Raw genomic sequence first — 140305 nt, forward strand, 5'->3', positions numbered from 1 at the left:
CCTTTAAGGCCTCAGCGTTCCTTCTCTCTCCCCTCCCCACTCCTCTATTCTGTCTTCATCCCTTTCCTGACCCCAGACTCTCCCTGGAAAGTTCTTCCTCCAGGGGCTCCAGCTCCCCTGGATGCTTCGATAACAGCCTCATACATCTCAGGGTTCCCCAGACTGGTCCCACTTTCCAAAGCCTGCAGGCCTTTGCCCATAATGACGAACTTATGGTTGCCAGCAGGGGTGGGCAGGGGGAGAAATGGATGGGGGAAGGGACAGTTAGGGAGTGTGGGATGAACATGTACACACTGTTGTGTTTAAAGTGGCGCTAGTGGTAAAGAACCCACCTGCCGGTGCAGGAGACATAAGAAGCATGGGTTTGCTCCCTGGGTCAGGAAATCCCCTGGAGGAGGGCATAGCAACCCACTCCAGTATTCTTGCCTGGAGATCCCATGGAAGAGGAGCCAGGTGGGCTATAGTCCATGGGGTTGCAAAGAGTCGGACAGGACTGAAGCGACTTAGCACGCACTTAGCATGAAACCAACAAGAACCTACTGTACAGTCTGGGGAAGTCTATTCAATGTTATGTGGCAGCCTGGATGGGAGGGCAGTTTGGGAGAGAACAGATACATGTATATGTGTGGCTGAGTCCCTTCATTGTTCACCTGAAGCTATCACAACATCATTAATCGGTTATACCCCAAAACAAAATAAAAAGTTTGTTTTTTTAAAAAAGTCAGTCTCAAATGTCAACTCCCCAGAAAGCCCAACTTCTCTACTCCCCAAATATTCTAACATACATCTGTATTCTAATACGTATATACACAGGCGTGTGTACATATACACATGGATAACATTTATTTTTAAGAGTAAGCTTTATAGCATAAGATTGAGAATCCACCCAGGGGGTGTAAGGTAAAAAAGTTTGTTTCCCCCACGCCCTGGGCTCCAGGCCACCCAATTCCTCTTCCCAAAGACAACTGCTTCCCTGGTGGCTCAGATAGTAAAGAATTTGCCTGCAATGCGGGAGACCTGGGTTCGTTCCTGGGTTGGGAAGATCCCCTGGAGGAGGGCATGGCTACGCATTCCAGTATTCTTGCCCGGAGAATCCCCGTTGACAGAGGAGCCTGGCGGGCTACAGTCCGTGGGGTCCCAAAGAGTCCCACTGAGGGTTTGCACTCTGCTTAGTAGCACAGCTCAGAGACAACTGCTGTGCCTCAAGGCTGTGAACACCCTTCTTCAAGGGCCATGTGGATTTCACAGCAGCTGCCTGGAAAACAGCAGGATAATCTTATTCTCTGTAGACTGTCTGAGAACTAAGGAAGGGCTTGATGCTTGGACAAGCCACCGCTACCCGAGGACAGGGCTAGTAAGAGGGAATATACAGCTGTAATGAGGGGTCTGGACCGAAGCTCAAACTCATGGACCCCTGCCACAAGAATGAAAGACAGTGCAACCGGGGAATGTACCCACCAGCTTCCCCAGGGCCCCAGCGTGGGAGCAGGATTTGTTCTTGATCCATAAACCACTCTATTAGGCAGAACAAGGAGCTTCCCAGGTGGTGCTAGTGGTAAAGAATCCGCCTGCAATGCAGGAGATGCAAGAGACACAGGTTCAATCCCTGGGTCAGGAAGAACCCCTGGAGGAGGTAATGACAACCCACTCCAGTACTCTTATCTGGAGAATTCCATGGACAGAGGAGCCTGATGGGCTACAGTCCAAGGGGTTGCAAAGAAGCAGACAGGACTGTGAGCACACACACACACATGGGTGTAACAAAACCTTGGAAGACACCTGGAAGCCCATCAGTGGTAGAATAGATGAATAAGTAGTCATGTCATTCAGCGGAGTAGCTCACCAAAGTGAGAATGAATCAGCTCCAACTACACACAGTGTGGATGAATGAAAGAAGCCAGACACAGGGACTCCTCTGGTGGTCCAGTGGTTAAGACTCGGCATGTCCACTGCAGGGGGCGCGGATTCCATCTCTGGTGGGGGAACTAAGATCCCACATGTCTCATGGTGCAGCCAAAAAAAAAAAAAAAAAGAACCACCAGACATAAAAAAGAACATACTATTTATATAATAAACATCCAAAAAATAGGCAAAACTCAACTCCAGTGTTAGAAGTCAGGAGACCAGTTACTTTTGGGATAGCACACGCTGGTATTGGGAGGCTAGAACCTACCACTTCATCTGGATGCTGGTCAATTGGGTGTGTGAAAATTCATTGAGCTTTTCATATATATATATATATACACACACACACACTTTTATATGTGTATATTATATTACACTTTAAAAAAAGAAGTTACAAAAAAGAAATGAGAAACCTTTCCATTTACTGTAATCAGGGATCTCTAAGGCTGAGATGGAAAGAAAGAAAGAGTACACGCCCATTAAAAACAAATTGTTTTCTGGGAAGAGCATGGAACTCTTATCTGCTGGAAATCCACAGTATAATCACGTGTGCCTCCTGAACTTCTGCCACGTGAATGTATTTCTTATTGGAGAAAATGAATGTTTCAGATTGGCCTTTAAGAAACATTACGGGGCCCCTGCCAGGCACTGGCTGGACCATGCTTCCTGCTCCTCACCTGAGCCTGAGAGGACCAGCACCTGCCTGCAGGTACCCACAGCGTGAGCGATGGTGGCAGTGAGGCCTGGCATGAACCCCCCCACTCCTGTGATGGAGAATTTCAGAAGCTTCTGGGTCTCAGGTTCCCCAGCTCTGTGGCTTTCACAGGTGTGCTTTGGTGCCTTAGGAGCCTGGAGAAGGGCCCCCGCGGCCATGACCCCAGCTGTAAGCACTGTGAATCTATTCTGTGTACTTGGTTCTAAGAAGCTATTGTTTGAAAAATAACTTCGTTGCTAAAAAGAGTCCAAAAGCCCCTTTTCTAATGAAACGCTTGCCCAGAAGTTCTCAGTAGCCTGTTGGCTACGTGGCTCTTTTTATGGGACTGTCTTCCAAGTTGCAAGGATCTCAGCGTCCACCGTGCATCAACAATATTTGCAATCACCATGACAATCAAAAGCACCCCTTAAATTATCCAGTGGGTGAGAGGGGGCTGTGGCGCTCTAACCAAAGCAAGAGACTCTTCACCAGTGTATTTGATGGTCCACAAACTTTCTAGGATACCCCCCCAGTGACGACGAGCTCACCACCTCCCCAGGCAGCCCGCGCTGCACTCAGCAGCTGTCTCCACATACAGCTTCCTTTCCCCCAGTAATGTCCACCAGTTAGTTCCAGGTATCAATCAAAACATGGAGAGTAAATCAAACTCCTTTCCCCTATTTACATCACACCACCCATGAGATGGGGGCTTCCCTGGTGGCTCAGCGGTAAGGCAAAGCGGTGGCTCTGCCTGCGATGCAAGAGCCTTAAGAGATCTGGGTTCGATCCCTGAGTTGGTAAGATCCCCTGGAGCAGGGCATGGCAACCCACTCCAGTATTCTTGCCTGGAGAATCCCATGGACAGAGGAGCCTGGTGGGCTACCCTCCCTGGGGTCGCAAAGAGTCAGACACAACTGAACCGACTGAGCGCAGCACAGCACCCGTGAGATGTTTTTTTTTTTTCTTTAAGTTTTCAGTTTATTTGTTTATTTACTTGACTGTGCTGGGTCTTGTTGTGGCACGCAGAACTTCTAGTTGTTGTTGTTTTTTAGTCATTAAGTCATGACTGACTCTTTGCAATCCCATGGACTGCAGCATGCCAGGCTTCCCGTCCTTCGCTATCTCCCGGCGTTTGCTCAGACTCATGTCCGTTGTGTTGGTGATGCCATCGAACCATCGCATCCTCTGTCCTCCCCTTCTCCTCCTGCCCTCAGTCTTTCCCAGCATCATGAAGGATCTCTAGTTGCAGAATGTAAACTCTTAGATGCAGCATGTGGGATCTAGTTCCCTGACCAGGGATTGAACCCAGGCCCCCTACATTGGAGGTGCAGTCTTAACCACTGGACCACTAGGGAACTCCAGCCATGAGATGTTTCTGTCAAAACGACCACCTGAGCCCTGTCAAGTCTCTATATTTAACTTGTCTTCCCATTTACAGAAAATAAAGGGGATGGAGGAATGAGGTAAGTGCCACCTCAAGGAAAATGACAGATGAAGAAGATGGAACTTTGTACAAGACGATTGGCCTGGGACAAAAAAAAAAAACAAAAAAAACCAGGGATGAAAGGATTGGTGGGGGCACAGGAAGAAAGAGAACGACAGACAAAGGTGCCCTGAGCCTTGACTGCGTCCTGCTGATGTGACCAGCAAAAGAATAACAACTCAGCTATAAAATGCTTAGCTGAGAAAACTGGGGAAACTGGCTTTGGACTAGATAGTAGTCATACTGGAAATTATTGTTCATTTTCTTTCCTTTTTAAAAATATTTGTCTGTTCTGGGTCTTAGTTGCCACATGAGGGATCTAATTCCCTGACCAGGGATTGAACCTGGGCCCCCTGCGTTTGGGAGGGCAGAGTCTTAGCCAGTGGACCACCAAAGAAGTCCCTATTGCTAATTTTCTTCAGTCTGATCATGGTTTTGTGGTTTTGAAGATAATGTATTTTTAGGAGGCGTCTGCCTGCCGAAGTATTTGCTATGTTCAGGAAGTGAAATGTCATGATGTTTGCAAAGTGATTTCAAATAGTTCAGCAAAACCAACCAAACGACTAACCTTGTACACACACTGGCAGATGTTAACAATTGCTGGATGTAGGTGGTGGGCGTAAGGGACTCATTAACTTATTATTTCAAGTTTTCTTAATGTTTGAAATTCCTCATAATGAAAAGTTTGCAGAAACACCTTTCCTTAAAGACAGCCCATCGTGGGGACTTCCATCGTGGTCCAGTGGCTTAGATTCCAATGCTCCCAATGCAGGGGGCCCAGGTTCGATCCCTGGTCAGAAAACTAGATCCCACATGTGAAATTATGAGTTCCCTTGCTGCCACTAAGACCCGATGCAGCCAAATAGATAAAATATTTTAAGCAGAACTCTATAATGATGTCTCAAAAAAAAAAAACAGCAGTTGAAATTATGTTTTATATTCCGTGTGCCCATTTTTGTCTATGTGGTTCTGTACAGTCAGCTTATGTAAACTAAGCAGACAAAAAGCTCAACTCTATGGAGATTCTGTCTGGGAATTGTGAGGCCAGCAAGCTGTGTTTCTCCACGGAAGAAGGTGAGGCTGGAGGGTGGCCTGGGTCTGGAAGGGCCTCAAATGTCAGGTTAAAGAGGCTGGTTTCCTCTGCAGGGACTTGAACCAACTGCCGAACAGGTCAACTCTGGGCTGTAATTAGGAGCAGAGAGGGTGGTGATGGACAGGGGAAGAGCTTTAACCTCAAGCGCCCTGAAGGACAAGGCTTGTCTTTGGGGGTCTGTGAACATCAGGGTATGGCTGCCACTTGGGGACACCTGATAGTTCTTCCAAGGGAAGAACATGCATGTGGGCCCAATAAATTACTCAAGAGCAGCCAGAGTTCTTTCCTTGTATGTGAAATCTAGTGTATGGTGTTAGCTCATTTAAAAGCAAAAGCAGGGACTTCCCTGGTGGTCCCATGGCTAAGACTCCGAGCTCCCAAAGCAGGGGTTCCAGATCCTATGCCTGGTCAGGGAACTAGATCCTGCGTGCTGCAACTAAAGGGTTCACATGCCACAACTAAGACATGGCACAGCCAGATAAATATTTTTAAAGTTAAGAAAAAATAAAAAGCAAACCATCATTGGAGGCAGACAAAGCGAGTCTGAGGCCCTGAGCAGGGGCCCACCACAGACTATAGGTTGCAGGTGAGTTAGGAGGTATGATGACCCAGAGGGCCATGCTGGTGGCTGACCTCAGATGATGGTGCAGAGGGAAGGTGGGAGGCAGAGGTCTGATTGCAGAGATGCCCAGAAGTAGATTCTGTCCTGGAGACTTTCAGAAAGAGGAGGGTGGAGTCCAGGGTGACTCCCAGGTGTTTGTGTGGGTTGGATGGGTAAGGATGACACTTTGGAGTTGGGCATCCCAGAAAGAGGGCAGGATGCTTGGGGGAAACGGACGTCTGTGTCTGGGCACTTGGGCTTTGAGGAGTCTTTGGGTGTTCCTGCAACCAGCTGGGGACCTGGAGAGAGGAGTTGGAGGCCCTAGGGTGGGCAGCCCTGGTGCAGGTGGAGTTCTCTGTGCAGAGTCAGGAAAGGGTTGAGGACAGGATGAGTGGGGAAGGGATGGAGAAGGAAAGCTGAGGCTTTAAGGGGCTAAAGGGGGCCCTACAGGGTCCTGAGGGTCACCTAAGGTGTCCTTTGTTGTTGTTGTTCAGTCGCTAAGTCATATCCGACCCTTTGCAACCCCATGGAGTGCAGCACACCAGGCTTCCTGGTCCTTCACCATCTCCCGGAGCTTGTTCAAACTCGTGTCCATTGAATCAGTGATGCCATCCGACTATCTCATCCTCTGTCGTCTCCTTCTTCTCCTGCCAATCCTTCTCCACTCTGTGTCACACCCAGAACGGACAAATAGGTGGGGCCTGATGCGGACCTCTGAGACACCCCTAGGGCCTGTCCTCCAGGCTGACTGGCCCACTCATCAGGCACACGTGGGCGTAAATCCACAGAATGGAATCCAGGCCAACCTGCATACTTCCCTCATGACCTCCATCGAATCGAGGTCCTCAGAGATCAGGACAGAGGCTGGAATGCAGGTTGTCCACCCCGAGGGTAGTCTGACCTGGGCCTGCCAAGCCCGTGGGGGTGGTGGTAAGCTCCTCCTTCCTGTTTTAGGGGAAGGGAAAATGATCTTTATTGAGCAGTTACTCTCTGGTTTAATCACATATCAGACCTGCACAGTGGGTATTATGCTGACTACAGGCGTTAGCCAGTCATCTTTCATGCATTCACGTATTCATTGTACATTTACTCAGCATCTTCTGTGGGTGCATTAGGAACAGAGGTCTATGACACCGGGAACTGGATCAGAACACTGGGGAAGTGAGTTGTGTTGTTTCCCAAATTGTGCGTGGACGCTCAGTCACTTCAATCGTGTCCGACTCTTTGCGATTCTAAGGACGGTAGCCCACCAGGCTCCTCTGTCCATGGGATTTTCCAGGCAAGAATCCTGGAGTGGGTTGCCATGCCCTCCGCCAGGAGATCTTCTCGACCCAGGGATCGAACCCACATCTTTTATGTCTCCTGCACTGGCAGGCGGGTTCTTTACCACTAGCGCCACTTCTCAAGTTACAGAGGAAGAACCCCCACTGTCACCCCATTTCTGGCTCCAGATGCACCCAGATTTTGGCAGACTCTCTAGGAGGCAATGTCAGAATTTTGGCAGGGGAAGAAGGACTAGGAAACATGTTCTGAGAAACCTTCCCATGTGCTTCTGATTTGGCAGCTAGGAAAACCAGAAAACTCAACAAGTAAAACTCTGAAATGTTTAAAGTTATTTTAGATGCATAGCTGAGCTCCCAGGGAAGAAAAAGAAAACCCAGGAGTCCAGAAACAGGGGACTAAACACCACACATGACCGACAATGAGTTGATAATGTTTCTTCCCTTAGATGTTATCGAGGGTCTGTAACCAGCTGTGACAGGAGGTGAGATTTACAAGAAAAAAAAAATACAGACTAATTTAGGATGCATTATGTATACATAAAGTTTTGAGCTAAGCATGGCAGTTGGACTCACCTACAATGAAAATTGTACCCATTATTGTACCCATTGTACCTATTATTAAGAAATGTCGTATACATATAAGAAATATATGTATACTATGGCTGATTCATGTTGAGTTTTGACAGAAAACAACAAAATTCTGTAAAGCAATTATCCTTCAATTAAAAAATAAATAAATTAAAAAAAAAGAAGTGTTGAGGGCTTCTCTCATGGTGCAGTGGTTAAGAATCTGCCTTGCAATGCAAGGGACATTGATTTGACCCCCAGTCTGGGAAGATCCCAGATGCTGCAGAGCAACTAAGTCTGTGCACCACAACTACTGACCCAGAATTCTAGAGCCTGTGAGCTGCAACTACTGAGCCCACGCACCTAGAGCCTGTGCTTCGCAGCAAGAGTAGCCACCACAAAGAGAAGCTGAGCATCATGACCAAGGGTAGCCCCCACTCACCACAACTAAGGAAAGCCTGTGTGCAGCAATGAAAACCCACCACAGCCAAAAAAAAAAAAAAAATTTAAAGAAATATCAAAGCCCTTAAATTTTTACATGTGAGAATTGAAGTTACAATTACTACAATTATAGCCCCTAGATCCTGAGAATATACAACAATAGCATGAAAGAGAACATAAAATTCAGTATGCTGAAGACTCTTAAAGACAAAATAATAAACCCAAACTTTAAGACAACAAGCACTCCATCTGACAAAGAACCAAATAAAGTTTCTAAAAAACTGAAAATGTAGTCACTGAAAGAGCACGATCAAGCCCTCAAGGGGTGGATTTAACAGCATATGGAACACAGTAGGAGTGGGTTCCCAGGAGGTGCTAGTAATAAGGAACCCGCCTGCCAACGCAGGAGACGTAAGGGATGCAGGTTCAATCCCTGGGTTGGGAAGATCCCCTGGAGGAGGGCACAGCAACCCTCTCCAGTATGCTTGCCTGGAAAATTCCATGGACAGAGGAGCCTGGTGGGCTACAGTCCACGAGGTGGCAAAGAGTCAGATATGACTGAGTGCACGCACGCACGCACACACACACACACACATCCCGTCCACCCTCCCCACAGCTAATCTACTTTCTGTCTATATGAATTTGCCTATTCTGGACATTTCATGTACACAGAATCAACATGTGACCTTGTATGTTTGGCTTCTTTCTCTCAGCATAATGTTTTCTGGGTTCATCCCCATTGTAGCATGTATCACTATTTCATTCCTTTTCATGGCTGAATAATATTCCATTGTATGGATACACTACTTTTTGTTTGTCCATTAGCAGGCAACGGACATTTGGTTGTTCCCACTTTTTGACTATGACAAATAATGTTGCTATGCGCCTTCATGTACAAGTTTTTCTGTGTACGTTTCCACTTCTTCCATTTGTAAACCTGAGAGTAGAATTGCTGGGTCATAACTGTTTAAAAATTAAAAAAAAAAAAATTATTTTTGGCCGTTCTGGGTCTTTGTTCCTGCGCACAGGGCTTTCTCTAGTTGCGGTGAGGAGGGGCTGCTTTTCCTGATGGTGAGGGGGCTTCTCATTGTGGTGGCCTGTCTTGTTGCTGAGCACAGAATCTAGGGCAGGCCAGCTTCAGGAGCTGCAGCCCTCAGGCTCAATAGTTGTGACTCGTGGGCTCTGGAGTGTCAGCTCAGTAGTTGTGGCACACAGGCTTAGTTGCCCTCTGGCATGTGGGATCTTCCTGGACCAGGGGTTGAACCCATGTCCCCTGAATTAGCAGGCAATTTCTAACCACGGGACCACCAGGGAAGCCCCGTTAACGCTGTTTTAACATTTTGAGGAACTGCCAAACTGTTCTGCAGAGCAGCGGCACCATTTTATATTCCCATTAGCAGAGAATGAAGTTCCTAATTTATCCACATTCTTAGCAACATATTTTTCCTTTCTTTTTAAAAATTATGGCCATCCTGTGGGTGCACAGTGGTATCTTGCTGTGGTTTTCCACGGATTTTCATTTGAAATACTGAACCACTATTACATTCCTGGGGTAAATCCTCCTTGGTCATAGTATATTATTCTTTTTAGCTATTTCTAGAATGACAATCATGCATAATTTTCCTCTTGTTTCTGATTTCTGGCATTAGAAAGAGAATGACCCATCTGTGTACAAAAGATATTTGCGTCTTGTTATGTGGAGGCATTAAGTTGTTACGAGTTGTATGGAAATAAAATATGGTAGAAAGGTGTGTGTGAGTGATGAGGAGCCAAAAGGATGGATTGTGCTGACTGCTTATGGTGCCTCAGCCCCAAGCCCGCTCCACGGCCTGTTCTGGGATACCCTTGCTGGACTGCTGAAAATGACATTTCCCAGATTTCCTTGCAACTGGCTTCCTGTTGAGGTGGGCCTGCTCACAGGGGCCAGCTGAGGGAGACTGGTGCTTGGAGCAGGTGAAGGGGCTTTCTTCTGCCCTTGTCCAGCAGGAGCCAATGTTTAGCTCTAGCACTATTTTTGCATCTTTCTTTTTTATTTTTGGCTGCATCCGGTCTTAGTTGTGGCAATGTGGGCTCCAGAGCGTGTGGGCAACAGTTTAGTTGCACCAGAGCATGCAGAACCTTAGTACACTCATCAGGGATTGGACCTGTGTCCCCTGCATTGGAAGGTGGGTTCTTAACCACTGGGGAAGTCCCGCATCTATCTTCTCAGTAAGAAGTTCCAGCACCAACTGGAAGCCAATGCTTCCCCCAACACACATCAAAAATCTAAGCACTGTTCTGGGGCTCCGTTGTCCACGTCTCTAGCCAGCTTCCAAGATGACTCCAGTGATTTCTCCTGGGCTGTATTTGTGGCCTTGGGTAGACAGCTCACATGCTGGATTGGGGTTGGTCTGTGTGACCGGTGGAATATGGTGGAAGCGAGCCTGTGTGACTTCTGAGATTAGGTCCTAAAAGGCGGTGGAGCCTCTGCTTTGCTCTCTTGGGATGCTCACGCCCTTGATGCTGTGAGGACACTCAAGGGGCCCTATGGAGAGGCCTCTGAGAGGGACCAAGGCTTCTAGTCAACAGCCAGCTCAGTTTGCAGGCATGAGCCTGAGCCACGTACGGGAGGTCCTTGGAAATGGACCCTCTGGTCCCAGTGAAGCCCTCAAAGCACTGCAGTCCCAGGGCAGTATCTGACCGCAGACACAGGAGAGACCCCCCAGGCCAAAACCACTCACCAAGCTGGTCCCAATTCTTAACAGAGAAGTTCTGAGCCACGAGTGACCGCTGTTATTTCAAGCCACCAAATTTAAGGGGTGAATTGTTAACCTTGACACCAGATAACTAAATTAATTTCTTTCTTTAAGTGCCCCAGCCAAGGGGTGGCCGCTACTTCCTACAGGTCAACACAAATGGTTATCTCAGCATCCACTTTTTGTCCTTCCACTGGATTAAACGATTCCCTGGATTAAATGACCTACATTTGAAATAACTAGGGTCGTTTCCGGTTTCCTGATGGGACCCTTTACATTTTAGAAAAAAACAAATAGCAAGCATGAAATAAGAGCAATCCATTCCCTAATCTCCCCTGGCTCTTCCCCTATTCCTCCCCCCACCCTCAAACTCAACTTTGGAAAATCTGGGCCAACACTTCCATCCCCGCCCTTTTATCTGTCCCCACCCACACCTCCATTCCTGTCTTCCCAGACCAGGCTTCCTTAGGCCAGGCTTCTAAATCAAAAGGTCCCTTTCTCCTCCTGTTTCTCTGGGGCCCCCAGACACACGTCACAATGCGGGATCTGGGGGGGGGAGTACGGAGTTTATTTTATTTTTCTGAGTCTGGGTTTTGTTCCTTAGATGTCCCCACTCCTGGATGGAGGTGACTCTTGTCACCTCCCTGAGTCATAGTCCCACGGGCCTGCTTTCGATTGTTTTCCAGGTTCAAAGTGCACTGAGAAGGCTTCACAGTTTTAATACTTCCTAGATGCTCAACTGAGGCAAAGTGACAAAATGGCCCCCCGACCCCCGCCCGCCGAAAAAAAATAAAACCCCAAGCCCCCGGCAGCTGCTGCTGCAGCCGTTATGAAAAAATAATACAAACTCTTCTTAAAAAATAGATTACACAGAAAGAACCCAGAGGACAGAGGGGCGTGGGGAGGGGCAGGGGCTGCTTCAGCCACTGGCAAGAAGCCTGGGGAGAGGCCCGGAGGGGGTGCTGAGATGAACTTCAGGGGGCTGGGAGGCTGGGGGACTCTGCCCAACCCCCCTCTGAGGCGCCCCCCAGCAGCTCTGGCCCCCAGACCACGGCTCCCCTCCCTCTCCAGGGACCCTCCCTTCACCCTGAGGCCTGGTACCTGCTTCCCACTAAAGTGGCTTCAATAAAGAAAGGAAAAGACCCAAAGCGAGTCAGGGCTGCTGTCTGGCCCCCGGGACTTCCGCCCCATGGGAGCAGACCTCTCTCCCTTTGGGGGTTTGGATAATTATCTATACCTGCTGCTACTGAGGCAACCCCCTGGGGGGTTGACGGGCCCCAGACTCCCTGTGCTCCCGGGAACACATGTGATGGGTCACGGTCGGGGGGCGGCCTGTCCTCCAGCCCAGCTTCGGAGGAGCTGCAGACAGCGGAGTGTGCATGGGGGTAGGCTGGGGGGGCAGGTGCGGGATGGGGCACAGCTCACACGGGCCCTCCAGCTCATGCAAGCAGAGGCGGGAGGGGGCGGCCCCACCAAGACAGAGGTAAGGCAGGGTGAGGTGATGGTGTGTGTGCGGCCAGACCAGCTCTGGGGCCGGGGCAGAGACGGGGCAAGGTGTGGGGGAGGGTCTGGGTGCCCGCCGCCCCAGTGAGGGCGCCACACCCGGGCCGCCTCCTGCAGAGGAATCCGGTGCCGGGCAGATTCTCCGGAGGCGGACAGGGGCAGCCGGGGGGTGCTGGGCTCAGTCAGGGACCTCAGGGTGGGCGGGCAGCCCGCTCTCGCCACGCCGGTAGGTCTCCCAGAAGCCCCTGTCCAGCTGCTCCAGCTGTGGGCCCAGCGGCAGGTGGCCGGCCAAGTGCATGCGGAGGGTCTCCAGCCACTGCTCCAGCTTCACGAAGGAGGGCCTGGGGTGGGGGGTGGGGGTGGGAGACAGGAGGTGGGGGCATGGTGGCTTCTGGCTCTGCTGGGGAATCCGCCCCCCCACCCTGCCCTAAGCCCCTCATCCCGCTCACCTCTTCTCAGGGTCCAGGTCACAGCAGCGCACAGTAATGGGGAAGAAGCTCGGGGGGCAGTTTGGGGGGCAGTAGCGGTCCAAGAAGCCTCGCACGTTGAGGCCAAAATCCATGGTGCGCGGCAGGTAGTCCGGGTCAGCATTCACTCGCCCGATGATCTGTCCAGACGAGGCCCGGCAGTTACCCGCAGGGCCCTGGGGCTGGGTGCCACCCGGGCAGGTTTGAGGGTGGGTCACACGAGGCCTGGCACCCGTCTGACCACGGGGATGCAGGCAGTGGTGGGCAGCCGGTCCCCACAGCCTCCCTGGCCTGGGGCCCCGGCAGGCTTCCAGCCTGCAGCTCCGGAGCGCGTGGGGACAGGGCTGGAGCCGGCTGCCACCCACCCCTGGGCCTACCTCGCAGAGGACGATCCCGAATGAGAACACATCCACCTTCTCGTCGTAGCTGCGGCCTGGATGGAGAGACCACGGTCAGCGGGTGCCCAGGCCGGGGGTGCCAGCCGGCGAGGGGGACAGGCCGGGGACCGCCCGCCGGGGGATGCGCTAACCAGGAGGCAGATGCGAGCAACCTCCGCGGAATCAGGCCCTGGGCTCTGATCCTACCTGGGCCCACCCAAGCTGAGCCAGCTTGCTGGGGGGGGCGGTGGTGGTGGCTAGTAGTGGGGGAGTCAGGGTGAAAGCCCTGGGCAAGGGGTTCTAGGCCCAGCTCAGTCACTAACCAACTCTGTGACTCCGGGCATGTCATGAACCCTGTGGTGACCCCGAGAGATAACTGTGTCAGACCTTCAGAGCCTGTGCGTGCTACCGTTTTTGGAAAGATAAAGAATTGATTTGAAGATACAATTCAAGATCCTGAGATGAGACCACCCTAGATTATCTGGGCAGGTTCTAAGTGCCATCCTGCACGTGTACTCACTCAGTTGTGTCCAACTTTTGTGACCCTGTGGACGGCAGCCCTCTGGGCTCCTCTGTCCATGGGATTCTCCAGGCAAGAATACTGGAGTGGGTTGCCATTTCCTCCTCCAGGGGATCTGCCCGACCCAGGGACTGAACCCAAGTCTTTTGCATCTCTTGCATTGCAGGCAGATTCTTTACCACTGAGCCATCGTGGAAGCCCCAAAATGCCACCCTAACTGTCCTTACAAGAGAGACCGAAGAGGAGGAGGCAGCCACGTGGAAACAGCGGCAGAGATTGGGCCGATGTGGCCACAAGCCCGGAATGCCAGGGTCAGAGCCTAGACAGAACAAGGAACGGACTCTCCCTTGAGATCCCTGGAGGGAGCAAGGCTCTACTGCATCTCAGACTTCTGGTGTAAGCACTCAGTTTGTGCTCATCGGTCACAGCAGCCTCAGGGGCTGATACAGACTCCCTGAGCCTCAGCCTGCCTTAGCTGTAAAATGGGAACAATACCGTCTACCTGATGATGTTAAAGATAATCAGGACAACCACTCTCAATGAATCCTGACTAGTTTACAAATCTTACCCAATGTTCATACTACTTCTTAAAGATAGGGACTCTTTTTGTTTCTTTATTTATTCTTTTTCTTTTCTTCAAGATAGGGACTATTAACCCCACTTTACAAGGGCTTCCCTGGTGGCTCAGACGATAAAGAATCTGCCCACAGTGCAGGAGACCTGGGTTCGATTCCTGGGTCAGGAAGATAACCTGGAGAAAGAAATGGCTACCCACTCCAGTATTCCTGGGAAATTCCATAGACAGAGGAGCCTGGTGGGCTACAGTCCATGGGGTCGCAAAGATTCGGGCACGGCAGAGCAACTGATGCTAACACTTTTCACCTTCTTTCACTTCACCACTTACGTTATTAGGGGGTGGGTTATGTTAACTTTGATCAGAGTTGGTGTTAAGATGACCCTGAATCTGCCTGTCCTGACCCTGTGTCTGCATGTCCCTTGCCTGTGGATGGACTTTATCACCCCCAGTCCGGGCACACATGGGATCACTGTGTGACAGGCCTGAAAAAAGAAATGGAGTGGGAGAAGCGGGCTCTGTGGGAGGCCTAATAATGGTCCTGGAGAGGCCCTAGACCTTGTCCAGGGACCGCCTGCCCCTCGGACCCGAATGTGCTGCCTTTTACGGGACTTCGCAGGTGTTACTCAGTTAAGGATCTCGCGATGGGGAGATGATCTCGGGTTAGCTGGCTGAGCCCTCTGATCACAAAGGTCCTCACGAGGGAGGGTGGAGGGTCAGGGTCAGGGTAGGAGAGGTGACGGCAGACACGGGTGTCAGAAAGTAAAGACTGCACTGCTGGTCTTGCTGGAGGAGGGGCCAGGAGCCAAGGAGTGAGGCCGCCTCTGGAAACTGGAAAAGGGAAGGAAACAGATCCTTCCCACTCGAGCCTTGAGAAGGAACACAGTCCTGCTGACACTGGACTTTAGCTCAGCAAGCCTGATACTGGACTCCTGACCTCCAGAACTATAGGATAATTTGTCCGTGTGCTTTTAAATTTTTTGGGTGCACCTCAGGGCATGTAGGGCTTCCCTGGTGGTTCAGATGGTAAACAATCTGCCTACGATGTGGGAGACGCGGGTTTGCTCCCTGGGTCGGGAAGATCCCTGGAGGAGGAAATGGCTACCCACTCTAGTATTCTTGCCTGGAGAATTCCATGGACAGAGGAGAATTTCACGACAGTGGGCTACAGTCAGTCCTTGGGCAAAGAGTCAGACATGACTGAATGACTAACATTTTCACTTTTCACTTTCGGTGGGGTCATACTTCCCTGACCAGGGATCAAACCTGTGCCCCGCGGCATTGGAAGCATGGAGTCCTAACCACTGGACCGCCCGGGAAGTCCCTAGAATGATTTGTGTTTTTTAAGCCAAGTTGTGATAATCTGTTGCAGCAGCAAAAGGCAACTAATGACAGGACTCCAGGAGGAGGAGGAGGAGGCCGGGACCTCTGCCTCCTGCAGCTCCACCTGGGACCGTGGGGCCCCGGGGATGTGCCTGGCAGGGCCCCTGACTCACCGTTGATCATCTCGGGCGCCATCCAGTAGGGGTTGCCCACCACCGTGTACCGCTTTTTCCGGTCTGGCTTCTTGAGGCTCCGCAGGTCCTCGGGCTGAGTCTTCTCATCCACCATGAGCCGCGCCAGCCCAAAATCAGCCACCACCACATTCTTGTTCTGGGGTGAGGGGAAGCAGGGCCGTGCTGCGACACGCTCCCGCCACCCCCTGCCCACTCCCTCCTCTGCCTTCTGGGGGCAGCCTGTGGTCTTTCCAACACTGCCCCTTAGACCCCGGGCTGCCGGCTCCCACTACCTCCCACTGAAGTATATCTCCCCGCCCCAAATCTCTTTCATTAAACAGCAGCAAACCTCCCCTGATCGCCCCAGCCTCCATATCCAGGCCCTCCTCCGGGCCCACAGCCGCTGGTGCAGCCTGGTGTGGCCCGTTCCCTGCGATGGTCACCGTCCCAGCAGACCCCCCTCCCACCCACTAGGAGTGTGGTGGGTGGGGGTCCCGCTGGCCCTCCTGCAGCCCTGGCTGCTCACCTCGCGCACCAGGCAGTTGTGGGAGTTGAGGTCCCGGTGGATGATGTTCATGGAGTGGAGGTAGGCCTGCGGGTGGAGGGGCATGCATATCGGGGGCAGCCTCCCTGAGGGACCCCAGCCCCGCCCTTACTGTCCCCCACAAGGCTCCCATCTTCCCCCTCCCACTGGATTCCCTCTGTCCTCTCTTGAAGCTTCCTGTGGAACTTAGGAGAACGGTAGAGAATTTTTTTGGCAGGGGTCAGGGTGGGGGGAACTGCACAGCAAGGCAGGCGGGATCTTGGTTCCCTGACCAGGAATCAAACCCATGTCCCCTGCAGTGGAAGCATGGATTCTTAACTACAGGACCATCAGGGAAGTCCCCCACCCCATGCCACCCCCAAAATCAGAGCCTACTCACCATCCCAGAAGCGATGTCCTTGGCAAAGCTCACCCTCTGACTCCAGGGGTACTGGCTGTCCTGGGGGTGGGGGTGAGGGGGGAGAATGTCCAGGATGAGCCAACAGGGCCACAGGGACGGGACACTGGGTGGGAGAGACAGGAGGGGGCGAGTGTCCTGCAGGGGCTGATGACCACCCCCCACTATGACACCCACAACTGTCCCCTCTAAGGGGTGTGGGTGAACAATTCCAAACAATTTCCTGACAAAGCGGCTTTGATATCAGAGGCTGATCCCCAGTGAAGAGCCTAGGAGACTGGGGCCCAGGGAGGAGCCGCTCCGGCTCCGTCTGGGGATGGGATGCAGGTGGCGGGGTTGAGGGGGGAGGGTGTGGTTCTGCCCGGCACTCACCATGCTCTTGATGATGCCCCGGAGCGTGCCGCCCTTGATGTACTCGGTGATGAAGTTGAGCCTCTTGTCCTTGTAGAGCACCCCGATGAACTTCAGCACATTCGGGTGCTCCAGGCATCGCATGACCTTCACCTGGGGGGGGTGCAAACAGGCTGCGCCCCCATCTTCTCCCGCCGCTGTCCCACCAGAAGCCGCCATGGACAGTTCCGAAGGTGGGGGAGTCTCCCCTCACCCCGGGGGTTCCTGCCACATGGGCCACTGCCCTGCCCTTTGCTCCGGCTGCCTCCACCCCCAGGGATGTCCCTGCCCCTCTCGCCCTCCTGGCAGAGTCTGTCTTCTTTCGATGAGGGCTTGAGTGTCACTTCCCCCCGGAGCCCTCTGCCACAGACCCCCTCTCGATGGGCAAGGGTGGGGCAGGCGCCTCACCCACCTCCTTGAGGAACGTCCGCTGGGTCTCCTCGTCGAAGCGGATCAGCTCCTTCATCACCATCACCTCGCCTGTCTCTCGGTGCGTCACCTGCGTGGGGACACGCGGGGCATGGGCTCTGCTCCAGGCCGCCCCGCAGGAGGCCCGCCCTCCCCAGGCAGATGGATGCATGGGGCTGGGGGCTGAGGCCTGGCTGGTGGACATGGCGACCTGGCTGGTGCCTTTTATATAAACCTGAACCTTCTAGGCTGGTCACAGGCAGATGACGTCAGAGGCAGGAGAGGGCTGATCGCCAGAGTGTGAAGGGGGTGAGTGGCCCACATTAGGCTGAGTAAGGGGGCCCTGGGGGAGGAAGCCTTCAGGGTCAGCCTGGGCTGCCCTCCCATCCCGACTCTGAGAAGCCACTGTCCCACGACCTCCTTCATTCAGTCTACCTCTATACAGAAGGGCCCCTCCGCCAGCTAGCTCGACAAGGCCCGGGGGGAGGCGAGCCCTGGCCAGGGAGTCTGGAAGCCAGACACCCTTCCAGTGTGGCTTCCTGGGGACACTGGTGGGAAGAGGGTGGAGGGCCAGCAGGTCACCCCCAGACGATCCCCTCCCTCCCTGGCATGCCCCGCACCTTGATGGCCTGGCCAAAGCAGCCCTTGCCCAACACCTCCCCGTGGATGAGATCCGAAGGCCGGAAGATGCGGTGCGGCCGGCAGACCACACGGAGGGACTCGGAGCGACCCAGGTCCTTGCGCTGGGAGGCCGGGGAGCCCAGCGAGCCGGCGCCCGGGGACCTGTCGATGCTGCAGCTCCTCCTGGGGGGACACACCGGCGGCAGGTGGGCCCCTGGCCGAGGGCCCCTTGGGGGAGGCCAGGCCTCGGCCCTGCCCCTTCCCCCAGCCTGCCACACCCCACTGATGCCAGTCCATGTAAATCACCCGTACAGTTAGGAAGGCTGGCACCGGGCAGCTCTCCTGGGGCCATCATGAGACCCCTGCCCAACCCTGATGCCAGCATCCAGTGCCCTGTCTGGCTTGGACTTCCTGTTCAGGAAGGAATGTTTGCCCTTGGCTTTCCCTGCCTGACGACCCTGGATCAGATGCTTTGTCTCCCAGCATTTGAGTCCTGGGCCCCGAGGTGCAGAGGCAGACGACCTGCGCAGGACACCCCTAGGTGGCCCTGCAGGGTGACCTGAGCTCCAGACAGATGCGGGGGAGGAGGAAACAGGCCTTCAAGGTCACTGTTTCTTAGTGTAAAGGCTGTCACCCCAGGTGTCCCCCTGACCAGGAGTCCTGAGCAGGCCCCAGAATGAGTGGCATGAGGACCAGGCTGTCTCCGGGCTTCTTCTTTGCATCCTTCACCTCCTTTTAAGAGGTGCCCTGGCCCTTCCAGCCTGGCCCACATCACAGCCCTCCGGCTGTCTCTGGTCCTGGGCACCTTCTCGCAAAGGGGACCAGAGTGGTCTCTGTGGGACACATCACTGTGCTGTGAGACCCTGGCCACCAGCTTCCACCTCGGAGCCCACCTCTCAACACACACTGGATGCCACAGCAGTCTGAGTGCCAGGCCAGCGGCTCCTTGAAGCCAGGGCTCTGGTCCAGCCTGGGAGCCCTGTCATCCCCAGCTGGGGCGCCGCTTCCCCATGTCCTCCTTCTCATTCATTCCTCCTTCTCATTCATTCTTCTTCCCAGCTCTCTGCACCCCTCGCTGGCGTGCTCTTATTTTTTTTGTAGGGCTGACTCCTCCATCAGACTGTGAGCAACTGGAGGGCAGAGACTGCCACCCCCGCCACCCCCGTGCCCACTGAGGCCCAGCGTCAGTGAAAGTAACAAGATACAGAGCATCACGGGGCAGGGCTGACTTACAGCACAGGTTTCTGCCGGCCGGGGCTGCCCGCCTCCCCGCTGGGCGTGAGAGCCGGGGAGCCCAGGGGGCTGGGCTCAGACCCCGGCCCATGGCCCAGGGTGTCATGGGGGTCATGCTCCAGAGTCAGCTGGAGCAGGCGGCTGGTTTCCTGGATCAGCAGATCAATCTGGGGAGAGCAGGTATGTAGACAGGTGAGTCTCAGGTGGTGGGGAGCAGGCACGAAGGCACCACCTCCAACCCCGATTGCCAGACCTAGGACCCGTACCTCGTCCAGAGGCACATTCCGGATGGGCGTGCCATTGATTTCCAGGATCCGGTCCCCGACATGGATGGAATTCTTCACATCCGGGCTCATGCAGCCTGGGTCCACTCTGTGGGCACAGAGCGGTGGTCAGACCCCAGCCTGCCCCAGGAAGCCAAGGCCAAGGGGATCAGGTCAGGAGTATGGGGGCAGAGCATGCTATCTTTCGTGACTGGTGGATGGCAGTTGTCCAGAACACGGAAGTCTGGCTTGGTGGGAAGAGTTCTATGTTAATTACAACGCCTGCCATGGGTGTGAAACTGGAGGAAAGTGCCATGCCCCGAGGTATCTGCCCCGCTATATGAGATGCTCGGGCTTCCCTGGTGTCTCAGATGGTAAAGAACCCGCCTGCCAATGCAGGAGATGCAGGTTTGATCCCTGGGTCAGGAAGACCCCCTAGAGAAGGAAATGGCAACCCACTCCAGTATTCCTGCCTGGAAAGTCCCAGGGACAGAGGAGCCTGGTGGGCTACAGTTCTTGAAGTCGCAAAAAAGTTGGACAGTTAGCGACTGAACAGCAGCAACAACGAGATGCTCGGGGGCTCCTGTTCAACAGAGCATTGTCCCTGCCTCTCCTTCCAGCTGCCTGGTAAGCTTGGGGCAGAGGAATGCCAAGAGGCCGAAGAGGGTCTGGACCCACTGGCTTCCTGCCTGACCCCCAAACATGCCCTGCAAGATGGGACTAAGGCTCCCACTCCTCCGAGATGGGCAGGAAGGGGGGAGCAACCTTCCCTGAACCACAGGTGGGGCTGGTGGCCTCCGTTAGCTGGCCATGAGCTAAGTCACAGAACGGCCAACTTGCCACACTCCTTTGCTTCTTTTAACTCCTCCTGAGTGTTAATGATCTGATTTCATTTTGCCCTCATTAAAGCTTTCCAAGGAATGTTTGTCTCTGCCTTGAGATGGGGAAGGGCTGGGGCAGGGGGATACGGTTGTGGTGGTGGGTAGGAGAGAAAGGAGACAGAGCTTTAAGAAAAACAGAGTCCTAGCAATTTTTCAATTATTGAGAGTATATTCTCACATGGGGGAGAAGCGCCTCCTTATATAGGGAAGTTGGGTAGCAAATGAAGCAGGAAGAACAGAGCTAGAAAAGTCATCATTTTGTAGCCATCACAGTAGTAACAGCTATAGGGAAGACTTATCGTGAAGGCGAGAACCATTTAGTGAAAGGTTGTTGGTGACAGGATATTTACAGACTCAAATCTCACAGAGGACTCACTGGCTACACTGCAAAGGGGGAAAAATCCTTGACAGCAGAGACAGCAGACTGCACTTTAACCAAATAATCGAAGTTGACATCCCCAGTAAAGGGTGCACTTTATTGACCTCCTGTGTCTACCGCTAAGATGCACAGAGAAAGAGAGTGCATCAGTTACGTGGTCAAAACGCATGACCTAAATCTAGGGAAGAGGAACCCAAGTGGGGCGGAGGGGGACATCTTCCTAAACGACTGACCTGTACTCTTCATAGATGTCAAGGGCATAAAGGACAATGGAAAGCCGAGGAACTGGCGCAGGTTAAAAGAGACTGAAGAGACTTGAGGACAGCATTGCGACAACTGGCAAAACCCGAGTTTGGGGTTGTATACTGGATGAAAGTATTACATTAATGTTCAATTTCCTAACTGTCATAGCTGCACTATAGGATACGGTGGGTAATTACATAAAGAGAGTGCTTTTATTTTTAGGAGAATGTCTGAAGTATTTGGGGAAAGGATGAGTCAATGGTGCCTACAGCTTACTCTCAAATGATTCAGTAAATAATAGCAATATGTGCACATGTGTGTATAAACATATACAAATAAATATATATATGTTCATACACCCACACCTAGATATACGTGGACGAAGAGACACACATATCTCAAATGTGACAAAAGTTAAAAATTATGAACCTAGCTAAAGGGTGTACATGCGCTCAGTCACTTTAGTTGTGTCTGACTCTTCGCGACCCCGTGGACTCTAGCCCCCCAGGCTCCTCTCTGTCTACGGGACTCTCCAGGCAAGAATCCTGGAGTGGGTTGCCATGCTCTCCTCCCAGGGATCTTCCTGACCCTGTGATCGAACCCATATTCCTTATGTCTCCTGCATTGGCAGGTGGGTTCTTTACCACTAGCACCACCTGGGAAGCCTGAAAGGGTGTACAGGTATTCAATACACTTATTATTTCAGCAGTTTTTCCGTAAATTTGGTGTTTTTCAGGATAAAAAATTTAAAGACAGTGACTATATTTTCACAGAGACTTCTTGTGGATCAGTTCCATTCAGTTCAGTTGCTCAGTTGTGCCTGATTCTTTGCGACCCCATGGACTGCAGCACACCAGGCCTCCTTGTCCATCAGGAACTCCCGGAGTTTACTCAAACTTATGTCCACTGAGTAGGTAATACCATCCAACCATCTCATCCTCTGTTGGCCCCTTCTCCTCCCGCCTTCTATCTTTCCCAGCATCAGGGTCTTTTCAAATGAGTAGTTCTTTGCATCAGGTGGCCAAAGTATTGCAGTTTCAGCTTTAGCATCATTCCTTCCAGTGAATATTCAGGACTGATTTCCTTTAAGATGAACTGGTTGGATCTCCTTGCAGTCCAAGGGACCCTCAAGAGTTTTCTCCAACATCACAGTTCAAAAGCAATAATTCTTCGGCGCTCAGCTTTCTTTATAGTCCAACTCTCACATCCATACATGACTACTGGAAAAACCATAGCTTTGACTAGACAGACCTTTGTTGGCAAAGTAATGTCTCTGTTTTTTAATATGCTGTCTAGGTTGGTCATAACTTTTCTTCCAAGGACATGGCCTTAAAAATATATTTCCTGGACTGCCTGATGGTCCAGTGGTTAGGACTCTGCGCTTCCACTGCAGGGGGCCTGGGTTCAGTCCCTGATAGGGGAACTCAGAAGGCGCAAGCCACATGGCATGGCCAAAAAACCAATAGGAAAGCGTATATATATTCCTTTGACTCTCTGTCTCCCTCGCCTCAGTCTCTTGCTCAAGTAGCGGGAAGGCTGGGGCAAAGATAAATTTAACTTCCCTTTCAATGCTACTATAAACAAAATACACATAAACAAAATAAAAAGTGGTCAGCTAAGACTCTTCAAACAAACAGTTCAATCTGGCCAGCAGCCTTTGGGCAAGCTGGGCTGCTTATGAGAAGGGTGTGGCCCCTCGCAGACTGCTGGGAAGGCAGACGTTGGCTGGAAAGAATGCTCGCCCAGGGAGGGAGGCAGGGAGGAGGTGTCATTGACTCTCCGTTCCTAAAATTCTGCCTGGCTGTCAGGGTCCAGCTGGTCTGGGAGTTTCCCTGTCTCTCTCACCAGTCTGTCTGCTCACTTGTGTGCGGAAGGCAGCTGCTGGCTTGGCTGATGCTCCAGATGGGGCTGGAAAACACAGCATCAAGTCCAGCCTCCTCCTCTCCCCTGCTTCCCTCCCCCTCCCACCCCAACCATCTTCACTTTTCACCAGGCACTGGCCTGGTACCCAGCAGGTGTGTGAGAACTGTTCACTGACTCCCAAGGAAGGAACGGTTCACTGACTCCAAGGGGGTAGTTGTCCTACACTCAGACAACTATTTCTCAAGGGCGCACGAAGGCCCAGGAGAAATCTTAGAAGGCTCCAAGGTATCTGACTCCCTCATGGTTTAGACAAAGACTTCGAAGGTCAGAGAGGGCAAGGGAGTGGCTGTGTCACACAGTCTATGAGCCACTGGCTTGGCCCCTTAACCTTCATTTCTTCTTGCATCTCAGACCTTTTCCACATCCTTTGGAATTTTCTTTAGGGATGATCTGCTGGTATCAATTGCTGTTTTGTCTGCTTTAACATGTCTTTATTTCACCTTCATTCCTTGTTTTAATTGTTAATTGATTTATCTGTTTGTTATTTTTTGGAGCTATGCTAGGTTGCCGTGCTGGCTTTTCTATAGTTGCAGCGCGTGGGGGCTACATGTTAAAGTGCGCGGGTTTCTCATCGTGGAGCCCGGGTTTCAGGCGCCTGGGCTTAGTTGTGGCTCCCAGGCTCCAGAGCACAGGCTCAATAGTTAAGGTGCATGGACTTAGTTGCTCCGCAGCATGTGGGATCTTCCCAGATAAGATCAGGGATTGAACCCATGTCTCCTGCATGGGCAGGCAGATTCTTTACCACTCAGCCACCAGGGAAGCCCCTTACCTTCATTCTTGAAGGACATTTTCATCAAGTATAGAATTCTGTTTTGTCTTTTTAAAATTATTTGGCTGCGCCAGGTCTTAGTTGCGGCATGCAGGATTTCTAGTTCCCTGACCAGGGATCGAACCCAAGCCCCCAGCAATGGAAGCTTGGAGTCTCTACCACCAGACCACAGTCTGGTCTTTTTTTGAAGAAAATTTGTTTCTTCCCTATGGCTACTTTTAAGATTTTTTTTTTTTTTTTTTTTTGCCTTTGTGTAGTAGTTTCACTAGGTGGGATGGTCCACTAGGTGGGATGGTCCATGGGTAGATTTCTTATTTTTCTGTTTGGGATTTACTGGGTTTGAGTTTGTGGATTGACATCTTTTAACCCCTCTGGGAAGTTCTCAGCTGTTAAATACTGCCTCTCTCCCATTCTCTCTTCTTCTGGGATTCTAGATGGCTAATTAGATCGGCTCACTTTGTCCTCTCTTTCTCTGCCTTCTTTGCCTCACGACTTTCTTAGTACATCTTAGCCTCTCTTTCTCTACTTTCATCTTGTGTTTCTGCTTCTCACTTCAGCTGTTTAAAACCCGACTCTACTGCTAAACCTGTATTTCACTTCTAGAAATACGGTTCTTTGGAATTTTGGTTCTTTTCCAAATTCATTTGCTCTTTCCTCACTTTTCCCAGGCATCTCTTACTTATTAAAACATAAGGAGTAAATAGAAAAAGAAAACACAGGGAGTGTACTTATTTTACATTGTTTCTGATAATCTTGCTATCTGCAGTTTCTGTAGGTCTGCTTCTGCCACCTGTTGCTGCTGTTGGCTCTGTGGTTTTTGACTGAATGGCTCCTATTCCTTGGGACACTTGTTTCGGGAAATTCTCTGAAGCATGGAGGTGGGCTCCACCGCATTTGCTTCTGTCAGGGCCTAGGGACATTCCCAGTGGAGAAGTACTTTAAGCTTTTACAATTTCTCCTGGAGGCTTTCTGAACCACCCAGGCTTGTCAACTTGGTTGGCAAACCCAAGTGTTTGAATTCTCAGGGGAGATTCCCTCTCCCTTTCTGTTCAGGTTCAAATCTGTTTATTTTCCAGTTCTGGGGAAGAGGGGCTGGAAATCGCTGGTGGAAGGCATGGTTTATTTCTTGCACTTTGGCGGTGGGGGGGGGGGGTCCCAACTTTATGGAGAAGGGAGAAGTGTTCTCTTATTAGACTCACTTTCCTAGAGCTAGTTACTTGGGCTTTGAGAAAGGCTCAGCCAAGAGAAGACTTCAAAACTGAAACTTAATTTCCCCGATTTACATTTGCCCTCAAGGTATGGCTGCCTTCCGAGCTCTGCTGACACCCTCGGGCTCCCTACTTCACCTGTTCCTGACCTGGTTACTTCTCTTTCTTGTTCGGTCATGCAGTAAACCAAGAGAACATTTTAAATATTTTATCTGGCAATTGTTACAGATTTTTTCTCCTGGAGGAATGATTGGATCAGACATCTGGTATACCAGGTTGTTGGAGCTGGGCTCCATCTGGGCTCACACGTTTACCCGCTCTCAGCCCCCGCCCCAGAGTCGGCCTGCCCACCTAAGGCATCCGTGCCCACAGCCACACCAGCTGCAGCCTTGGCGGGCCAGCCACTCACCCCTGGACGCGGACGGTGTGGGAGTGCTCTGCGCTGCAGCCCGGCAGGCTGTGAGGGGGGTCGATGGAGACCGAGAGGCCGCGTTTGCCATGAGCTGAAGCTGGGATGGAGACCAGGGTGACCGTGTGGGGCAGGTGGGAGCCAGGGGAGTCGGGCAGGATCTGCTCGATGACAGGGGTCACCACGGTCTGGTAGTAGCAGTGTCCGCTGCAAGAGCCGCCGGCGGTGGGGACCCAAAGAGCGGGAAGAGAAGTGCGTCAGGGCAGTCACCAGCATCACCCCCCCACGATCCCTCAATCCCGGGCTCTTTTCTCCTTCCACCCTCCCCTTCCCACTCCCCATGGGAGGAGGAGGGTCTTGGCTGCTTGGTGGGCTGGGAGCAGGAAGTGGACAGGCCCTGCCCCTCTTCGGGGCTCAGTCATTCTGGGTTGTCTACACTGTCAGCTGGCCAGGACGAGGCCTGGGGATAAATCCCATTCAGGAGGAAGTCATTAAAAGTCCATTTGGGAGCTTCAAAAGCCATGCTGCCCCCAAATCCAGCTTTATCAGTTGCTGCCACACTAAAGGATTTCTCTGACCTTTGTCCCTGGTTCCTGGGAAAGAGGTTCTAAATCCTTGCAACAGGAGTGTGTCTTCATTTTTCATGAGCCCCTCAACCCACACTTGAGTAATGCTTTAGTGTTTGCTTTTGTCTGTTTGTTTTTCTTTCTTTTTCAAAATTTTTGTTTTTTTCATTTATTTTAATTGGAGGCTAATTACTTTACAATACTGTGGTGGTTTTTGCCATACATTCACATGAATCAGCCATGGTACATGTATTCCCCATCCTGACCCTCCCTCCCACCTCCCTCCCCATCCCATCCCTCAGGGTCATCCCAGTGCACCAGCCCTGAGCACCCTGCCTCATGCATTGAACCTAAATTTTTATTTATTTTTTGTCTTTTTTTGAGTTAATGTTAATGAGCCAACTCAGGCAGGGGTGGGGGGGGTGGGGGTAGGCTGGGCACCAGAAAGACTAACCACGTGATGAGAGGCTGCTGCTCTGATCCAGTCTGACCTCAAGGAGCCCAAGTTCAACCCCATGCCCAGTGATTCAGTCAATTGCACTACATAACGAAACCCCAATAAAAACTCTGGTGATGCTGGGGAGGATGGATCACACGTCCTGATTCTGAGTGGAATGCACGGAAGCTCTGCATGCCAGATCTCCCGGACCTCGCCCTTTGTGTGTCTCCACCTGGCTGGTCCTGATTCACAGCTTTTCATTCTTGCCTCCTTTGTCATAGATTAATTGACCACAGGTGCATGGGCTTATTTCTGGGTTTTTATCCTGTTCCGTTGATCCATATTTCTACTTTTGTGCCAGCACCATGCTGTTTTGATGACTGTAGCTTTGTAGTATAGCTTTTAGTAAAAACTGTGCCTGTGGTGCTCTCTGAGCTCTGTGAGTCGCTGAGTGAAGTATCAGATCTGAGGGGGCTGCAGGGATCCCTGAGTCTGCAATCGGCTGGTTAGCAGTGCGAGTGGCCTGGGGACCCCTGCACGTGGGTCTGGGGTCTGGGCGGTTTTGCTGGGGAGGAGTCCTGAGCTTACAGGGTGAGTGCTCACGCTGGTGCCAGAGTTGCACAGCAGTGATGTCGGGAAGAGAGCTGACGTCTCAGGCCTCCTCCGTCTGACTGCTGTGTCTTACTTCCCGGTGGTTTCTGCACTGTCACTGTGACTGCCCCCGCACAGAAAGGGGAAGGGCCCAGGCGTGGGAGACCTGGGGGCACGTCAGAAGCAGGGAGGGGCTGGCGCTCACCAGTACAGCTTGGAGTGCTCCACCAGCGTGTAGGTGTCCCCGTCACCGATGAAGGTTCCGCATGTGAGGCAGATGAAGCATTCGGGGTGGTATTTCAGCTCCCCAGCCACCTGGAAGGAAGTGTGTGTGTGTGTGTGTGTGTGTGTGTGTGGTGGTGGTGGTGCGGGGAGGGGGACCACTACCCAGCTCAGCGGCTCCTTCAGCCCCTGTAACTTCTCCCCTTTGCCTCCTCTCAGAAGGGCAGACCCAAACCAATGTGGGGGCAGAGCTGGCTCCATAGATTGGGAGAGGGATACAGATGGACAAACAGACTCAGGAGGCACTGGGGAATCAGAGAACCAGTGAAAAGGACAAGAGAGATGATGGGAGAGAGATCTGGGGCAGGGAGTAACCTGTGAACACACACACGCACCCACCAGGTGAGGTTGGGGGGCCACTTACCATGACCAGCCCCTTGGTGATGTGCTCTGAGCATCCGTGGCAAGACTCGCCATAGCGGGCCCAATAGTCCTTCTTGCAGAAGAGCTGCCCATCCTTCTCGTAGTACTGGTGCGAAAGGGAGGCACTGCATTCGCAACACCTGGGTGGAAGGGGAGCTGGGACTCAGAGGGCCCGCCCTTTCCCCCCACACCTTGGCCCTGCCAGTCCACAGGCAGCGTTAGAGAAAGGTGTGCCCTCTGGATGGAGGCAGCCTACGCTGGGGCACAGGGCTTGGTGAGTGGACTCAGGGATGGATTTGGTGACCACCCCACTCCCTCCGCTATGGTCCCTTGGCCAGAAGCCTTGGTCCTGCGTGCACCCTCAAATCACAACCCCTGCACCCCCACCATGGCAGTTCTGCACCCAGAGTGTCTGGTCCACCTGCGAGCCCTGGGGTGAGAAGTGCTCCTCATCTGAGGCCCCCATCCCTTCTGCACGGAAGAGGGCCAAGTGTGGGCAGAAGACTTACTCTCAGGCCCAGGGAAGAACCTGGGAGCCCAGGACTCAGGTTGCGGGGGGCACTGGAACAGACTGTGAGCCCCACTCATCTAGTCTAGCCTTCTTCTCCCTCTCTCTCCTCCCATTCCCAGCAATGGGGAGGCTGCTGATGTAAACAGAGGTGACTTTTTGGAGCTGTGAAGACCTATTAAGTGTTCGTGTCTTCCCATTTAAAAAAAAATTAATTGGAGTATAGTTGTTGTACAATGTTCTGTTAGTTTCTGCTGTACAACGTGAATCAGCTGTAAGTATACATACATCCCCTCCTTCTGGAGCCTCCCTCCTGCCCCCCCATCCCACCCCGCACCCATCAGAGCATCCAGCTGAGCTCCCTGTGTTAGGCAGCAGCTTCCCGATAGCTATCTGTTTTACACATCCTAGTGTATACGTGTCAAAGCTATTCTTTTGTTTCATCCCCCCCTTCCCCTGCTGTGTCCACAAGTCTGTTCTCCACATCTGTGTCTCTATTCCTGCCCTGCAAATAGGTTCATCAGTACCATTTTTCTAGATTCTATAGATATGTGTTGACAGACGATATTTTTTTTCTCTTTCTGACTTACTTCACCCTGTATGACAGGCTCACATTCCCATTTTCTTGCTTACATTTACTTGGTCCTCACAGGCCACCATGAGGCAGGCATGGCTATCCCCATTTCTAGAGTTGAGGCAGATGAACTTGAGAGGGTCTATTCCACCCAAGGTCATACAGGTGGGGAGCGCAGGCCCCACAGAGATGCTCCCAGTTGCACTAAGATACAAGGCAGGAGTTGAGCTCAGTGTAGACCAGTCAGTCAGCTAAGACAGGGAAGTCTCCTGGCTTCCTAGACTCCAGCCAGCCCCATGGGTGCTGCTGGTCACAGAAGCAGGGTTTGGCATGGGGAGCAGGGAAGCCTGGCTGCTGGAGCCCCTGAAGGGGCAGATGGGGAGAAATGATGTACAGGTTTCCTCCTAGGCACAACTCCACAGGCCAGGAAGGAGCTAGACCTACTCACCTGGCTTCTTTACACTCAAGGGTCCTGGTGGGGTGGGGACCAGCAACCCAGCTAAGCCAGGCTGAGCAAATGTAAGAATGGACTCTTGAGTGACAACAGCCCTTCCACCCCGGGCATGAGCCCTGCTGGGTTCTGTCCAGCCTGACCCGGGGTCCTGGCGTGCACAGGTATGTCTGAGCCTGAGGACATGCCCTGCAGAGAACCACTAGGGAATCTGTCCAGCTGTGCTGCTGTCTGGGTGCTCTGCATGATGTGCCAAAGTCACACAGGGGTAGAAGGACCAGGCTCAGAGCTCGTGGCTCAGTGGGGGATCAATCTAGGAGACAGGAGGGCAGGAGAGACTGGGGCTGGGTCAGAGAGCCCTGTGCCCCAGGCAGCCAGGGAGGCCTCCACTCTACTGTAGCCTGCAGGCTGGCAGCGCTCATGGACTGTGCTCCTTGACTGCTCCTGAACTAGGCAACTGGCGAGGAGAAGGGGGGGGGGGGGGGGAGGAGGAGGAGGAGGGAGGGGACAGCAACCAGAGTGCTGATGGGACGCTGTCCCTTTAAGAGGATCCAGCGGGTTCCCTGTTGTCTGGGAGCCTGAGGGGAGGCACTGGGGACCACAACTCAGGGCTTTGGGTGGGGGCCGGTGGCAGAGGAGCACAAAATGCCCAGCTTTTGAAAGCTCGTTGGTGGGGGGTGAGCAGGGAGAGCCCCTGAGGCAGCGCTGGGATGTGGGAGGCGGCGGCGGCAGCGGAAGCGGCTGGACCAGAGCCATGACGTCATCGGGCGCCCCCGCGGCCCTTCCTGCCCCGACACTCACGGCCCCTGTGGTGGGTGGACGTCTTACCGCAGGGTGGGCGACGGGCAAGGAAGGCACCGAGCCAGGGGGCGGGAGGACGCCCGGGGTGGGGGGGTGGGGGCAGGTCCCTAGCGCAGTCCCCTGGGGGCTCTAACCCCGTGGGAAGGGAGGCGCGCAGCCGGAGAGCGGGCTCCGCGCAGAGGCGGGGCGCGCCCGCCGCGCACCCCGATCCGGGAGTCACTGCGCCCTTCCACCCCGTCACAGGAGTGTCCCCGCGGGAGTCTCCCCCGACTCCGGGGCGGCAGGGAGCCCCCCTCCCCTGCCCCAGTGGGCGGGGCGGCGGCGGCCGCCTTCCTCCAAGGCAGAGACGGCTCTTCGGCCGGCCTGCGAACTCCTTCGCTCACGCACACACACTCAACGCTGCAGCAGCCCTGGAAGATGCGGCTGTTGATGCACTCAAGCGCTGAGAGTGCAGTGAGCTCCCCAATAACCACTTCCTCGCAGCCTGCTCCAATGCCCCCCCACGCTGCCTGCATCCCCTCCAGCCTCTGCTATCATAACCTGCCGGCTCCCTGAGGTCCCAGGCCAGGCACCTACAAACGCTGCTCCCCGAGGGGAACACAAGGGTTTCCTGTCTGACACCCTCAGCCTGGAACAGTTCTCATCTCCCAGCATCCTCGGGGGTGCTCCCGGGAGCCTCCACCTCGGCCTGGGGACCTCCACCTCCGAGAGCGGACCCAGCCCAGGGTCACACAGCAGCTTGGCAGCTGGCTCCCTGGGGCCCCGGTGGACCTCTGCTGATGGCAGGCACACAGGAGCCCCTGACCATCGGCATCCCCTCATCCCTCAGACCCCACTCTGGGCAGGAGCCAGAGGCAGGTGGGGCAGGTCATGTCCCTACAAAGGGTGTCCAGAGAGGAATACCCAGGATACTGTACCTCCCCGAGAGCAGGTAAAGGCAGAGCCAACCTTGGGTAGGAGAGAGGGGATCAGGTGGGGTGGGGTGGGGGGGCTGAACAGGCCAGGCTGGGAAACAGGGGTGACCCCCTCAAGGAAAGGGCAATCCCTCCTAGGGGTGCCCTCTACCCAGAATCATATTCCTGGATACCAAGGGTACACAAGGGCAGCTGGGGGACCAGCCTGATGGCAGCCTGTACCAGAAGGGCCAGGGGCCGCAGCCCGGCCTGCTTCCCCCCCGACAGGCAGCTAACAGTGACCAAGGAGTTTCACTTCTCCTGCCCCAGAACCCAGCCTCAGGTGGGCCTGTCCCACCGCGGCCTCCGGCCCCAGCCCTCACACCGCAGGCCCTGCCTGAGTCCTGGGACAGGTCAGGCAGGAGAGGGGCTTTCCACTTACTTGGCCCTTCTGAGGAAGAAGCGCTGTCTTCTCAGGGGGGAGGCCAGCATCCTTTGTTGCTGCCTATCTCAGGGGCCCCCGGAGGCTGCGGGGAGCGCAGGGGTGGGCCGACAGAGTTGCTTCCCTGTCCCACTCCAGGCACTCAGGATTGGAGGCTGCTGAGGGAGGGGCAAGCGTGGCCACGAGGCAGGGGAGGAGGATGTGCGGTGTGGGTGCTAGCGGACCTGGTCTTAGCTCAGAACAGGAAGCAGCTGAAGGCCCTACTGCCTGGGCTCTGGTGCAGACAGGGAGGCCTGGCCGCCACTCTGCCCTCAGCCCCACACATCTGAGAAAGGCACCCTCCACGCCCCTCAGCCTCTTTTTTTTTTGGCCTCGCTGCACAGCACGTGGAATCTTAGTTCCCTGGCCAGGGATCGAACCTTCACCCTCTGCATTGGGAATGTGTGTGTTCAGTCATGTCTGACTTTTTGTGACCCCATGGACTGTTGCCTGCCAGCTCCTCTGTCCATGGAATTTTCAGGCAAGAATACTGGAGTGGGTTGCCATTTCCTCCTCCAGGGGGATCTTCCCGAATCAGGGATCGAACCCCTGTCTCTTGCATCTCCTGCCTTGGCAAGCGGATTCTTTACCACTAGCTCCACCTGAGAATCCCTCATTGGGAGTGTGGCATCTGAACCACTGGACTGCCAGGGAAGTCCCCCTCGGCCTCTGCTTTGACAAAGGCTCTGGGGACAGGGAGCAGCTGCTGCTTCTGGTGCTGCCCCCAAGGGAAGAGAGGCTGACTTCCACGCACAGTCCATCCTGCTTCCCTGAAAGTCCCCTGAAGAGGGGGGCATCCCAGCCCGGGCTCCAGCCCCCAGTGCCAGCTGTGCACTCAGCTCTCGCCCTCCGGGCCCCACCAGCCTCCAGAGAGATGTTACCAGAGTTACAGCAGCCCCGGGGCTCCTGCGCCATGATGTTCTGAGAGGGGACCTCCCGGAGGTAGCAGCTGGGCCAAAGGAAGCCTGGACCACCCTGGGCCTGGCCCCGACCTTCCAGGAGGCTGGGACAGAGAAAGGGGCGGGCCCTGCGGCGATACTGACGCCCAGTGCTAACACCAGAGGCATTCTGTGGGCCCATAGCAACTCTCCCACTGAGAGGCCTTGAAGCCCAGGGGCTGGCGCTTCCAGGGGGCCCAGCAAGCAGTCCCTCCTTTATGAGCTGCTTTCCTGTCATGGGCATGAGGGCTGGTGGCCTTAACCAGACTTGGGGGCTGTTGGGAGAACCACACAGCCTGGGGCCTGAAATGCAGTGGAAGTCATGGAACCCGGGGGAAGCCACGACTCTAACTGCCTGTGGGCCCCTCCCCACAGGAGCCTTCCCTGTGGCCCCACCGCACCAGGGACAAACCCAACGTGCTCCCTCCCTACTGTCCCCACCTGGGGCCCCCCTCCTCTGCTGGTGAACAGGGCAGGGACCCCCCAAGTTGGGCTCCATGCGTCCGGCCCCACTCTGCCCTTCTACGGCTTCTGCAGGCGCACTCTTGCCCCTCCCCCATGTCTCCCAAGGCTCTAACTCCCTCCCCACCCCACACACAGGGACCCCCAAAGTTCTTCCCTTGATTTCTCGCAGTCTCATCTCAATCCCCTCTGCCGGCCCTCAGTGGGCTGATTTCTCTGATCTTTCCACCTGGGACTGGTCTCAGATCACCTCGGCCAGCTCTGGGCAGGGCAGGGCCACCCTGGTTAGCCTACTGCATCTCCAACTCAACGAGGACAGGGCATGACTTATGACCAACTCGGCCCCCAGCCCCACCAGACCCAACGGACCACTGGTCTCTGCACCCAGGGGTACAAAACCAAATGGCTTAGATTGTGCCCCGGCCACTCACCAGCCCCCAGCTCCTCCCCCATGGTCCCTGACTTCTTCAACTCTGCAGTGACTTGGAGTGAGACAGATATAGGTTCGAGTCCCAGCTCCGGCTGTTGCAACTTTCAGCAAGTTACTTGATTTCTCCGAGCCTCCGTTTCTAACGTGGAAATTGGGCAAATGATGGTACCGCCTACAGTTATGGTGAAGGCTTGAGGATGACATCACAGGAGTCACTGATGAATAGTGGCTAATATGACTAATCCAAATATTGTCCCTTCCAGATCTGAAACTCTCTCCGCTCTGAGTCACTGTCCCAGGTCGGGTCTTATGAGCACAGATCCCTGAACCATTGTGACAGTCCCTTCCCTGTCACATGACCACCATCTGCCCACTGGAATGGCAATGGCACTTTTCAGTAGCACTTCCGCCCACAACCCTCCTCTGCTTCCTGACACTCTCTGCTGGCTCCCTACTGCCTTCAGAAGCTCCTTATCTTGGCATTCAGGGCCCTTCACAAATCAGTCCTAACTTTGCCTCCTCATCACATCCCTCGACTCACTCTGTCCAACCAGATGAGCTGTTCCCAGTCCTTCAATTGCTGGCGCTGTCCCCTCTCCCTGTCTCTGTGCATGTGGTTTTCTCTGCCTGTTCAGAGCTCCCTTCCTCCTCGAAGGCCTCCTTCTGAACACCTGATTGGGAACCCCAGGACAAGGAACCCATCTCTCCTCTGGGCTCCCCAGCCAATGTTCATTTCACTCCTGTGGCTGTGTGTCTTTGGTCAAGAAAATTAACCACTCTGTGTCCCAGTTAATGGAGACCACACACATCCAACTATACAGAGTCCTTAAACCAGTGTCCGGCCCTTGCTAAATTGTAGAAAATATTAGAAATTATTTTTAAAACAGGAAAAAAAAAATCCTTGTTGGAGGCTCCGAGTGCCCAAAGTTAACTCCTTCTTTCAGCTGGTGGTAGTTGCCCTGACCCCAGCTGGACCTCCTCAACTTTATCTCCCCTCCTTTTTGGTGCTTTTTTGCCTGAACTCTGCTGGCCACTGACTGGGCCAGGCCCTGTCACCATTCATTCTACCCTCTGCACCTGCTGGGCTGTCTGGAATTGCTTCCTACCACACTTTTCCACCTGGGAAATCTCCCATCCTTTGGACCCCAGCTCTGGCCCCACAGAGCTCCCTAAGGCTCTCCGCTGGCCCTGTTTCTCAGGATGGTGCTACTAGGCTGCTGGGCCACCTCTGAGTCCCCATGCGCACGGCCACAACCCTGATCCTACTCTGCTATACTTGGGAGTTGGTGTCCTGGAGGGAAGGGATGGGTCTTACTGGTTACGCATCTTTGCAACTAGCCTGGGGCCCCGAAGGGGGCTCATCTCCTCCCAAGGCCTGCTTGGTCTCCCTCTTCTCCCTGGAGCACCAGCATCCAGAAGGTAAGGGTGGACTACCCTCCACTCCCCCGCCTGCCAAGGTGCCATCAGGCCTTGGGATTATCAGCATAAATGCAGATCTCTGCTTTTCTCTCTTCAGAGGTCTAGAGTGACAAAAAAGAGAGGCCTCCAGGGAGCTTCTAAGCCAGATGCCTCATTTTACAGATGGGAAAACTGAGGCCCAGGACCAGAGAGAGAGCCCCCTGCCTCTGGCAGGCCTTCTTTCGGGCACCCCAGCCCCGCCAGCCAGCCCTACCTGAAGCAGTCTGCGTGCCAGTCAGCATTCAGGGCCTGGAGGTACTGGCCATCGTAGATCCTCTGGCCGCAGCTCGCACACACGGGCAACTCGCTTCCTGCAGGGGTGGAAAGGGCGTTAGGAACCATACTCAGGAGGGGCCGTTTGCTGTAGGCCTAGCCTGCCCTGCTGGACCCCATGTACACCTCCACAAGTCCCCCCGAACACACGCAGCGCCCAAGCTGAGCAGTGTCCATGCAGAGCAGAAGGAGGCAGAATGAGAGCCTTGCTGAGACCATGGCTCGGTCTCCAAGCCCCTCTGGGCCTCAGTTTCTCTCTCTGTAAACTGAGGAGGGAGTAGCAGAGGTCCACGCCCCCAGCAAGAGCATTCTCAGCTCAGGGTCTGGCAGTGTAAATGGGAAGAAAGCAGCATGATTTAGAAGGAAGGCAGTGGGTGACACTCTCGTCACAGCCCCTTCTCCTCTCCCGCCTGCCCAGGAAGAGGAGCTCTTTCAAAGGGCAGGGACTGGACAGCGCTAAGTTGGTGCATCCTGTATTAAAGACCCCTGGAAGGCTTGGCTATGCCCTGGCCTCACAAGGCGCCAGGGCCTCAGGGCTGGGCTCCCAGATACCTGCTCCCAGGGAGGCCTGGCACCTCTTCAAGCTGGGCCACTAGGCATGCTTAGTCATCCTTGGGGCCTGGCACCCTCGGAGCAGGGTGGGCCCTGCAAGATCTCCAAGCTTGCCCCTTCCCATTGCACAGATGGGGAGACTGAGCCCTGGAGAAGATAAGGCTTGCAAGGCCACCAACCAGGCTCGAAGGTCACAGCCTGCCCCTTCAAGAGGACTCAGGGACCTAGGAGCTACCGTAAGGTGGCTCCAAGTGGGCCTTCATGGACCTGGGGGGAGGGCAGGGCTGGAGGAGCCGGCAGAGTAGAAGCTTTGTTGGACCAGGTGGGCCTATGAGATGGCTCAGAGGAGGAAACCCAGGAAAAGAGACGCTAGGGAGGGAATCATGGGGATCTTCATACCATAACTGTCCTGCAAACCCAAGCCATGGGCCGCAGTAGGTGAAAGGGGCAGAAGAAAGACTGATCATCCTCCCAGCCAAGACGGACAGCAGGCGCTGGGTTTGGTGCAGGGAGGGGGGTGGGGGCCGCTGCCCAAAACAAGCTTCGGCGGACTCATATCTCTGCTCTGCCCATCCTGCCCCTAGACTCCCAACCACCAGCGCCAGGCATGCCAACTATGCGGGGGCCAACTGAACAAACAGGGAAACTGAGGCCCAGAAGGTAGCGCCTGGCTCAAGGTCAGAGAGCCGGCCCAGACATGGGGCTGCGACTCGGACCCAGGGATGAGGCTTTCTTAGCGACTCTTTCTTCCGAGGGCCGGTTAGAGACGCGATAAGGGGCGGCCAAGGGCGAGCCCGGGATGGACACAGCACGCGCGGATGGCGGCCAGGGCTGGGTGGGCTGTGCCCGGGCTTCCTCCGGGGTGGTCGGCGGTCGGAGGATGGGAGAAGGCGGGGATGAAAGGGAGGAGGGGGCCCTCCGCCAGCGGAGCTGGAGGGGAGCATCCCACCGGGGCCGAAGACGGGGAAACGGGATGGGAGCTTTTTAGGGAGGGGCCTGCGGGCTTCTGAAGGACGAGCTCATCCCGGACACAGGGGCGCGGCCTCGCGGCAGACCCGGCCTCCGCGGCGGGCAGGCCCGGCCCCCTCCCCGCGCCCGGCCCCCCTGCCTCTCCGTATGCCCCCCCAGCGCAGCGTCCCCGCCCGCCCGGCCCCCAGGTCGGCGCCCCCGCGGCCCGCATCCCGCGCACCTTCCTCTCCCATACGTTCTTCCCTCCAGGTACAACAAAGTAGCGTCAACCTCATGCACTCGGCGGGGGGCGGGGCCCGGCGGGGCTGGGGCTGGGGGCGGCCCGGGCCCCGCGCGCTCGCCCGCAGCCGCCGCCGCCGGCCAGGGAGGCGGGGGCGGAGAGCGCGGGCCGGGCCGGGGTGGGCTCTGGGCTCCCGGCACCGCCGCCGCCGCCGCCGCCGCCGCGTCTCGGATACCGGCTCCGGCAACCGCTCAGTGCCGCGGCGGCCTGGAGAGCGAGCGGAGGGGCGGACCGGGGCGGGGCCTGCGAGCTGCGGCACGGGGGTGGGGCGGGGCGCAGGCGAGCAGCGGAACGGCCCTGCGCGGCCACGCCCCCGCCCGCGGCCACGCCACGCCCTCAGCCACGCCCCCTCCTCGCCCGGCCCCCGCCCCGCCCCGCTCCTCCTTTCATTCATCTTTCCCAGAGCGACAACACTCTTCCGCCTCCCTAGGCAAAGACAGGGAATCCGAAAACTGCGGCTTAGGTGGGATGTGTGCTCTGATGCGGCAACCTAGAGGGTGTAGAAGCCGCAGTTGCTCAGTCGCTCAGTCGTGTCCGACTCTTTGCGACCCCATGGACTGCAGCTCAGCCAGACTTGCCTTGTCCTTCACCATCTCCCGGAGCTTGCTCGAACTCCTGTCCGTTGAGTCGGTGATGCCATCCAACCATTTCGTCCTCTGTCGTCCCCTTCTCCTCCTGTCGTCAGTCTTTCCCAGCATCGGGGTCTTTTCTAATGAGTCGGCTCTTCACATCAGGTGGCCAAGTATTGGAGTCTCAGCTTCAGCATCCGTCTTTCCAATGAATATTCAGGACTGATTTCCTTTAGGGTTGACTGGTTTGATCTTGCAGTCCAAGGGACTCTCAAGAGTCTTCTCCAACACCACAGTTCAAAAGGATCAATTTTTCGGCGCTCAGCCTTCTTTATGGTTCAACTCTCACATCCATACATGACTACTGGAAAAACCAGAAGCCCGCATTAGGAGCCTTGGTTTCCTTGCGCAGAGCCCGTCTGATCCAGGCCTGCTCATTGGAGGCTGAGAACCGGACCCGACAGGAAAGAGAAGTCGCACCGACCCTGAGGTCATAGTAGTTGCCTGGGGGAGGGACCTCGGCCAGGTCCTTTCCCTCTCTGAGGCCTGCAGTGAGGGCTGGCCCCACCAGGGGCAGGTGGGGTGCTAGGTGGGGAGGAGAGGTGAGGCCCTCACCAGCTAGGCAGGCTGCTAAAGTTTCAGGCCCCGGGGGGAGACGGTGACACCTGAGCCCAGGGATTTGCTCCTCCCAGGGCTAGAGCCCTGGAGCTGGCGCCACCCTGCCCAGGGTTCAGGAGGAGGTACTGCTAAACGGAGGGTTTTGAGAGAAGTGGCCGGAGGAATTGGGTGGTCCCCAAAGCACAGGCTTCACTGGTGGCTCAGATGTAGAGAATCTGCCTGCATTGTGGGAGATCCAGGTTTGATCCCTGAGTCGGGAAGATCCCCTAGAGAAGGCACTGTCTCCCCACTCCAGTATTCTTGCCTGGAGAATTCCACAGACAGAGGAGCCTGGTGGGCTACATACAGTCCATGGGGTCGCCAGGAGTCAGACAGGACTGAGAGAGACTAACACTTTCACTTTCACAGCGCAGGTGCTCCTTCTAGCCCTGGAAGTGTGGAGCACCCTGCCTACAACTGTCTCTGCGAGGCCCACCCTCCCGCTTCATCCCACTGCCTGGGAGCCTATATGGGGAGAGGTTGACCCACATACCCAAGTTCATCCAGTGAACAAGGGGCAGAGCTGTTCACGCTCCAACTCCAGCCATTAAGCGTGTATAGATTTTCTCTGGCCAGGGCTTTGTCCAGTGGCCTACGTGAGGGGCAGTCACCTCTGGGTGCAAAACAACTACCTGGGGGAGGAAACGAAGCATAATTTTTCTTCCTTCTCTCTTCCCTCCCTCCCTTTTTCTTTCTTTCTTTTTCTCCCTTCCTTCCTTGTTCCTTCCCTGCCTCCCTTCCTTCCTCCTTTCTTCCTCCTCCTTCCTTTCTTAACATGCAAGGTTGATGCTTGTCCTCACTCTGTGCTGGCCAGATGGCCCTAAAGTACTTATAGTAAAGTGTCTTAAGGAGGTGTGTAGGTCCTCAGAGGCTGGACAGCAATGTCTTTGCTTGTTTGTTGGTTTCCTTCAGGGTATGATTCAGGCAGGGTCCAGGCTGATACAGGAAACGGGAGCAGTCAGCAGGGATTACTGTGGAGTTTAATAAAGGAGATTTGACAGTGGACTGGGCAGAGTTCAGGGAAATCCGTGAAGACAGGCACAGACTCAATGTGGCGGCAGCTAGTACTCCTGGGTGAAGGGGCTTGGGAGAGGCCCCCGTGCAGGGGGCTACCAAGGGAGAAGCGGAGGGGCCATGGGCCTGTGCCCAGTCAGCTGGAAGACAATCACTCATTTTTAACACAACCAACACTTACAGAATAGACTTGTGGCTGTGTAAGATTCTGGAAAAGAAAGCAGAGATTGAAATGATGCTGATGCTGTAAGGTGAACGAGAAGACAGAGCTGACATTTCCCTCTCTTGTTGGAGTTCCTTGGCAGCCGCGTTTTTCCATGAAACCAAGGACCAGCTCATCAGATCTGACATATTCAGTCACATTGCTCATCCAAGTTAAGTCTGTTTTTAACGGAAAGCAACAAAGCAATTTTTTACTTTTAATAAATAAAACCATTCACATATTGTTCACTTCATCTTTAGAACCAGGGGTTGCCCTGCTGGCTCAGGTGGTAAAGAATCTGCTTGCAATGCAGGAGACCCAGATTAATCTTGGGTCAGGAAGATCCCCTGGAGAAGGGGATGGCTACTCACTCCAGTATTCTTGCTTGGAGAATTCCATGGACTAGAGGAGCCTGGCTGGCTTCTCTAGTCCATGGGGTCACAAAAAGTTGGACATGACTAAGCAACTAACACTTCCACTTTTAACTTTCATCTCTAGAATATTCTTCTTAAATTCTGTTTTTGCATTGTTATGTGATGAACATTTTTAAAATAATTTATACAATCAAGAAGGTATGTAATTTGTAAGTGAATATGTCTATGTGTGTGTTGGGGAACAAATATTAAATTTTTTTTTTTTTTTTTTGCTGCACCACACAGATTATGGGCTTTTAGTCCCTACCAAGGATTGAACCTGGGCCCCCAGCAGCAAAAGTGCTGAGTCCTAAATTCCCTGGACTGCCACAGAATTCCCCAAATATTAATTTGGGTGCAAATTAAGATCTCTGGCTTGGAGGTGTTAAGTTTTAGGTACCCATTTGCCATCCAAGTGGCAAATATATATGTAGTGTTTGCTCAAAAATATTTTACTGATTGTGTTTGTGATACAAGTTTTGGGATTAGGGGTCCAGAGCCCTTTGGGAAAGACTTACTCCAGGTCTGGTGGCTCAGAAGGTAAAGAATTTGCCTGCAATTCAGGAAACCTGGGTTTGATCCCTGAGTGGGGACGATCCCCTGGAGAAGGGAATGGCAACCCACTCCAGTATTCTTGCCTGGGGGATCCCATGGACAGAGGAGCCTGGTGGGCTACAGTCCATGGAGTTGCAAACAGTTGGACACAACTGAGCGACTAACCCTGAATATTCATTGGAAGGACTGATGGTGAAGCTGAAGCTCCAGTACTTTGGCCACCTGATGTGAAGAACTGACTCATAGGAAAAACCCTGATCCTGGGAAAGATTGAAGGAGAAGGGGATGACAGAGGATGAGATAGTTGGATGGCATCACGGACTCAATAGACATGAGTTTGAGCAAGCTCTGGGAGATGGTGATGGACAGGGAGGCCTGGTGTGCTGCAGTCCATGGGATGTCGCAAAGAGTCTGACACGACTGAGCGACTGAACTGAACTGAACAAGTAACACTTTCACTTTTACTCCAGGTCAATGATTAGGATTTGTCCAAATTGCCAAATTGTGGCCTGGCTGAACACAAGCTGGTGCCAAAAGGCTCCATAGGAACACAGACAAGATGAGCCCGAGACTGTGACCCAGGACAGGGGCCAGAGCCTGAGCTGTCCTAGCCTAGGGAGGAACAGAGAGCTGGCATCACGTGATCCCTGCTGTCAGATGCAGCCTGCCCCTTCCTTGCCTACTCTGTGTGACGTCACCCAGACACATGGCTCGGTGACTCCCCTACCCTCTCCTTGAACTGTGGACACAAAGACCCAAATATCTTTGTGGCATCTCTTGGATGACGAATGGGCACCTCAAACCTCATGCATCCAGATTAGAGCTCTTAATTGGTGCCCGGATCTGTTCCTCCCTCAGTGTTTCTCATCTCAGTAAATGACACCCCTGTCCTTTAGTGGCTCAGCCAAAATTCGAAGTCATCCTCAACTTCTCTCTCCCTATTCCTTTTCTTGTGCCCGTGTGTGTGTGTGTTAGTCAGTCGTGTCCAGATCTTTGCAACACCATGGACTGTAGCCCACCAGGCTTCTCTGTCCATGGGATTTTCCAGGCAAGAATACTGGAGCGGGTTGCCACTTCCTCCTCCAGGGGATCTTCCCCATCCAGGGATTGAAACCTGCATCTCTTACATCTCCTGCATTGGTAGGTGGGTTCTTTACCACTAACGCTTACCTGCACCTGATCCATCAGCAAATCCTATTGGCAGATTTTACTGGTTCCCTGTAGATCCAAACTTCTACCGCTTCTCCCTCCAACCCCCCTCCTCCCTGGTCTAGCTGGGTGTACAGTACAACTGCCCCCAAGTTATTCCCCCATGATGCTCCAGAGCCTCTGCACATGTGGGTCAAAGTGTGACATTTCCTTACTTTCAAATCCAAAACTCTTACTGCAGCCATTAGGGGACCTAGTCCCTGGTTACTTCTTTGCTCCTGTTTCTTCTCTCCTTTTCTCTTTTTCCAATAACCACAGTGCACCTCTCTGCTCTTGTAACTTCCCAGGCAAGGGGTCATCACAGGGCTTCTCACCTGAGATCAGGTGTCCCCAACCATCCCAACTGACTTAACATTCTTCCTCACTCTCCATCTCCTTCCCTGGCTTTTGATCCCCGTAGCACTGATTCACCTGATGTTAGAATTAATCGTTTTTTCCCTGTGTTCGTTTCCTGTGGCTGCTGTCACAAATTAATGTGCTCACGGTGCCAGAGGCCAGAAGTCCCAACTCAGTTGCACTGGTCAATATCAAGGGCTGCATTCCTTCCGGAGTCTCTAGAGGAGGATCTGTTCCTTTCCCTTTCCGGCTTCTTTTCCTTTTAAAATTGTGTTTAAAAAAAACACATATAGTATAAATTAATCATCTTGACCATTTTTAAGTGTACATTTCAGTGGTTTAAGTACAGTTGATGCTTGAACAATTCAGGGAGTTAGGCCCACCAACACCCCGTCTCGCCCACTCCCGCTGCCCTCAGAGACACACACACACACACACAGTCGTAAAATCTGCACGCTGCTATCTCTGCCTTAAAACCAAAAGAGTTGATAGATGATGACTCACCCAGGCCAGGAAGCTGAAACTGGAAAGAATCAGGACTCAACTCCCTGTTCTTTTGATTCTGCAAATTGCGATCTCTACTTGAACACAAACTTTCCCCTACACTTCATTAAAGACCTGTAAAATGAAAATATAGGTACTATATTTATTGAAAAAAATCTGCATATAAATGGACACTCCCAGCTGAAATGGATGTTGTTCCAGGGTAAACTCCTTACATTCACACTGTTGTGAAACAGATCTCCAAAACATTAATTTACATTTTTTCGGGGGCTGTGCCTTTTGCCACATTCTAGATCCTTGACCAGGGCTCGAACCTGTGCCTCCTGCAGTGGAAGCATAGAGTCCTAACCACCAGACCATCAGGGAATTCCCCAAAACTGGAAAAAAAAAATGCCTTTATTTCTTTATTTATTTGGAATATAGTTGATTTACAATACCGTGTTGGTTTCAGGTGTACGGTAAAGTGAATCAGTGATATATGCACATATAGCCAAAAAATTTTAAAGACTATTTTCCCATATAGATCATCACAGAGTGCAAAACTTTTCCATCTTGCAAATCTGAAGCTCTGAACCCATTAAACAGTCCATCTTCTTTCCCCCTCTCCCCCAGCCCCTGGTGACCACCATTCTACACTCTTTTCCCATGAATTTGACTGCTTTAGAGGCTTCATCCAAGTGGGATGGTACAGAATTTCCCTTGTGACGGGCTTTTCATGCAGCAAGGTGTCATCTAGGTTCCTCCATGTGGTAGCACATGACAGGATTTCCTTCCTTTATTTATTTTTAGGGTTTCCTTCCTTTTTAAGGCTGAATAATACTCCACAGTAGATATACAACACATTTTCTTTCTTTATTCATCCGTTGTTGGAAACATCTTGGCTGATGTGGATAGCGCTGCTGTAAACATGGGAGGGCAAACATCTCTTCAAGACGGTGATTTCATTTTCTTCGCTTAGATACACGTAAGTGAAATTGCTGAGTCATATGATAGTTCTATTTTTATTTATGTATTTATTTGTTTTTGGTTGCGATGAGTCTTCGTTGCAGTGCCAGGGCTTTCTCTAGTTAAGGCCAAGAGGGGCTATTCTTTATTGCGGTGCACAGGCTTCTCTTAGCAGTGACTTTTCTTGCTGGGGAGCACGGGCTCTAAGCACACGGACTTCAGTAGTTGTGGATCGTGGGCTTTAGAGTACAGGCTCCAAGGCATGTGGAATCTTCCCAGACTGGGGTTCGATCCACTAGTGGATTCTTATCCATTGTGCCACCGGTGAAGACCTTATTTTTAATTTTTTCGAGGAACCTCCATACTTTTCTCTATTATGGCTGTCCCAACTTACATTCCCACTAGCAGTATACAAGGGTTCCCTTTTCTCCACATCCTCTCCCGCACTTGTTATCTTTTGTTTTTTGATAATAAACCATTCTAACAGGAAAGGGGTGATATCTCATTGTGGTTTTGATTTGTATTTGCATCACCTGATGATTAGTGATGCTGAGCACCTTTTCATTTACCAAATGGTCACTTAGATCCATTCTCCTGAGAAATGTCTGCTCAGATTTTTTGCCTATTTTTAAAAAATCGGGTTTTTAAAAAAAGATTTTTGAGTTGCTTAAGTTTCAAATACATTTTGGATATTCACCTATATCAAAGGTATGATCCACAAATATTTTCTCCCATTTCCTAGGTGGTCTCTTCACTTTGTTGATGGATTCCCCTTCTGTGAGAAAGCTTTTTAGTTTAATACCATCCCACTTGTTCATTTTTGCTTTGTCATCTGTGCTCCTGGGTTCTTATCCAAAAAAATTGTTGCCCAGACCAGTGTCAGGAAGCTTTTCTTCTATGTTTTCTTCTAATATGTTTTTCTTCTATATGTTTATTTTCTTCTAATGTTTTATAGTTTCAGGCCTTACAGTTGTCTTTAATCCATTTGGAGTAGATTTTTGTGTACGGTGTGAGATGGGGGTTCACCCTCCTTCTTCTTCATCTGGATATTCAGTTTTTTCCAGCACCATTTATTGAAGAGACTATCCTTACCCCGGTGTGTATTTTTGGTACCCTTGTTGATTAGTCGATCATAAATGCATGGGTTTATTTCTGGACTCTATTCTGTTCCACTGGACTCTCTCTTTCTCTCTATTACTGTAGCTTTGTAATATTTTGAAGTCAGGAAGAGTGATGCTTCCAGCTTTATTCTTCCTGTTCAAGACTGTTTTGACTGTTTGGGGTCTTTTGAGGTTCTGGGTGAATTTCAGGCTTGTTTCTGTGAGGGTATGTGGGCTGAAGACCTCCTATTCTGCCACCTTGCTCATGTCATTTCTCTGTAGTTTTCTCTTCTTGTGGTATCTTTGTCTGGCTTTCAGAGTAACGAAATGGTATCAGGGTAATGCTGGCCTCTTAGAATGAACTTGGATCTGTTTCTCCTCTTCAGTCTTTTGGAAGAGTTTCAGGAGAATTGGTATAAATTCTTCTTTAAATATTTGGTAGAATTCACCAGTGAAACCATCTGGTCCTGGCTTTTCTTTGTTGGGAGGATTGATTACTGATTCATTCTTTCTTGCCATTAGTCTGTTCAGATTTTCTATTTTTTTCACCATTCAGTCTTGGCAGATTGTGTGTTTTTAGGAATTTATTCATTTCTTGGAGGTTATTCAATTTGTTGGCATACAAGTCTCCCAGCTTCTTTTAAGGATACTTGTGATGGCATTTAGGGCCCATCAAGATAATATCCTCATCTCAAGATTCTTAATTACATCTACAAAAGTTCTTTTTTCATATAAGGTAGCTGCCACGGGCTTAAAATCCATGTCCCCTTAAAATTCGTATGTCGAAGTCCCAACCCCCAGCATCTCAGAATGTCACTGTGTCTGGAGATAGAATCTTTAAAGAGGCGATTAGCTTAAAATGAGGTCATCAGGGACTTCCCTGGTGGCCCAGTGGCTAAGACTTCACGCTCCCAATGTAGGGGGCCCAGGTTTGATTCCTGGTCAGGGAACTGAGATTCCCCCATGCCACAACTAAGAGCCCTCACACGGCAACTAAGACCCGGTGCAGCCAAATAAATCAATACTGAAAAAAAAAACACAAAAAATGAAAAGAATACAAGAATTAAAATAAAAATAGTTCGTCAGAATGGGCTCAAATCCACGGTGACCGATGTCCTTATAAGAAGAGGAGGTTAGGAGACATATATGCACAAAGGGAAGACCATGCAAGGACCCAGGTAAAAGGTGGCTACCTGCATGCCGAGGAGAGAGGCCTTAGGAGAAACTGGCCCTGCGGACCCCTTGATCTTGGACTTCCAGCCTCCAGAACTGTGAGAAAATAAATTTTTGCAGCCTGTGGCACTTTGCTATGGCAGCCTGAATACACTACTAACAGTGATATTTACAAGGTTTCAGGGATTAGGACCCAGGTCTCTTTGAGACTATTATCAGCCTGGCACAGTATTCTTTTTTTTTTTTTTATGTTTTTTGCTGTTTCTTTTTTGTTTTGTACTTTTTTATTAATGTTTTTTTTTTCTATTTGTTTTTTTTTCTTTTTTGTTCTTTTTTTTTTTTTGGCACAGTATTCTTGCCTGGAGAATCCCATGAACAGAGGAGCCTGGCAGGCTACAGTCCATGGGTGTCTCGAGTCAGCTATAACTTAGCAACTAAATCACCATCTCTCTCCCAGCGTGTATAACTAGTGAAAGCAGGGAGTTTAATCTCTTTTGTCCTTACAACAAGGTTTATCCTCAGGGAGTTGCATTCTGGTGTGGATAGTCAGACAATCAACAAAGAAGCAAAGTGTACAATGGGCTTCCCTGGTGACTCTGTGGTAAAGAATCGGTCTGCCAACGCAGGAGACGTGGATTCCATCCCTGGATCAGGAAGATCCCCTGCAGAAGGAAATGGCAACCCATTCCAGGATTCTTGCCTGAGAAATCGCATGGACAGAGCAGCCTGGCGGGCTGCAGTCCATGGGGTCTCGAAGAGTCGGACACGATTTAATGACTAAACAACAACAGCAAAGTGTACTGTGTTACACCGTGGCAGGACAGTGGGCGTTGGTCACGGGTGCCTGGAGAAAAGAGAAGGCATGGCTCGTGTTGGAGGAAGGTATAGTTTGCAATTTTATTTAATTAATTAATAAATGTATTTTGTGCAGTTTGTGGAATCTCAGTTCCCAAATCAGGGACTGAACCTTTGCCCTCAGCAGTGAAAGTCAGGAGTCCTAACCACTTCGGTTGCTTCAGTCCTGCGCGCTCATGTCTCCTGCTTTGGCAGGTGGGTTCTTTACCACTAGCGCCACCTGGGAAGCCCTAACCACTGGAAAAGAAAGTGAAAGTCGCTCAGTCGTGTCTGACTCTTTGCAACCCCATGGCCTGCACAGTCCATAGAATTCTCCAGGCCAGAATATTGGAGTGGGTAGCCACTCCCTTCTCCAGGGGATCTTCCCAACCCAGGGATCAAACCCAGGTCTCCCACATTGCAGGCAGATTCTTTACCAGCTGGGTCACCAGGGAAGTCCAAGAATACTATCCCTTCTCCAGCAGATCTTCCTGACCCAGGAATTGAACTGGGGTTTCCCGCACTGCAGGCAGATTTTTTACCAGCTGAGTTACCAGGGCAGCCCCTGGACCACCAGGCAATTCCCTAGAGTTTGCAATTTCAGAAACAGGGTCAGGGAAGCACCTTCTGAGAAGGTGACATTTGAGTCAAGACCTGAAGGAGGTGAGGACGCCAAGCACGTTGATAGCGGAGGGAAGGACGTTCTGGGCAGGGGAGACAGCAGAGGTGGTGGCCGGAGAGGGGGTGGCCACTGCCCGCGAGGAGTGGGGACAGGGCAGGGTAAATGGGTGGCCGGCAGGGGGCCAGGTAGCAGGACGCGCGATCAGAACAGCTGGTCCAATTCAGGTAAGGGGCTCCTCGGCCACGGCAGGGCTCTGGATTGGGCAGACGGCAGCCACTGCAGGATTTTGAGCAGATGCATGACCTGAGCTGACTTTCTGTTTTAAAAGGATTGTTTTGGCTGCTGCGTGAAGAGAAGGCTGAAAAGGAGCCAGGTCAGGATGGGGAAGCCCAGTTTGGAAGCCTTGTCAGTCGTCTAGGCAAGAGTCACTGTGGACGAGGACCTGGACCCTGGAGGTTGGGAGGGGTGGTTGGGTCACCCTCTGAAGGTGGTGCCCCGGGGTTTGCTGGTGAATTTGGTGTGTGAAATGGGAGGAGAGGAGGATTCCTAAGCTGCTGCCTGAACCCCTGGAACTGAGATGGGGAAGGTGGGGAGGGGCAGGGGAGAGCAGGTTATGGTGGGGGGTGGGAGGGGGGAACCCATGCTACTCAGGTTATGAGACTTTCAGGTGGGGATGTTAGGAACTGGCTGTGAACGTGCAAGTCCAGAGTTCAGGGGAGAGGTCTGTGCTGGAGGAATCAGTTTGGGAACTGCTAATGCACATATGGTATTTAAAGCCATAAATTATGAGAAACCAAAGCAGGGGGGGCCCAGGGCTGAATGCTGGAGCCGGCCAAATTTCAGAGTCTGGAGAGCTTGTGGAAGAATGAGCAAGGGATCTTTTCGATGAACAAATAAGTGATGAATGGATCTTGTTTGCCACTGCTCCTGGGCAGGTTGTCCCTCCTCACTGACGGTCACTGCAGCTCCTTGTGGTCTCTGCGAATGTACCCCCTACCCCCTTCTGACCCCTCCTCCATTTTTCCGGGGCTCTGCCCGCTCCAGCCAGGCGCTGCGGGCCTTCAGAGGGCTGCTCTTCCTCCCTGAAAGGCCTGACCCTCTCTACTCTCCGTGCTATTCTGGGCCTGGTAAATTGCTTCCTGTCTCTGCTGTCCTCCAGGACTGGGTCCCTGAGCATCGCCCCACCCCCGTGTCTTTCCAGCCAGACTCCTGGCAGCGGGAGGTCCCTTGTGCTCAGATGTGCGGATACTAGCGTCTACACGGGCAGACCCCACCCGCACTCCCAACACAGCTCCTCCCTGCCACCCTTGTGGCTTCCCCGGGTGCCTACTGCGCCTGGGGTTCTCTCTGGGGAGGATGGATGCGAGGCCATATGGGCCCTGGAAGTGGACTTGGTGGTTTGGGGAGGGAAGTTTGGAATCTGGTACCCAGAGTGGTCTAGAAGGGAGGGGTGGGCTCCGGGACGGGGGGCATCCTCATACTAGATGGATGGGTGTCCACGAGGGGAGGGGGATGGCCCTGGGGAGCGGGTGCAGTCAAGGGTGGTACTCAGTCTCCTGTTGAGCCAGCAGGGTGTCATCTGTTACGTTGTGGTGCCTTATGCCAGGTGTGACAGTGAGGGGATGTGGAGAGGGAAACAGGCTTCTGTTTTTCTTCGGTTGGAGCATTTCTTCTCTCTTGGCTGTTCACCGAGGTCAAGGTTTGGTCTGGACAGAAGGGTCATTTTTGTTTCCTCCGGCCATCCAGCTGCAGTTGCAGCTGCAGCATCCAGAGGCCAAGGACCTGGGCCTGAGGGGTGAGGGCTGGGGAATGTGTGTCTGGGTGAGCCCATCTCCTCGGAGGGATGAGTGTGTCGGACTGGCTGCCCTGCTTCCCCTAAAATGGATTATCGTTTTTAAAGGACAGGCTGACCTTGAAGAAGGATCCTTTCACCAGAAGTCAATGGCAGATGATTTTGGTAAAAGCGTGAAAATGAAAGTGTTAGTCGCTCAGTCGTGTCTGACTCTTTGCGACCCCATGGTCTGTAGCCCGCCTGGCTTCTCTGTCCCTGGGATGCTCCAGGCAAGAATACTGGAGTGGGTTGCCATTCCCTTCTCCAGGGGATCTTCCCGACCCAGGGATCGAATGTGTGTCTCTGGCATCTCCTGCATTGGCAGGTAGATTCTTTACCACTAAGCGCCACCTGGGAAGACCCAAGGTTCCCCAAGGCCGGGCCCTGTTCCCTACCTGGACCGGGAACTGAAGGCAGATGAGAGCTTACAAAGGAGGCCAAGACACAGTTTCCTTTAAAAGGTTTTCATTTATTAGTCTTTTCTGAAGCAGTTAATTCTCTTCTTATTTTTTTTAAAATGTGTGTTTCATCCAGAGTTATACCAAAGTGATTAAAGTGAATTTTCTAATGGGGATATAGCTCCCCATATCAGAAAAAAAAAAAGGTTTTTTTGTTTGTTTGTTTGTTTTTTCCATAAACCACACAAGTGAAAGGAAAGGAGAACATCAACAATCAAAAATAATCCCCAAATGTCCAGGACAAAAAATAAAATATTTATTGATCTATCACAGCGAGACACATAGAGATGGGCAGGGCAGGGGAGAAATGCTCTGAAGTACAGTGGCTCGAGGAGGGGATGGGGATACAGTACTGCGTGGGGGGAGACCCAGGTTGGGGGGGAGATTCCTGTGGCCCCGGCTGGTACAGCTCCTCACACCCAGAGGCTCGGGGCCCCTTCATAGGGGTGTGTGCGATGGGGTGGAGGCTGGGCCCAGGCTGCCATGACAGGTTAACCGAGTCGATGATGGGGGCGCCCAGCCAGCTAGGGGTGCCGGGCGGCCAAACCAGGACAAGGATGGACGGACGGATGGACAGACGGGCGAATGAATTCCACAAGAGCAAGAGGGCTGTTCCCAATACAGGGTGGGGGGGAGTCTTCGGACATGGGGAACAGCAATGGGTCGGGGAAAGGGGGGCCAAGGAGGCCAAGAGATGGCGTGACCCAATCCAGCGTGAGGGTTTCGATGCTTGGGTACCAACTGGACCGCAGCCAGAAGTGGGTCCTGGTGGGCAGGGGGAGGCGAGACTGCCCAGGAAGTGTCTGCACCATCTTCAGAGGAGCCCCAGGGAGGGGGTTCCCTAAGGGGCTGCCCTTCCCTCCTCCCTCCCCGCAGGAAGAGTGAAAGCACCAGCCTGTAGCACCAAGTCCCCCTAGAGATGGAGAGCATGTGAAGGGGGAGTTCCTGGGTGGGAAGGGCATGGGGGCAGGGGGCCAAGCCCACCCAGCCCGTGCCTCTGAAGGAGGGGGGCCTCCCGGGGCCCGCTTGGCCACCACTCTCTTGCCTCCTTGCCCTGTGGATGTCCAAGGCCGCCCGGCCTGCCCCGTTCCCACCTGGGGTGGGAGCTTGGGGGGGGGGGGGGGGGGGGAAGGGGGGTGGGGTCACAGAGGGTTTACATTCTCCACGAAGCAGTAGCACCAACGTTGATGAGGTCGTGAGTCAGGGGTCCCGGGGGGCTCACTTTCTCTTCCGGCCGCAGGCTTTCCCCAGGCAGGCCCCACCTGGGTGCGGGGGAGGCACACCCCACAGTCAGTCCTGGCCACTTGGGCTCAAGCCCTTGCCCACTCTGCCCAGCCCCAAGCTCTTCTCACATCCGCATCATCAGCATGGGAAAGAGGCTCCAGGAAGCCAGGGGGAAGCCTGGCCACCACCCCAGGCCAAACTCCGCGCCCTTTCATTGGGCAAACTCCCACTGGGCAAGTGGATGGTAGCAGGGCTCCTGTCCTCTCCTGGGGAGGATCTGACTGGTTAACCTCGTTTCAAACCATCAAGCCCCCAGGGTCGAGTGAGTGGGGCCTGGACCAGCGCCTACCCCTGCAGAAGCGCGGTGTGGCTCGTTACCGCCACCTGGTGGCAGCGAGCTGCCTAGTGGTAGAGACGCCATCTCTCTGCCGAGCTCATCCACGGTGTTTTTCGGGAAAGCAAGCAGGGTCATGGGCCACAAGCACCAGCTGGTGCCCGACTGAGAGCTGGGCTCCTTGAATGAGGTCAGGCTGCTCTGGCCTCTGCCTCTCCCTGGGCTGCCTCGTCTGGGCGGTTGGGAAGCAGGTGCGGGTGGAAGGGAATCCACAGCCTGAGCGGCTGCCAGGGTGGAGCTAGCTGGGGCTTCTCTGAGTCCCTTTCCCGCATCGTTGGGACAGGCCTTGAGGGTGGTGATCAGACACTGCCAGACGCACGTCTGCCCCTTGGAGCAAGGGCGTGGCTCCAGGACCTCTGCGGGGTCTACCCCTCCAGTTCCCTGACATCAGGGCTCCTGTGTCACCTCCATCCTCTCTCTCCTCTGTCCCTCCCAGCCCCTCCTCCCTTTTCTTTCTCTCCACTTCTCCTGGCAGGAGTGCGGGTGTGGGTACCAGGCAGGGAGGGCTTGCCAGGCCTGGCCTGGGAGAGCCAGGAGGGTCCCTGGCCCGCTCTCAGCTCTGAGGATCTGTTTCGGAGACAGCAGAGGCAGTGGGTAAGGGGTCCAGCTCCCCCACCCCTGGCCTCCCTGCTGGGCCTCGTCTGACATGCCGCCCCCTCCTCCAGGCTGTCCCCCCACCACCGCCCTCTTCCAGGGGCAGAGTCTACTCACCTTGGAATCCCAGGGCTCCCAGGGCCCCTCCGAAGGCCTTAGGAGGTTTGCCTGTGGAGGGAAGGCAAGGGGTTGGGGAGGTGGCCAGGCTTCCCCACCTCGACCAGACCACCCCCTGCCCCACCCATGCGCCTCCAACCCTGCAGCAGCAGGTTCCGAAGGCCTCTCTGCCCCCAGCCTGACCCTCCCGTCCAGCCTTGTTCCTTGCAGCATGTGGAGGTCTGAGCAGCTCTGTGGCAGCCCCTCCCACCACAGTCAGACCCCAGGCCACATTTCCCAGGGACAGCCTCACCCCCCACCATTGAGGGACTCCAGGCTCAGCCTCCTTGACCACCTGCTTGAATAGGCCCTGTTCTTACCCAACAGTATCTTTCCTCTTCTATGGGACCTTGTCAACCTCTCTGGTTAGATCCTAAGACCTGGGGTGACCCAGGTCCCCGTCTTACTCCTGATGCCCAGTCAAGTGCCAGGCTGGGAGCTCTAGGAATTGGGGTCCCCACACCCCAAGGCTGACTTTTTCAGCTTTGGCAATTCTCCTGCGGGCTCCGTCAAGGCCCGATACCAGAAGGCCAGCCCAGGGCTGTGGCTGCACTAGCCATTCCCTCAATAGGATGGACCTGCTCCCCCCACCCCCCCAACACACTGCGAAGGAGCTCAGGCCTTGAAATGGGGCCCCGACTTGTGAAATTGGTAGACTCACCACCAACTCCCAGGCCCCCGGCTCCACCTGCAAGGCAAGCAGAGGGGTGGTGAGGGTGTGCGCCTCTAGGGAGCCCACCAAGCCCTCCCCGGCAGCGTGGGCCTCGTCTGGGAGGGGCCCAGGTCTGGGCTGGGGCGTCGGGGGCCCTGCCAGTGACTGTGTTACCCTGGGTGCTCTCTGAACCTCAGCTTGTCTCATCTGAACGTGATGTTTTGTAAAATCTGATGCTCCCTGATGTGGCACGGGAGGAAGAGAAGAGGAGGCCCAGCTCTGTGCAATCTAAGGATGTGGGACCCCCCCCTACTCTGTAGCCTGGCTCAGCCCTCTGGGCAGGGGAAGAGGAGGGCTGGGGCCCAGGGCTGGGGCGCCTGGCCGTACCTGGGAAAATAGGAGACAGTCCGAAGCCAGGCCTTGCTGCAACTCCTGCAGGAGGGGTTTGGGGTTGGCGTGGGGGTGTGGGGGCGTGGGGTGAGGTGGGGTGGGGTGGGGTGGGGTGGGGTGGGATGGGATGGGACCCTGGAACCCACCTCTGCCTGGCCACCTACTCCTCTCCACCTAAGATCACCTCCGACCACTGCCCCTTCCCCACTGGCAAAGCAGCTTTCTTAACAAAGCCTCATCAGCCTGGTGTCGGAGGCCCACGCGTTCCCCCAGCCCTGAGGCCTTCCCCTGACTGTCCCCTCCACCCTCTCTCTCGGGTCCCTGTGCTGATACAGGCCCGGCGTTCCCACTGCTAGCCAGCTAGGCTCAGCTGCGGATCTCACAGCAGAGGCGGCCCCTACCTCCAACTGGGAATGGCTGGCCGGCTCCTAGGACACCACCAAGGCCAGCGGCACCTGAGACGAGGGCAGGTAGGGGTCAGGACGAGGCACAATGTAAGGGGCCCTGAGCTTCCTCTCCGGGGTCTGGGGATGGGATTTCCGGGAAGGATCCTTCACTGGTATTGTGAGCAGGACTGAGGCCTGAGCTGGTTCATGGACAAGGCAGTGGGGGTGGGGTATAAGCAGCTTGCAGGCCTAGGCTTGGCGGGGGGCAGTGGGAGCAACTCACCAAATTTGGCCGCTTTAGCAGCTGCAGCTGGAGACACACCTGGAAAGATGGGGAGCAGGAGGGCTTAGGAATATCTCCTCCCTCCCAGAGTCGTGTCCTCCTCCTGAACACTGCCATCAACCACAACCTGCCCACTGACTCATCCTTCCACCATCCCTCCACCCCTCCTCTATTCATCCATCTTTCCAGAAATCTTTATTAAGCTCCTACGGTGTGGCCGGACTTGTGGAGCACACGGGGTAAGAAACTTCAGGCTGGGTCAGAGACACAATGATGACCCGAGAGAGAGACGTTGACACAAGGTCCGCCATGATGGCAGAGACTTTGGGCAAGGAATTTCCCTGCAGGCTTTGCTTTCCTTCTCTGGAAAGTGGGCATAACCATCACTATCCTAATGAACCTCCACTGGAGGTGGTTGGGCGAGTTGAGAGAGAGAGGAGAGGGAGAGACTGGGACACCCGGCCACAAGGAGCAGCCCTCGCTAAGCCTGCTCTGCGCTTACTTGCTCAGTCGTGTCTGACTCTTTGCGAGCCCGTGGGCTGTAGCCCGTCAGGCTCCTCTGTCCGTGGGATTTCCCGGGCAAGGATACTGGAGTGGGTTGCCATTTCCTCCTCCAGGGGGTCTTCTCGACCCAGGGATCGAACCCATGTCTTCTGCACTGTAGGCAGACTCTTTACCCGCTGAGCCACTGGGGCCCCTCCAAATGCTGCAGGAGTCCAGAGAGGGGGGGCAGGGCTCAGTATAATCTTGAGTTGCTGATGAAGTGTGGGCAGGGACGCTTGAACAAGGTGTGGCCAGATGGGAAAGAAAGTCAGTCTCTCTCTCATTCATATGTGCATGTGTGTGCAAACACACACACACATCACACGCCCTTCATTCACTGATTCTAGAACACACTTACCTCCAAGGCCCACAGCCCCTGGGACAGCTCCAAGCCCACCAACTCCCAGTCCTCCGACTCCGAGCCCACCGACTCCCCCCAGGCCTGTGGAGAGAGCGGTGTATTAGACCCTGCAAGTGAGAGCAGCTGGCTCTGTCCGCGGAGGGGTGGGGCTATCATCCGAGGCCCCACGTGGAGCCTGGGCTGCCAGGACCTTGGAGGGCTGGCAGCCAGGGGCCAGGAGGTGGGCTAGACCCCCCGGAGACAATGCCCCTAAAGGCAATGGGGAGCAGGCCAAGGAATATATGCTCCATGGCATGTAGTCAGACACACACCCCCAAGTCCCAGGGCAGCCCCCACCTCACACCCATGCTCACCAAATTGGGCGGCTTTGGCGGCAGCTTTGGCGGCAGCAGCTGCAGCAGCAGGTCCTGGGGACACAGAGGGAGCTCAAGGAGGGAGTCTCCATGGGTCAGTCTCCCTCAATGCCCAGCCCATCCTGGGGTTTCAACTAAGGTAGGTACCATTAGCCCCATTTCACAGATGAGAAAACTGAGGCACAGCAGAGGTTAAGCAATGTGCTCAAGGCTTCATGGGGTTTCAACTCACCTGCCACACCACCTGGAATGCCGGCTCCACCAAGATCTCCAATCCCTCCAAGGGCCCCGACCCCTCCTGGTGCTGTGGAGAGAGGGTGGAAAGTCAGTCCTTCCCCCTTTCTGAAGGACGAGGCCTCCCTGCCCCAAGGTCACTAGGCAAGTAGACAGGTGGCGAAGGCCACGTGACCCAGTGGAAGGAGCAGAGGACAGAGGTCCATTCCCAGACACATGGGTCCGAGTCCCAGCTCTGCCCTGACCCACTGGACAAGGGAAGACCCCCCGCCCCCGACCCCCGACCTGCCCACCTCCTCCCCTTCCTCCCAGGCTAGCACTGGGAGCTGCAGGTGGTCCCAGTGGTGGCTGAGGCCATGAGCTGCCAAGGGTGGAGGACAAGTCTCAGGCCCCGACAGCCCTGGGTTTGAATTCTGGTTTCTCTGCTCACCATAGCTGTCACCTCTCTGACCCTAAAGGGGGCGACGATCCTTTCCCTGTTCACCTACAGGTGTCTGAAGCCTGAGAGGACACACTCTGTGTGAAGGTCCTCTGAGTGTGAACCACTGTTCAGTACAGAGCTGCCAGGAATTACAGCTTGCGCTTTAGGGGGACACTCGTGGTCAGTGGTTCATGCTTGTTAGCCGGCTTATTGTTCCAGGCAGCAAGAAAGGTAGGTACCATTAGCCCCATTTCACAGATGAGAAAACTGAGGCACAGCAGAGGCTAAGCAATGTGCTCAAGGCTTCAAGGGCAGGAAATGACTTTGGAGCCAGAGCCCTTAGCGGCTCTGTCTCCCTGGCAGTGGCTGTCGAGCTCAGACCAGCAGGGCCGCCAGCAAGGAACAGGAGAGAGGCCTGTGGGTTACCAGGCCCGCTGCGGGTGGAACACTTTCCAAGGTGGAAACTGGTCCCAAGAGGACCGGCCAGACCTGGTTGGCAGTTCCCTGGCGGAGGCCCCGGCCCAGATCCTAGGAGGCCGGAATGTGGGGGGACACAGACAGCATGGGTCTGGCCAGGCTGGGGCTGCCTAGGTGCCAAGTGTCGGGGGATGGGGGCGGGCAGGTCTGCCACGTCCTCGTGGCGGGCACAGTCCTGCTGATCGCAAGGCGGGGGCCCAGATGAGGAGTCCTGGCTTTGCTGGGACATCAGCCCTGGCCCCTCGCTGGCCCTGGGCCCCGTGAAACTGTCAGGGTCTGAGGGGCCTTCGGACCATGGTCCTCACCAAGGTGGAACTGCCCCTCCCTGGGGGGGGGTGCTGGAAATGGGAGGGGCGGTTGGGGTTGTCCTGGGGCTGTAGGCACGCTAGGCATTTAGTGGGCGGGAGCCGAAGTCTGCGGAGCTGTCATTAACGTGTCCTAGAAACTGCCTTTTTCCATGCTGACCATCCCAGCCCTTTGCTGTAGGCTCCAGGCACTGGGGCCTGACCCAGGGGAAGAGGAGTCGGGGGGACCGGGTGCTATCAGGGATGGTGGGGCAACTAGGGGATCAACCACCGGGGGTGGTGTGTTGAGGGGTCTTACCGAACTTGGCTGCTTTAGCTGCGGCCAGGGTTCCAGGTACTGGGGAAAACGGCAAAAGGAAGAGTAGGGGAGGTCAGTAGCTGAGCTCTCTGCTTGGGAGTTTGGCTTCCTCCAGGGAGCCCTCTTGGACTTCCTCAGCATTCTTTGTTTCTCTCAAAGCCCTGAAGCCACGGCTCTGCACTAGGCGCTCACCAGGCCAGGGACAGAGCTCCGGTATCTAACTGTGTCTCTACCAGTCTGGTCTGGGGGTGCTTGAGGGCTGAACTGTGCCTCCTCTTTCCATCCTATCCTCTGCTGGCTCCTCAAGGCCCAGCACGGTCTGCCTGAGGCTGGCGTAACTAGGAGATGAAGAACTAGAGCTCTCAGAGACCCCCTTGCCCCTGCACACTGCTGAAGAGGAGCTAGCGGGCCCAAGCACTCCCACTGACCCCAGGGACCCCAGCCTCCGTCCTTGGGCGGTGGGCTTCTTTTCAGCTTGGAGCTCTTCAGCTGGCCTGCCCCCCTTCTCTTATCCCAGTTGTCTCGGAATGCTCAGGGGGACCTAATAGAGCATTTATCACGCGCCTCGGTGCAAGGGTGCTGGAGGACGGGCTGAGGAGAGAGCCCTGCCTCCTTGGGGCTCGGGGGGCATTGCTCTTCAGCCCCCAGAAGGCCCCTTACCTGCCGCTGCCCCAAGTCCAGGAACTCCGAGCCCGACTCCAAGGCCAGGAACACCAGCACCCACTCCAAGGCCAGGAACTCCAACACCCACTCCAAGGCCAGGAACACCAGCGGGAAGCCCGGCGGCAGCCCCTGTGGGAGATGGGGGAGTGGGGTGATGGCGGCAGGCAGGAGACAGGCCCTTTTGGGGGTGTCCTGCCCAGGAAGCTGAGTCAGGCCCCAAGAGAAGGGGCCCAGTCTCATGCGGGGCCTCTGTCCCCTTCATCTGCCCTCTACGCTGCCGCCAGGTTTTCCTAAAGCTCACACTGACCACCAAGTCCAGCCCCTCCCCAGACTGGCATCCGGGGCCGCACGTGCCGGACATCACTGCCCCTTTCAGCCTCACCTCCTGTCCCTCCCTCTTGGATGAACTTAATTTGATTCTCCTAACAAGCCTCCCTGGCGGGTGCCCTCGGCCCCACACAAGAGGACAGGAAACTCAGAGATCACTCGGCCAATGTGGGGCCCAGGACTCGAACGCGGGTCTCCCTTATGCTAAATCTGTTTCTGATGCCCATGTCTGCCGCCTGGGGGGCCTCATGAGGCTGTAGGGCGGGTCTGAGAGGTTGTGTGTCCAGGGACCTGGCTCAGGCTGGGGTCACACCAGACCGAGAAGGCAGGAGGACACTCACGCAACTGGGCTTTGGCGGCGGCCTTAGCAGCGGACTTGGCAGCGGCTGGGGCCCCTGCTCCTGTGGGGGAGAGGAGGAGGTTTAAGGATGGCACCCACGGAGGGTTCAGAGGACCCTCACTCAGGCCCGCTTATTCACACGGCTTACCTATGATACCGGGGCCAAGGCCAATGCCGGGAGCCACGACGCCGGGAGCCACGCCGATGCCAGGAGCCACGACGCCGGGAGCAACGCCGGGAGCCACGCCGATGCCGGGAGCCACAACGCCGGGAGCCACACCGACTCCAGGGGCTAATCCTGCGAAAGAGAGCAGAGCCCATCCTTAACCGAGTCCTGACCGAGGAGGACAGAAGCTGATGGAAAGAGCAGCTGGCTGGGGGGTCAGGAACCCTGGATCCTTGTTCCAGCTGGGCACAGACTTGCTGGGTGACCTTGGGCAAGTTACTTTCTCTTGATGGGCCTCAGCTTCTTCATTCCTAATGAGAGGTCTGTGTAAGATCAGGAGCTCAACTTTTGGGGTTCCAGGGACCCCTTTGAGACTCTGAGGGTGATGCAGGCAGACTCATGTAGCAACTAACAACATATAGTAAAGGCAAGTAAAGGCAAGACAGGCAGGCCTGGCTTCAAAGCTCAGCTCGGCCACCATTTAGCTATGTGAGTGTGGGCAAGTTACTTAAGCGCCTGGAGACTCAGTTTCCACATCTGCAAAATGGGTGCAACAGAACCAATCTCGTAAGGCTGATGTAAGGATTACCTCAGCATATGGTGAAAGTGAAAGTATTGGTAGCTCAGTCATGCCTGATTCTTTGTGACCCCATTGACTTTGTATAGCCCACCAGGCTCCTCTGTCCGTGGAACTTCCCAGGCAAGAAAACAGGGGGGAGATTCCTGACCCAGAGACGAAACCCACATTGCAGTGAGATTCTTCACTGTCTGAGCCACGGGGGAAGCCCTCAGCATATGGTAGTTTTACAAAAACGAGTTGCCATGTCTGAGTTGAGGAATCACTGGTGGCTCAGTGGTAAAGAAGCTGCCTGTCAAGGTAGGAGACGTAGGTTTGATCCCTGGGTGGGGATGATGCCCTGGAGAAGGAAATGGCAATCCACTCCAGTATTCTTGCCTGGGAAATCCCATGGCCAGAGGAGCCTGGTGGGCTACAGTCCATGGGGTCACAAAGAGTCAGGCATAACTCAGCGATTAAACAGACCTGAAGTTAAGATTTCTCTGGCAGGAAGAAAAAAAAAAACCCTGCCCCCGCCCCAGCGCCGGGGCTGGCAAGCAGCTGGGCTCTAAAGTGAACTCTTTCGCTGTGCCATATTCAGGAAGGTGTGGGAGCCTGGGGCTGCCAGGGTGGCCTTCGGATGAAGCAGGAGATGGAGAACCTCGTCTCGCTCGGGGTGGGTGGGAGCTCAGAGGAGCCCAGCGTTTGTTCCAGAAACGGTTCCGGAAGGCAGCAAGGGCTTTGGGAAGGGTGGGGGTGGGTGCTGGAGGGCTCTCCAGCATCTCTTCTCTCTTTGCCTTCCTGCTCAGAAACTTCACCCCCATCCCTCAAAGTGCTCGGATGGGCCAAGACCTGTGAGGAAGGCCCAGACCCAGAATGTGACGGCTTGGAGTGGGGGTGCTGTCAGACTCCAGAGCAGAGATATGAGAGAGCAGTGCTCTGGGATCAGGCAGAATCGGCGGGGGGCTTCCCAGGTGGCTCAGTAGTAAAGAATCCATCTGCCAATGCAGGAGATGCAGGTCCCATCCCTGAGTCGGGAAGGTCCCCTGGAGAAGGAAATGGCAACCCACTCCAGTATTCTTGCCTGGGAAAATCCCATGACAGAGGAGCCTGGAGGGCCACAGGCGTGGGTCCGCAAAGAGCTGGACACGACTGAGGGGCGAAACAACAACAACTCTTACCAAACTGGGCGGCTTTGGCGGCGGCTTTGGCGGCTGCAGCTGCTGGAGTCACGACCCCTGGGAAGGCGAAGATTAAGGATCGGCAGCGGTCCCCAGCACCCCTCCCCTCTCTCTTCCATCCCCCATGGTAGAAAGACTTCGCAGAGTCCGCATCTCGGGAACTGGCCCCTCTCCCAGGCCCGCACTGTGATGGCCCGCCAGCCGCTCTGGACATGTCCTCTCCCTGAGCAGCAGCTCTGACTCTGAGGCTATTGGAGGGAACGGCTCATTTCTTGGGGGAGAAACGCAAAAGGGGAATTCCCCGCCTCCCGCCCCCGCCCAGAAAGAAGAAGAAATGCAGAAGAGAAATCTTCTGGTGGGAAAAAGAAAACACAAACCAAAAGGAGGATTGTAAGTTAATCTCATTTCCTCCCTTTGGAGAAAGAGTGCTGGGTAAACAAAGACTGACACAGGCCCTCCCACCTGATCAGAAAGCAGAAAGGCCCCGTGGGATGGGGGATGAATGAGGTCTCCCCAAACCCCAGCCAAGCAGAGTTCTGCTGCCTTGCAGGCTGACATCCTGAGCATCCCTGAGGGCAGGGAGGGGACTTTCTGGGTTCACTCAGGGATCTGGAATCCTGTGGGGATGCTTCCCTCCAAACTATGGGAAATCCCTTTCTCTGGGCTCAGTCTTGCCGTCTGTAAAATGGGACCCTTGATCTACATCAACTCCAGGGCCCCTTCCATGAGATAAACCAAACCCATGTCTGGGCTGGGACACAGCTCACCTGGCACCCCTCCAACACCTGGCACGCCTGGTATTGCTCCTGGGGCACCTGGCACCAGCCCTCCCAGGGCTCCTGCTGCCCCAGCACCTGGAGGGGTGAAGAGCATCCAGCTTTGCCCTTGAAGCACCACCTTCTTGGGGGAGCCAAGGGTGGAGGTGGGGGTTACATCATGGCTGGGTATCGGCTGGGCATCTTTAACTCACTGGTGTGGGATGGGGGATAATGAGCCAGATACCAATGACGCCAATAGTGGGCAACTGAAAAGGGCAGAAATGTTCACTGTGGCTTTGGAAAATGGGGCCAGGGGCTTCTGACCTTAACGCCAGGACTTTGCAGCCCCAGAGGCCAAGAGTGTGAGGTTGCTTTGATTTTTGAGCCTCGGCCCCTGACAGGAGAGCCTGGCTGTGGAGGGGAGGAGGGGAGGGCTTGGCCCTCCCTCCCTGTGGAGGGAGGAGTCGGGGGAGGAGGGGAGGAGGAGGGGGTAGGGGACCTGGGGCCGGGGCACTTACCGATCTTGGCTGCCTTGGCGGCTGCAGCTGCCTGAGCTGCTGCTACGAGGAATCGAGGAATCGAGAAAGAAAGAGATTCAGAAACCTTGCTGGGTCTCAGCTGGGCTGTGCTAACAGTGCACCTGCCCCAAGGGCACGGGAGGCCTGTCCTGCGCTCTCCCCCAGGTCCTCCCTGAGTTCCCAGAGCTCAGTCTACCCTCCCCAGCCTCCCATGACCGACAGAAGACGAGCCTTCATCCCTTTCCCTATGTCCCCCCACCCCCCACCACCCGCCTTCATGGAGCTAAGGCTCACGGGAAAGGCCAGCTCCCAGAATACCTGCGTCTCCGTAGCCAGGAAAGCCCCCAGGGCCAGCCCCGAATGTGGGAATGCCTCCAACTCCCACTCCGCCTCTGGCCCCTGCAGAGGGAAGAGAATCAAGGGGTAAAGGATCTAGTGGGAGAGGCTGGGGTGGGCTCTGGGGGATGCTGGATGGGGGAAAGGATGCAAGCCTCCCCTCAGGTCTGGTCCATGAAGGGCAGGAAACCATGAGATGCCTGAGCCCCACCAGCTTCCTCCCTACTGACACCCCCTAGTGTGTGCCCAGCCCCTCTCTTCTCTGAGCAGTTGGGGAAGGGGCTCTTTGTTGGTGATGGGCAGACTGCGCACAGTCTTATCCGCTGCCAGGCTGGGCTGTCCTCTGAGAAGGTCCTGGCCAGGGCAGGGAGGTCAGGGACACTGTCTCCACTGGGAGTGACATACTGGGACTCTACTATTACTGAGTCCCTTGGCCTCACGGTGGGAGACACCTGGGGGACACATCGTCCTGGGGCCCAACAGGTCCAAGTCCCAGCTCTGCCAGTGACTTGCTGTATGGCTCTGGGCAAGTCACTCCCCTTCTCTGGGCTGTACAATGGGAAATAGAAGATGAGGGTCCTGGAGTCCAAATAAAGGCCAGAACGGGGCGGGGCGGAGCTATCCGCTCAGCACTCACCGAATTTGGCTGCTTTGGCCGCTGCTTTAGCAGCTGCGGCTGGTGACACGGCCCCTGGAGAGACCAAGAGAAACACAAACGCTCAGGGGAAGATGGAGTGGACTCTCAGGATGTGTATATATATCCCTCTGTCTTTCAGTCCGTCTTCTATCTATTGAGCCAACACAGGCTTGTCCATCCATTTACCCACTCATATCTCCACTTACCCATCTGTCCATCTGTCTATCCAGCCACCCATTCATCCATCCGCTGACCTTCCCAAATGTCTGTCCGTTTGTCTATCTTTCAATCTCAATCTACCCACTCAACCACTCATCTCTCCAGCCACCCACACATGCATTTATCCATCCATTTATCCACCTGCCTGCCTATCTGTCCTTTCATCTAAATGTATAACCAACTATCCATTTTGTATTTGCCTTCTACCCATCCATTCATCTGCTCATCCACACATGTGCTTATCCATCCATCCATCCATCCATCCATCCATCCATCCATCCATCATTCTAACCACTTACTTTGTCCCCACCTGCCTATCCATCTCTCTTTTCATCTACCCATTTATCTTGCCATCCACCCTTTTACCCATCTTATTTATCCATCCATGTAACCGCCCATCTTTGTATCTGTCCACTAATCCACCCATCACTCACTCTCTCATCCATCAACTTGCCTACTCATCCACCTGGCCGTTCACCTACCTCCCCAGCTGCCCATTTGCCCATCCATCCATCCATCGATCCATCCATCCATCTCTCTAGACATCCATCCATTCATCTATCTACCCAGCCATCTATCCACCGTTTACTGAACACATATTCTGTGAAGGGCTGGGAACACAGAGATGAAAGAGACATGGTCCCTGCCCCCAGGAGCGTACTGACAACCAGAAGGTAAATTGAAGAAGATAAGAGGCTGGCAGTAGTTAATTATAGCCCAAGAAAGAGAAGATGACCAAGGGTACGGAGAGAAGAGGATAGGAGGGTGATGTGTTAAGGAGAATCAGAAAGTCTTGGCAATAATTTCTAACATCTCTCTCTTGCACACGCAAACACACATGCGCACACATAGCCAAGCTCAGCTGGTCCACCTATGATGCCTGAGCACCCAATACCTGGAACTCCGACACCCGGGACTCCAACACCAGGGACTCCAACACCTGGGACTCCAACACCTGGAACCACACCTGGAACCCCAACACCAGGGACCCCAACACCAGGGACCCCAACACCAGGTACTCCAACTCCTGGGACACCGATTACTCCTGGGCCAAGGCCTCCAGCAGCACCTGAGGATGAAAGGATTGCTGTTCTGGCCTGGACCCTGTGGGAACCTCAGGGGGGCCTTTGGGGGCATGACTCTGGGGAGCTTTGGGAGCTGCGGGTCCTGTGTGCAGGATGCTAGCTGGGGGGGCATTGCTTCTGCATGGATCCACGTCTCCCGAGAGAAGGGGAGGGAACTGAGGGAACCCCGACAGAGCTCTAGGGGTTTGGATCTGTGGCTGGAAGGAGCACGCTCTATGTCTAAAGCAGAGTCAGAATGCTCCACTGGGCCCAGGCAGTTGGCACAGCAGCTGTGAGTGCCCCAGGGGGTAAAGTGGGAGGAGCCAGATACTTCGCAGGGTCCCTGCCCACACCGCTGGGCCAATCAGTGGAGAGCAGCGGACAGAGCCTGCCGACAGAGGCAAGGAGGCACGACCATGATGCTTGGGGGGATTGGCGGGGAACAGTCCATCCAGCCTTATAGGCCTGGAGCCTTCCAAGGTGCATGCTGAGGCTGGGGCTGGCTGGAGTCCTGGCACTCCCCGTTTCGGGGACACTCACCGAATTTGGCTGCCTTAGCAGCGGCGGCGGCGGCAGCAGCGTCTGGAGCCCCGACCCCTGGAGAGAAAGCCGCAGAAGGTGAGGCCCTTTTCCTGTGACCTTCTCAAGGACACGCCCCTCCGCCTGTCTGGGATGGACCCTACCTGCGATGCCTCCGATGCCAGGAATTGCGCCAGGCACACCAGGAATGCCAGCACCGCCAACACCAACACCAGGGAGAACTCCGGCTCCTCCAGCACCTGTTTGGAGTGGGGACAGTGAGGATGTGGCTTCCAGGGGCCCCTCCTGGAGCCGGGCAGGAAGGCCGATTGGACGCTGGTGTTTTCAACACTGCAATCTCCTCTGGGAATGAGGCCCAGGCATCTCCGGCTGGGCCTGCTTGGGAAGAGGCCCCCACCCCACTGTTCCTTGACTCACCCCTAAAGTGTCCATTTCAACACTCTCATTAAGGGACTCGTATGTTTTCAGACAAATCCCATTCTAATCACTGCCACATACTGAGAAACCACAAGCGGCCGCTCCCCAGGCCAGAGGGGCCCCTGCAAGAATGTTCAAGACTTCCTCTCTCTGTGTTCCGAACACGCAGCCAAGTTTGTAATCCAAGCGCCGGGCTGCCTGGCTCTCGCAGCCCCTCGCTGTCCCTCTCTCTTGCTCCCACATTCCAGCCATCCCCTCCAGCCTCGGGGGCCTGGAGGGAGGACCTCTGTGGGGCAGGCCTCCAACTCAGTACTTCCCTCCACATCCTCACCCCCTTAGGCTAGTGGGCAGGATTCTTCCATCCCATCATGGCTGCAAGAAGGGGCTCCCTTGGGACTGGGGCTGAAGGTGAAGACTTCACCCCCGTGATCTGACTCTGAACTGGGGAATCGCCAGGGGCCCACTCGGCCCGTGCATAGGCAGAGAGAAGGCCATGCCACATCGACTAGCCAAGGGATCGTGGGCTTGAGGAGCTAGTTAAAAGTTTTATAGTCCATATTAAATTGATACTCAACTATTAAACTGTTTAAATGCTCATACATGTACTACCTAAAATGATCATTCTAACCTCTGCTCTACCCACTCCTTCCTATTTTAACCACCTAGCAAACTCTCTACCTATATTTTAAGGCTATGAATCAAGTATCATTTTCTCTGAGAACCTTTCCTGATTATCCCCAGGTAGAAGCAATGTCTCCCTCTTCCTGAGTCCCATGACAGTGCTGACATTCTTCAGCAGAGCCCTTATCTGTCCCTGGTTTCTTAAAAGGAGGGAGGGAGGGACAGAGAAGGGAGGGATGGAGGGATGGATGAATGGAGGGATGGGTGGATAGATGGATGGAGAGATGAGTGGGCGGATAGATGGGCAGAGGGAGGGGTGGATGAATGGATGGAGGGAGGGAGGAAGGGACAGAAGGAGGGAGGGATGAGTGAATGGATGGGTGGAGGGGTGGGTGGATGCATCGAGGGATGGAGAATTGGAGGGTGGAGCAGATGCACAGGTGGAAGGAAGAATGAATGGACGGAGGGAGGGAAGAATGGGTAGTGTTGAAACAGTCGGATAAGTGGGGGGTGTGGCAAGGAGGGGCCACCTTGGTTAGTTATCTGTGAGGCAGGCTCTCAGTGGTAATAGGCATGGTGAGGCTGGAGGGCTGGCAGCTAGCAGGCAGGGGCTCCAGGGGTACTTACCAAGCTTCGCTGCTGCTTTAGCCGCTGCTGCTGCAGCCTGTGTGCCAACCCCTGGGGGAAGAGGAAGGGGAGAGCCTGGAAAGTGTGCCCCGGCATCTCCGGAGTCCATCTCTTCCAGGCCCAAGAAAACCAACTGGTTCATATCTGGGTGTGGATGTGGGGCATATAGCAAGCAGAGGCTGGGAGAGCTGCCCCCAGCTTCCTGCCTTGCCCCACCAGGGTCCTTCTTTAAACTCAGACCAGGGTCTGGATATAGGATGGGCTGGCTGGCTTTCTGGAGCCTGAGTTATTTGGCTGGCGGAGGGGTGAGGCTCTCCTTACCTGTCCCCGTTGGATACCCAGCCTTGCCCGCAGCACCAGCCACTCCGCCAGGCCCATAGCCTGCGAGAGGAGAGGCTCAGTGGGCATCCGTGCGATCTCACGGTGGCTGCCCCTCCCCTGCCCTTCAAGGACAAGGCCACCCAGAGCCTCCACCTGTCACCCCCCGCCAGAGTTAAATGCAAACATGTGTGGAATGGTTATTCCCATTTTACAGATGAAAAGACTGAGGCTCCGAGAAGAAAACCTGTTTTCTCAAGGCCTGGGGATAAGTGTGAGGGCCAGGATTGAGAACCAGGCTGTCCCAGTTCCATGTCCCCCTCCTTAGGGGGCTCCCATTCTGAGACTCCACACCCACCCTACCCCCCAGTTGGTGTTCTCCTAGCCCTGGACTGGGGCCATAGCTCCCTTGCCAGAATCCTGTGGCTGGAAGGAGCCGGAAGCCCACCAGTCTAAGAGGGCCTTACCATAGGGCAGTTTCCCCGTGCTGTAGGGCAGTCCATAGCCACCTGAGGAGACGGAGCGTGGGTTCAGTGGCTGCCCCAGGGCAGCCCCACGCCTCACTGGGCCCCCACTACCTGGGCAGACAGACCTAGTCCCCACAGGTACTGAGGCCTGAGGCCTCCTTCTGTCCATCAGGGTCCTGAGCTGCTTCCAGAGGCTCTCAGGAGAGCCAAGGCCTTGGAGGAGGCGGGGGAGAGGATGCCCCGCTCCAGGGCACAAAGGGATGGCCATTCTTCTACCTGCCATGGCCCCCAAGTCTGAGGGTCTTCCTTACTCACTTCCCCATCAGGAAATAGCTTCTCATCGTGTGAACTTGACAGCTGGGGTGGGTTGACATCAGAGGTTTCTTTCCAGTGAATGGTGTTTCTTACTATCAACACACATGGTTTCCCATTGGGGCTACGGGTCTCTGTGCGTGTGTATGTGTGTGCACATGGGTGCGTGTGTGTGTATGGGAGGCCAGCACCTGCAAGATGTTGGTCTCTCCCCTCTTTCTTTTTAAAAAAATATTTATTTATTTGGCTGTGCAGCATCTCAGTTGAGGCATGGGGGATTTTTAGTTGCATCATTCAGGCTCTAGTTCCCTGGCCAGGGCTCAAACCCTGGTTTGGGAGTGTGGAGTCTCAGCCACTGGACCACCAGGGAAGTTCCTCCCCGCTTTGTTTTGCTGGTGACCAGAAGTGGGCAAAATTACCCAGGTTTCCTGACTACCCTCTCCAGCCACCCCAAGATACAGGTGGGCAAACAAGTCCCCTCTCAAGCTGACCTCCCAGCAGGGAGGCCCCATGTGAGTGGTGTCTCTCAAATCCTCTGCCTGCCTTACCTGGCAGCTTGGGTGCCTTGATGGGGTATCCCAGCGGGACTCCAGGCTGCTGCCCTCCGAAGGGTCCAACTCCTGTGGGAACAAGGAGAGCAAAACAATCAGGCCCCAGCCACGTGGGCCAGCAGCCCCTGTGAAGCCTCCAGCCTCCCCTTCCACTTTCTGCTCAGACTAGAATGAGCTCCCATGGCATCAGAATCTGGAAAGCATCCTGCCTAGAGGGCCTTCCTGCCTCCTTATGTCATCGGTCAGCTGAACAATCCCCAGCGATGGGCTGCTTCCTCCAGGAAGCTGCAGGATGCTTCCCTTGCTGGGGCTCGGGCTACACTCGGAGACAGCAGCCCTCTCGCCATTTGGAGGCTTTTTAGTTGCAGCGTGAGGGCTCTAGCTCTAGTTCTAGCAGGTTCTAGCTTTCTGGGCTCCTCTGGCTGCCAGACAGGGGATTGGGGCAGGGGAAGCAGGCCTGTGACGGACGCCACTTTGTGCCAAAGCCAGTCCAAGGCCTGGTGCAGTGGGAGTGCTCAGCTCCTCCCAGGGCAGGAGTCCCTGCCTGGCTCGCCACCCCGTGGGCCTGCCCACCCTCCCTCGCGTGGAGGGACCCAGCCTTGCCTTACCTGGGATTCCAGCAAAAGCTCCGCCCCCAGCTGCAATGACAAGGAACCATCACTGTGGCTTGGCCACCGCGGGCCCAGGGCACCCCAGCACCAGTGAAGGGCATGTTGGCCCAAGCCGTGGCCAGTTCTGCCCAGACCTCCCAGCTCATCACAAACACATCGGGCATTTCTCACCGCCCATCTGGGCCAGCTGAGCCCAGGTTCCCCACCCACCTCAACCCAGGACAGAGGGGACTGAGGGTGATCTGACACTCCCACATACCTGGGGCCTTGGGCTTGACTCCTGCTCCAGTGGGAACCCCGGGGAGGACCCCTATGCCCGGGAACCGAGCTCCTGAGAGGGCAAAGAGGGGGCTGGCGGTGAGGGCAGGAAGGTCCAACCTGGAAGGGCCAGCCCGGCACCGCACCCACCCTCGGGGACACAGCTGGCCTCCTTCTTCAATGTCAGCTGCTGGCGTGGCTCACGGGGTGGGGGAGGGCCCCTCTGGTGGTCACTTCTCTGCCCCATCTGCCCCCAGGTCAGAAGTTTTAATCCTATTTCCTAGCCCCCCGCTTCTGTTGTCCTGTCTCTGAAACCGGAGTTAATTTCCCGTCGCCCTGCCCAGCCTCATCAGAGAAGGCAGGCCCGTAGGTCTGGGCGGCCTGTGCCCTCGGGGGCTCTCGCTGGATGCGATTCACGACCAAACACAGAGCTGTCATCTGCTCTGGCCGGGCGGTCTCCAGCGTTCAGTGCTGCCACCTCCCCTTTCTGCCCCCCACCCCCAGGGGGCTGGGCCACCATGGCAGGGAGGGGCTGGGGGTGTGTGGGTGGGGGGACCCTCTGCCAGTTAATCCCTCTGAGCCAGCCCGAGCCTGGGGTTTTGGGGGAATTCAGGAGGTCACATGTTGGGTGGGGTGGCCAGGCCCTGGCAGCGAAAGGAGGTTGAGAGGGCAACTCCGAGGGTCTCCTGCAGGGCGGATGTGCTGGGCGGGCCCCCCTGGTGACTCATGGCGTTTAGGAAACAGCTGGCCGCCCTGGGGACTTGGTTTGTCCCCAGCGACCCACCGCAGGCTGTGATGATGGTCTGGGTCTGGGCCTCGGCTTGGGGTTCTCGGGGGGACTGGGGGGAGCTTGCTGATCTTCGTAGGGGAAAGACAACCAGAGCTATCTTAGGTCTGTGGCCTGAGCTTTGATGCTTAGGGAGACAGTGCCCGTCAGGACTCTGGTGGCCACAGTTTGGGGGAGCTGGGGGGCCCCCCGGGAGGCTGCGAGGGGCTGCTCTCCTCGCTCTAGGGTCCCCCTTTTCCTCTTTGCCCTCACCTGCGCCTGGGAGCACTCCGCCCGGGTATACACCTGGGAGCCCCACACCTATGGCCGAAAGAAAAACGCGTGAGCAGCAGCCTTGCCTCCAGGAGTCTCTCCTGGCCCTTCCCTCTGCGGCAGCCTCAGGGCTCCCGAGCTAGCCCCCCAGGTTCACCCCCCGCCCCGGGGACGAGCCGGGGACATGTGTGTGGTGGCTGCAGGCCCCCCCGCCACGAGTTCCGGAAGTCATCTGCAAATCCCTCTGTGTGTGGATTTGTCCCGTCTCCTGGAGCCTGTTTACACGGCCGGCCCAGCCCACCTCGGGGCTAACAGCTTCCAGATGTTCCCTCCCCGCTGTGCGGACTCAGGTCGCCTTTGGTTGAACCTGAAGTCACTTCCTTGAGGGCTCGGTGCGGAGGGACGGGCACCGGATGGGGCTTCACCCCAGCCCTGCCGGGACCGGGCAGGCCCTGATGCCGACTCCCTGCTTTGCGCCTCAGTGTCCCCATCAGTCACCCGAATGCCTGCCACAGAGCCTGTCTCTCAGGTCTGCTCCAAGGTCCTGGAGGAAGGGCCTGGAAGGACGGCTGGAGTCCCTCGCCCCTGTTTGGGACCTGACATCATGCTCTGGGCCTGTCTCTGCCCCTTGACGTCTGCCCCGCTGCAGCCAGGCCCTGCCCTTCCTGCCCCGGGGGGCCTTGGGGGCTCTTGCCCTCCCTGACCTCTGCCCTCCAGCCCCAGGGACTCCGTCCACACTGACCTGGCACTTTCCCAGGCTTCACTCCAGCCCCGACTCCGGCTCCGAGCGGAGGCACCACCGCACCTGGAGGGGAAGGGGCCACATCAGACGGGGCTCCCCTGTTCCCATGACTTCCCCCCGGGCCACCCAGGTCTCGCCTCTATACCTGTAGACACTCCTAAGCCGCCAACACCACCGATGCCGCCGACCCCGCCGAGACCAGCAGCACCTGGGGAGGTGGAGGAGGGGTCACGCCAGGAGCCGCGAAAGGCAGGAGGACCCTGGACTGAGGTCTGGCCTGCCTCTGCCTCGCTTTGAGACTCGGACGTAGCTGGTTGCCTCCCATCACCCCCAGTAGACTGGAGCTGAGGATCCCATTCACTTGCCCCCCAACCCAGGAAAGGTTCTTTGCAAGGTGGAGAGCCCACGGAGGCCAGAGGGCTTATGGCACATTCCAAAGGGTAATACTCACCGGCCTTGGCAGCAGCTTTATAGGCGGCAGCAGCACCAGCCGGGCCACCGGGCACCAGAGCCCCTGGGAAGGCACCTGCGGGAAAAGCCCCAAGCCCTGCAGAGAGGAGGATGGGTGAGGTCCTGCCCCCAGCCCAGCCCCAGCCTGCCCAGTCCAGGAGGTACATCTGAGGCTCTCCTGCTCCGCGCAAAGACATGACCGCTGCTCCCAGGACCGGGTTCAATGTCAGAGATGCAGTATGGCCCAGGCTGCTCCGCTCAGCCTGACAAGCTACAGAGATCTTTTGGGGTCAGACTTATATACCTCCCTCCTCCAGGAAGCCTTCCTGAAGCCCCGCTGAGTCGGGTGACTCCTTTGGGCTCCTGGGGCTGCTTCCTTCTAGCTCTTTTTGCGTGCTGCCTGCTAAATTGCTGCAGTCATGTCCGACTCTTTGGGACCCCATGGACTGTAGCCCGCTGTAGCTCCTCTGTCCACGGGGTTCTCCAGGCAAGAATCCTGGAGTGGGTTGCCATGCCCTTCTCCAGGGGAATCTTCCCGACCCAGGAATCGAACCTGCCTCTCATTATGTCTCCTGCATTGGCAGGCGGGTTCTTTACCACTAGTGCCACCTCATCCCTATATTATAATAGTGCCAAGACCCAGCTGTCACTCCCTGGGCCCCGGGCAGGTGGTCTTAACATGACCCCCTACACCAGTGTCCAGGACAGGTCTGGTCTGCACCCTTCTACCCCTGACTGCTTGGCTCTGGCCCCCAGAGGGGCATCTTGCCTGGATGTTGACACTAACCTGCCCCAAGGCCAGCGCCGGCGAGCCCTCCGACACCTGTAGGGAGAAGAAGACAGAGCCAGGTGAGGGGAGGCTGGTGTGGGTCATTGTTCCTGGGCCCAGGATGTTCCCATCCTGGGTCTCGCGGAACCCAGCAGTGCTGGGATCTGTGTGTGGCCACTCAGGTCTCTAAGCTGGACTGAAGCTTTCGGTACTTGCGGGCCAATCCTGGTGAGATAGTCACCATTGTTTAGTAACCAACTGCTTTGTGCCATGTGGATGCCACTGTGTTGACCCCAACTTCCCAACCAGAGCCTCAGTTTCCTTGGAAGTCCCGCCAGCTAACGGGGGACCCAGGAGGGCTTTCTCTCAGGGCTGGAGCTGAGCAGAAGTTGCCAGCAAGGCCAGGCCAGGCCCTGCCCTGCTCCCACGTTAGCCCCACCCCAGGCCTTGCTTCGGCTTCCTTGCTGGAGTCCCCTGGCTCAGCCCACGCCCTCTCCTTTGTATCTGGAGCCCTTTATTGTCATCCATCTAGCCTGCCCTGCAGTCTGGGAGCCTCCTTGCCTGCAGACAGATGCTAAAATGTTTATAAAAAGCCAAATGGGTCCCTCTGGCTCTCTCCTTCCCACATCTGGGCTCGATCTCTGCTTTTCTCCCTCCAGGAGACATTCCACGGCTTTGGCCAGGACCGATGGGCAATCAGGTTGGAGTTCACAACCGTGCCGGCTTTGTTTCCAATTATGTGAGAATCTCTCCCACAAGCGCCCGTCCTGGCCACCAGGGTCCCAAGCTCAGAGGCGGCCTCTCTGGGGACTGACCCCAAACAAGCAAGACAGCTGAGCCCCAGAGAGCCCACCTGCCTTTCTCTGGGTGTGGTCCCCTGGCCTCACTTCCTACTTATGTGAGCTGGCCTGTCTGAAAGTCAGCCAGGCCCTCTGTGAGATGGGCCTCTGCCTCCAGCCCGTCTCCCTTCCGGGCAGGTGTGGTGTGGTCTGGCCGAGCCCGGGGTGTGCCTGGGTTCACTTCCCAGCTCTGCGGGCCCTGCCTCGCCCCAGCTCTGTCGGGGGTGTTTCTCTCCAGCCTGGCCTATTTCCTGAGGTCCAGCAGGGCAGCAGACACCCTCTGGCCTTTCCTGACCGCAGAGGGGCCGGGAGGAGAGGATGGGGACTGGACAGGAAGCGAGAAGAGGCTGGGTGGGTGGGGTGGGGGCAGGGGGCCCTCTGCAGCCATCTGCCCTCTTCCCGTGCTCCCCCCCAGGGTCGCCCTGCAGCCTGGGCAGCGTCCCACCCTGCTGCCCTTCTTCCCATGGACTCCTCTGGCCCAAATGCCCCCAGGAGTCCAGATCCTGGAAAGCAGGAGAGAGGGGTAAGGAGGAGAGAGGGGTGAGAATGCCCAAGGTTGGGAGCCCCGAGAGGCCTGGCTTTATCCAGCCATCTCTCTTTAGAGTCACTGAGCTCTGGATTTAAATCTTGCTGCCCCACGCTACTTCTTGCATGAAATAGCAAGTCACTTCCCCTTTCCAAGACTCAGTTTCCCCACATACAAAAGGGCCCGCATGTTCCCAACCTTCCTGGGACCACAGGGCCCGTGAGCAGAGAGCATGTCGGGTCTGCAGCCTATTGGGGTGACCGCTGGATGTCCCCCCCTGCTCCTTCCTGGGCTCTCGGGTGGGTGACTGGCCTTCAGCTGGTGCTGGGGGTGTGGGTGGTGCTGGCTTCCAGCTGCCTGGTCCCCCACTGAGAGCCCAGGAGGGGCCAGCCCACCGAGGCCCACGAGGAGCAGCTGCCAGGCCACCCACCCTCTACTCGCCAAGGGATTAGTTGTTCCCAGGCATGACACTTGCCTGGGCATGCCCGGATGTGGGGAGCTGCCCTGTGTGGGGGGCACTGTGGCCCTGTCTAGGCCTTTGGAGCCCAGAGTCCTCAGGCTAAAAGATAAGCTCTGGGAGGTCATGGAGTCCAGTCCCATTTCATCAGCCGAGGTCCTGACTTTCCTCTCGGTCTACATCTTTACCCCAGGTTGGAAGTCCTTTTGGAAGTCAAGCTAAACCTTTCATTACTCAAAGCTTCACTTTACCAACTGCAACCGTGTGCGGTTTTCTCAGCCTTCTCTCTGGTGTTTCATCACAACCTACCGTGTGTCCCCAGCTGCCAGCAGGATCATCCGGTCCCTCCTCTAGCTCCGCAGTCACGACTGCCTCCATCTGGGTCTTCCCAGATAAGTGCGATCCTAATTCCACACCCTTGCTTATCTAGCCTTTCCTCTGTTCTCTCTCCACCATCAAAGACCCTTTTAAGATCACTCACTCCTCTGAGAAGATAGGAAACAGGTTCTGGTGGGATAAGCAATGAACCCCAAAGGGCTCCCAGCCCTGCAGACTCCTACAGACCCCAGTAAACCCCTTGCCCAGGCCTCCTGCCCTCCTGTGTGTCTCTCTCTCTCTTGCCTGGCCCCAGCCCTAGAGTTTCACAACACAGATGGGCTTGCAGGGAAGGGGAATCTGGGTCTCGTAGATTCATCTGCACTTGAATCATCGAACATTGTTGGGGGGGTGGATTTCGTAAGAGCTGTTGGACATGCAAACTGTCCTGGAATCTTGGGCTTCAAAGCCCGAGGAGACACGGAGCGGTGGGGGGCGGGTAGGTGGGGGGGAAAGGCTACATCTCATGTGGATCAGATCATAAATCCACAGGGAGACACCCCTTCCTCCACCTGCTCCTTATCCACCAGGACTTCCCGGAGGAACCCGCCCTCCCTCTTTCCTGGGGGGTGTATTCTCTGGAGCTTAGTGGACCTAGCAGTGGATTGGAGCCCTGTGGGCCAAGACAGAGCCAACCACATCTTACTGGAAAACTCCATGGTCGGAGCACAGTTGAAAGGGGCCTGGGAAGGAAGCTCATCTGGGGTTAGGGTCAGGTTACAGCCTAGGTTTAGGCACAGGGCTTTGATCTGGGATCAGGATAAGGGCTCAGAATGGATCATCAGAGTCAAGGATAGCCGAGATCTTGGCCTGGAGTAAGAGAGGGCTTCATTTGGGGGTCAGGGATCATTCAGACAGAGGCCAGGGTCCAATTATCTATGTCTGAGCCCAGAGTGACATGCACAGGCTTGGTGGCCACTGGAGCATCAATTCTGACCTTTGACCCCAGCAACAGGCTGTTTTCTGGGATCTGATGCAGAGGGGACTCTCGGGGGGTACAGAGGCCTGGGCAGAGTTGGTGCCGGACACCCCATCTTCAGGGAGGACTGTAAGCTGCCTCTAGCCTCCTGACCCTGGAAGCCCTGGAGCTCAGTCCTAGCCTGGTCCTGGGAGGCGTTGACTAGAGAGGAGGGTCCGCCCACCACCTCACTCCCTCCTCCCATCCACAGACCCGGTTCACGGCTCTGTGGCCCCTTCCTTCCCCTGCCCCCTGGCCCTGGCTCAGTGCTCAGAGGCTGCAGGGCTTACCTGGCTTGGCTGGTTTGCCTGCAGGGCCCAGTGCTAGGAAGGGAAGAGATGGTCATTAAAGGGGAGTCCCAGCCCACCTGTCTCACCACAATCCCCACAGGGCACTGTGGGGTCAGCAATGGTCCTCCCCTGCGTACAAGGAGCTTCTGGGAGGGGGCCCCAGCTCCCGTCCTGACCTGGGGTTTCCCTCTCTTGCACTGTTTATCAGGCCTCTGAAGGGGGTGATGGTTCCCACTAAGCTGGATTTGCATGGATATTACTAAGGATCAAAAGAAATATGAAAGAAGGCGGGGGCCCCCAGGGAAAAGAGGCTGGAGGCAAGGGCTTAGGGGGCCCATGGGATCTAGGTTTTAGAAAAGCCCCTCCCTACTAGATGCTCAGTCTGGGAAACGAGGGACTCCTTAATGCCTGGGTTTTCTGAGGTCTGAGGTCTAAGGATGTGTGTGGATTAGGCTGAGACTCAGACCCCATTAGCAAGGAGCCAAGTTTGCTGTTTGAACTCACCTCCTCCTCCCAGGCCTCCGAGGCCAGCCCCTGTGTTGACAGGATAGAGAGAGAGAAAACCATCAAGGTCCCTGCCAAGAAGCCATCCTCTGACCCATGGTCAAATCCATCACTGCCTAACCACATGATCTTGGGCAAGCCTTGGGCTCTGTGAGCCTCTGTCTTCTCAGGCAAAAGTCTCCTGCCTCTGTGTGTGCCTGGGAATGTGCTGGTGGCTTCTCTCACTTCCACATCAATTCTGAATGTTCAAACCCTTTTATTCTTTGGTTTTTTTGGCCGTACTCTGTGGTGTGAGGGGTCTCAGTCCCCTGGACCTAGAACCCATGCCCCCTGTAGTGAAAACATGGTTTCTGAACCACTGGACCACCAGAGAAGTCCCTTAAACACTTTTTAAGTATTGAAAATATTACTTGTGATTTTTCAATCTACGTTAAAACATCATGCTATTTTTCAAAATTAAATGAAGAGATTGCCTCCCCACCACCACCCCACCCCCTGCCATGCCAATGAGCTAACATTCTGCCCTTTTTTTTTTTCTTCTTGAGGCAGGGCTCATCTTCATCCGCACCTAGTTCTTGCTTTTATATTGTTTTTACTTGAAAATCACTTGACCGTCAGAGAGCATATTCATACTTTTTAGTAGTTGCATAACCTTAGTTTACTTAATCACACCCTCCTGTCAAGCGGGTTTATTGTTTTGCATTTTTGCTAGTAACATTCCTATGAAACTTGGGGCAGATGGCTTTTTTTTTTTCCTCTTCTTGTCAATGATTTCCTTTGAATGGATTTCCAAGAGTGGGGATAATGGTTCGAAGACTGTAAACAGCAGAGGACTGGTGAGGCGGCCATTTCCTACGGAGTTGCAAGCTCTGAGTTTCCTCTTTTAGAAAATTTACGCTCAGTAGTTGTTGAACAGCATCATGTAAACTGCTTTTTAATACAGGAGTGACTGCTCAGTCCTCTGCGGCTGGCGTACCAATATTTTTTCCTTCTGCAGTGTCCAAATGTGCGTCTCTTGCAAATTTAATCATCATCTGTCTTACCTGGGCACGTGCAAATTTCATGTACATTACCTGGGAAGAAGACGCCTCCAGGAACTCCACCAGGAACAGCTCCCGGGACCCCTGGAAGGAAGGAGGCAGAGTCCCCCATGAACCAGAATGAATAAAAGCGTGCTAATGATAAAAGATGGGGATGATGGCAATAATACCGTGTCTACCAAGTAACCAATGTTGCCCAAGCACATTATGTTTCCAAAGCGTTTTCTCTTTCCTGCTCCTCAAAATGGCCCAGTGAGGGTGGAAGGGCAGGGATTATTAACTTCAGTTTAACAGATGTGAATTCAGGCTCAGAGACATTAAGGCATGGGCTAGGGGGTCACACAGCTGCAAATAGATGGAGCCTGGATTCAAAGCCAGGCCACTCCTCTGAGTATAATAGCTCGCGCTATGTTACCTGGGGAGGGCCTGGCCAGGGACTGGGTCTGAGCACCTTTGGCTGGGCAGCCACGTCTCTCCAGCCCTGAGCGGTGTGGGCAGGATCCAGCGTCGTGGGAGAGCAGGCCTGGGCTGTGACAGCAAGCAGTAAGGAAACGCGGCTGCTGCCAGCCGAGGCCCAGCCATTCCCACACTGATAGGAAAGCGTGAGGTCAGCGTCCTTAGCCGCTGGGCAGCAGAGCTTGGGTGGGGCTCTGGCTGTCTGACACGGAGCTGTCTAAGGAGGCGCCGGGGCCCAGAGGGGGACACCATGAATGAGCAAAGTGAATAGTTTCCTAAGGAAAAGCTAATTCACTGGCTGGGCCAAAGGGGCCGTCTGCCCAGCCCAGATCACGAGTTCAGTCCCCTCGGACCCATGAAGCTCTCACAGGGGAACACTGGGAGGCCGGGCCCCAGACCCGGCCTGTGTGTAGTCATGGCAACAGACAATCCTGGTGCAGACCAGGCCCCTGACTCCACCACCACTGAATGGCCCCTTGACAAGCCGCCTTGCCAGTGCCCCAGCCTGAGCCCCAGCACCGCCCAGCTGAACAGGGCTGAACGGCCCAGGTTGGGGGAGCGTGTCGGGCAGCTCCCCAGGTGCCCAGCAGACATCTGGCCTCTGTGGCCAGGCTGCACAGCTGGGCCTGCTGGCCCCAGGGCCCGGGCAGCCTCAGCCACGGCCCAGCAGGGTGGAGGATGCCAAGCTGTCATGGTCCCCCTGTGCCAAAGCCCCGGCGCCGCCCGCGCCTCCACCCCGGGCCTGAGCCCCTGAGCCGCCCCCCTGCCCGCCCCCAGCACACTCCCCCACTCCCCACCCCAAGCACTGCAATCCAGGCCTGGAGTGTCTAAGTAATCTGCTCAGAGCCTCGAGGGGCTCAGAGCGGTGGCCCAGGAGGCTGGGCCTGCTGGGCATGGGCGCTCGAGCCCTGTCATCGACTGCCAAGTGCACACATGGTCCTTTGATGCCTTCTCTGGCTCGGGCTTCCAGCTCTGAGCACTGTCTCGCGTGTGCCTTTCCCTGTAATAGCTCCAGGCCTTTCTCTGCCTCAGCCTCTCTCCCTCCTCCCCTCCCTTCCCCTCCCCCTCCTCTCGCCTCTCCCCTCCGCTCTCTGGCCCCAGAGTGGGTGGTGGGGTGCTGCAAGAACAATGTGGTGGGCGGAGGAAGCAAAGGGCTCCGGACAGACCCATCTGGTCTCTAATCCCGGCAGTGCCAACTTCTTACCATCTGTGTGACCTCCGGCAAGTCACTTAACCTCTCTGAACTTCAGTTTCCTTTGTAGCAATGTGGGGCTAATAACTTCTGCCTTGCCAGGTTGCTGCGGAGTTGTCAAAGAGTTCCAGAGACCTGCCCTGGGCCTGCGCCCGGTAATTGCTCCAAAATAAATAAATTAATTGATGACTGACACTTTGTTTCTACTTCACAGTACATGGCCTGGGGCCAGGTAGACAGTAGGTGCTCAATAAAGGATGGATGAATTAGGTGGAGGGGAGGCAAGACGGTAACCTGGAGGTCTGGTCTGACCTCTTCCATCCCCAACCGGCTTACGGGTCTCCCCACCTCAAGTCGGTCTGGCTGAACCCCCAGTTCCTCTCCTGGGGTTCTGTTCTCCCCCCAGCACACGGGCCAGGCCCGAACCGGGATCAGCCAGCTCCTCTGCTTTCACTCTGCCCAGGGCCTACCCATCCTCTCCCCAGCTCTCTCTTCTCCCCACTCTCCACCTCCATGATTCAGAGCCCAGCAGTGTCTGCCAAACTCCATGCCTGAACCATGACGGCCCGCGGAGCCAAAGGTTTTGATCCCCATTTTGCACTGAGGAAAGGAGAAGGCTTAGTGGGCGTAAAGGATCCCCGCCGGGCCCCTCTTTGAGTGCAGGAGACGTGAAGCAGAATAAGACCGGTGGTGATCAAAGGCCTTTGAAAAGGCGGCAGTCTCCTCTCCTGCCCCACATGCAAAGGGTCATCCTGCTTCCCACCTCCCCTCCTTGGCCTGAGCTGTTCCTGTTGCCAGGAATGCCCTTTCCTCTCTCCAAGTCCTACCCTTCCACCAAGACTGGGCTCAGCGTCTCCCCCCTGCCGTCTCTGAGCCTGTGGTTCCCGCTGCTCAGCTGGCCCAAAGCAGTTGGCCTGGAGCGTACTTGTCTTGTTTTATGTGGGTTTGGCTTGTTTCACCGGCTAGCCCAGGGTGGAACTTGTCTCTTGCATCTTAGAATCATGGTCCTAGACTCTCAGGGATCATAACAGTCTTTTGGCCTGGGTTGAAATTTCTCTGCGAACATCTTGTGTTTCTGCTTGCACGCCTCCAGTGACAGGCAAATCACCACCTACTGATGCTATCAGCTCTACCGACAGAGAGATCTCCCTCCTATTGAGACAGAATCTGTTCCTCTGTCTTTCCAGTTCTGCCCCGCAGAGCCCCAAAGACTGAGTCTCACCTCCCATCCACAGAAGCCCCTCAAACATTTAATTTTCTTTAAGATTTAACTCAAATGTCACCTCTGCCATGAAGCCTTCCTGGATTTCCTCTACGCCACCCCATCTCCCAGTATTGTCAGCTTTCTCCATTACTGCATCTCTATTTACACATGGGCTGCCTCCCCATTAGACAAAGCATGGCATGAGTAGCAAGAGAAAAAATTAAACCTTATAAATGTGCATGAATTATAAGGGTTGATATTAGCACACACTAGCAAAGTCCCAATAAGAGAATATATGGTTTTTAAAATTCACATTCCCATAGTCCTCTTCCTTGATGCATTATTTGCAATGTGACATTGCTGGAGCCACCCACCGGCCCTAGGAGGTATGCTGGGCAAGGATGTTTCTCCCCATTTTACAGCCAGGGAAACCATCCATGAGCCAGAGAGATGAAGTGCCTGGCCCGGTACCCACAGCTGACCCCAGTTACACGCAGGGCCTTCTGCCTGGGCCCTGGGCTCCAGGTTCAAAGAGCTGGGAGACGGCTGTTTGGGAGCAAGCAGAGAGCCAGCGGGCCTTGGCCGGGGACTTTGCCAATTTCAAGTCCATGGGGGCCGGCCTGGGGAGCAGATAAGACCACACGAAGCTGTTTGTTGTTTGCATGGAGAAAGGCTGCCAAGGGCTTTTCAAAAACAATCCGCCCTCCAGTGACTGAGTCTGTCCCCTCCCTCCCCTCGGGCACGCCTGCCTTCCTGCCTCAGCCCCAGCAGAGCAGCATCAACCCCTAAACTGGGGGTCCGAGGCCCCGGAGGCCCCTCAGAGTCACCTGGGCGGCAGCTTTAACAAGGCCTACACATCTGGGTCCCTCCTCAGACCGAGTAGAGCCAGAATTTTGGGGTGAGACCCCATGTCAGAATGGTTTCAAGTTCCCTGTGTAATTCCAATAGGCAGCCAGGGCTGAAAAAAAATCCCCGTTTCAAAACCATCTTCAGTTCCGAAATCAGAAAAACAAAACCGAAAAACCACCCAAAGCTAAAATGATAAAATTTCTGGGGATTTGGGGCAGCTGGTCCCAATTATAACTGATTTAATTTCTCTCTCTCTTTAAATGGCAAGGGAGTCTGGGGCAAATGATCTTCAAAGCTACTTTTGACCCATCTTAAATGGGTCCAGACAACCCTTCCTTCGCAGAGCCTTCCTGGGTTGTCCCTTTTTTGTCTCCATTGGCAACATGGTTCTTTGGGACTGGGGGACCCATGAGGGTGACATCCCTCAGGATAGCCGGGCAGGTGTGAGTGTGTGCGTGCTTGTGTGAGCATGTGTGTGTGGGAGGCGGGGGGCCCTCCTTTGGGAGGCTCTGGGCACAAACCTCAGAAGACCTCATCAGTTCACACACCCCTTATTTGGACCCGGCTACTCTACCACCCGGGACAGAGCTGAGATTTATGTTTGCAAAAAAAGAACAGGGCCAGGGAACATTTAGCCCGGTCATTGAGGGTGCATTCTTCTTAGGGCAGGCCCACCCCAGAGTACTCAGCCCCAGGCCTGCCCCTTCCCAAATGCCACTTGGAACCTGGCCCCCGCCTCCTCATCCTTTAGCCCAGGGACGAGCTGGCTGGTACTCACCCCCTGGTGCTGCCTTAGCCTGTCTCAGCCTCAATCTCCCTGTTTGTGGAGCGTAGATAAAAATTCTCTAATCTCAGGGTTCCTGCGGGAGCTACGCGTCGTGCTCTAGCGGGGAGCCGTCTCTGGGAAGGAAGGTGTTCAGGGGCCAGACTCTGGGGAGGAGGTTCAGATGGGACCCGAGCTGCCATCTCAGGCCCGGGGACAGCTGCTCCCCTGGAATGGTCTCTCTGCCCCCCACGGGGCCCCACCTGATGCTGCACCAGCATCCCTCGGCTTTGTCCAGACTCGGGAGCTGCCCTCTGGGCAGGAAGCCCCGCTCCCAGCGGTCCTGCCCCGCCGACCAATCTCACGGAAACAGCTGCTGCCCCTGCCCAGCTCCTGCTTCTGCCCTCCGGCCTGGCCCTGCTCCACCCGGAGCCCACCCCCCATCCCGACACTGGCCCCCACTGGTTCTCATGGCAAAGAGGACCCTCCTGGAAACCAGACCCCACCCAGGCTACCCCACCAAAGGTTCATGAGCTGCCTGCACCTCTCTCTCCCCACGGCCAGGAGCATCTTCGAGGATGCTGGGGGACCATTCCCAGAGACCCCCCAAGGTGTGGCAGCCCTGAGGGGGTGTCCTCCGGGACCATGGCTGGGAATATGCCAGGTGGCCCGGGAGTGCCCCCAGGTCCATGCAAGCCCCCAGCACGCTGGCCTCTCCCTCTGCCAGGGCACGGGTACCTTCCCCAGCTTCATTGTCCTTGCTGGTGTTCCATAGCTCACACACTCGCACGCACACACTCACACACATGCACATACTCAGTGACAAACCACACCCAGTGACACACCTGGACACCAGATCGCCTCTGTGTACATGCCTGTTGGGTGGCAGACTTTTGCACATGCTAACAGGCACTTACACATATCCTATGAATATATCCTATAACATGCCTCCTTCCAACACACACACACACACACACACACACACACACCTGTCCAGGGATAAACCTGTGAACATTCATCCCCTCGTCCTCTATCTGATGACCTCCTCCTCTATCTGATGACACGACTGGACACATACAGACCATGCACGCCTGGGCAAGAGCATGTAACACACTCATGCACACACGCACATTCACACACTTACACACACGCTCAGAAGTCCCAGCCTTTCTCATCAGGGACAGACCACAGCGGCAGCTTTCCAACCCGCAACCCTGTAATCAACTTAACCCTGACATCACCCGGAGCGGGTCCCGACTTCCCAGGGGACGAGGAACCTGCCGAGGTCAGAGAGCTCACTGCCGCAGAGCTGGCCTCCAGCCCAGGTCCCCTGTCCCCGGGGCACGTGTGCACAGCCACTGGGTCCACAGGTGTGCAAACCGCCGGTGCTCACAGACCCGACGGGACCTCGCCGGCCCTTCCCCAGTGTGCTCGGGACCCCCACCCTGGGAGAGCACCCCAGGACAGAGCAAGGTTCATCCGCCCTGTCGGGGCAGCAGAAGCCGGCGCTGGTCTGGGACCATTCTGAGTCTCGGGGCGAACATATGACAGGTTTCTGCTCCGCACGGCTGACTCCCAGGAGGGGCGGTTCCGAGGATCCAGTGGCCGAGGGGCTCCTGCCTGGGACCCCCCTGGAGGGTGCTGGGAGTGCAGGGCGCCCTCTCGTCAGTCGGTCCAGCCACCTGAGCGGGTGGCCCGAGGGCTGCGGGCCCTTCGGGGGAACAGGGTGAGGCCTACCTCCGGGCTGCGAGGGGTGGAGGACGCACAGCAGGAGCAGGAGGACTCCGGGCCGCCGAGCTGCAGCTGTCAGACCCGCCATCTCGGGGAGAAATGCCCCAGCCCGCTCTCTGCGCCTCGTTTTATCCCCAAAGCGTAATTGCTGCCTCGTCGGCTGCGAGGGAAGGAGGGAGGGAGAGAGGGCGGGCGGGAGGGCGGGAGAAGGGGGAGGCCTCGGGGAGGGGGCCACGGGGAGGGGGCAATTACGAAAGGCCGGCTCGCAAGCCTCCCAGGCTGGGTCTGACTGGACTGGACTGTGGGCTCTTTTTTTTTTTTTTTCCCTTAAAACACACGCGCGCACATACACACGCGCACACACACACACACAGAGTTTCCCCCCATCTCTCTCCCGCTTTCCCTCTGCGGCTGTTCTTTCGCTGCTGGCCCTGTTCCCGCCAGAAAGTGCGAGGGGGGCCTCTGCCAGGACAGCCCTCGGGAGAGGAAGCGGGAGGGAGGGCCCTGCAGCCCGGCCAAAAATCCGGCCCCAGCCAAGGCCTGAGTGGCCAGGCCCCCGCCCCTCCGGCTGGGCCCCGGGCCCAGTGTGGGGACAGAGGCCAGCTGTCCTGCGCCTCTGCGCCCCCACCCCGGCCCTCCAGACTCCCTCAACACTCCCAGACCTGGCCAGAGACAGGCCAAAGCTGGGGAGGGGGCTGTTGGTCAGACCTGGGGTCCCGGGTCCATCCAGGCCAGGGCCTGGAGAGGTCAAGGGGCTGTGGGCAGAATGGCTGGGAAGGTGAGACCGAGTTGCTGCTGCCCCCGTGAGGCATCTGGGGGCAGGGAAGGGGACCCTGACGCCCTGCAGGGCTCCATTCTCTGTGGGTTAAGGTCCCAGCCTCCTGCCTGAGGCTGGGGAGGGGGTGATGGGTTGGTCTAGGATCCAGGTCTGCGGAGGCCAGGTGGCTGTGGGCAGAATGGCCTGGGGGTTGAGACCCTGGGGCATCAGGGGGTCACATTGGAGACTCTGATATATCACAGGGGCTCCAACTGTCATGGATGAAGCTATAGCCCCCTGCAATTTATGCAGGCCACGATGTCTGATCAAGGTCAGGCTGGATCCCCAGGTGCCCTGCAGAGAACCAGGGGGGTGGGGGAGCCCACTCAGACTGATAAGTGGCCCAACATCCCCCACCTTTATCACTTGGCCCCCACCTGTCCCAACACTGAGCATCCCTAGAACCCACACCAGGTCTGGTAGCCCTCAGATTTCCAGGTCTCTCCTAGCCCCAGTAGAATGCCTGGGACTGACGTTCCTCTGGTGGCCAGGAGGGGGAGGCCCTGTGCTAAAACAACTGGGACCAGAATTTCCAGAAGGATTTGGGTTGTCCTTGCCTGACTGCGGGATGGAGACCCTGGGGATTGAGGGGGTGAGATGGGATGGGAAACGAGGGGGTCATGCCTCCCCACCTAAGTGGGGAAGAAATTTGGGGGCCAGAGGATAGGAGAGGGAAACTGGTACCTGATTTCATCACAGCTTATGACAGGGAAAAGTCAAGGCTGTGAGTTCTCAGAGCTTTTCCCTACACCCAGATTGAGGCTTAGAGGAGAACTCAGCCACAAGTCCGAGGACAGGAGTTAAAGGACCCCTTCTCCAGCCAGGAGCACCGAGGCAGTCAGCAAGGCCAGCGGGGGAGACCGTAACTGCAGGGGCCAGAGGCCAGGCATTGGGCCTGGTGGGACCTAGGACTAAAATTCTGGCTCGAGCACTTTCTATCAGGGTAACCTCTTCAAAGGACTTCGGGCTCCTCATCTGTCTTATGGTGATAAATATTCCTGCCTGGGAGGTTATTGCAAAGATGAGTGAGATGAGGTCATATGTTTCTGTACCGTGTCTGCAGTTCCGCAATGCTCTGTCCCCCACTCTTAGTTCCAGTGCTGCTGCTGTTAACATTAGTTCTGCAAGCCCCACTCCTTGTAACTGTTAGACTTGGCTCTCTGCTGGGTCACCCTGGGACCCTGGGCTATCCCCTTCCTCTCCCTGGTCTCAGGCAGTGGCTGCTCCAGGAGTGTGGAAGGCGGTGGGCGTGCACGCTATCAGAATTGTCTAGAAGCAGTGCGTGCAGAGCAAGTGTACAGTTCTTACTTCCTATGCATGTTATTTGGGGGTCCTTTGGCGGGGGTGCTGATGAGATGATGAGCCCAAGCCAGCCCTTGTTGTTGAGGGTGGGGGATGCTCAGGGTTAGGGGCTGAGGCTCGGGGCCCAAGATGTGCCTGCTGGGGGAAGGGAGGGGAGGCCAGGGGGTAGAGTAGATCTGAGTGCCTGCCCCCTCCCGGGGAGGGGGACGGACGAGGGTGCTGGGGAGAAACTGGGCCCCACTCCTCTCAGGGCAGTGACGTGGGCAGGAACCGGCTTTCAGACTCGCAAACCGCAGTCTGCTCAGAGTCTTTATTAATTCCAGGACTGGGAGGGAGGCTGGAGCCAGCGGGAGAGGGCTTGCTGCGGGGGTGGTGGTGGTGGGGTCCAGGAGAGGTGTGGGGGCGCCTGCAGGGTATGACTTGAGGCTGCCGGGCCCAGACTCTCCCCTGTGTCCTGTCCCCCACCTGCATCCCTGAGTCCCCCCTTCTCCTTAGCATCCTACATCACAGCAGCTCCATGAACTCATATCCCACAAGGTTTCTGTACACCTCCAAAGAATCAAACCCGGTAGACTGATTATCCAGTGCCACTTAGTCCAATGCATTCAAGGCATAATGTAAGAACTGGGGGTTACAGTGATAGACCAACATTCATTCATTCAAGAAACACAACAGTCCTGAATTGCTCTCCGCCCACCTGCCTGCATAGCTGTAGAGATTAAGCAATGTAAAAATAAAAGAAAAAGAAAATGTCAAACTGCCCAGGGCACCAAATGTTTCAGGGGCTTGGCTTTACTGTTAGCACCGACAAGTGTTACCCACCCACTTGGTCCAGAGCATCCAGGTGAGTCACTGATGGGCCACCAGCCTCTCCAGACCTTTAGGAAGGACAGAGCCCCAGCCTCCATCTGGCTCTCAGTCATGGCTGTGCTCAGAAACCCTCAGATAAAGCCTCTCAGATAAAGCCCAGATTTCTGAGCACGCCCTTCAGGGCCTTCCCTGACCTGGCTGCACTGCTCAGCCTCTCTCCTCCCTTCTGGCTGATGGAGCAGCTCCCCGGCCCCTGGACTCGTCCTGGAGGGCCGGGTGCTGGACATTGGCTGCCAGAGTATGCTGGTCTCGACATCCCTGCCCCCAGAAGCTCTCTGAGGTTCTTGACTTGAACTTGGTACTTCATTCTTTTCCTCCACTGGCCTGGTCATCATTGAAGGCAGTGTGAGGACGGACTCATTTCTGCTTCCTTCATGGTTGAAGAGTATGAGATGACAAACGCAGATGTGCATTCCAGGAGATGGGGGCAGAGTTCTGGTGATAGGAACAGACCTCCAGAAACCCGGGAGGTGTGGTTTCTGTTTTCTTCCTTATCTACACATGGTCCTTTTGTCCATTGAGTGCAGGATGTGCTATCCATCTGCACGGGACCTTGGACCAGAGAGAGTAAGCATGGGCTGCCAGTTAGCCTGGGAAGAGCTTGGTGTCATCCCAGACCTGGGACCCCCTACTGGAGTTTCCTCCCAATGAGGGGGCAGTCATTTACACCTCCGTGTGAGTGAGCGTCCCCCTAGGTGGTCCCATGGGAAATACGGGCCAGGTTACACTAATAGTGAGAACAAGAATTTCTCAACCTAAATGAGGTTTGGAAAGGACTTGCATGCTGGTTGGGTAGTGTGGATTCCAGGGCAGACCTTCTAAGAGAGAATCAGCAGGAAGGCAGAGTGAAGGACTGATGTACACATGTGGTCCTGGCCCATCCCTTCTCACCTGTGAGACCCAGATGCCAATGACATTAAGATTTGAGCTTTCCCCTCTTCTGATTTTAAATTTTCTAGTAGCCTTGGAAAGAATGCTATGACAAACCCAGACAGCATATTAAAAAGCAGAGAGATCACTTTGCCGACAAAGATCCTTGTAGTCAAAGCTATGGTTTTTCCAGTAGTCATGTATGAATGTGACAGTTGGACCATAAAGAAGGTTGAGCGTCGAAGAATTGATGCTTTTGAACTGCGGTGCTGGACCAGACTTCTTCTCCTTGGGAAGCAAGGAGATCAAACCAGTCCATCCTAAAGGAAATCAACCCTGAATATTCATTGGAGGGACTGATGCTGAAGCTGAAGTTTCAATACTTTGGCCACCTGATGCGACGAGCCAACTCATTGAAAAAGATCCTGGTGCTGGGAAATACTGAGGGCAGGAGGAGCAGGGAGCAATAGAGGGTGAGATGGTTGGATGGCATTACTGACTCAATGGACATGAGTTTGAGCAAGCTCTGGAAGATGGCGAAGGACAGGGAGGCCTGGCGTGCTGCAGTCCATGGGGTCGCAAAGAGTTGGGCATGACTTAGCAACTGAACAATAACAAGTAGCCACATGAAATGAAGGAAAACACAAGTAAAATTAATTTGCATCATAAGCTATACTTAAACCCAATATACCTAAAAGATTGTATTTGGAGCAAGTAATGGATACAAAAATTATTCATGAGATATTTTGCATTCTTTTGTGTATTAAGTCTTCAAGCCGGAGTATAGGATACACTTTGACTCTCACCTTGATTTGGGTCAGTCACATTTCAAGTGCTCAGCAGCCTCCTGTGGCCAGTGGCTGCAGGGTATATGGTCCAGGGCGAGACCACGAGGGGTCTGGGTCTGGTGAGGATGAGCCTGACTTGGGACCAGCAAGGAGGGAACACTGAGGGTGGTTCCTGCTACTGAAAGGTTACCGGTGGGACAGGGCACGAAGAGGAGAGACAGAGGGAAGAGGGAAGTCCTCGGGGGCCCGCAGTGGGAGGCCCGAGGCGCACACAGCTCAGGGCAGAGGCCATCGCGTTGGTGACCGAGCCCGAGAGGGCGGCCTCCTACCGAGGGGTACCAGGCAGCGCTTCAGCTGGGAGAGGAGAGCGGCCTTCTGCAGCTCGGCCTCCCCAGAGGCGGCTGGGACCCCCGCAGCGGACTTCACTGGGGGTAAAGCCTCTGCAGCTGAAAAAAGACTGAACGCTGCGGATCTGGGCCACTTGTGGAATCTCACTTCATCACATGGGATCAACTCAAACCTGGGTGAACCCAAGGGAGGTACAGCCTGTGCTCAGAGTGGGGTTTGGGAGTTGGGGAGGCGGGCTAGCATTTCTACAACCCGTCAGGCTGGAGTGCCGGGAGCAGCCTAGGCGTGCAGAGGGGCCAGTGGTCGTCCCTGTGACAGGGATTAATGCTGATCAGTGTGTGAGCTGTGGCAGATCACCTTGTAATAATACCTGACGAAGGTGACATCAAGAGTAATTAACCCTCAGACACACTTGTTTCCTTTTATGGAGACGGGACAGGGTCTCCACAAGCCCTTAAGAGGGAAAACTTGTGGCTTTAAGAGTCTAGTCCTTGGTGGTTCAAACGTTTAAGATTCTGCCTGCAATGCAGGAGACCTAGGTTCAATCCCTGGGTTGGGAACATCCCCTGCAGAATGGAATGGCAACCCACTCCAATATTCTTGCCTGGAGAATTCCATGGACAGAGGAGCCTGACGGGCTACAGTCCATGGGGTCACAAAGAGTCAGACACAACCGAGTGACTAACACACAGACACACACACACACACAGCAAGTACTCAAGAGCGGGACAGGGTTCACTGAAGCAGACGTTTGAGGCTGGGGAAGGAGAAGGCCCAGGAGGACCGCCCCCCGCCCCAGGCCCCAGCGCCACATGCCGCCCCAGGGTGTCCCGGCTCCCGAGGCCCACGTCTCCGATCCAGCAATCTCTGCCCAGGCCCGGGTGTTTGTGTGTCTGAGTCATCTGTCAGTCTGGGTCCTTGGCCCATGCGAGCCGGGGGGTGGGTGTCCCGGACGGGCCGTTCTGCCCCGTGCTGTTCCCACTTTGCCTCGAGGGCTGTCTGCTGCCGTCTGGGGGGAACATCGTGAGCTGGGTGCTCTGAGCACCCCTCCCCAGGGGCCTGGGACGGAGGAGTCCAGAACACGCCTCTCACGCCTTTCACACTTGACAGTTTACAAAAGCACATCTCCGTTTTCGATCGGAGATATTATTAACCAAGTTTATAAACACAGGGGTTAGGAGCCCTGTCTACAAACTTGGGCCGCCAGAAAGCACTGCTATCTCCTGCAGATCTATTTAATTTTAACTCTGAGCCCCTGTCACATGGGCGGGGGCAGCGAATTCCATCCCAGTTACTGGGCCTCTCTCCCTCCTCCCTCCACCCCCAACCAAAATCCAGGCGTCTCCGCTAAGCCCTGGAGACTAGAATCGGCTCTGGCTCAATGACCGCCTTGGGGGAGCCTCTGTGCCTTTGTGGACCCCGCATTGTGCTGAGGCTGGGGAGCCAGGGCCTGGGGAGGCCTTCATGGGGCAATCCCCTCCTGGGAGTCACAGGGGACTCTCCTGGTCCCCGAGAAGGACCTCTTCCCTCTGGGGCTCCTGCCCCTCTGGGATTCTGACTCAAAGCGAGGATGACTTCAGTCCACGTTGGCCAGCAGCCTGCTAAGCTGCTGGAGGGGAGGGATTCAGGACTGACACTTACAGGTATTCACGACCGAATAAACGACTCCGCTTCCCAGATGAGGAAACTGAGTCTTGAGAAGGCACACACCTGGCCCAAGGTCAACCCAAGGTCAACCCAAGGCACTGTGGCCTGGAGTTGAGGCCTTTGTGGTATTTCACCCCCGCAGGCACCCTGTCCTCTGATCAAGTGATGCTGACGCTCAGCAGTTGGAGAGCAGGGCCTCCTCTCCCCGGGGTGGGGCACACAGTAGGGTCTGGGGCTGAGCTGTCTGCCCTCAGGGGTTCCCGCAGGGCTCAGGTGGGCGGAGCAGCCTGCGCCCCGCCCTCCTCCGGGCTCCCTCTGCCCGGCTGTCAGCAGTACTCTCTCCTGCACACCCTTATCACCTCGCCTCCACCAGCCCGCGGTGCCCAGGAGCCTGACCCGCGAACACGGCCAGGCAGGGAGCTTCTTCGCCTGGATCCTGCCAGTCTCCATCTCTACACCACGTTTGGGGCCACTCCCTGCCCTGAGCAGACCCCTCCACCCATGCCTGGAACCCTTAGCTGGTCTGATCCCTCTGGCGCCAGGCGGGTCCCACGGGGTGGGCAGGGCAGCTGCCAGGATGAAGGGTGGGAGGCAGGCGAGTTCGGGCCAGGGGTCCTTCTGGGCCGGGGTTATCTACTCTGTCAGTTCTTTCTGTCCTTCACATTCCTGAGCTGCCTGCTTTGGCTGAGCATGGAGCCTTGGGAGTGGGGGACTCACAGAACACTAGCACCAGCAATCCTGGAATGAGGGGCAATCAGGAAGACTTCCTGGAGGAGATGACGCCAGAGCTGCATCCTGGTCCCTTCTCTCAAAGGGAGATGTGCTCTGGGCGGCATCTGCAAAAGCAGGAAGGCTGAAAGCCCTGACCGAGACCTGTCCCCTTCAGCCCACCCACGGGCTGCCTGCCTGCCTGCCTGTCGGGGAGGGGTAGCTTCCGACAGCATAGGTCCCAGCTGTCCCCGCCCTGCTTCTGGCCACCAGTAACTGACCCTGGGAGGATGCTGGCCCTTCCTGCTCAGCCTTTCACGCTCTACCAGCACTTTTCACATTGCAGGCTGTGACCCATTGATGGGGTATAAAATTGATTTAGTGGGTCAGGAACAGCATTTTAGAAGGAGAGGAGAGAAGGGATGCAAGATACATGTGACCAAACCAGCCTTGTATCTTAAATCTTTTGTTTAGTTTTCATGTGTTTGCCTGGGAGGCCTAGATGAAGATGAATTTTTTTCCTGCATGTTTCACAGTCAGAAAGTCCGAGAGACACCATAACCATGAGCATTTACAAATGAATCTCACGCTCTGCACGGGGGCTGGGGGGGAGCTGTTGGGAAGAGCCACCTGCGATGTGATTGAATGACGTCCAGGTGGACAGCTGAATGGGGGAATGGGGGGAGGGAGACCCCCCCAGTCCTACACGCCTTCCTGATACCCCTCGTCTGGCCACAGGTTGGGCTCCCACCAAGCTGCTAAGAACTGAGGTCTTGGCCCCCAAGCTCGGGTCACCATTGTTCTCAGGGTCGCTATGCCTGCCGTCTTCCCCAAAGCCCCCAAGACCCCCCCCGAGGGCTCTCCTGATGCTCTGATCCCTTTCCTGACCCTCAACATGCTCCCTGCTCCCTTTCCTGAGAGCAGTCCCTCTGGTTCTGATTCTTGCTTGGGTTTGAGGGGTGGGTTTCAGGAGGTGTATGGACCTCCTGACACGACATTTCAAAATGTCCCCTAGAGGACAGAAGCTCCCTCCCCTGCGCTGGCTTCTCCAAGGGGGTCTTTCCCGGTCGCGTGGTGTTACCAGATGGGCTGACCATCCAGACGGGTGTAGGACTGTCCTCGTCCACTCTTTTCAGAACGCGCTTTGAGGTCTTGCAGGGCTGGAGACTGGCAGAATCTAGGAGAGCTCCCTGCCCAGCAGTGTTCGACTAAGCTGCCCACTCTTCCTCCATCAGCCCAGACTGGTGAGCAGCCCAGTCCCTCCAGAGCCATGTGTGTGTAGAGTTCGCTGGTTAGGAAAAAGAAATCTGATGCTGCTAAAGGGGACCAGGGGCCTGTCAAGCAAAGAAGTGTCAGGTGGGGTCAACCCAGGAAGGCTTCTCAGAGGAGGGATGTGGCTTTTGGATCCAGCTGGTACTGTGCTCCCCTCATCTGTCAGGTCCCATGCTGGGAGCTTCAACGACAGTAACCCATTTCGTCTCCAAATGAGTCAGGAGCTGGTGTTATTTTCCTGACTCAATCACATCTCTTTGTCTAGTATTTCTGATGCTTTGCCATCTTTGGAGCTTGCTGACTCTGGAGGGGCCATCCTTCCCAGGCGAGCTAATTCCTATAGATAGTAAACAACTTGCCTGGGAGAGGGACTTTCACATACAAACCAGCCAATCCAGAGTTCACACCTCAACCACCCCCTCTATGGAGCTCTTATCCTCAGGGCCACCATTCACCTGCCCTAATCAACTCCAGACCAGGGATCAGTTAATTCAACTCCTTAAGGGCATTTTAAAGTGAGAGCTGGTAAAGAATCTGCCTGCAATGCAGGAGACCTGAATTCAGTCCCTGGGTTGGGAAGATCCCTTGGAGAAGGGAAAGGCTATCCACTCCAGTATTCTGGCCTGGAGAATTTCATGAACTATACATTCCATGGGGTCGCAAAGAGTCCGACACGACTGAGCAACTTTCACACAACACATATAGAGTCAAGTGCACAGAGAGTAGGTGGGTAGCTTGAGGGGTTTTGGTTTATGTTATTTTTTTGCTTGAGGGTTTTTAAATGCTTACATGCCCGTGTCACTACCCTTCACATCAACATACAGAGCACTTCCGGGTCAGTCCCCACTGGAGACAACCACTCGGCCGATGTCTCTCACGTCAGAGTAGTTCTGCCTGTTCTTGAACTTCGCAGTGGGCCTAACTGTGTCCCCCAAAGATATGGCCAAGCCCTAATGGATGGCATCTGTGACCTTATTTGATACTGGAGCCTTTGCAGATGTAATCTAATTCAGATGAGGTTCTATTGGATTAGGGTGAGTCCTACCTCCAATGACTGGTGTCTTCATAAGAAGGCCCTGTGGGGACTTCACTGGTCGTCCAGTGGCTAGGGCCCCCAACGCAGGGAGCCTGGGTTCAATCCTTGATCAGGGAACTGGATCCCACATGCCACAACTAAGAGTTTGTATGCCCCAATTAAAGATCCTGTTTTGGGAAAGGAGTACATCAAGGCTGTATATTGTCACCCTGCTTATTTAACTTAAATGTAGAGTACATCAGGAGAAATGCCGGGCTGGATAAACCAAAAGCTAGAATGAAGATTGCCAGGAAAAACATCAATAACCTCAGCTATGCAGATGACACCACCCTTACGGCAGGAAGTGAAGAGGAGCCTCTTAATGAAAGTGAAAGAGGAGAGTGATAAAGCTGACTTAAAATTCAACATTCAAAAAATGAAGATCATGGCATCCGGTCCCATCACTTCATGGCAAATAGATGGAGAAACAATAGAAATAGTGAGAGACTTAATTTTCTTGGGATCCAAAATCACTGCAGATGGTGAATGCAGCCATGAAATTAAAAGACGCTTTCTCCTTGACAGAAAAGCTATGACCAACCTACACAGCATGTTGAAAAGCAGAGACATTACTTTGCCGACAAAGGTCCGTCTAGTCAAAGCTATGGTTTTTCCAGTAGTCACGTATGGACGTGAGAGTTGGACCATAAAGAAAGCTGAGCACTGAACAACTGATGGTTTTGAACTGTGATGTTGGAGAAGACTCCTGAGAGTCCCTTGGATTGCAAGGAGATCCAACCAGGACTAAAGGAAATTAGTCCTGAATATTCATCGGAAGGACTGATGCTGAAGCTGAAACTGCAATACTTTAGCCACCTGATGCGAAGAACTGACTGATTGGAAAAGACCCTGATGCTGGGAAAGATTGAAGGCAGGAGGAGAAGGGGTCGAGATGGTTGGATAGCATCACCGACTTGATGGACATGAGTTTGAATAAGCTCCAGGAATTGGTGATGGACAGGGAAGCCTGGCATGCTGCAGTTCATGGGGTCTCAAAGAGTCAGACACAACTGAGTGACTGAACTGAACTGATGCCTTAGCTAAGATACAGAGCAGCCAAATAAATAAAAATTTAAAAGGCCATGGAAGATGTGGGGGTGCAGACACACAGGGAGAAGATGGCCATGTGAAGATGGAGGCAGAGATTGGAATGAATCACCTATAAGCCAAGGAACACCAAGGATGGCTGTCAACCATCAGAAACTAGAAAGAGGCATGGGAGGGTTTGTCCTTAGAGCCTTTGGAAGGAGCACGGCCCTTTCAACACTTTGAGTCTGGACTTCTAGCCTTCAGAATTGTGACAGGATACATTCCTCTTGTTTGTATACCAACTATGTGGTAATTTGTTATGGCAGTCTCAGGAAGCTAATACCAACTCATAGGAATGAAATCCCACAGTGCATACTTCTTTGTATTTGGTTTCTTTGGCTCATATTGTGACTATCAGATTTACCCATACTTTTGTATATAGCTAGAACTCATTCTTTTTCAGTGCTGTGTAATATTCCATCTGATAAATATACCACAGTGTATTTATCTATTGTAATTTTAATGTACTTTTGGGCCCAATTTTTTTTTGGTATTGTGAATAATGCTGCTGGGAACATCCCTGTCTTTGGTAGAAATATGTACTCATTTCTCATGGGTATAGAGCTAGAAGTGGAATTGCTGGGATCTATGGTAAGTATATGTTTAATTATTTGAAGAATTTCTGGACAGTTTTTTTTTCTTTTTTTGGACAGTTTTTTTTAAAGAAGTACCATTTTACATTCTTATCAGCAGTCTAGGAGAATTCCAGTTATTCCTCATCCTGTCAACATTTAGAATCGTCAGTGTTTAAATTTTAGCCATTCTGTGTGTATACGGGGGTATCTCGTTATGGTTTTAACTTTCATCTTTCTGATGAGTAATGATGGTGACCTCTTTATCATATGATCTTTGGGCCTTTAAATATCTGTGTCTGTGACGTGCCTATTTAAGACTTCTATTCACTTTTGAAAATTGAGTTGTTTGATATTCTTCTATTGATTTGTAAGAGTCCTTTATAGACGCGGATACAATTCTGTGGTTAGTTGTATGTGTTGTAAAGATCTCCTACTCTGTAGCCTGCCTGTCTTGCCTTTCTGTCTTTTGATGAACAGAAATAATTGATTTTAATGAAGGCACAGTTATCAGCATTTCTTTAGTGGTTAGTGCTTTTTCTGTTCTATTTAAGAAAATTTTGCCTACTCAAAAGTCTTAAAGATATTCTCCCATTTTCTTTTAGAAGCTTTATAGTCTTGCTTCTCACTTTTAGGTCTCAGATCTACTTTGACACAGAACTAATTAAAAAAAATTATTTATTTGGCTGCACCGGATCTTAGTTGTGGCACATGGGATCTTTAGCTATGGCATGTGGGATCTAGTTCCTCGACCAGGAATCGAACTGGGTCCCCTGCTTTGGGAGCAGAGCGTGCTAACAATTGGGCCACACAGGGAAGTCCCAATACAAGAGTATTTTATATCTCAGCAGAGCCAGGCCTCAGTCTGCCCACCCAGCCCCTCTCCAAGTTTGGTGGCTCCAGCCTTTGGGAGAAGTCCTTCCCTCCTGTGTTGCTGGCTGTATCGCCTCTTTCACTAGCCCCTGCCCTTCCCTCAGGCCCTGGATTTAATAAAAGCTCTGAGCTGCCTGTGGTTTTCAGACTGAATGTTGGCTCCAACCTCTGTCAGGATTCAGGCAGCAGGTGGGGTCCCCCATCCTCTCTCCATGTGCGTGTCTATTCTTACCTGGGGTGGGACAAGCTCATCAGTTTCTACAACTCTGAGGGTCCCCAGACTGGGATAAGGAATCTGCAGGAGTGGAGCCTCCTTACTGATCCTTCCTTACTCTTCCCTAAACCCACCCCAGAGCCTGGACCTTCTCCGTATCTTCTCTCCATTTGTTCATAGATTTATGGACCAGAGGAGCTTGTCCTGACCAGGATGACAAATAGGCTCCATCACCAACTGCATTTGACTGGCACCAGCTGCCTGAAACGGTGTTAAAGAGGATTCTGGGATATCCAGTTTCAGCAGGTGAGAATTGCACGGTTGCTTGGTAACGTCTGTCTGGAAATAAGAGATGGGCGCTGTGCCCTGCACGCTGTGTCTTTAATGCCTCTGATCCAGTCTAAGACTCTCACTAGGATTAGTCAAAAGTAGAGTTTCAATGACTCATTCAAGGGCACTCAGCTCTTAATTAAAAGAGAGATAGTTTGGAAGCTCAGGTGTTACCCATTCAGCCAAAAAGGGGCTCATTCATTCACTCACCAAATATCAATTTAAATCAAATACAAATATAATATTTCAGGCCCTGATAATATTTTTGGCATCACTGATTTAATGGACATGAGTTTGAGCAAACTCTGGAAGATAGTGAAGGACAGGGAAGCCTGGTGTGCTGTAGTCCACTGGGTCACAAAGAGCTGGATGTGACTTAACGACTGAATGATAAAAACTGGGCATTGAGGATACAATGACAAATAAGCCCTAGGCTGGCATATCCCTCATTCCATGATTTCCTTGATGCCAATATTCAACATACAGAATCAATGAATCAGGGGGTCTCACAAGACGTTCATCTGCCATCCTGCCGGCCTGCCGTCGCTCACTCCTTCATCCTCCAGTCCTAGTCCCTGGGGTGAAATTATAGTACAACTTTTTTAAAATGGAACTTGGCATGTACCTGAAGTTCCATGACTGAAGTGCTTCTCCCCAGATAACTTTCACGAAACCCATCCACAAACAAGACCTGTAACAAAAGGATGTGAAAATTGCTAACGAAATGGCCTAGGGGGACTCCGGGGGTTCTGGAATGACTCTCGGGGACTGTCTGGGCACCATCCGACGACCATCCCCCTGGTCTTGCCCCCTGGTCTGGACACCCTTCTCTCTCTGAGCCAGCCTCAGGGCTCTCCACTCTTCCCTAGGTGCACACACACGTAGACAGGTACGCACACACACACATGCACACTCAGAGGGGCACACATGGGACCATAGACAGACGCATGCTTACACACACCTTCTCTGCCCCACGAGGGTCTGTGCTCACAGATCTCAAGTTCAAGCTCCCACTGTTCCACTTGGGACTCAACCTTGGGTGAGTCAGCCTCCTCGAGCCTCAGCATCCCCGTCTCTTAGAGAGGGTGGTGGGTGAGACACCAATTAGTACATGGCACACACATTGGGCGTGGGGTTCAGCAACCGTTACTGGAGGCCCCCCTCCCCGCCCCAAGGTCCCGCTCAGATCCCTGGCTCAGAGCTGTTCCGAGAAACTGGAGCAGGGCGGAGGGTGTGGCCCGGCGCTCGGGGCTCTGTAGAACATTCATCACTGTGCCCCCTACGCAGACTTTGGCACTGAACTGGGAACATGGTAGACATGCAATCAAGGCCTGTTACAGGAGGGAGGGATGGAGGGAGGAAAGATCAGCGTTTTGCTCTCAATCTTCTGGTTCCTTCCCTCTGGGGAAGCCCTAATTGGTTTCAGAGGCCTGAAGGAACAGGGTCTGTCTGTTTTCTATCCCAGGTAAGCTGGGAAAAAGGCCACTGCCGCCTCGGCTGGACGAGAGGGGCCCTGGGAGGTGAGCCCCAAGTCCGCTGCAGAGCCGCCGATCGGAGCCCAGCTGGGCCCCTGCCTCCCGCCCGGGCCCCATGTTCTCCACTTTCATCATGTCCACCGCCCTGGCTGGGCCCCCGCCAAGCCCTCACTCGCGGGTGAGGGCCAAGCCGGGGCCGTGCCAGGCTCAGCGGAGGCCCTTGGCCAAGAACAGCAGAGCCGTTCTCAGGAAAGCTGGGGGATTAAGCCGCGGGCCAGCGGGGACTCAGGTATCCGCCTCTTGTCCCCGGCCTGGAGAGGAGGGGCAGGACGACCTCAGAGCTGCCACCCTCTTGGGGACACAACACCCCCCGAGCCGGCGTACCCGGGAACCACCTTCAAAGAGGAGCCAGGACCACATAACTCTGGTCCCTTTTGCCCTGTCAACCTGGCTTCACAGCCTGGAGCCCCTCTCTTCCAGCCCCGGCTGAGCCCTGACCCCAGGCTGGACCCTGCCCCAGACTTGGGATCTCCCCTCCTCTGAGTCTCCTGGGGTTGGGGTCCGCCTGGAGGAAGGGGTTGGAGGAGGTGGGGGCCTCAGGGCAGACGGTCCCTTCTGCTGGGACCACTTCTGTGCTCGGGTGGGAGACAGCATGTGATGGAGATCCCGGCTATGGCTGCTGGGTCATGGTTGGGGGCAGATTCTGGCTACAGACCCAGGGCAGGAGCTGTCTTGGGTTGCCCATATGTGCCCCCCGAGGGGTGGGGGTAACCCGCTTGCTCTGGGGTGGGCCCCCAGGTGCCTGGGGCTTCTGTTCATCTTGCAGCCCTGACTACTGTGTGTCCCTTCTTCCTGTCCTGTCCGGACCCAACCCATCCTTCAGGACTTCCTAGCCTCTGGGTGTCTTCTCTGACCCTAGGCGGGGTTGAGAGCTCCCTTCTGTTTCCCCAGCCCCCTACTTCTCCTCCTCCTGGGACCTCGACCACCCTGGGCTGCCCGCACCTGCAGACTCTTCTCAGACGGGAGTCGCAGGGCCGGGCGCCCGCTCCTGCCCCTCCTCAGCCTCCCTCTCGTGACCCTAATGGTCCTGCCGTCCTCTGAGCTGTGACCGTCACTGGCTGGGTCCCCACTGGAGCAGGTGGCCGCTTGCCCCGGCCCAGTCCCCGGTCTGGGCTGCCTCTAGGCCCCTCCTTGTGGGCCCGGACGGGTGGGGGTGTCTGCAGGGACGCTGACTCAGATGTTATTTTGGGCTCCCCTTGGGCCCGGCGGGCCCTGGGGCCTCAGGCCTGTTTAGACGGCTGGGCCGGATATGACCACGTCCAGGCGCTTGGGCCTCCCCAAGGCTGGTGAGAGGCAGGCCAAGGCAAACGCCAGCTGGGCAGGGGGCGGGCAGGGAAGCCAGGCCTGGCTGGTCAAGGGATCCAAAGGCTGACCCAGGCCTGGGTCTCAGTTCCAGGGGGTCCCAAAGGAGGCCCTGAACTGTGAAGCTGGTGCATTAGGCCCCGAAAGGTCTTTGGTAAATCCCCCAAGCTGAAACGCCAACCAGAGAAGGTTGGGCTTCCCAGGGCATAGCCTTGACATCTCTCACATGGACATATACATATACCCCAAGCAAGAGCCAGAGGCCCAGAGACGGAGGGACAGGCTCAGTTCAGATAGGGAAGCCCACCTCAACCTCTTTGGGTCCCAGAAGACACTCCTCTCTAGCACTGCCACAGGCTAGAAGCTGCTCAGCTGAAGGTTGAGGGCTGGATGCCCTGGGCCCCATCTGGGGTCTGTGCCCATGCCCTGTGGGGGACGACAACCCTGCGTCTCTGCGTAGATCTGGCCTTCCAGGAGGGGGCAGGGGGTGACGACCGCTCCTCCCTGAAGTCTCTTGTCTTCGGCCCCTGCCCCGGGCCCCAGCCCAGAAATGTTTAAGGAAACATGGAAATCCTTAAGCTCTGTCCACCACGTCCAATTGAAAACAGAAGGGGCTGTAGCGCTGCTGTTAACTCCGGGTAAGTCAGTGACGGGCCCGCGGCTGGGGGCTGGCGCCCAGGTGCACCCCTCCGCCCCAGACTCCATCATGGGCAGGTTCAGGACCGGCTGGCAGGGGGGTGCTCCGTGCCAGCCACCCTCAGACTCTGGGCCCAGGGACATCCAGACCCACTGCCTCGGTGGGAGGCCTTTCTGGGGGAAGGGAGGGGGCGGAGGAGGCAAAGGCTGAGAGATGTTTCAGAGCCACCTGAGGGCTGGGCCTGGGCTCCCCATTTGAGAGAGGAGTAAGGCAGACAGCACACCCCACTGCTCCCACTTTGCTTTGCCACTCGCAGCCCAGGGGCAGGGGCCAGTGTGAAACCACAAGACACCATGGCAGGCTGGCCGCTGTGCTCAAAGCAGGAAGAGGGGCTGTTTTTCAGGTAGGATGTCCACAGGCACAAAGGCTGGCATGTCCCTGATGTCTCGGGGTGTGGCGGGGTGGTTCTAGTGAGCCCTTTGGGCATGAGATGCTCAGATTCCAAGACCCAGGTTCTATCTTCAGACCCCTCAGAGCTGAGAGGACCTTGAGGGGAGCCCATTGTCTGGAGGGTAAGACTGAGGCTCAGAGAATGGTGTGGCTTGCCCAAAGTCACGTGGTTGTGGCCAGAAAGGGAACTGTCCTCCATGTCTGTCTCCCAGACTCAAAGACAGTGTTTGGCCAGCAGGGCCCTGGGCCTGGGTGGGAGACCTCCGTTCCCAGTGCACTCCCCTTCCTCCTCCCGATCCAGATGCCAGCCCCGGGATATTCCCACCTGTTCTCCAGAGAGGTGGGGGGGTGGCCTCCCGGGGGCCAGTCCTCCTGGGACGGAGACCACGGCTGGCCCCGGGCAGCCCAGCTTTCCGGCAGCCGCCCAAGTATGTGGCCGGCCGTGTGGATAGCTGCTCTTGCCACGTTCCCAGAGCACGCACCAAGGAAAACACGGAATGTTTCTTGGATGACACAGTCTCCATCCCAAGTCACGCATTCCTGCGGGAGGGCTGTGAGGAGGGGTCTCGGCTGTCTGCAGAAGCGGGGCTCTGCTGAGACGCCCAGTCCTGTCTGCAGACGTGGGTCCCTGGGCCGTGTCGACAGCCAAGGACAGTCTGTGCCAGGTGGCGGCGCCATGGGCAGGCAGCTGCCATCCTGTCCGTGCAGGCAGCCGGCGGACAGCAGCCTTGTCACGGAGCCGACGCCCCGGTTCTGGGTCCTGCCCCCGGCACTCAGCTGGTCATCTCCCTGCCCCCATGGGGACAACTGGTATGACCCTGCCCACGAGTGTCCTCCGTCCTGAGCAGGCAGCCGGTACAGCCTCTGCCCTTGCACTCACTGAACTTTCCCCATCTGTGTGTCCTGCCCGGGTAGCAGCCGGTTGTCCTCTATCCGGTACCTGCAGTGGGTTCTCTGGATATAGAGCCATTTCAGTCAACCGGCCTGGGCTGGCTGCAGTATGGTTTGGATAAGTATGTGCCCCCCAACCCCTAGCCTCAGTTTCCTCCTCTTTAAGGGGTTCTTGTCATTCCCATGACCGCTCTGATCGGGATAAAGTGTGATGGCCAGGACACTCTTGGTCTCTGGCCCAGGACTGGGTTACGTGGAATGACAGAGAGAGTGTGGGTGTGTATAGGAGGTGGATTACGCTGGAGGTCTGATCCTTCTGGCCTCTTTATAAAAGGAGGGAGCCTCTAGTCTTGAACTTGGAGATTCTGAGTCCTTGTTAGCCTAAGATGGAGGTCAGGGACCCAGAGAGGGCGTGCATGAGGCCTCTGCCTTAGAGAGCCCATCAAACAAAGAGGTGGGCAAGAGTGCTGAGTACTGTGACCAAGAGGATCGCGATGGGGTTGGAGGTTGCAGGAGCTGAAGGCAACCCTTCTCCTACCTTAGGGAGGCAGGAATGACTCTCAAGAAGGGGACTTATGGGATGGGTTTTGATGGTTGAGTAGGAGTTTGCCAGCAGATCAGTGCAGAGAAGGAGGTTAGAGACAAGGTATCAAGCATCATGTGTGCAAAGGCCCCCGAGGTGGTATGAAGTGTGAGGCACACTTAGGAAGGTTGTGCTTTTTTTTTTTAAAGATTTGTATTTACTTATTTATTCTTGGCTGTGCTGGATTTTCGTTGCTACACGGGCTTTCTTTAGTCGCAGTGAGAGGGGACTACTTCCCCGTCGTGGGGTGCAGGCTTTTCCCGGCGGTGGCTTCTCTTGTTACAGAGCACGGGCTCTAGGCGCACAAGTTCCATAGCAGTAGCGCAAGGGCTTGGTTGCTCCGAGGCATGTAGGATCTTCCCAGATCATAGATTGAACCCATGCCCCCTGCATTGGCAGGCAGATTCTTAACCACTGGACCCCAGGGAAGCCTCAAGGCTGAGGCTGAGAAGGGCTATGATGAGCCAGAAAGAGGAGAGACGGACTTGAGCAAAGGCAGGGATGGGAGAAAGGAGTAGGTTTGCTTTGAGAGGATGAAGCGATGTGTGGAGGTGGCCATTCCTCACGAAGAAGGAGAGGCTCAGGCCAGCTCGTGGGGCAAGGTGGGCCTGGTCCTGGAAGGTCCTGACACCTTCTGTCCTTGGCCTGCCCCAGTCCCGGTGTCTCCAGCTGGTACGGGGCGGGGGTGCAGCTGGGGTGTCTGCCCCCTGCTGTTTACATTGCTCACATACTTCTGGCCTCTTATCTCCAAGGGTCTGTCGTGCGTGCCCACCTTGCCAAGTGGTCCCATCACTGCTTGCCTCATAAATCAGGCCTGCCTCTCCCCAACACCTCCCATCTCCAGCCACGTCCTCCCCTTGCTGCTCGCCCCACCCTGAGTCCCACCCAGCCGGGGAGGCAGAGGGGGGCCCAGAGGTGAGCCTAGGGCCTATCCGGAGCTCCCAGCTCTGCAGGACAGATGTCCTGGTGACTTGGTTCTCAGGAAGCAACCCTGAAGTTCTCCAAAGACTGCTCCAGGGTACCCTGCTTTTCCTGGCTCCTGGAGGGGTGGTCAAGCCTACTCTTCCCTGCAGGGGATGATCCGGGGTCGGGTGGAGAGAGGGCAGACCCTAGAGGCTAGAAACTGGCCCACACCCTCTGAGAAAGTCCAGGGCCTGTGTCTGCACTTCACAGAGGATCAGAGGCCCTGTCACTGCTCTTCTGGGCCTCACGTCCCTTGTCTGTGAAATGGGCGCATTCACTCCTTCATCGGACAAACATTCACTGCGTGCCAGGCCCCAGGCACGGTGCAGCACCATGCAGCATCTACAGTCTAGAGGGGACGATAGACAAACACAGAGGAGCTCCCCCAGCATCTCAAGGTCTAGGACAGATGGTACAGGGGGTGCCGGGGGACAAGGCGGAGCAGTCAGTCCTCTCTGAAAGAACAGGACCCATTTCTAAAGTACCTGGGGTCAGGCTGGGGGATGGAAAGAGAGCTCTGGGCAGAGCAGTGTGGTGGGCGAAGGCTCAGGGGGCAGAGTTTGGGGAACCGCCCATGGTCTATCTGATGGAATGAAGTGCTGGGGATGAGCCGTGGGTGTTGAGATGTGAGGCTGGGGAGGTCAGCAGACCACAGGAACCACACCAAGATGTGGGCCCAAGGCACTGGGGAGCCATGGAGGGTTTGAGACAGGGAGCATCGTGATCAGATCTGGGGATGAGCAGCTACCTTTGGGCCGCAACAGGGCAGATGGAGGGCCCTGTTAGAGGGCTGTGGGATCCTGGTTGGGGGAAACTGGAGGAGTCACAGGAGACCCAGATCAGAGGTGCTGTCCAAGACTAGCTTCTGACCCAAAGGGTCACACTGCCTTCTCTGCTGCCTAGCCAGCTTGGAGGAGAAACTGGCTCACCCCTGTGGAGATGGTTCTCCTTTGGGGTCCCTGGCCAGGACCCCTTGACATCTTTCCCAAGCCAGATGCACTAAGGTCACGTGAACTGATGCTACTGAAATGGAGGAATGGGGGTACTTTGAGGGGAGCAGGAGGCTGTGGGGGCCCAGAGGAGGCACTGACCCTGCCTTAGCAGTCAGAGAAGGCTTCCTGGAGGAGGGCGCATTTCAGCCAAGTCTTCAAAGACAAGAAGATGTTTGCTAGTTTAAAGGGAGACAGGGACATTGCAATTAGGGTAACCGCAATTCAGAAACCACACAAGCCAGGAATCGAAGGCTGGGCTTTGAGTAGGGTGCCTGAGAGTGGCGAGTGGAAAGAAAAAGGCAGGGAGGCCAGCGGGGCCGGATCCCTCCAAGCGTGGCTTTTATAGAGGTGAGTGGGAGCCACGGCAGTTTCAAAGCAGAGGGGCCACACGACCAGACTTGCATCTTCGGATGGCCTTCAGGGCGTCACATCCTATGTGCAGAATACCACCCACTGGTACCCAGGAAGGGGCTGCAGGGCCCAGGAGGGGCCCCAAGAGTGTTTTGGGGTACCTTCAGAGATCCGAGGGGTGGACTCCTGAGAACTCAGGTGGTGAAGGGCAGGCACAGGCCATTGGCCGCATCAAATAAACATATAAACATGACACTGGCAGCTACACACGATAGCTTTGCTGAACCTCAGACGTAAAAGAGGACATAGTCTAGGATTCCAGTTACATCCAGTTCAGAAACAGGCAAAATTTGTCTATGGTGAGAGAGGCTGGCAGAGTGGTCATCCTGGGGTGGGAGGGAGCAGTCATCAAGACAGAAAGGGGGTGTAAGGTGGCTTTTGGGGGACCTGGCAAAGGTCTCTATATTGATTTGGGTGCTGTCAACACAAATGTGCTCAGTTTGCGAAAATTCACATTGGATTTGATGAGAGTTCACATATGATTTTTGTGCTTTTCTAGAGGAACAATGGGTAGGCCAGAAAGTTCGTTCAGATTTTTCCGTAAGATGGTATGAAAAACCCAAATGAACTTTCTGGGAAACCCAGTAATATAATACTGTGATTAAAGAGTTCAAAAATTAGTCACAGTATTTGAATATATATGTATGTACATATGTGTGTGTGTACATACAAATCTGGGCTTTCCTGCTGGCTCAGCGGTAGAGTCCACTTGCAATGCAGGAGATGTGGGTTCCATCTCTGGGTCAGGAAGATCCCCTGGAGAAGGAGATGGCTACCCACTCCAGTATTCTTGCCTAGAGAATTCCATAGACAGAAGATCCTGGTGGACTACAGTCCATGGGGTCGCAAAAGAGTTGGATACAACTTAGAGACCAAGCAAGAACATACAAATCAAATGTTTGTTTATTTATCTACCTGCCTGTCTGGGCTTCCTAAGTGGCTCAAGGGGTAAGGAATCGGCCTGTGACGTAGGAAAAACAGGTTTGATCCCTGGGTCAGGAAGACGCCCTGGAGGAGGGCATGGCAACCCACTCCAGTATTCTTGCCTGGAGAATCCCCATGGGCAGAGGAGCCTGGTTGGCTACTGTTCATGGGGTCACAAAGAGTTGGACGTGGCTGAAGAGACGGAGCACGCACACACATCTATCTATTATCATTTAGCTATGTGTATTCGAGAAAACTTCAATAACACTTGCATGTTGGGTTCCCTGCAGGGAGGTGGGTGAAGGGAGGTAAGGACCAGGTTCCCTCCTCCCCCACTCACCTGGAACAAAGACCCTCAGATCTGACACCCCTCCCCCAGAAGGGGAAGGCCTTGGGGTTGGGGGGTGGTCTTTGAGCTGCAGAGACAAATAACAGTGCTGGCCAGAGCAGACAACTACATCTAGATCCTCCTCCTGGTCCCGGCAGGCTGGCAGACCAGGCTGTAAGCCCCTCGAGGCTGACCTATACACCCCTGAATGAATATTTGCTGGTTCACTGACTGCCCAGCTTGCAGACTGCTGCCCAGCACTGGCCAGAATGCCCAGAGGCAGGTGGAGGGCACACCATCCTGTGCCACTCATCAGGGACCTTCTGGGAAGAGCGGTCGACACAGGCGGCTCAGACTCAGGGACAAGACAAGGGGGCAGACGGTGGGACAGAACTGCACACGCAGGGTCACAGACACGCCGGGCTTGGACCCGGGCGCCCAGGTGTCCGCGCACCCTGCTTCTGAGAAGGACTCAGCCCACCCTGGACTTGGAGTGCCCTGGGGACAGGGCTGGTGCGGGGAGACCCGAAGGGTGACCCACAGATACGGGATAGGCCCCAGGGAGGCGCCCAGACGGAGGGACACACACTCTTGGCTTGTTCTCAGTCTGGCTGGAAGAGCTGGTAACAAAGAACCGATGGAGAAACTGGAGAGGATGCTGGGAGGTAGGAGCGGGTGCAGAGAGAATCCCAGACTGGGTCCAGGGCTAGGCTGCCACACACATGTCCCTGTTCCCCTCACCCCTGCCATCCCAGAAGACAGGAGCCTTGCACTTGTGCCCCCAGCCCCAGGGGCTGGCGGGGTCGCTCAAGGCCTGCTTTGTCTTCCACTCCCACTTTGAAAGGGCAGTGACAGCTTTGCCAGTGACCGCTGACCTCTCCCTGACCCCTGCCCCCCCTCCCACCCCCCAGCATATCCCCGGCCCTGACCTCATGTCTGCAGGGCCTGGGCAAGGGTGAGATAAGCAGGGCACTGCACGCTGCTCCCGCCTGGGGACCGACAGGAAGGGCGGGCCAGGCCGCCAGCCTCGAGAGCGCCCATGACTCACCAGGTGGGCAGGGTCCAGGCTGGCATCCGGGAGGAAATGCCACTTCCCCTGGATAAGGCTACGGGGCCCGCCGTTTCTGCCTTCAGATCTGTGCTTCGGGGGTTTTGTTTGAAGAAGCCCTTCCCCGCTCCTGTGTTATAAAGCTATTCTCCAACAGTTGATTCTCGCAAATTCAGAACCTTGCCTTTTACATTTCTGTCTTTAGTCCACCTGGAGTTACCTGTTTATGAGATATTAGACAGGGAGGAGGCTGTAATTTGTCTCGGTCAAGTGAGCCCATCTCCTCAACCCTAATAAGCCCTCCGCCCTTTCCCCGTGGACCTGGAGTGTGTTAAACTGCCCCGAGCTTGCGTGTCTGCTGCCACCCGCTTCTCCGTTCCCGCACCCACACCAAACGGTTTTCTCCCAGCAGCTCTGTTCTGTGGGCTCAGGCTGGGCAGGCAAGTGAACCCTGTGCTCTCAGCACTTCCAGGTCACCTGGCCATTCACGGATCTGTCTTCTGTGTCAATTTTAGAGTAAGTTTATCGAGCTCCTCAAAAATATCCATATGGAACTAAGGGTTCTGGAAATGACAGATGGGAGGATGATGACATATCGTGGTTTTTAAGCAACGAGGAACTGTGATCTGAAATAGACAAAGAATGCCTGCAGGGCAAGGAGAAAAAGACAGCAGCCCCAGTAGAAAAATGGGCTAAAGGCTATGAGCGGACAATTTGCAGAGAAGACACATCCAAATAGAGAACATAGGAAAAGAGACTCAAACTCACTGATAATCAGAGAAATGCTAATTAAAACAATGAAAGTGAAAGTTGCTCAGCCGTGTCCAACTTTTATGACCCCATGGACTATATAGTCCACGGAATTCTCCAGGCCAGAATACTGGAGTGAGTAGCTTTCTCCAGGGGATCTTCCCAACCCAGAGATTGAACCCAGGTCTCCCACACTGCAGGCAGATTCTTTACCAGATGAACCACCAGGGAAGCCTTTAAGGCCAGGGAATTAAAACAATAATGAAATATATTTTTTTCAAATTTTATTTGTTTATGGCTGCCCTGGGTCTTCTTCGCCGCATGGGCTGTCTCTAGTTGTGGTATACAGGCTTCTCATTGCGGTGGCTTCTCTTATTGAGGAGCATGGACTCTAGGACATGCAGGCTTCAGCAGTTGGAGCATATGGGTTCAGTAGTTGCAGCTCCCAGGCTCTAGAGCACATGCTCAATAGTTGGGTCACACGGGCTTAGTTCCTCTGCGTCATGTGGGATCTTCCTGCACCAGGGATCGAACCTGTGTCTCCTGCACTGGCAGATGGACTCTTCACCACTGAGCCACCAAGGAAGACCAATAATGAGATATTTCTTAACACTCATCAGACTGCTGGGTAATAGTGTGTGCTTGGTCTCTCGGTCGTGTCCGACTCTTTGCCACCCCATGGACTGTAGCCCGCCAGGCTCCTCTGTCTGTGGGGATTCTCCAGACAAGAATCACTGGAGTGGGTTGCCAAGACCTCCTCCAGGGTATCTTCCCAACCCAGGGATCGAACCCAGGTCTCCCTCATTGCAGGTGGATTCTTCACCATCTGAGCCACCGGGGACGGCCATTAGAGAGCCAGGTAATGCTAAATACTGGCATGAATGTGGGCAGGAGTGACCAGCCCTGATGGAGGGTCGTCTAGCAGGGCTTCATTAAGTGCACAGGTCCCTTCAGACCCGGCAGTATCATCAAAACACTGCCACCCAGGCCCACAAGGGGGCATCCACAGCCACACTGCTCTCGGTGGCAGGCAGAGGGGTACCCTTGGTGACCACGCTGGGATCTGGGTGTACAGTGTAGGTCACTGTGCAAAGTGACCAGCCCGATGGAGACAGGACCATGCTGTTAGATCTTAAAAACAGAGCCCTGCATGGAAAAAGTAAAAAAGAAGTACAGCCCATAGCCCAATTCCACTCAAATAAATTTAAAAAAATCCCCCCAAATAGTGATGTACATTTTAAAAAATTGAGCTAAAATTCACATAACATTACCCATTTTATTATTTTAAATTTAATTTAATGTTATTTTTTGGCCATGCATGTGGGATCTTGGTTCCCAGACCAGGGATTGAACCGGTGCTCCCTGAATTGGAAGCCAGGAATCTTAACCACTGGACCACTGGGAAAGCTCCCCCCTCCATTTACCATTTTAAAATGTGCAGTCCAGGGACTTCCCTGGTGGTTCAGTGGCTAAGACTCTGTGCTCCCAATGCAGGGGGCCCGGGTTCAAACCCTGGTCAGGGAACAAGATCCCATGTGCTGTAACTAAGACCTCATGCAGTCAAATAAATAAATAAATATATATTAAAAAAAAAAAAAAGAAAAAAAAATAAATAAATAAAATGTGCAGTCCAGGTGCATGATGTTGTGCAATCACGCCCTCTTTATAGTTCTGGGACACATCATCCCCCTGAAAGGAAGCCCCCCACCTACTAGGCAGTCACTAGTCCACATTTGTAAGAACACATGTGAAAAAAAGAACCCGCATTAGAAAGATGACCGGGGAGGGCAGGGCTAGGGGGCTGAAAACAACGGAAATGAACCCTCCGTGCTTGAGGGCCAAAAAGAGATTGAAAAAGTAAAATGTAAGGCATCCCTGGTGGTTCAGTTGGTAAAGAATCCTCCTGCCAATGCAGGAGACACAGGGTTGATCCCTGTGTCCGGGAAGATCCCACAAGCCGTGAAGCAACTAAGCCTGTGTGCCACGACTATCGAGTCTGTGCTCTAGAGCCCAGGAGCCGCACGCCCGAGAACCCATGCTCTCCAACAGAAGCCACCGCAGTGAGAAGTCCGACTACTAGAGAGTAGCCCTGCTCACCGTCACTAGGGAAAAGCCCACCCAGCAACAAAGACCCGGCACAGCCAAAATTAAGTAAACGAAAAAATTATAAAATATACATATATATATACAAGCTGGAAGTTCATGTTCCCTCTACTTTAGGGACTCAGGGAGCAAAAACTGTGAAAGAGAGAGACTCGGGGGTCCCAGGGGAGGGTCCCCCATCGCTTCCCGACTCCTGGCACGTGTTGAGAACAGGCTGAAGGTGGTCCTTGGGCTTGGGAGGGAGACGGTGGGGAGGAGGAAGCAGGCAGAGTAAGGCTGGGGCTGAGGGACTGGACGGTAGTAGAGGGGGACCCCTTTTGGGGTGCACGGTGTGGCGCTGTTGGGGTGGAAGCTGGCGGGAAGAGCAGGCTGTGTCGGGCCACACGCCCTGCCGAGCCCTGGGCTCCAGGGCAGAGGAGAAACCCAGACGTGTGGTTTGCCAGAGGTCTGGGCTTTCTTGGATTTGAGACTGTATTTATATGAAACGTCTCACCAAGGTATAAACATTCTGGGCCTTTGCACATGCGGCAAGCTCAGCTGGAATGTGCCCTGCAGGCCCCCCCCGCTCTGTGTCTGCCTGGAACTCCAGCCGCCTCCTGGAGGAGGCTTTCTCTGACTGAGGTCCGACCCCCTGCTGCACACACACACACACACACACACACACACACACGCACGGTGGGAGGCCGCTCTCTCTTGGGAGACCCACAGCCCCTCACAGGCCGGTCACCTGCTGTTTCCACATCAGCCTTCATTCCATCCTCAGCCCTCATCCCATCCTCACTTGGAGGCAAGCGTGTGGGTGAAGCATGGATGTTTAGTTACACTCTCAGGGGCTCACAGCGGAGCGGGGGCTGCCTTGTCAGCACCGAGTCTTTGGGGTTTGAACCATGGGGGTCTGCAGGCCTTGCCTCACCTCTCCTCGGCTACCCCAGGATGGAGGGGTACCCCAGGATGAGCCTGTTCTCTGCCACAGAGTCCAGGGCCAGGACCCGTGATGGGGAAATCTGGCCCCTGGGCAGGGGGCCTTCCCTGTGGGTAGGCGATCGAGACCCCCAGACCCCAGGAGGCAGAGGAGAGACTGGGTGAATCAGGCGCCCACCTCAGGGGGCTCTGGCCCAGGGCACCTCTGTCCATCTCAGCTGCCCCTGGTTGACCAGAAGGAGGGGCGCCAGGGGTAGCCGGCCCAGCATCCCCAAGGCCTGACGGGGGCTGTTGTGCTTGGGGCTCATCAGTGGGGCCACTTCCAGACCCTCTGTGGGCCCGAGACCCCCTCCCCCACAGCTCTGCAGGCTTTGCCTCTGAGTGGGGCTCATCTGGGCCTGTCTGGAGGACCTGGTTTGAGTCCCCCCACCCCCACTTTTGGGAACGTGAGAGAGAGAAGGGAATTTTTTAAATGCATGTACTTTGGTTTTCTGGGCTACCCCCCACCCCCCCGGCTTGCTTGGCAGGGCTGCCCGCCTCGTGCTGTTGACCTTGGCTGTGGGTTTGCGGGGGCTGGAGCTCTCACACCATAAATTCCTGTCTTCTAGGAATCCAGCCTGGGAAAGAAAGGAAACACCGAGGAGAATACTTGATTAACATTTTTCCAATGTGACCACATCACAGAGACGTGTGGCCGGAATTCTCACCCTGGACTGGGCAGGGTGGGACTCGGCTCGTGCCCAGCTGCAGGCAGGGTGAGCTGAGCCAGGGGGCCCTGGAGAGAGGGCTGGAGTGGGGTCTGGGCTGGCATCGCCCCTCGGGGTGGAGGGTTCCTGGACAGGAGCTGGGCCAGGTCGGACAGCTGGAGTCCAGAGCGTCTGGGAGAGCTCACCTTTGTCCTCAGAGGCTCCTGGGCTGCACCCTGAGTTTGGGGTGGACCCCAGGGGTGTGGGGCTCTGGCCATGTTTTAACCATCTGCTCCCCACTCTACGTGGTGATAGTAGAGTCACGTTGCCACGCAAAGTAGGGCTTCCCTGTTGGCTCAGATGGTAAAGAGTCTGCCCGCAATGCGGGAGACCCAGGTTCAATCTCTGGGTTGGGAAGATCCCCTGGAGAAGGAAATGGCGACCCACTCCAGTACTCTTGCCTGGAAAATCCAGTGGACGGAGGAGCCTGGCGGGCTACATTCCATGGGGTCGCAAAGAGTCGGACATGACTGAATGACTAACACTTTCACACTCTCTCTCCCTACTCCAGACAGGACCCTCTCTGGCCCTGGATTGAATCTTGGCCCTAACTCCAGACTCAGACCTGGCTCAGGGTTCACAGTAACCTCTGACCCCAGTCCCAGGCTGATTCTGGGACTGAGTTCTTAAACAGAAATCCTTCAAGTCCTCATCACCGTCCCCAGGCTCTGAGCCTTTATTCGCAGCCTGAGGCTGGTTCCATGGGACCAACATCAACCTGCTGTTTTCAAGCCTCTGGTTGTCTGTCTGCCCTCCTCCTCTCCACCCAGGCAGAAGAGACCCTCTCTACCGAGGTGCCTGGCTCCCCTTCCCTCCACCTGCTCGGCATCTCAGCCCATCCACCACCCTTAGGTTTCCAGCACCTCTCTTTTTATCAGTCCCTTCAATGGCATGTAGACATTCCATTGACAAAATAAAAAGAAAGCCTCCCTTGAACCCCGCGTCCACCTTTGGCTGCCCCTATCTCTCGCCTCCCTGTCACAGCCAAACTCTCCAAAAAGCTGTCTGCACACTTGTTTCCACTCCTCACCTCCCTCTCACTCCTCAGACCACTCCTGTCTGGCTCCCGCCCCCACCGTACTGCCCAAACAGCCCTCGCCGAGGTCAGCGGTGACCCCACAGAACCCAGCCCCAAGGGCAACATCACGGTTTTTTTTTTTCCCCTACTCACCATCTCAGCAGCATTCAGCGCTGCGGACCACCCGCTCCCTAAGACCCTTATCCTTTCTGGCTCCAAGGACCCTACTCTGCCCTCCTTGGTCCAGACAGGCAGTTGTCATCTCTGCTGGCTCTCCCTCAGCACCTGAACTTCAGTCATCGAAACCTGGAATCCTCCTCTTCCCCTAAACTGCTCCCTCTGCAGTGCTCACGGCCCAGCCGCTCAAACCCGAGTCATTTCCCACGCTTGCCCCCTCCTCTCCATCTCAGGTCCAAAGCAGGACCATGCCCTGGGGAATCTGACCTCATGAATCCCTCAATCGTCCACTTGTCTCCTTCTGCCCTGTGACCATCCGCTCACCACCCTGCACTGTCTCGTTACCCCACTCACTCCCACCCCCATCATCGCCACGGCTCCTCACTTGTCTCCACTCACCTGCCATCCTCACATCTCATCACTCCCCAAACCACCCCCATCACCCCACGCCTACCACCTTCCCATCACCTCGGCTCCTTCACCACCACTCCCATTCCCCTCCACACCTTCCTTCCCTCACCTCCCCATCACCACTGCCCTCCTCCAGCATCATCCCCTGCATCTCACCGAGCCGCCTACCACTTTCACCTGCCTCACTGAGATAGCTTTCCAACTCAACTGCCATCAGCCACTCCTGCCCCCTTCTAATCCAGCTTGATCTTTAAAAAATGCCAAGCTCATCCTGTTGCTTGCCTCAAACCCACCAATAGCTTCCCACCACCAGTAAGATAACCTAGGAAATTCTTTCCATGCCCACAGAGCCCTGTGTTATCTGGTTCCGGTCAACTGCACCAGTCCAGCTATCCGGGATGCACCTGAGTGTTCCATGCTGCTCTCTCCATGGAGTCTGCTGTGCCTCAGCTCCCTCCAGCTGTGCCCACGACTGCCATGCTTCCCACCCCTGCTGCCCGCTCCCGTCCTGTACCTGGGTGAAGCCTCCGACCCCAGGATCACTTATATGTCGATGCAGCAACTATTGAAAGAGTGAGAGAGGGGCAAAGGTTGGAGGGAAGTGGGTTTTATGTTCCTTTGAATGCCATCAAAGCATCCTACATTTCATCTGGAAAAATACAGGCTGAACATTAAAAATTTTTTTTTTTTAGAAATTCAAGGCAGGAGGAGAAACGAAATGGAACAAGACCCCATGCGCACTGATGATATGAGCAGCGCTGACTCTGTCAGGCACTGTGCTGAGTGCTTCATGGGCATCGTCTCACTGCAGCGGCACTGGGGCCCGTGTGAGGCAGTCATCAGGTGCCAGCCTCCGCTGCCGCCCCACCTCAGATTTCCATCTGAAGGGACGGCAGCTGGAGGACGTTCCAGTCCTCTCTCCACTCCTGTTTCTCCTCTCCCGGGACACTTGCATCTTCTGCTGTGCTCGGTAGAAACTTTATGAGGGAAGCCTCCGCCTGGGAGAGGGGGAAGAAGGTCTAGGGTGTCTGGCACGAACGATGACTAACGTTTAAGTCTATCCAAGTCAGGGAAGAAGGGTCAGGATGCCCACGGAGGCTTTGTTTTGGGGTTATTTTTCTAACCATCATACCTTATATATTTTTTTTCTTGCCTTATTGCAGTGGCTAGGCTCTCCCGTACAATGTTGAATGCAAACGGTGACAATGGACAGCAATTGACAGTCATAAGGTTAATGCTGTCTCTGACGGATTCCTGCAGCCATCAGTTTTTTCTGAACTGGTGAAGAGGATGTTATTTATAGGCCTCCTAATACCCCATTTTACTGTGTGGTAACTAGCCCAGGGTTACACATCTATTAAGTGGCAAAAAGCTTCTATGTAAATCTCAGTCAGTTTGACTTCTTCAAAGGCCATAATCATAATTACTATGCTATAAAGCCTTCAATAAAACACGTCCTCTAAGAACAATAATTTAACGGTGTGGTAAGATTAGAAACATGCATCACTGGAATAGAATACAAAGAAGTCGTTATATGTAAGGACCACTTCTACGGAAAAACGCAATGCATGGTAAAGCAAGGATTATAAAATGAAGGGTCAGAAACTCGGGATGGGAGGAAATTAACTAACCCATCCTATTTAACACTAAAATCATCTCCAGGCAGAGGACAGAGTTAAAACTTATATAAATAAGTAATAAAATTCTACAGTAGCTAGTAGGAAATACTGAAGATTTTCTTCCCTCTGGAAAAGCATTTATACATATTCCTTAAATTCTTTAACTTTTCTTAAACTTCCTGAGGGCTTTTATAAGCTTCTAAGCAATAGAAGAAATCACAAGGACAAAGACAAATCTTTCTGGCTGCGGGTTGGGTGATGTCAGGGGAAGGAGCAGAGGGTACTCCCCTGGGAATGACCATGGGGGACGAGAGCACAGTGACTAGTGGTATAAACCATCTGTGAAGACTGAGAAATAGACCAACATCCGGCTGCCACATTGCTGGTACCTGGAACCCCCTGGCCACCCTTGGATGCTCAAGTGGCATGTCCCAGGCAAGGTCACAGGATCCTCTTCACCTGTAGGTTCAGCTCTGTTCCCTAAGCCTGCCTACCTACACAGGCTGCGAGGGGGCACCACCACCCGCTAGGGGGTCTCCAGGGAGCAGGACTGATGTCCATCTTGTGTTTCCCAGGTCTGCTCGTGCCTGGCAAGCCCCACACCACCCTTTACCCCTCGCCAGTCGCTCCAGTCCCAACCCCAACATCTGCCTGGGCTTACTCCCCAGACCCAGCACTTCTTTGTAGAATTTGAGTTCTGCCCTGAGCTCCGTCTTGGCTAAGCCCAAGTCCCATCTCCAAGCCCCTGGAAGCCCCTTCCTTGGAAAGCCAGACCCCCTGCCCCACCTCTGTGCTGAAGGACTCCAGCCAGAACTGAGCACAGCGCGCGGCACACAGTAGGTTCTCAATAAATATTTGCCAAATGAATCAATTCCTCAACAACCCCTCGAACACTTTAGTGATCTCCCTGACCCATCCCCTCAGCCTGGACCCCAGGAGTCAGCTGCTTTGGGCCAGAAGATGAGTCCTTGCTCAACGCAACTCTGCTCGAGCCCCCCACCCCCAGCCTCACACGCAACCCTGTGGAGGGGTCATCCTTCCTGGTTCGGAGCGCCTTCCCCTAGGCACTCAGAGCAGGGCCCAGCACCACCAGCTTTCCTGGACATCACCCTTTCTGTTGCCCCAAGGTTTTCTGCAGGCCTGGCTCAGCCACTGCTTCATTTGGAGGCCCAGGCCTCGCACCCTGCCTCCCCTGTGCTGAGTGTCCTCAGACCCCTCTGACTACGAGTATTTCACCCTCAGAGCTTGACCGAGGGTTTCCAGGCAGCGCCAACTGCTCGGCACTCTCGGCCTCTCTGTGCAGAGGGGCGGGTACCAACACTGCTGGGCACCTGCGTGCCTCCGCTTCTCAGCCAGCTCTCCCTCCTCCCTCCCTGTGATCCTGCAACCTCATGGTCAGAAACGAACAGAGACGTTGAGGCAGAGGGGTCATCCTGTGGGTCACTGCGCTCTGAGATTAACAAAGATTGTTTGTTTTTTAAAAAATATTTATTGATTTGGCTGCCTGGGGTCTTAGTTGCAGCATGCGGGCTCAGCTGCTCTGTGGCGTGTGGGATCTCAGTCCCACGCGTGCCCAGGGACAGAAGCCGTGTTCCCTGCCCTGGAAGGTGGGTTCTTAACCACTGGACCACCACAGAAGGCCTTGTGCGTGTGTGTGTGTGTGTGTTAGTCGCTCAGTCGTGTCCAACTCTGTGCGACCCCATGGACAGTAGCCCACCAGGCTCCTCTGTCCATGGGATTCTCCAGGCAAGAAAACTGGAGTGGGTTGCCATGCCCTCCTCCAGGGGATCTTTCCAACCCAGGGATTGAACCCAGGTCTCTTGCATTGCAGGCGGATTCTTTACCATCTGAGCCACCAGGAAAGCCCAAGGAAGTCCCTACAAGGGTGTTAAGGTGGGCAGGACTCCATCTCCAGATGCACCGCTGAGGGTCTCCCAGCCTCACCCATCTGGGACCCCAGCAGCTCACCCACGCCCCCGCCATCTCGCCCTGAACAGCTGTTCCCTCAGCCCCAACAGTGAGGCCCCATCCAGAGTGCCTGCAGCTGGACAGAACGCTCTGGGGAAGCTCCCGGTGTGGGCAGATGCCTCTACTCTGGTGGCACCCCTGACACCTGACTGGGCTGTGTGTCCCCAAACTGGATGACAAATGCGTACCCTCACCCAGGGCCAAAGCCACAAGTGGGGTCAGGCTTTTTCTGGGCTTCAGATGCATGGGTCTTCCCAAGGACTTGTCCTGAAACTTCCCACCTTGCCAGCCTTTGCTCTAGCCCGACTGGACAAGAAGTCAGCTCTTGGGCACCCAGTCTTGTTGCTGCCCAGTTGTGAAGTCTTCTCAGCGGGAAGAACATGTTTTTAAAACACACAAAAATCCCATCCTGTCTGAACTGAACATTTTCTCCCGCTTGTTCAACACCACCATTTACATTCTTGGGCCGGGCCTTGGCCAAGATATTTATAGCCTTGATTGGCGTGGCCTGACGGGGCCCCCATCCGTCACGGTAAGTGGGGCCTTTCACCAGCTTCTAGCGGGCTCTCAGCCGGCCCAGACATTCCCAGGCCCCGGGGGGTGGGGTGGCCGGGGGGGGGGGGGGGGGGGGAGTGGGAGGCTGCCCCCCCCCCAGCCCCAGCCTGCTCCCTGTGCCCCTCACCAGTGGGTCGGACCACAGCCAGAGGAACCCCTAAGAGGGAGCGTGTAACTCAAGCTGCCTGTCCCGTCCAGCCCTAGGGTGACGGGGGATCCTCGACAGCATCCTCCCAGACGTTCCCAGGCCTCCACAGTGCCTTCAAGGCCCCTGTCGTTCCTCACTCCATCCTTCTCGCTTATAGAGTTGGCCTGCTCACTCCACTGCCTCGTGACTTCACGGGTTCCCGGCACTGCAGGAGGAAGCCTCGAAGCTCTTCAGCCCCGAAAGGAGCGGTCACCCTTCACCCCGCATCCCCTCAAGCCGGTTCCCTTTCTGCTCCAGCCCCATGCCGTGTCCCATGAGGCCTCCAGGGGGCGCTCTTCCATCTGCCCGACACTCCTCCCAGCCCTTCCCTGCCCCTCTGCTCCTCCTCCCGGATCTGCCTTAGCTGCCCCCTCCTCCAGCAAGCCTGTGTGTGCCCTTCTCCCTCCCTGCCTCCCTGGCAGGGCTGGGGGTCTCCCTCTGGCGCCCCCAGGAGGTCCTGGGCTTCCTGGCCACAGCACAGAGCTTGGTTCATCACAGTTGAATTGTCCTTGCTTGACCTTGAACTCTCCAGGGCCAAGGGCGGGGGTTCTCCACTCTTCCTGGGGTGGCTACAGAACAATCCTCAGTGCTGCTGAGAAACCCATCTATTTTGTCCCTTGGATCGTAAGGACTGGATGGTTTTTGTTTCCAAAATACCATATTTCATCAGTTCCCCCAAAACACTGTTTTCACATTTTCACGTCTTTGAAATTGGGATGGCATGTCCCAGCTTAACTGTCAGGGGTTTTAAACTGTCTTAATGGGCCAGAAAACAATGTCACATCCTTGACTGGATGACTTCTAAGCCTTGGTGGAATACAGGAATGGCCTTGATTACATCACACCGCTGAGATAGCACAAGGGTTAGGTCAGACCTCAGGTTTGACCCATCTGGGTTCTAAGCCCAGCTCTGCCCTGTTCTGGCTGCTGATACTGGGTGACTCATCCCAGCCTCTGAGCCTCGTTTTCCACATCTGAGAAATGGGGGCACTAATACTATTTACCTCCTCGGGGGGTGAAGATGCTTCTAGTCCACGTGAGAGAGGCTGAAGTGCTCAATCAGGAAGAGCTGCTGCTATGACGTCAGCTGTTAATTCATTTAGCAGAGATTTCGGTGCCAATCAGAAGCACACAGCGAGACAGACATGCTCTGCCCTCGGGGATCTTAACAGTTTGCGGCAGAGACAAAGGGTGAACGCATAATTGTGAAGTGAACGTTGCTCAGTCGTGTCCGACTCTTCATGACCCCATGGACAGTAGCCTGCGAGGCTCCTCTGTCCATGGGATTCTCCAGACAAGAATACTGGGGTGAGTTGCCATGCCCTCCTCCAGGGGATCTTCCCAACCCAGGGATCGAACCCGGGTCTCCTGCATTGCAGGCAGATTCTTTACCATCTGAGCCACTGGAAAAACATAATCATAAATTAAGGCAAGTTCCTATAAAGGAGACAAACCAGGGACTCTGCAGGGACAGCCTGGTGAAATCCTAGTTGGGGGCCATGGTGAAGAAAGTGAGACAGGAGCCCAGATCTGGAGGACAAGAAGGGGCCGTCTGAGTGCAGAACTGCAGGGAAGAGCTTCCAGGCAAGGGGAACAGCATGTGCAAATACACAGATGCAAAGAGAAGACAGGGAGAGTGGAAGGAGGTGAAGTAACACCAGGTCACCAGAACCTCAGAGCCATTCGAAGGGATGTGTCTTGCTCTGGAAGCAACAGGAAGCCGTTGGGGGAAGGGGCTGTTTAAGCAAAAGAGTGGGATCTGATTAACATTTTGCACTTTAAGCCCATTCTTCTGGCAGAGGGGTGGCAGGCATTGTGGTCCAGGGGAGAGCCCGTGGTGGTGTGACACGGTGGTGGCAGCGGGAATGGAGGAAAGTGGACTGGGGATTTATTTTGGAGGTAGAATTGACAAGTCTTGGCAGGGGATGGATGTGGGTGGTGAGGAGTGGCAGGATTCAAGGATGCCTCCCAGTTTTCTGGCCTGAGCAACTGGGCGGACGATGGTTGCCATTTCCTGAGATGGGGAAGACACAGGGAGGAGCAGGTTGGGGAGGAAATCAAGAGTTTACTTTTGGACGCGTTAAGCTTGAGCTATTATTTGTCTTGCCTGGTTCATTGCTGACAGAGCTCCATGGGCCTTGGAGCTGTAGGAGGGCTAGAAAGAGGGGTGTCTCTGACCCAGAAGTGGCCCTGGCCATGTACGGCCCCAGTAGAAAGGTGTTTCTTTCTCTTTTTAAAAATATTGATTTATTTATCCTTGGCTGTGTCGGGTCTTTGTGGCACTCAGGCTTCTCTTTTTGGGCACATGTGGTCTCAGTCATTGCCACGTGCTGGCTTTGTGGCCAGCGGCATGTGTAATGTTAGTTTCCCGACAGGCATTGAACCCAAGTCCCTTGCATTGGAAGGTGGATTCTTAACCACTGGACCACGAGGGAAGTCCCCCCATTAGCTGCTTTGAAGTGCCGAGATTTTTTAGGTATCCTCTATCTTGCCTTTAAGGTGCCGGAGGCCGAGGAAATTTCCCAGTTCCTAGCAGAGGAAGACCCGATTGGCCCAGCCTCTTCATTTTGTGGCAAAGAAGGACCATGGCCTTGTCCACAGGCTCAGAGGGGAGGCGCTGCATCTCTGTTGGGACCACTCAACCACTGTGAGCGCCGGGATCTGGGCCTGCCCTTTCTCGGTGCCCCCGACCACCCCCGTCTGCACATCCTGGATCCTCTCTGCAGAGTTCTCTCAAACCACACAGAGTCCAGTTCAAAGTCCACCTCTCCCTTCCACATCTACTCATTAAGAACTGGGTGGCTGAGGACAAATGTTCCACATCTGTGAAATGGGGGTAGAGGCATCAGTGCCCCGCTCAGGGGTGCTGTAAGCAATCACCAAGCTGACGCCGGTAGGAGGTCCCCAGCAAGGCTGCTGAGAGGCAAGTCCACACACTGCTGTCCTTGATCCCTCACTCAAGCTTACTGTATCACCCTGAATGTGGGATCCCCAAGCCGGGACCCCCAAAGCCTTAGTTCCTTTTCCTGCCTGGACCTCTGCACACCCCGACAAAGCCTTGAGGGTGGGATTCCAGGCAGTGACAACCAATGGGAAGGGAGGGGGCACTGAGTCACCCCCTGTTGGCACGTGGTGGCCTCTGGGGCCTGCAGGCAGGGCTGGCCTTGTCTGGTGACTGGGGCGGGAGCTGGCAGGGGGCCGGGGAAGGGGGGACAATGGGCCCTTGTCTTTGCCGAGCTTTCTCCTTCCAAGACGCTTCAACCCCTAGACAAACATGACCTCATTCCTCCTCAGGGCTCCAACATGAAGGGCAGAAACAGGCCTGGAGTTGGACCCACCCATCCCATTTCACAGACTGGAAAACCAAGTCGATGTGGGGGGGGTGGGGGCGGAAAGAAGACAAGAGGGCGCTGAGGCTCTGGCTCTCACGACCTGAATTCATGCCCTTCTGGGTCATGGAGCTCAGAGGAGGGGGCCCGAAAAACGGCCGAGGTCCGGATCCATGGGGGGGGTCAGACAGCCTGTGGAGGGTGTCCCAGCTCGGCCACTCAGGGCTGTGCACCCTGAGGAACTCATCAGCTGCCACATCTGATGGGGGGACCTGGAAGCCCCCCTTCTAGCAGGGTGGTACAGTCCTTGGACATCACTGACCAAGGACAAGGGCTCAGACTGGCCGGCTTAAAGTCAAAGTGCTGCCCCCCACCCAGAGGGTGGGTCTCCCTCACCCAGGCAGGTTTTCTCGGCGACAGGGACCAGGATTCACTGAACCCAGGGCCACCAACACCCCATCCGCCACGCTCAGCCAGGGGCCGTGCAGCAGGAGGTGTGTTTGGGGCCTGGCATATCCCCCTCATCAGTTTCTAGACACTTTCAGGCACGGACCCTCTGGGGCCCTCACACCCCCACCCCAGGGCAGCTCTGACCTCTGATGTTGCTACCCCCCGACCCCACTCCAGAGGGTCTTCTCCAGCCTGGGATTCATCCCCACCTCCACCTGGGGTGCTCCAGGTAGCCCGCCTCTCTCTAAAAGTGGGATCGTGACAATCCACGGACAGGTCCGAGGTGCAGGTGGGGGCCAGGAGCCCGAGGACCAGGCCAGGGTGGGCACGGGGTCTGTGCTTATGAAATAGTAGGTTTATTGCTCACAGCAACAAGAATGCTCAAAGGTCACTTAGGACAACTTCCAACTCCCAGACGGAGGAAGCAAGGCCCAGAGACAGACTGTTCTCGGCCTGGCCGCATGGCCCATCCATGCAGGGCCAAGCCCAGAACCCCGCCTCTGGGCTCCAGGTTAGAGGCTGTCAGAGTGGCCCCTCCCTGCGCAGCAGGGCTGAGATGGCTGACCTGGTGGGCTCAGCCCAGGGACCCAGGTGAGGGAGGCAGGCAGTCAGGGCTGGGGCCCTACTGGAGGCCGTCCAGGTTCTGGCCTTTCCCTTGGCCCCAGCTTCCACCGCGGCTGCATTCCCAGTGAGATAAACAAGGGATCAGTGGGAGCAAAATGAATGAAGTAACGGGTAAGATATGAGCAGCCGCGCCCAGCCCCCAGCCCACCCCGCCCGCTGCCCGACCAGGAGGGTTTTGGAAGAGGCCAGGCCCACCCACACCCCCAGCCTCAGCCGGTGCCAGGCACCAAGAGAGCTCAGCCTAGGCCAAGCCTCGTCTCGTCCCTAGGCTCAGGGCACAGGACCCTCTGAGAACCCCCGGGCCCCCCGCTGGGCTGTGTCCCTGAGCCCCACCCTCCTGCCTGGCTTCCTCAGCCCCCAGCCTGCCCTGAATGGAGACTGTTTCCAGTCTGGATCCTCGGTGATCTGGGGGAACGCCTCACTTCCATGAGCACAGTCAAGGAGCCCTGAGCCAGCTGGGCAGCTCGGGGGTCTGCCACCCTGCTCCAGATGGGTGGGCAATTTGGCCCCGCACAGCCTGTCCACATCTCTGGGTACCTACCCACTAAGCCCTGGCAGGTGATGGCAGAAAAGCCCAAGTTCTCCCCAACCCTGGTACCAGCATCCTGACCACGCTCAGTGGAGCCTGGAACTCTGGGGGCGTCTCCGGGGCCAGATGGGAGGCTGGCACTACTGACCCGGTCCGGACCCCAACCAGGCTGGACACGGTCACCTCCCCTGCTGGGGTGCAGACAAAGAGCACGTATCAGCTGGACAGGGCTCCGCCTGCTGGCTATGGGGTCAGGCTTCCTGCTGCAGGGATCCAGGCCTAACAGCCCCTAACAGGCGACCAAGAGGCTCAGCCCCTGCCCCTCCTTGCCTCGGAAGGGAGAGGTGGAGGTAACTGGGTCCTATCCCTGCGGGGAAACACGCAGAGGGCTCACCTGTGCCAAGAGCCTGACACAGATGGGGTATGGTTCACCCCAGGCCTCAGCTGTTCTCTGCAAAGGGCCCCCAACCCTCCCCAGGCCCTGATCAGGCTAAGAGGGGGCTATCTCCGTTTTCCTTAGATCTCTCCACTTCTTACCCCGCTGGAGCTATGGGCCTGGAACCTACATTTTAAACAGATTCCCTCAGGTAGGGAAGATCTCCTGGAGAAGGAAATGGCAACCCGCTCCAGCATTCTCACCGGAGAATTCCATGGACAGAGGAGCCTGGCGGGCTGCAGTCCACGGGGTCGCAAAGAGTTAGACACTGAGCAACTGAGCGCGCGCACACACACACGCACACGCACACGCAGAGGTGATCTGAGACAGCAGGTCTGCGGTCATGCCTGAAGAAAGCCTACACCACAGCAACCTGCCCTGCCCGCCCGGCTTCGCCCAGCCCCGTCCCCTGGTCCCCAGGTTCCCAGGTCCCCACTTTGCCCTCTGGCTTCCTGCCACCCCACCCCACACACCCCCGACTCTGACCACTGAGAGCCGCATCTGTTTCCCCAGCACGATAACCTTCGCTCTTCCACATGCTGGTCCCTCCGTCTGGAAGGCTTGTTCCTCCTCCTCCTTTCTACCCGGGGTTCCCCCTACGCGGCCTCACGGACACCTCCAATTTCACCCCAAGAAGCCTTTCCCGATCCCCACCTTGTCTGTGCCGCCCCTTCTTTCTGACGTATCTGCCAGTGGCACTTGTCACCTGAACTGAACTTGCCTCCCCTCCTGGCTGGGGCTAGGTCTAGAGTCCCAGCACGGGGCTGGCCCAGAACTGCTGGGTGCGCGGGGCAGAGTCACCAGCCTTGCCGTGACACACACGCTCAGACTCCCACCTTGGGGTTGCCGAAAGTCCTGTTAGGTACTTGGCTCTCTTTGCACTGCTCTTCAGAGAAGACTGAGCTATGAGCCAGGAAAGTGACTTGCCCAGGGTCACTCAGCTTAGGTGACGGCACGGCTCCTGGAACTGAGCTGGCCTGACCCCTGTGGCCATTTGCTGCACCGGGACCTGACCGACACCATTCACTGACCAGGACCAGAGTCTTAGTATACATGCTGCCTAAGCGAGCATGAGGACCATAGCCTTAGATGGAGCTTCGGACGCAGGTTGACCCAGTTCCTGGGCCCCAGGTAGGCTTCGAGAGGAAAAATGCTGCAAGAAGAAAAGCAAACACCCTGACATCAAAGGCTTGCCCGGAGCCAGTGGCCCAGACACCACCTGCCAGAACAAGGGGGTGGCATGTAGGATCTTAGGACACGGCCAGTCCTGCACACAGGATGACCATGGTCTCACTCGGACCCAGCACCCCTCTGGCCAGCGGCTCATCTGCCCCGTGGGACTGCGGGTTTCCAACGCGGCTCTCCCGGGAGTAACCAGGCAGGGGCTAGATCTCAGAGCTGATGCTGAACACACTCCCTCCCAGCAGACAGACGTGGGAGGCGCCCCAAAGAGGCCAGCGCTGCTAGAGCGAGCGCCGATGAGGTGACCTCTGACTCCTTGCCAGCAGGCCACTTAGCGGCAGCCGCCGGCACACCGGAGACACCCAATCCATCAGTACCGGCCATGTGACGGGCCGGCATCCAGCCACGGCCGTGAGGGGAGCCATCGGTGGGGGGACCAGACGTGGCTCAGGGCCCTGCCTCAGAACCGGGAGGGGGCCGAGGTTGCCAGCCTGAGGGAGCCACCTTGCTTCTTGACAGGCTCGGGGTGCTCAAGGCCAGCTTGAACCCCACTCCACTTGCCACTTACCAACTGTGCGTGGCTGCAGGCGGGACCCCTCACTACCGACCTTTATGTTCCTTCTCCTTGAAATGGCCTAGGTTGTGCTTTAGAATCCCTGAGGAGCTGTGGAAAAATTCCAGGGCCAAGTAGAATCCTTCCTTGGAGATTCTATCAGTCTAGTGATGGGGTCCAGGTGTCAGGATGTTTAAAAAACTTTCCCAGTTTTCGTTCTAATATGAAACGCACATTGCGAACCACTGAGAGAGATGCTGGGGACTCCCCAGTCCTGTCTGTCTCCATACATTGGCCCCTAGCACCACAGACTCAGCATCCCCAGGTCTGAATGCACCTTCCTCTCCCCATTTGGATGTGTACCCCAGGAATGTTTACTTGAGATGGAAACATGGTGGTTGTTTTTGGTTCCTCAATCTCCCCCACCTCAGACATCCTCAGGTCTGGCCAAGTACCTTCTAAACGCCTCTCGAGACAAGCCACTTTTCTCTGCCCCAGTGCCTCCTATGACTTGGGCAAGGCAGATTTCAATTCTCCCTTTATGGGACTTAAAGTTTAGCAAAAGATGAATAGTCCCGTATTTACTACTCCACCCACAGTCCTGGACATTACCCCAGACCTCTTTGGTTGCCCACTGTAATTTGTATGTTTGTTTACAGCTTTATTGAGGTTCAACTGACACAGATTAACATCAATAATCTGAAATGCTCAGTTTCAGCATGTTTTGACACAGGTACACACCCACGGAATCATCATATTTAAGAGAATGGACACACACATCCGTCACCCACCAAAGTCTCCTTCTGCACCTTCGCAATCTCTCCCTCCAGCTTCCCACCAGGTCCTCGAACAACTCAGTATAGATTTATTTTCATTTCCTAGAATTTTATATCCTCTTTTTTGGTCTGGCTTCTTTCATTCAGAATAATTATTTTGAGATGTGTCCATGTTGTAGTGTGTTTACATCTCAATTTGTTTGTCTATTCATTCACCCATTAATGGACATTTGGATTGTTTTCATTTTGGGGTGCAAACAAATTCATAGCTCTTGCTATGAATACTCCTGTATAATTCTTTTGGGTGGATAGACTCTTTCATTTCTCTTGGAAAATTCCTAGGGTTGGAATAGCTGTGTCATGAGGTACATGGATGTTTAGCATTTTAAGGAACTACCATTCTGTTTTCCAAAGTGGTCATTCCATTTTACAATTCCACCAGCCATGGATAAGAGTTCTAGTTTTGGCCTTTTTTTTTTTTTTTGTCTGCACCGCATGGCACTGGGATTCTAGTTCCCCAACCAGGGATCAAACTCACGCCCCCTGCATTGGAAGCACGAGTTGAAACCCACTGGACTGCCAGGGAAGTCCCAGGCCCATTTTTAAATTGGATGTTTATCTTACTACTTAGTTGTAAAAGTTCTGTGTATACCCTTTGTTGGATATGTGTTTTACAAAAACTTCAGTCTGTGCCTTGCCTGTAAGACTTTCTTAAGAGTATCTTAGGGCTTCTCTGGGGCTCAGTTGTACAGAATCCGCCTGCCAAAGCAGGAGACCTGGGTTCAATCCTTGGTCCAGAAAGATCCCACACGCAGCAAAGCCTGTGCACCACAACTATTGAGCCTGCGCTCTAGGGCCCGTGTCCACAACAAGAGAAGCTGCCACAGTGTGAAGCCCGCGCATTGCTTGCCACAACTAGAGAAAAACCATGTGGCAACAAAGACCCAGCACAGCCAAAAGTAAACACATAATTTTTTTAAAAATGATAGAAGAGCTAACCTTTTGCATTTTATTTATTGCAATGTATTCCTCCTTTTATTGTTTGTACTTTTTGTATTGCATTTCAGGAATGTTTTCCAAGTCCAAGGTAATTTAAAAAATTTCCCATGTTTTCTTCTAGAGGTTTCACAGTTTTTGTTCTTACAGGTGGGTCTGTGATCCATTTTGAGTTAATTTCTGTATATGGTGTGAAGTAGGGTGACCTCTACCAGTCCGACTCTTCTTCCAATTGACTCCCTTCATTGAAGGATGGTTTCGCCAAAATTCAAACCTTACCATGTTACTCTTCTGCTTAAACTCAGCCTCTTACGACAGAAACCAACACAATTATTAATTATAATTAAAGCAATTATGATAATTATTATAATTAACATAATACAGTCCACGGGGTGACAAAGAGTCGGACACGGCTGAAGCCACTGAGCACGCACGCCACTTCTCTAGGACACGGCAGCGGAAAATCAGTCCGGCCTGTATCTGCATCCTCGGTGGCACAGAGGAGGCCTGGAGCGGCTGTGGAGGGAACCACCCTGGGCATTACCTGTACACACTGCTCCCTGCACCTGGACGTGTTGCTTGCAGGACACACCAACCTCAGGTCTGTGCCCCTGAGAGCATCCCTGGGGATGGAGGAGCTTGGCTGGGGAGGGAGAAAGGAGAGGAAGCAGAAGCTGAGGGTCTGGCAACACAGGTGAGGGAAGGTGAGGATAAACCGCTCTTGGGATACAGCGGGCTATGGGGCCCGAGTCAGGGCACAGGGGCCAGCCCCCGCCAGGGTCCCCCAGGAGTTCCCGCGTGAGGCCGCAGGGCCCCTGGGCAGCTACAGGCCTGTTGCACGGTCCTCCCCACTCCGGCCAGGCGAGGGGGTGAACCTGAGGTCACCCCAAGCCTCTTGCTGCGCTCTCAAACAGCTGTCTGCCCCAGGAGACCTGGGAAGCCAAGTCAATAACTTGAAACCATAAAATCTCGAAGGCGTTGAACACTTGGATGGAGGAGCAGACGCGGCACATGGGGCCTTTTCCCAGGCAGCTCGTGTGGAACCAGCAAAACAGATTTATGAGCGTCTGGTTGAAACTGGCTTGTGGGGGCGGGGGCTAGTCTGAGACGTGGATGTTTCTAGCACACAGGAAGGATGATAAATGGAAATTAATCGCACGGTCCTCATGGCCATGATTTAAGACGCGTGAAACGCTGCCTCTTTCTTTCGTGCGCTTTGTTACGGTGTCATCTGGAGGAACATAAATGCATTTATTGGCTCTTTTACGGGCTCTCCCAAGACCTTCAAACCCCAATCCTCTGTTCTCCGAAAGGCGGGCGATCAGGGATGCTGGCCTGTGTGTGTGTATGGGTGGGTGGGCTGAGAGCCCATCCTTGGCCCGGACCGTGGACTCCCAGATGGAGACGCACGGCCTGCCTCAGGGTCACAGGGTGCGTCTAACTGTCTATGGAGACCCCGGAAAGACCCTGAGGTTTCGCGTATATAAGCGTTCACACAAGTGCACAATGCAGCCTTTCCCAGGCGCAAGGGTGGGCCACAGGGACAGTCAAGGAGCTTGGCTCTCCAGGACCATCCCTCCCTGCAGCCTGGATCTTGGGGGGCTGGACCATTTTGGGGCACAAGGGGCCCGCTGGGAAGCCTCCTACCCTCCCCATACCTTCCCTCACTGTCCAGAGAGATGCCGTGTCAATTCCTCAGGCATCCCCTGACGGGAGTGAGACAAGTGGAAGTGTCTTAGGGTCTGAGGCAGCCCAGAGTGGGTGAAGGGAACAAGATTGTCCAGGCCTGGTTACTTCAGGCTTGGAGGGTTCCCAGGGGCGTGCCCTGTCCACTCAGGTTGGTTGACATGACTTGTAAAAAAGATTTGTTGTGTGAATTTTCAGCAGCCTTTTGCCTGAATAGAATAGAAATAGGAGGGCAGCTCAGTCGCATCTGACTCTCTGCCACTCCATGGATTGTAGCCTGCCAGGCTCCTCTGTTCATGGAATTCTATAGGCAAGAATACTGGAGTAGGTAGCTATTCCCTTCTCCAGGGCATCTTCCCAACCCAGGGATCAAACCCAGCTCTCTTGCATCTCCAGCAATTGACAGGTGGGTTCTTTACCAAGATCAAAAGACTCAGAAGACCCCAGCCCCCTTAGGAGCTCCACACCCTTGGAGTAACCTCTCTGCCCTTTCCAGGGCACCCCTGAGCCCCCTGCCTCAGCTACAACCACCCCAGCTGCAGTTCTTCATTCAGCCCCAGAGGGCTTGGGCAGGTCTCCAGGCTCCAGTCTGGTGACAGGGGAGCCCCGGGGGCCGCAGGAACATAGCTATGGTTCGAAGGAAGGGAAACCCTGGGAATCCAGCACTATGGCTGGCAGGCATCCCAGGCAGGTGGTCTGGGGAACTGATCTCTGCAAGAACTTTACAGACCTCCCCAGCCTGCCCTTGGGAGCCCCAGGTGGTGGTCCCCTGACCACCACCATCAGTCTCTAGAGCTCCAGTCCTAAGGGACAGGGGGGGTGCCTGGGAAATGTCACACAGCGCTGCCCGGCTGTCAGCACCTGCTAAGAAACCAGCAAGATCAATAATGCTCTGCCATCCTGCACACCACGCGGCCCCGCCACCTGGCCGCATCCTGCTCTCGAGTCCGCTCCCTGGTCCGGAGAGCTGCAGGCCTCTGGCCACAGTCTCCCCTGGTCACTCTAGCCAGGGGGCTGGCAGGGGACCTCAACCCAGGATCAACCCAGGATCAGGATGTGAGCACGCCCCCAGCTTCTAGAGTTAGGGGCACCAACCTTTGTTGGTGCGTCACACAGCGTCAAGGTATGTGCTCAGGTGATCTGCCGCACCCAACCTCAGGATGTCTGAGACCTGCTCCCTTATTTTGCTTCTTAATGGACAGAGGAGACAGGCCTGAGTGGCTGCCTGGGTCCCTTGTTGGTCTCTTGGGACATCACAGTGATTACCATCCTTATTGCATTTGCGATGGAAAACTCTAGGCCTCCAGGGGGTTTTCTGTCCCGTCTCATAGAGAAGATTTTTCACTGGAGAGTTGATGGGGGTACTTCAAGGGACTGGCCGAATTTTACCAGGTGTGTTTTCCTGGGAAGAGCCTCAAAGATTAACAACGGTAGCTGAGGGAGAGTGGGGGCAGAGGGACAGACAGGCCGTAGGACTATAGCCAGAGACCAGCACAGCCCTTCTAGACGCCCAAAGGCAGGCTGTGAGGCTGCGGTCAACAGAGCCTCCTTTTTTTTTCCTTAATGTTTCTTTATCGATTTATGGCTGCACTGAGTCTTTGTTGCTTTGTGCGAGCTTTCTCTAGCTGCAGTGAGAGGGGGCTGCTCTCTGTTTGGGGTGCCCGGGCTCCTCATGGCCGTGTCTTCTCTGGATGAGGAGCACGGGCTCTGGGGCACATGGGCTTCAGTAGTTGCAGCACAAATACAGCCTTCCTTTTACCCAAAGGGAAACCAAGACCCAGACAGGTGAGTAACTTGGCATGAGTCTGCCGGCATCCCGGCCTTAGCTCTCCAGGCTGTGTCGCCGCAGCAGAGATGGGGCAACAGTGGACGAGCTCAGGTGGGGTGTGCGTGTGTGCACACCTTCCCCAGGCCCCCAACACACACACCCACATGCACGTGTAGAGGCGTACACATGCACCCCATGCATGCACGCCTCCCGCCCTGCTCACCCAGCGGGCCCTGGCTCGGTCTCCTGCGGGTGACAAGCCCTCCCAGCAAGGCTGTTGCCGGCGGGTGAAATCCAGTGAAATGACAGACGAGGAGCCCGGGGGCCAGAGCCCGGGCGACGAGCAAAGTCTCAGCAGGATGGCATGCAGGCCCTGTCCAGACTGGGGCGTCACCCAGAGTGAAATGAGGCAAACACAGTGAGGCTGTAAACATGGGCAGACAATGGGGGAGACAGGCCCCGGGGCTCCATAAAGAGCGACAGGCCCGGCCAGCGCGGGGCCTGCTTGGCTCAGGGGCGGCGGAGAGGGCGCGGGCGGGGGGCTGCTCCGGGCTTGGCTGGGACGGCCGTCTCGGGCCACGGCTTGGCCGGTCCAGCTCCGAGTTGGCTGGGAGGCCTGGCCTCCACACAATAAACAACACACAGAGAGATAAATCGCAAATGTGTCTGGAACTGGTGGGGAAAGGGGAGAGGCACGCGGGGGTCACCAGGGGGCCCATCTCCTTTCTCGGCAGCTGCCCCCCGGGGAGGAGGGCCCGGTGATCCTGGGGAGCCCCCGTCCTGGAGCCCACAGGATGGCTGGGGGTCGGGGGTGGTGGGAGCAGAGACGAGACGGGTTGTCGTATGCGGGGCCAGAGGGCCTCTGAGGTGAATTTCCACCTGGAAAATTCCAAAGGCCTGTGAGTGCTCAGAGTGGAGTGGGAGGGCTGGAGGCAGGGGCGGGCAGCCTCAGGCCGGGGCAGTGGGATGTCAGGGAACCCACAGAGCCCCCCCCGAGCACCAGCTGCCTTGGGACCCCACGTTCCAGGTAGAACGTGCCACCTCTCCTCCAGCAGAGGACGTGGGCGTTGCCAGAGGGGCGTTCTCGTCCCCGGCTCGTTCCCGCGTCCCCCCCGCCCAGCCTCGAAACCTCTCCCTCTCCCTGGCCTTCCCACGTGCACGGCACCTCCACCCGCTGCCCGGCTCCTCGGACTCGAGCTCCCCCAGGGCTGCGCTCCGGGCGCGGCCACCTGCGCGCCCCCGGGCCCTCACAGTGCAGGCCCTGAGCGACCACATCCTCGCCCCCCCTGCTATGGATCTGCCTCCACCGCCCAAGCCGCGCTCAGGGGCCTGGGCCTGACTCCCCCATGGTCCCCCCGCCAACAGGCCCATCTATTCCTCGTTCCCAAACGCCCCCCTCCTCATGCCCTCCCATCCACCTGCCACCCCTCAGCTGCCACCCCACCTGTGATCCACACGGCAGCCAGGGCCTGTGGGACTCGCCCACATGACCCTCCTGCTTCCTCCCCAGCACCTCACCATCTTCAGGACAAAGCCCAGCCTTAGGGAGCCAGGGGCCCACCATCTTTCATCCATTATTTTCCCTCCTCTACCACTTGACACCCAGCACCCATAGGACCACGCACTGGGCCTTGAATTCACCATGCTTCCCCTACCACCAGGTCCTTCTAGAATGTTCTTGCAACCCACCCTCTCTGTCTGAGCAAGAGTCATGGCTCTGCTCCGTGAAGCTGGCACAAGAGAGGAGACACAGACTAACCCCAAAATGTACGTTAGTCTGAAGGGGGAGGCATACCCCTGGCTCAGAAAGTCCAGTCCGAGGAGCATGGTGGGCAAGGCTCTGCCCTGAAAAGCCCCTGTCAGGGGAGGGAGGTGTCGCCCTGCCCCGGCTGCTGTGACCTGAGGGTAGATGGGGCCCTTCTCTGACTAGCCTCCATTCATCAGGCCTTCCCTGGGAGGGTCAGCGGGTGGGGGCCTGGCCCCAGGCACCTTCAGCCCCAGGGAGGGCCTGCCAGCACAGGACACACGCCTGCATCCGTCTGCAGGAAGCCGGTGCCTAGGCGATGCCAGAGGGATGCCAGGCACGGGGCCAGGCCCGACGACGGTTCGGCCCTGCCAGCAGCTGTGGGGCCAATGCTGGGCGCATCCAGCACCAGCTCTGCCGAGCAGTGCAGAGGCCAGGGGCCATGGCCGTGTGTGGGCAAGAAGGGCAGGTGGGCACACGTGTGCCCGTGACTCGGGAGGCCCCTCCTCCCAAGGCAGAGACCTCTGGGCCCCACAGGGCCACCTCAGTCTGGCTTCTACAGGGCTGAGGCATCCCAACTCCCCGATTCTTCAAGAAGAGGTTCCAAGTGTCTCATACCAACAAGAGGCTCCCCAAAGAAGGAAGGAGTGGACAGCAACCATCTATCAACCCACAATTGAGAGCAGGAGGAGAAGGGGGCGACAGAGGACGAGATGGTTGGATGGCATCACTGACTCAATGGACATGAGTTTGAGCAAACTTCGGGAGATAGTGAGGGAGAGAAGCCTGGCTGTAGTTCATGGGGTCGCGAAGAGTTGCACATGACTCAGCGACTGAACACCACCACCACCTCACTGCCTATGAAACACCAAGGGAAAGTATCATTGTAGGCTCAGAGCGGGTAATCAACTGCCCCCACGATACTCAGCTAGGAAGTAGGAGAGCTTAAAATGAAAAGGCGGGGCGGGGTGGGGGCTTCCCTGGTAGTCCAACGGTTAAAAATTCACCTGTCAGTGCGGGGGACATGAGTTCCATCCCTCGTCCAGGAAACTCCTGCGTGCTGTGGGGCAACAACACCCATGAAGCACAACTACTAAGCCTGAGCTTTAGAGCCTGTGCTCTGCAACGAAAAGCTGCCGCAGTGAGAAGCCCGTGCACCACAAAGAAGAGCAGCCCTGCTCTCTGCAACTAGAGAAAGCCTGCGTGCAGCTGTGGAGACCCAGCACGGCCAAAAATAAATGAAAAAATTTCTAAATTAAGATATATGTATACATATAGCTGGTTCACTTTATTGTATAGTGGAAATTAACACAGTATTGCAAAGCAATTATATCCCAATTGAAAAAAAAATTAAACCCAAGCTGTCCCATGCACCAGGCTACTGCAAAACAGGTCTCGCTGGGCCAGGGGCCGGGCCTCCCCGCTTAGACACCAGTCACCTGCACCTCCCCTCACCTCTCAGGTCCCTCTGGTCAGCTGCCTCCAAACCCTGTGGTTTTGAGCATGGCTGCCCTTGGCTGAGGTCCTGCTTGAGAAAGTTGTGAAATATTCCAAGAACACCTCAAGTGTAGGGGATGGATGGATGGATGGATGGATGGATGAACGTACTTCCTGCGTAGCCTCTCTCTGAGGGAGACCCTGTGCTGAGCACTGAGGCCACAGAGAGAAGGAAACAGGATTTATTACTGCCCCTAGGAGCTTTTATTACAGTGGGGAAGGCAGGCTGAGACCCAAATCAGAGCTGCTGAGTGTAATGGTGCACATGGGTGCACCATGGCAATTCCCCCAGGCCAAAGGGATCAGCAGGAACGCTTCATGAAGGGGCCGTAGTTAAGGCAAATCTTGTGGGAAGAACTTTCGAGGCCTGGGACTAGAGGCGCTGTCAAGCAGCCCAGACTTTCCAGGGACCAGACATGTGTAGCTAGAAGGGAAACTTGGGCCTGGAGAGCATGGATGCCTTGGGACACCAGGGTCCTTGACAATTGGCTAAGGCGCTGGAACTTTCTCTGCAGTCACCAGGGAGCCAGGGAAGACTAAGGCTCAGGGTGACATGGCCCCCATGTGCCTCTTTTACAAGCCCACCCTGACTGTCGATGGGAGAGGCTGGCAGGCCTGGGGGTAGGGGGCAGGTCTCTGGCAGAGGCTGGTGAACGATTGCATAAGGGATGGAGAAGTCTGTCCTGGAGCAACGACCATGTGGCTGTCGTTAGAGGGCTGCCAGGACGCTGCTGGGGAGTGAGGGGCTGGCAGGTCCACCCACTGAGACGGGACCTGTAGAGGAGGGGCAGGGGGAGGCGGCTGAGGAGCAGCCACCGGGGGCCTCCAGGGGCAGACGTGGGTCCTCTACCCTGGAAATCCCCTACTAAAATGCCCAGTCACTCCTCACCTCCCACCACAGATAGCTTGCCCTAGATGGGTGGTAGGCAGAGGGGCAGTCCTTTGCCTGGGTGGCCAGGAGCCCAACCACAGCCAGAGGCAGACCCGGAGGCCTAGTGCCTCCCATTCAGCAGGGCTGTCTGTCCACCAGCAGACCCTGGGGCCGGCCATGCTGGGCGGCAGAACTGGCGCTCGCTGGCGGATGGAGGTCTGGGCATCCAGGCCCACTGGTGTGGGACGCTGTGCCAGGGCCACGAGGGGAGAGGGTGGTGGCCCCAGGAGCTTGGGCGTTCCGGCCGCCTGCAGTGTAGCAGGCAACAGGCCCTGGCAGAGAGCGGGCTGGACTGTGGGTGGCAGGGAGCCCTGGCCCGCAGGCAGCTGGCTGCGGCCACAGCTGCTCGTCTTGTTTTCCACTCCTCCCCAAATCACTGTCCAGCTCATCCCGCACCCCCACAGGCTCTGGTCAAACACACGGAGGTGGGGGGCCGTAGCGTGAGTCTTGCGAGGGGGCCATTGGACAGCCCTTGCATCCAGCCCCAGCCCTGTTCTAGTAAAGCACCGTGGGCTGGTGATGACTTCTCTGAGCCTCAGTTTCCCTACGATGAAATGAGGGTCTTAATTTGACATGATGCCCGGGCTCTAGCTGGGCTCTCTGAAGGGCAGCTCTTGTTGGCAATGGACAGGCAGTGACCGCTCCCAGCAAGAACATGAACAGGACAGAAAGTCTCCTGACAGCTCGGTGGCAAGAAATTCTAACGTTGGGTTGGGTCCCTCTCCTTACTGGTCTCCTGAAGTCCCCCCCTGGAGACTGGTACCAGACAGGACCCTGGTACCAGAACAAGGAGGACAGGACAGAAAAGAAGTCCAGGACTCCAGCCAGCACTGGGCCACCAGACGTCGTAATGCTGGACAGCTGTGCCGATGGTCAGAACGACCCCTCCAGCCCAGAGGGGCGGGAAGGAGGGAGTCCAGTGACAGCCCTGGTTCCACCCTTGCCTGGCCCTCCTCTGGCTTAGTCTCCCCTTTTGTTCTTGTTTTTGCTTGTTTGTTCTGTTTTGGCTCTTTGCCTCAGGCACGCAGGATCTCAGGTCCCACATGAGTGGTGCCCCCTGCAGTGGGAATGCAGAGTCCTAACTCCTGGGCTGCCAGGGGAGTCCTTTTGCTTCTCCTCTGAACCAGAGGGTTCAGTGGGTACAGTGATGACCTCCAAAGACCCTTTTACCATCAGCTTTCAGGACCCAGAATCCTCTATGGGTACTGGCCAGATGTCCACCCTCTTGGACTCACAGATGCCATGCCCCCTACAGTCTCCAACATTTGCTCAGTTTCCCTTAACTGTGATCCCATCTTTCTCCTCTCTGGTGGCCTAAGCCCCCGTGGCTCCCGAGGACCCACCCAGCCCAGGCTTTCTGGGGTCCTTGCCCTGAGTCCCCCCAGAACGTCCTGATGAGCCCCAACAGGCAGGCCTGGAGCATCACACTCCTTCTCAGCCCAGCTCTGCTGCCAGGGGCCCAGTCCTCTCCCCTCCTTGGCCCAGGCCGTGGGCTCCAGGGCAGGAGCCAGGCCTCAGTGTCCCTGGGTGCCCCTCGTGAGCTCCCAAGTCAACAGGAACTCAGAAAAGAAACCAGAAGGCTCATAGCCTGGATCCCAATCCCTGCTCTGTCACTTCTGAGCGGATGACCTCAGCAATTCTCCCTGCCGATCCCCACCCCGTCCCTGCAACCGACCAGCCAGCTCTGTGTCCCCCTTTGCAAAGTGCAGGCCTGGGGCACTAGTAAGAATCTGAGCTAAGTGATACCCATGGATAATGTCAGTTAATCCTCATTGCAGTCTTAAGAGGTAGAGTCTAATGTTTACCCCGTTTATAGATGAGGAAATGGAAGGTTTGTAGAAAGAATGAGTGACTTCCTCAAGATCTCAGAGCTGGTAAGAGGTGGAACCCGGGAAGGCACCCCGGCCGGCTGATGGGCTACCCCCCAAGCAGCACACCCTCAGGGGAGTGGAGGCTGCAGACATACTTTGCACCTGTCAGGAGCTCTCCGTGGAGAAATGGAGGTTTGTTCTTGGAAGAGGAGGGACCCAGAGAGAAGTGGTAACTTTCTGAGGCCGCACCAAGTCTGTGGCACTCTGGTTGATTTCTACTTTGGGTTCTTCCCCTACCCTATCTCCTGCCTTCTTTGAGGTCACGTGTGAGGACAAGCTCCTTGGCCCTGTGACTCCTGACCAGGAGCTGCCCCTGGATGCTCAGGCATTGCCTGTGTGGACTCTAAGCCAGTCACTCCAACACCGGGCCACCAATACCATGGAAGGCAAGAGTCCCAACTCATGGGTAGATGTGATCCAAGAGGCAGTGGGGACCTGCAATTCTGGCCACATGCCACATCCAGGGTTGACTCTCCAAGCAGATACAGGACTGGTTGTTAAGAAATATCTAGTGATATTAGGGGCCCAACCTGGGAGCTGGGCAGGTGGCAGTGGTGGTGATGGTAGAAGTGGTAAAGTTGGTGAAGGTAAGGATGGAGGCTAAGATGGAGGTGAGGCTAGAGATGAAGATGGAGGTGAGGATGGAGGTAAGGATGGAGGTGAAGATGGAGGTGAGGATGGAGGTGAGGATGGAGGTGAGGATGGAGGTGAGGGTGGAGGTGAGGATGGAGGTGAAGATGGAGGTGAGGATGGAGGTGAGGATGGAGGTGAGGATGGAGGTGAGGATGGAGGCTAAGATGGAGGTGAGGATGGAGGTGAAGATGGAGGTGAGGATGGAGGTGAAGATGGAGGTGAGGATGGAGGTGAAGATGGAGGTGAGGACGGAGGTGAGGATGGAGGTGAGGATGGAGGTGAATATGGAGGTGAAGATGGAGGTGAGGATGGAGGTGAGGATGGAGGTGAAGATGGAGGTGAAGATGGAGGTGAGGATGGAGGTGAGGGTGGAGGTGAGGGTGGAGGTGAAGATGGGGGAAATTACAGAGATGATGGAGACAGTGGCAATGACAATGGAGGAGCTGGTGGAGCTGGCGGGGATGGGTCTGGAGTGACAGTGATGGTGGAAGTGGTGGACAGGCTGGAGGTGACGATGGAGGATATGATGGGAATGATGGAGATGCTGGCGGCAGCGATGGTGGTAGTGATGGGGGTGCTGCTGTGGCTAGTGAAACTGGAGGCCACAATAACACTGAGACTAACGGCCAGAGAATTGCTGGGAGTAGCTCTTGACTCAGAACCCTCTCCACCAAACACTCCTCCAGCCATGACTTTCAGTCAGAGAAGCCTCTGGCCAGTCAGTGTCACTGATGAGCATCTGGCTCCAGATAACATCATGGGCAGGAAGGGGACCCAGCTGCCTCCCAAGCACTATAATGTGAGTGGAGCACCAGCCATGACTCGGGCGGCTGACAGGGTGGGGGCTTCCAGCTCAGTGAGAGGCCTGGTGCCTGCGGCGCCAGACAGTCGGGAGGTGGCCTGGGGATAGGCCCTCCTGTTCTAGGAAGGAAGCAAGGCCCTGGCCTCAGTCAGGCAGGAGAACAAAGGCTCTACTGGGTGGATGAAGAGCAGATCTGAGCCCCTGGGGCCATCAAGGTGGGGAGATGGAGCCCAGCAGAGGGTCTGCTAAGAACGACACTGGGCAGGGAGAAGGGGCATGCTGGGTACCAGTGCGAGGTAGGCTTCTGGCCTGGAGGGAGCTGCTAGGAGTGGAATGACGAGGTTGACGAAGGTATCTGAGGCAGAGGGGTTGGGGGTCTTGCTGGCAGCAAGGGTAGAACAATGACAGCAAGAAGATTCCAGAAGCGGTCCAAGTATGTGCTCCAAGGTGGCCACTGGGAATTCCAGCATCTTTGGCAAAAGGTCACAAATTCCTCCTCTATTGTTGACATCAACACTCAAATGCTGCAGGCCCGCCATGACTGATGTTCTAGCTTTTCCATTACCCGCAGGCTGTCTGCTCCCACGCCCCCTCCACCCCCCCGGCGCGCCCACTTCTGGCCTCTGCCAGGACCCTGGCGAGGTGCTGGCCTGGAACAGCCTAGTCAGGGTTCCGGCCAGGCTCCCCTGTGTGCTGCCCGGGCAGTGGGCCTTGCCAGGTGTCAGACTCAATTTCCCGATCCTTCTTGCTCAGAGAACCAAACATCTTCTCCCTCCACCCAAGCTGGGTCCTCCCAGGCCGCGTCCTTGGCAGCAAGGAGACCCCTGGGGCGGCAGTCAGACTCACCAGGCCAAGCGGAGCGGGGAGGGGGCAGAAAGTAGAAAGGTCATTCATCCAATTTGTCACCCACCTCTCAGCAGGCCACTGGCCTAAGGGAAGGGAAGAGTACACTGCAGTGGATGGAGCTGCCAGAGAGGGGGCAGCTGCAGGCCAAGTGACTGGAGATGGCTGCGGGGGAACGCTCCACCAGGGAGTCTGGAGACCTGAGTATAAGCCCTTGACTCACCCTTTCCCCGTACCCCACTGGTAAACAAGGTGGGTGAGGAAAAGAACGTCTGAGGTCCATCCCACCGTCCGTGAGTCAGCAAGGTTCCCTCCCTCCGCCAACCCTACGTCCCTTGCACAACTTTGCACTCGTTGTTTTAAAAAAAATAACAGCTTGATTGTGATAGAATTCACAAACCCTACAACTCACCCACTTAAGGTGTACAACTCAATGGTTTTTAGTACATTCACAAAGTTGTACACACATTTCCACTGTCAGTTTTAGACCATTTTATCACCCCAAAGAGAAAGCCTTGGTCTATTACCCCCTAACTCCTAACCCGTCCAGCCCTGCTCTCTCTCTCTATAGACTTGCCTGTTCTGGACATTTCTTGTCATCATTGCTTCCTTAGAGAAGGAGGACACTGGGTAAACTGGATCTGCCTGCTACCCCCAAACCAGCCCCTCCCTAGGGCCCCTCCTGCCCCAAGCCCGGGGCTCCAGGCTGCCAGCTCTTTGGGGTACAGACTCTCCAACCAGCCACAAGTCTTGTCTCTCTCCCTCTCAGTTTCCTCCCAGCTGACCCCCTCTCCCACAGTCCACTGTGACGCTGTCCACTTCTCACTGCCCCGGCACTGTTCTAAAGTGAAAATGTAATCAAGTCACCCTGAAAGGCCCAACAGGTCTCTGTTACCCTTAGGGTTCTGTTCAGAACCTTGGCCCCAGGCGTTTTCGTCTGGATTCCCATGAAGACAGTGACTGAACTAGACCATGCATTTGGGAGAGGATTTCAAGAGACAGGAGGGAGGAGGAAGGAAAGCAGGAAGGCTACCTATGGATGCTCTCTACCATAGGCAGCAGGGGCTCAGTTCCACTGGAACCTCCAGGCTTACACAGAATGTCATCCCAATTGGTCTGTCTGAGTGACAGGAGATGGGTGTTTTCTTACTGGCTGAGGGTTGCTACCTGGGGAGTGAACCCCACCCCAATAAACCAGGTTGCACTCATTGTCAGGCAGAGTGGACCCCTGCTTAGAAGACTCTGAGACAGAGAAAGATGCCACCACGAAGGCCATACAGGACTCCACCCAAATGCCCTTTGTTGGCTGTGCACCTCCTGTGACCATGGGTAGCTCCCGGCTGCCCCTTCTCCAGAGAACAGCCCTGAGCTGATAGGAGCTATTAGTCTGGATGTTGAACAGCCTACGATCAATGGCCAGCTGAAATGGGGGCCTCCCTGCCTCCAGGAAAGCCAACACGTGGTACAATTTATGCTCTAGAGTCGTCCCTGTGGATCAGGCCAAGAACACACTTTCCCTGAGGCCACATTCTGCTTCCTTACCTCACAAAATCATGGCATCTACTTCTAATACGGACTCAGGCTCTGTTTCTGAGGAACCCAGAAGGAAAATGTGCCCCATAACCAAGAAAACAAAAGTCAGTGAAACAGATCAAGAAATGACAAAGATAATCCAATCAGCTGACAAGACTTGAAAACAGATATGATAAAAGTGTTCAAGATCTTAAAGGAAAAATAAATGTAATGAGGAGAGAAATAGAAGATATAAAAGAGAACTAGTATCACTTCTAGAGCTGAAAATACAATGTCTGAAATGAAAAATTCACTGGATGAGCTCAGCTGCAGCTTGGAGGGGAAAAAAAATTAAAAAGAATGTTAATTGTGACTTGGAGACCTACAGAACAACAGTGATTCATCTATTACATGTATAATTGGTTAGCATTTTTTGCAATAAATTTCTTTCTTTAAAAAATAAAGAAAAATAAAGGTATTTTCTGACAAATAAAAGGTGAGACAATTCATTGCCAGGGTACCCTGCACTACAAAAAAAATTTAAAGAAAGTTTTTCAGGCTGAAGGAAAAAGATGTGCAAATATGATTTACCTGACAATGAAGAATACCAGAAGTGGCAAATAGGCAAATATGTGGACTAATATAAAACAGATTTTCTCTCATCTTTATTTCCTTCAAAGACAATTGACTTTTCTATATACCTGAAACTAACAGAACATTGTAAATCAACTCTGTTTCAGTGAAAAGTTGTTTGTTTTGAAAAGAAATTTAAAACATTTTTTAAAGGTAACTGACTTTTAAAGAAAAAAAAAAATAACACTGTATTGTGGGGTCTATAACCTTCATAGAAGTAAAATGAAGGACTGCCACAGCACGAAGGATGGAAATGGAAGTATACTGTTATAAGGGTCTTAAATTATTCACAAAGTATTAGTTAATACTTTAAAGATAGACTGGGATCTTTAACTTTGATAAGTTAAAAATCCAAAGTACACACTCTAGGGCAATTACACAGACACACACACACACACACACACACACACATATACAGAAGTAGCTAATAGGCCAAAAGTGATCAAGATGAAAGGCTAAAACCAAAAGACAAATCCTCAGTCCAAAGGAAGGAAGGGGGACTTCCCTGGTGATCCAGTGGCTAAGTTGCCATGCTCCCAATGTAAGACGCCCAGGTTTGATCCCTGGTCAGGGAACTAGATGCAGCAAGCTGCAACTGAGTTCACAGGCCACAACTAAAGATCCCGTGGGCCACAACTAAGACGGGGCACGGCCAAATAAATTTAAACCAACAGACAACAGAGGGAGGGAAAGAGGCAGAAATGAACAGAGCTGCGGGAACAAACAGAAAACAAACAGCAGGACAGGAGAGTTAAACCCAAACATATGGCTCTGAGTCCAGTCACATGGAGTAACAGGGACTGCATCTGCCCTCCCACCTTAACAAGTAGAAAACCAAATAAAACGTCCGACACAGCGGTTCTTCAACATGAACAGAATCAACAGAATCAACAGATCAACAGAAATGTGATCCCTAAAAGAAGAGGAAATAAGGTGAATCCTAAAACCTGGAAATTTTCTTAGATCTTAGGAAATTAACATACTTCTAAATAACCCACAGGTCAAAGAAAAAAACCACATGAGAGATTACAAAGTATTTTGTACCAAATGGAAATGAAAACACAACACACCATTTGTGGGCTGCAGCTCTAAAAGCAATGACTTAGAGGGAAATTATAGCTTTAACTGCTGTACAAAAGATAAAAAGCTGATACTAGATGAGTAAAGGGTCCGTCTTAAAAAGCTAAGAAATGAAAGAGCAAATTCAACCTGAGATAGAAAAATGTGAATAATAAGGATAAGAACATAAGTCAATGAAATAGGAAGTGGACAAACAATACAGAAAATGCTGATACCAAAAGCAGTTAATTTGAAAGGTCCAAATCATTAAAATATTTGTTATCTATTGTTATATAACAATAGTACCATAAACATAGTGGCTTTAAACAGTATACGTTAATTTTCTCTTAGTTTTGTGGGTCAGAGGTCCAGGCACAGGTCAACTGGGTCCTCTGCTTTAGGACTTGACAAAATTACAATTAAGGTGTCTTGTCTATGACTCAGCTCAGGAGGAGACCACTTCCAACTTATATAGTTATTGACAGAATCCAGTTCCTTATGGGATGCTGGGCTTAGAGCCTCAGTTTCTAGTTTGTTGTCAGCTGGAGGCTACCTGCAGCTCCTGGCGACATGGCCCTTTCCAAATGGCAGCTTGCAACATGGCAGTTTAATTCCTCAAAGCCATGGTGGAGGGGGTGCATCTCCTAGTAATGTGAATTAACTCATACAAAATAATCAGATATACATAATCATGTATACTCCTTTACCTTTGCTATATTCTACTGATTAGAATACTTTGGCTACCTGATTCAAAGAGCTGACTCATTGGAAAAGACCCTGATGCTGGGAAAGATTTAAGGCAGGAGGAGAAGGGGGTGACAGAGGATGAGATGATTAGATGGCATCACCGACTCAATAGACATGAGTCTGAGTAAACTCTAGGAGATAGGGGAGGACAGGGAAGCCTGGAGTGCTTCAGTCCATGGGGTCACAAAGAGTCAGACACGACTGAGCGACCGAACAGCAACTGATTAGAAACAAGTCACAGGTCACATTTGCATTTGAGGGGAGCAACTCACCCAGGTAAGTGAACACCAGGAGGTGGAGACCATAGGGCTGCTCTACACCTTTTGTCACAATTGGTAAAACTCAGACTAGATTCTTTAAACAAAAAATAGAGGCTGTGTCACATGACCAATATTATTATTAGAGAGAAGGAGGATCGCTAAAGATTATATATACACTAAGTAGATAATATGGGAAGATTATGAACAATATCATGTCAATATATTCAATAACCGAAATGGAAACGGACATATTCCTTAAGGACACAAA

At 54.9% G+C, this 140305-nt stretch overlaps 2 protein-coding genes, 1 non-coding gene and 1 pseudogene across 17 annotated transcripts; 1 reads left to right on the plus strand and 3 right to left on the minus strand.

Annotated features, from left to right (window-relative positions):
- Positions 1–11349: 11349 nt before the first annotated feature.
- Positions 11350–36925, minus strand: LIMK1 (LIM domain kinase 1). 2 transcript variants are annotated; one of them, XM_043914964.1, is made up of 16 exons: positions 36659–36925; positions 34859–34955; positions 27650–27788; positions 27209–27318; positions 25408–25614; positions 19599–19704; positions 19333–19499; positions 18099–18282; positions 17483–17569; positions 17053–17184; positions 16663–16722; positions 16266–16331; positions 15740–15896; positions 13150–13205; positions 12755–12912; positions 11350–12646 (listed from the first exon to the last, which is right to left on the minus strand). In XM_043914964.1, the coding sequence occupies exons 1-16, from the start codon at positions 36711–36713 to the stop codon at positions 12484–12486; spliced, it is 1944 nt and encodes a 647-aa protein (XP_043770899.1). In that variant the 5' UTR covers positions 36714–36925; the 3' UTR covers positions 11350–12483. The 2 variants fall into 2 exon arrangements, with proteins under 2 accessions (XP_043770899.1, XP_043770900.1); XM_043914965.1 differs by lacking the exons at positions 34859–34955; positions 36659–36925 and adding an exon at positions 31318–31407.
- A 12449-nt stretch (positions 36926–49374) lies between these two features.
- On the minus strand, positions 49375–50251 carry LOC122701715 (annotated as a pseudogene). Its single transcript, XR_006343113.1, has one exon. The product of XR_006343113.1 is annotated as a proline-rich receptor-like protein kinase PERK10 (transcript).
- Positions 49375–82056, minus strand: ELN (elastin). Of its 13 annotated transcripts, XM_043914953.1 has the most exons (37): positions 81889–82056; positions 75721–75771; positions 74648–74677; positions 74144–74176; positions 70717–70752; positions 69931–70026; positions 69625–69687; positions 69480–69542; positions 68738–68785; positions 67700–67771; positions 67438–67467; positions 66827–66898; positions 65967–66008; positions 65503–65562; positions 65182–65232; positions 63660–63755; positions 63517–63573; positions 62910–62981; positions 62808–62867; positions 61694–61747; positions 61039–61119; positions 60721–60762; positions 60212–60298; positions 59445–59501; positions 57690–57839; positions 57543–57602; positions 56872–57003; positions 56212–56250; positions 54709–54780; positions 54477–54530; positions 54121–54204; positions 53220–53258; positions 52952–53005; positions 52548–52592; positions 52170–52196; positions 51470–51520; positions 49375–50402 (listed from the first exon to the last, which is right to left on the minus strand). In XM_043914953.1, exons 1-37 carry the CDS (start codon positions 81968–81970, stop codon positions 50359–50361), a joined length of 2286 nt encoding a protein of 761 aa, XP_043770888.1. In that variant the 5' UTR covers positions 81971–82056; the 3' UTR covers positions 49375–50358. The 13 variants fall into 13 exon arrangements, with proteins under 13 accessions (XP_043770888.1, XP_043770887.1, XP_043770886.1 ...); XM_043914952.1 differs by having other exon boundaries at positions 62808–62981; positions 69931–70005; XM_043914951.1 differs by having other exon boundaries at positions 60721–60759; positions 62808–62981.
- Positions 82057–106922: 24866 nt separating this feature from the next.
- On the plus strand, positions 106923–106995 carry TRNAG-CCC. The gene has a single exon. It is a non-coding gene; the product is annotated as a tRNA-Gly (tRNA).
- The last annotated feature ends 33310 nt before the right edge of the window (positions 106996–140305 follow it).

Source organism: Cervus elaphus, chromosome 10, assembly GCF_910594005.1.
Source record: "Cervus elaphus chromosome 10, mCerEla1.1, whole genome shotgun sequence".
Taxonomy (NCBI): Eukaryota; Metazoa; Chordata; class Mammalia; order Artiodactyla; family Cervidae; genus Cervus; species Cervus elaphus.

Excerpts from the sequence above, each read along its gene's own strand:
- LIMK1 (XM_043914964.1), bottom strand. The coding sequence starts at position 36,713 with ATGAGGTTGACGCTACTTTGTTGTACCTGGAGGGAAGAACGTATGGGA. Across the intron at positions 27,319-27,649 it reads TCACCAAGGGGCTGGTCATG|GTGGCTGGGGAGCTGAAATA; the intron begins GTAAGTGGCCCC and ends ACTTCCTTCCAG. Across the intron at positions 19,705-25,407 it reads CACACCGTCCGCGTCCAGGG|AGTGGACCCAGGCTGCATGA; the intron begins GTGAGTGGCTGG and ends CTGTGCCCACAG.
- ELN (XM_043914950.1), bottom strand. The coding sequence starts at position 81,970 with ATGGCGGGTCTGACAGCTGCAGCTCGGCGGCCCGGAGTCCTCCTGCTC. Across the intron at positions 68,786-69,479 it reads GAAGCCTGGGAAAGTGCCAG|GTGTGGGGCTCCCAGGTGTA; the intron begins GTCAGTGTGGAC and ends TTTCGGCCATAG. Across the intron at positions 66,899-67,437 it reads AGCTTTTGCTGGAATCCCAG|GAGTTGGACCCTTCGGAGGG; the intron begins GTAAGGCAAGGC and ends TTGTTCCCACAG.